The sequence below is a fragment of the Pseudorca crassidens genome, chromosome 4 (genome assembly GCF_039906515.1).
Source record: "Pseudorca crassidens isolate mPseCra1 chromosome 4, mPseCra1.hap1, whole genome shotgun sequence".
NCBI lineage: Eukaryota > Metazoa > Chordata > Mammalia > Artiodactyla > Delphinidae > Pseudorca > Pseudorca crassidens.
The window spans coordinates 489,790-628,468 of NC_090299.1; the positions used below are offsets into that span (position 1 = coordinate 489,790).

General features: G+C 58.1%; 3 protein-coding genes and 1 long non-coding RNA gene across 14 annotated transcripts in view; all 4 read right to left on the minus strand.

The window, feature by feature from the left end:
* Positions 1–16,944: 16,944 nt before the first annotated feature.
* Positions 16,945–43,040, minus strand: RNF212 (ring finger protein 212). Of its 2 annotated transcripts, XM_067734809.1 has the most exons (13): positions 41,115–41,218; positions 40,165–40,226; positions 36,328–36,402; positions 35,516–35,676; positions 33,372–33,428; positions 33,079–33,137; positions 31,309–31,361; positions 31,161–31,221; positions 30,359–30,404; positions 27,544–27,607; positions 18,234–18,303; positions 17,255–17,388; positions 16,945–17,102 (listed from the first exon to the last, which is right to left on the minus strand). In XM_067734809.1, exons 2-13 carry the CDS (start codon positions 40,190–40,192, stop codon positions 17,065–17,067), a joined length of 846 nt encoding a protein of 281 aa, XP_067590910.1. In that variant the 5' UTR covers positions 40,193–40,226; positions 41,115–41,218; the 3' UTR covers positions 16,945–17,064. The 2 variants fall into 2 exon arrangements, with proteins under 2 accessions (XP_067590910.1, XP_067590911.1); XM_067734810.1 differs by lacking the exons at positions 35,516–35,676; positions 41,115–41,218 and adding an exon at positions 42,932–43,040.
* A 1,755-nt stretch (positions 43,041–44,795) lies between these two features.
* LOC137223063 (uncharacterized) lies at positions 44,796–68,757 on the minus strand. 2 transcript variants are annotated; one of them, XR_010942700.1, is made up of 5 exons: positions 68,578–68,757; positions 57,509–57,609; positions 46,569–46,694; positions 45,754–45,900; positions 44,796–44,968 (listed from the first exon to the last, which is right to left on the minus strand). It is a non-coding gene; the product is annotated as an uncharacterized lncRNA (long non-coding RNA). The 2 variants fall into 2 exon arrangements; XR_010942701.1 differs by lacking the exon at positions 68,578–68,757 and adding an exon at positions 62,676–62,883.
* Positions 68,758–81,689: 12,932 nt separating this feature from the next.
* SPON2 (spondin 2) lies at positions 81,690–85,267 on the minus strand. Of its 2 annotated transcripts, XM_067734811.1 has the most exons (6): positions 85,035–85,259; positions 84,385–84,610; positions 83,799–84,022; positions 83,529–83,720; positions 83,256–83,427; positions 81,690–82,095 (listed from the first exon to the last, which is right to left on the minus strand). In XM_067734811.1, exons 2-6 carry the CDS (start codon positions 84,605–84,607, stop codon positions 81,911–81,913), a joined length of 996 nt encoding a protein of 331 aa, XP_067590912.1. In that variant the 5' UTR covers positions 84,608–84,610; positions 85,035–85,259; the 3' UTR covers positions 81,690–81,910. The 2 variants fall into 2 exon arrangements, with proteins under 2 accessions (XP_067590912.1, XP_067590913.1); XM_067734812.1 differs by lacking the exon at positions 83,256–83,427 and having other exon boundaries at positions 85,035–85,267.
* A 29,565-nt stretch (positions 85,268–114,832) lies between these two features.
* The window catches only part of CTBP1 (C-terminal binding protein 1), a 24,984-nt gene continuing 1,137 nt past the window's right edge, over positions 114,833–138,679 (minus strand). For 2 of the 8 annotated variants that reach the window (XM_067734824.1, XM_067734822.1), the window contains exons 2-10: positions 131,497–131,689; positions 129,942–130,096; positions 121,661–121,805; positions 120,176–120,382; positions 118,062–118,276; positions 117,230–117,360; positions 116,513–116,640; positions 115,901–116,018; positions 114,833–115,745 (exon numbers count right to left, since the gene is read on the minus strand). In XM_067734824.1, coding sequence (XP_067590925.1) covers positions 115,559–115,745; positions 115,901–116,018; positions 116,513–116,640; positions 117,230–117,360; positions 118,062–118,276; positions 120,176–120,382; positions 121,661–121,805; positions 129,942–130,096; positions 131,497–131,503 — 1,293 coding nt within the window. In that variant the 5' untranslated portion in view covers positions 131,504–131,689 and the 3' untranslated portion in view covers positions 114,833–115,558. Of the gene's footprint in view, positions 115,746–115,900; positions 116,019–116,512; positions 116,641–117,229; positions 117,361–118,061; positions 118,277–120,175; positions 120,383–121,660; positions 121,806–129,941; positions 130,097–131,496; positions 131,690–138,134; positions 138,395–138,679 lie in introns of those variants that run through there. The other 6 variants (XM_067734823.1, XM_067734820.1, XM_067734826.1 and 3 more) reach the window with 6 other exon arrangements.

The window sequence follows — 138,679 nt, forward strand, 5'->3', positions numbered from 1 at the left end:
CTGTGGAGGTCCGTGCATTCCTTCCCCAGATTCAACCCCCATCCTGCCAGCCCCACCCAGGGGCTGCCCCGCTGAGCCCTCTCCGGTCCTGCCTTGGCTCAGAGACCTCCACAAGCCGGTGCTCCCCCGGCCCAGTCACCCTGAGCCCTCGACTGCCGCCGTCTGTGGAAGGGAGGGTCGACCTCCCATTCAGGCCAGCACGCGTCAGTGACCCCAGGTGGGAGATTGCACGGGTCCCCAGACCTGGCAATGTAGGGCCCTGGAGGTGGGATCTGCCTCCCAAGGGGCTTCTCCTGTGGAGACCCCCCAGGGGTGGCACCCAATGGAGCCCTGGGTCAGCAGCTTCCGACGCCTTTTTCCGGCAGTGTTGCCTGGGGTCACCTGGGGTCATGCCCGGTGGGCTCAAGAGCCTACCCCCCAGTGTCTGCCGAGCAGCCCAGCCCAGACCCTGCGGCAAGTGGCACCCCAGTCAGCGGCCCGCACCCCTGGCACCGCTGACTTGAGGCGTGGAAGCCGCTGACACAGGACTTGCACTGGCCCCAGCTGGGTGTGCCCATCCACCACAAGGCAACTGACGACCAGGCCCGGCATCTCATGCCCCCGCCTTGGCACCCTGGGCAGCCTGGGGAGCCGGGGGGAGGGTGCTTTGCCAGCACCCAGCCTGCACCAGCTCGGGGCAGAATGAGGCCCCGGGTCGGGGCTCCTCAGCGCACTCCTCCTCAGGGCGCAGGCTGGCTCCTTTCCGGGGCTCTTGTCTCTGGCACTCGTCTGGGGTGACAAGGCAGAGTGCTTGGGTCAGGCCGGTGGCCAACGCAAGGGGCAGGGGGTCTCGGGCTGAGATACGCACGGCCCCTCCTTCCTTGATCTGGGTGCAGAGCTCGGGGGCTGGCTCCCTCGTGTCTCCTGGGCCGCGGGCGTCCAGCCCCAGAGGCTGCGCTGACCCACGTTCCCCCCCTCCCCGCCCCCCTGCACCTTCCAGACCCCAGGGAAGCTGAGCCGGAAGCATGAGCAGTGCGGTTCTGAGGGCCCCGCCAGCCACCCAGACGAGCCCTGGGGAGGGAGCGCGGGCCGGCCTGGCTGCATGGGGCAGCCTCAGGTTAGGACCAGAGGTCCCCCCCCCCCGCCCCATGGTGGCTGGGCGCAGACACACACTTGATCCCAGGATGGGGTGGGGGGATCCATGAAAGGTCCAGCAGCTCCGGTAAGGGCGCGGGTGGGGCAAGACACCCAGCACCCAGACAGCTGTATGCCCCACCCCCGCTCGCTCCACAGCCGTGGGGCATCTGGCCCCGGGCCGGCAGGTGGTGACAGCTGCCAACAGCTGGCCAGAGAGGCGGGGCCGCTTATCCTGAGTCACGGGTGGGGGATGGAGAGGGTCTGGTTGGGATGACTCGCTGCCTTTGAAGGGAAGGCCGAGCTGTCCGCCTCATGTCCCCAAATGCCATCCCTGGGCCCTAGAGAGACCCTGGCGGAGAGCACAGCCCGCGAGAACAGGACAGGCAGTGGGTATCTGGGCCCTGGTGCCAGGACTGCAGACCCCCAGAGGCTCCATCTGCCTCTGCGGGGTCCCCAGGGTCTGGGGCTCCGTGCTGGGGTTGGGCAAGGCCAGTGGGTGGGGTCTTTGCTGGAAAGCAGCAGCCGTCCCCCAGCAGCGTCCACCCTGACGGCAGGCAGTGCAGGTGGGTTTTGGTGGGGAGGCCCCGCACTGACGCTGTCTCTTCCCCCAGCTCACAGACTCCTGAGCTTCCTGGAAAACTGGCAGCCCCCGTCAGTGGGTCCCTGGACTCTCACTTGGGGCCGCTGCCTCATCCCCCCAGGCCCTCCCTAGTTCTGCCCCAATGCTGTCCCAGTGGCCTTTTCACGAAGCCCGCCAGCCCAGGGCAGCGCTGACGCTGCCCACTCCCTGCTGGAGCCCCCCCTCCGGCACGCCGTGGGGACCTGGTTTGGGATGGCTTTACGCTCCCAGCAACGCCAGGGCCACCCAGCTTTACGCAGGACCTGATGAGCGAGGGGCAGTGAGCTCTTGGTGGCCACGCCCCCTGCCCCCCTGCCCCCCGCCCCCCTGCCCCCCGGATCACAGGGGAGTCACGGCCAGCCTCCAGGACTGCTCGTGTGGCCCAGCCACTGGCAGAAAGTGTGGCTTGCGGTCAACTGCCAGGGCCTGGGGACAGGAAGGTGAGAGTCCGGGGGTGACCACCCTATCCTCTTAGGGCCCTGGGAGGCAGGGAACCAGGACCCCAGCCTCAACCCTCACCGCGCTCTGTGCAGCCTGAAAGCGCCCGGCAGCACCTCCCACCCAGCGTGCACAGGCCGTCTTCTCGGGCCAGCAGCCTCTCTGTGTCATGAGACCCTAGGCAGATACCCAGCTACTCTGACCCTCAGTCTCCTCGTCTGTGGCCTGGACGAGAGGACCTGGCTCAGGGGCTGGTGGGAGCCTTTGGGGCCTGCCTGGGTAGGAGGTGAGCTCAGGCCTGAGCACGGAATGGCCCTGGCGGGGGGTGGGGGTGGGTGGGCAGGACCTCAGCCTGGACCCAGGCCCAGGGAGGGCTGGGGCGGCACCGGGCTCAGCAGAAGCAAATTCCTTCTTCCTTCACAACTTTTTCCTCTTATTTTTTTTTCAGTTTCTTCCAAAAGCCGTCCTCCGCTGTTCGTTCCTGGAGCCCCTCCAAGACCATGGGCACCGGCTCCACTCGCGGCCACAAAGCTCCTTTGACAGCAGCGGCGGGAGCTAAACCAACAGTGGGGGTGGGGGAGGAGGGAGGGAGGAAGGGGACACGGGATGCCCCAAGCGGAGGCCTCTGGGCGTCTTCTGGGGGCAGGGCTCCACGGGGGTGGGCGTCGCGCCGGGACCCCAGGCCCTGGCTCGGCCCCGTTTCTGGTGGGGAGGACATTGGCCCCCCTCTGCCTGCCTAAGCCCAGCACCTCCGGTCTCCCCTGGTTGAAGCGCTGCTCTGAGTGGCCCGCCGGCCCCGGCTGCTCTGGGGGAGGCCTTGCGGACATCCCTGTGTCCACCAGGGTCTCCCGGGTGTGGGTGCCGGCCGGGCAGGGACTGGACCACCTGCTAGGAGGTCTGCCGCCACAGGACCCTGGGCCCGACGGGCAAAAGAGATGGCGTTGGCCTCAGACTGTCTGCGCCCTGCCACCGTCCCCATCTGTAGGCTGCGGAGGGCTGGGGTTCTGGGGCCCGCACGTGCACACGGCAGCGCTCATTAAATGTTTGCCGGAGGGGTGCTGGACACAGGACGTCGGGCACAGTTCCTCTGCTTCCTTTCTGCCCACTTGGAAACTGAGGGGCCTGGCCCCCGTGGCCCCCCAGAAGCCAACCCTGAGCGTTGGGCATCCGCAGATGCCCAGTGACGGGGAGGCCTGGCTGGACGGACAGCAGGGGGTGTCTGCCTCTGCTCCAGCGGGGCAGATGGGTGGTGGTGAGAGTCACAGGACATGGGGGGCCTGGGCTGGGCAGGGGCCGGGGCTGGAGAGCCGTGCGCTGATGATGGGAAGTGTCTGCACAGGAGAAGTGAGGGGCGGGCACAGCCGAGACCGCCTGGCTGCTGCCGCTGGACTCAGGGAGGCCGGCAGGGCGGGTGGCGGGCCAGCTGGGCTCGGGACAGGCTCCCAGGCTCCCGGGCCGCGGCCGGTGCCCGCGGCCGCCCGCTCTCTGAGCCCTCGCAGCGTGGTCGGAGGAGCCTTGCTTGGCTACAGACACAAGCGTCGCCCATGGGGCCCTGCAGGGGCAGCAGCCGGGCGGGGAGCGGGCCCAGAACGAGGCACAATCCACCCTTTGTTCCCGCGGCCGCCTGGAGCCTTCGGGCCAAGAGGAAATGAGGGGAGCGCCAGCCAGCAGCCCTCGCCGCCAGGGCCCCGCGGACGCCAGGGACGGGCCCAGCAGAGGAGCTGGAGGTCCCAGTGGCCTGGACCTGGAGGCCCACACCGCTCTGCACCCTGCACGCCCACCTCAGGAAGGCCTGGCCGCGGCCCCACCCCTGCACCCCGAATGCTTGGCCACTGCAGAGGGCCGTGGCCGGAGCACAGGCCCCAGGCAGCCACTGCTCCAGGCTGCGGCCGGCCCCCGTCCGTGGCCTCCCTCCACCCTCCCTCCTCTCTCCTCTCCTGGCCGCTGACAAGCGCCCGTGTCTTCCCTGGCCGAGGGTGGATGGGAGGAGGCGGGGTCTGTCCAGCTGGGGGGCTGGCCCACACCCCACCCTGCACTTCGCCGCTCCCTGGAGCCTCCTGGACGTGACCGAAGGGTCTGTGGCCCATTCTTGAAGCAGCCAAGCTTCTCGCTTCCCCCTGGGGGTCGTGCTCTGGGCCTGGAGCATCGTCCAGGCAGCCTGGGCCCCGGTGGGAGCGCGTGCACACTTGTGTGTATGTGCACACGTGCAAGTGTGCGTATGGGTGTGAGGGGCTTGGGACCCCTTCCGTCCCCTCCCTCAAACGTGTCTTCACTCCATGCACCCTTCCTAGAGGGGCCTGGGGCAGGAGGTGTGAGGCCAGAGGACCCTGGGAGCCTTGTTTGTGAGACTGCCTGGTGGGGTCTCCCTTGGCGTCTCCAGGGCAGGCCAGCCCCAGTGGGGCTCAGCGGGCTGGGGGCCCAGGCTGCCTGATGTCTCCATCTCGGATGCATTTCAGCCTCTCCTTAGCCTGTGTGGAGGCTGAAAGGTGACCCCTGAGGCCCCTTTGTTGCTCCGAGATCAGTATCTCCCCTGGGAAGGGCTGACTCTGCCCGGTGGGGCACCCGGCGGAGCCCAGCTTTGATGCTCACAGGCAGAGATCCCACCAGTCCAGACACCAGAGCAGGTGCCGGCCTCGGGTCCCACCAGAGGCACAGCAGCTTCCAGGTCGCCTGGCAGGAACACCTGTGGTGATCCCGCAACGCGGCTCAGGTCCGGGTGCTGGACCCTCTGAGACGGCCTGGGGCCTGAAGCCCACCCGGAGTGGGAAGGCTGTGGGCGCACGGGGTGTCACCACATCCCTGAGGCCGCGGCTCAGCCAGGGGGCCAGGATGGGGGCCCAGGGAGGGCAGGGGGCGGCGGGCAGCCGACAGCTTCCTCCACCCGACGCCAGACCCGAGGCCACTCCTGGGGGCCCAGGTTCAGCCCCCAGCAGGTGGGACTTAGGGTGAGGGGCCTGCCACGGGCTGGGGTCCTCAGGGCAAGGAGAGGGGCTCTGAGGCCTGGGAACCCGGCCGCCCTGCCCTGCGAGGGGCCGGGGCTCCGTGCCGGGGGAGGCGCGTGTGCACACACGTGCGTGTGTGTGACAACCACGCCAGCCGTCGCTCACCGGGGGCTGCACAGTCCCACACAGACAACGAGAGCTGGGCCCTTGCTGGGCGTGGGATGTGTGTGTGTGTGTGTGTGACCCCACACAGACAACGAGAGCTGGGCCCTTGCTGGGCGTGGGGTGGGGAGCGGGCGCTGTGGTGTTTGAGCCCCGCCGGCCCTGGCGGGGGCGCCACCCTTCCCGGCACCTCAGCCTGCGGCCCTGTGACTTTGTGGGAGACTCTGATGCTCGAGGCACTCCCGCCCCCGCCCCCACCCCCAGCCTGGGCCGCAGCGAACACCTGGACCGTCCCTCGGCTGCGCAGGCCCCCTCTGCTTCCCTCCTGAGGCGGAGGGGAGGCTGGGCTCTGCGAAGGGTGGCCGGAACTGTGGCTCCTGTCCCTGGCAGGGCTGGCTTCCCGTGGCCTTCCAGCCCCAGCGTGGCCCCCGGCCTGCCCTGTGCCCCTGGCCACCAGCGCTTGCCCGGGAGGGGGCTGCAGCGGTGCGGTCCTGGGCTGCCCCTCCCGTCCACCAGGGCCTCCCCAAGCGATGTCCCCTCCCGCTGTCTGGCCAGGGCTACCGCACACTCAGGACAAAGGAGCGTGTCCCCCGTTCTAGGGGAGTGGCCGCCCACGCCGGCTGGTCCCACGACCTCCTGGTCTCCCTGGAGCCCTCAAGGCAGGGGGGCAGCAGGTTTTCCTCTGGCCCCCCAGGTGTGCCGGCCTGTGGCTCCAGGCCCCTGACACCACCCAACCCACCCTCGGCCCTCTGGGCCTGGAGGGGGCCCTCAGCTCCGGCAGGGAGCCTGGGTCATGCGTATCCCCCAGTGCCCACCTCCTGTGGCCCTTCCCCCGCTAGGGGCTGAGAGCGGTGTGTTGTCCCTCTGGGGAAGAGGCGGCCGTGGCGGGGACCCATCTGCCTGCCGGCTCCTGTCGGCTCCAGGGACCCGCAGGCAGCCCCCAGGTGTGTCCAGCCCGTGGGGGGGGTCTATCCTCTAGGGCACGTCTGTGTCAAGGACCTGGGGCTCAGTGTCCGAAGCAGTGGGGAGCAGAGGCCCCTGTGGGGTGGGGGAGAGTGGTCTGGGGCTCCCACCCGTTTCTTTAGGGCCCAGGTCCTGGAGTGAGTGGTGGGTGAGGGCAGCCCCGCTGGGCTCAGGGGCTCAAGGCTGGGGCTGGGGACCTCCTCTGTCTGCCCGACGCCGGCGCCTGGAACGGTTGGAGGCTTCACTCCGTGAACAGCCTCGAAGCACCCCTGGGTGCCGCCCTCTGGGCCACGAAGCCATAAGCACCGTCCCGCGTTTCCCTGGCTTAAGCCAATGCGAGTGGGGACAGCCGCTCCCCCAAGGAGGACAGGTGCGCGCAGGGGGGCCCAGCCCGGGGGTCCCTGGGGAGGGTGAGCGAGAGCCACAGCCCGGCGGTCCAGGGAGTCGCGCTTGAGGGCGCTGGGCTCCGGGGCTTGGCTGTCGGGAGCCAAGTGCTGTGCTGTCTCTCGCGCCCCGGCCGGCCGGCTGAGGGCGGTCCGGTGCCACCTGGGGTCTGAGCAGAGCGGAGGCTGCAGGGCGCGGCGATCGCCGCAGGGTCTTCCTCCCGGCCCTCGTGTCGGCCAGGCCGGGTGGGCAGCCCTGCCCTCACTCCAGGGTCGGGCCGGTGTGTGCAGGGGGCTCCCGGCGGGTCGGGGCAGGGCAGGCACTGCCGTGGGACCACCCCGGCCGGGGGGCGGCTGGCCTGGCGTGGCCCCGAGTGGGGTGTCGGCCTCACGCGCCGAGGGGGTTAGTGGGAAGCTTCTGGGCTCACGCTACAGTTTCCACTGGAAAAACAGCCCCATCTTGAACGCTGGCTCTGAGCTTTTAAATAATTGCAAATATATCCAGTTTCCTGACCGGCGCTCGCTCGGTGATGGCTGAGACCCAGGACAGCTGACAGAGGGCCAGGCGGCAGGCTGACCCGCAGTTCTGGGGGGACACCTCCGTCGGCCTGGCCGAGGGGCACCTGGGGTGCGGGCCCAGGTCCGGGGAGGTGGGGGGGCTGGGGCCGCTGTGGCCAGAGTAGGAGGGAGACGTCAGGAAGGGCTTCTCTGTCCCGTGGGGTCATCCACCGCCCAGGGCTTCGTGGGCTGCACCCAGCCCCAAGGTCAGGGAGGCCGAGCCCTGGGAGCTGCCGTCTCGGTCCCGTGTGTGCTCGGACGTCCCAGGCTGGACATGAGGACCGGGTGCAAAGCCGGGCTCCCAGGGTCTCGGGGTGCAGGGCGGTGGGTTTGCTCTGGGGCTCAGCGAGCTGTCACCTGTCACCTGGTGTTGCCGACACGGTGTGAGCAGAGGGGGCCGGGCTGGGTGTGCACGCACGTGTCCGTGCCTCCGTAAGTGTGCACACGGTGTGCATCTGGGCGTGTCCCCAGCCTCCTCTGCACTCAGGGGTCAGGGCAGGGCTCCAGCCACCAGTGCCCCGGCACAACAGGGCGAACAGGTCTCCAGGGAGGGTGCAGAGGTCCCGGGCTTCCTCTGTCTGCTGCCCTGGTCCCTATGTGTCATCCATGCCAGACACCCCCGCCAGGGGTGAGGGGTGCCCAGCGGCCCAGTGCAGGCCTCTTTGTTCTGGAAAGCAGCAGACATCCTTGGTGCAGTGCGGCTGCCCATCCAGAAGTGCCCATGGGGACCCCTGCGTCCACCGGCCACATTTCCAGGTTCACAGAAGGCTCTTTCTGATGCCAAAAACCTCTGGAAATGCTTCCAAGGGCTGGACTCAAGCTTTTCACACTTGGAAGTGGGGCTGACTCGTGTAGGATGGGAGGCTGGCAGCTCCAACCTGTGCGCCCGATGACGGCACTGCCCGAAGGGTGCTCCCAGCTTGGCGGTGCGGACAGCAAGCCGGGGGCCTGGGCAGAAGGTCTAGACGCCCAGTGGAAGCTCCTCTGGGCAGGAGCTGGAGGTGGTTCCAGGAAGGACAGCCAGCCGAGGCCGCCCTTCAGCCCTGGGGGAGCCAAGTGTTCCTGTGGGGGACTCTAGAAGCCTCGGTGACCCCAGCTCCTCCCCGGGGTGGGGGACCAGCAGAGGGGCCGGAGGGGGCCCCCAGCACCAGGCCACAAGGCAGGAAACCACGACGCCCTCCGGGTTTACGCGGAAGCTGCCGATTCCAGCTCCACGGAAAAGAAAACAAACTCCGCTCCCAGGATGCCCCCCGGCTCAGCCGCCACGCTCCCGAATCAGCCCACCGGGGCCTCGGTGGGAAAAGCCCTGAGGCAGACTGTCTTTCTGCCAAATTCTGGGGGAAGATGCAGAAAACGCAGAAAACCAGCAGCAATAAAAGTAAGAAGATGCCTGGAGGAGTCAGCTCGGGGGGAAGGGCTGGAAGGGCCCGGTGCCGACCACCTGCCTGGGGGCCTCGCTGGGGTCCTGCTCACACCCGCCAGGCTCACTCCCTGCTGGCCTGAGACCGGAGTCAGGACCAAGCCACCTGGGGCCAGAAACAGCCGCTGCCGACCCAGACCGAGGCCTCAGGACGCTGTGCGGACGCCCCCCGCAGGGGCTGAGCAGGGGTCCCCGCCCACATCCCCACAGATGCGTGCGCACCTGTGCGTCCATCCCGCCCCTCAGTGTGCCCAGCTCTGGTGCCACCTCAGGCCAGGCTGGAGGCCCCTGCTCGGGTCCTGCGCCTCGTGGGCCTGGGGGACAGTGTCGTGGGTGCCCGGAGACGGGAGGGGTTAGCCACAGGCGGCAGAGTTGGCTGGGGAAGGTGCCAGCTGGACTCCTGGACACAGCGACCCAGGCTGGCCCACTCACATGTGGCACCTGTGGCTGGAGTGTGTCCCGAGGGCCACGCCCGGAGGCCCACGCCGCTCTGGACATGGGGGTGAAGGGCGCCTCACCCAGAGCAGGGTCCTGCCCTGCTCAGCACAGGCAGCGCTGTGCCCCCTGCCGAGCCCGCACCCTCAGTCCTGTTCCGACTCCTGCGCTCTCCACCCTCCCAGTCAGCCCCACCCTCTGCGGGGGCTCGGGGCACGCCAGCGACGCTGCCCTGGTTGGCGACACAGATTCAGCTCACCGTGTCACCAGCCGTCCCTCCACGGGAGCAGGGCGGGGGCGGGGAGGCCAGTGGGGCAGCTCCAGCCTCTGGGCCTGGGCCCCTCTGCTTGGCGTCCCCTTGAGCTCCTGGCCGCCTGGACCGAGTCCCGCCCTGCCACGGGGGTCCGCACGCAGCCCGGAGCTGCCCAGTCTGGCCTGCAGACGGTGCTGTGTGCCGTGGATTCAGGAAGAAAACACGTTTCCTGCAAACGGGCTATGACCTGAGTCATGGAATTCCTCCCGCTCCTCCTGTGCTTCTGCAGCGCCAAACTTCCCTTCCTCCGAGGCTCTGAGGGTCCAAGCACCCACTCCCACGCTGGAGCCTCTCCTGGGGGCCAGGCCGCTGCCTGGAGCTTCCAGGTGCCGGGCGCCATCCTCACGTCAGCGGGAGCGGGCGAGGTCTCAGTGGGCTGCCCGAGCCCCACCTGGCGCCGCCGCGCCCAAGTCTGCAGCGCCCTCCCCCGGCCCCCCCCCCGGGCACTGCCGGGTGCTGACTGCCGGGGCAGGCGGTCAAGGGGAACAGGCAGGGCACCCATGTCTCCAGGGCGCAGAGCTGTCCGCCTGCTGCCAGAGGGCAGTGGTCCGGTCCCCACGTGGGCAAGGCCCTGCCCGCTGTGGGCCCACACATCTGTGGAGCCCAAGGGGGGGCCCCGAGACCACCGCCATGATGGGCCTCCCCCTTCCCTGCCCTGGACGGCGCCCGAGCCGCCGACTTGAGTCCTGCACTGCGAGCCCCGAGCGCACCCGCCAAACAGACGACAGCGTCACTGTGTTCCCTGCTCCTCGGGTCAGGCAGGCCCTTCCGAGAGCAACTTTCCAAAAGGAGAGGATGGTGATTGAAATACACGGCACTCAGAAAGACGGGGAACGATTTCTCTGCAGCCCGAGCCCCGCCTCGTGCGCAGCCTCACGGGGACTCGTGCTGCCTCTGGACTCCGCCAGCCTGTCCAGTGCCTTCCACTCCCCCGTGCCCGCCTGGAGCGGGCCGGACCTGCAGCCGCCCTCCGTGCCGGGCTCCTGCGAGGCGGCTGTGCATGCCTGTCCTGAGGCTCAGCCCCCACCCGGTGCCGATATCCTGGGCCGTGGACACAGCCAGTCCTGTGTCCGTGAGTCCAGCAGGCAGTGCAGTGACCACTAGCGACACATGGGCCCTGCAGCTCCCCACAGGGGTGGCGTCACCTGATTCCCATTGCTGTGGACAGTGCTCACGCGCTGGGGCAGCTCCTGTGGGACACTGGTGCTGTGGGCAAAGGGCCTCGCTTCTAGAAGACGCGCGAGCTGCACGTCCTCTGGCCTCTGGGCCCACGTAGCCCCCAGCCTGGCCCTTGACCGCAGGTGGGGAAGGCACTGGGCTGGGGGTGCGTTTCCCCTGGCAGCAGTGTGTGCTGTGTAAGAACAGATTTTCTTTTTTAAAAAAAATTTATTTATTTTTGGCTGCTTTGTGTCTTCCTTGCTGCGCGCGGGCTTTCTCTAGTTGCGGCAATGGGGGCTACTCTTAAGGCGCGCGGGCTTCTCACTGCGGTGGCTTCTCCTGTTGCGGAGCACAGGCTCAAGGCACGTGGACTTCAGTAGTTGTGGCATGTGGGCTCAGTATTGGTGGCATGCAGGCTCAGTAGTAGTGGTAGTAGTGCCACGGAGGTGCGGACCTGGGGCCTTGGTGGCCGAGCAGCTGAGGTCTCCCAGGGCCTCTCCAAACCAGGCAGGGACCCACCCCAGCCCTTGTCCGGGATTCGATCACTCACCTGGCCAGCAGCCTTTTGTCCCACTTACGATGGTGGCACTGGAAGGAGGCATGTGACCTGACTTCAAAAGCACAGGCTCGGAGCTAGCGTTCCACATTGGTGCAAGTTACATGGAATGTTTTAAACTGTGAAGATGGTGTTTCTGCGTGTGAGCATCTTGAATTTCAGTGTGCCTTAAGGTTTTTTTTTTATCGTGGTAAACTCCACATATCACACAATTTACCAATTTAAAGTGTAGAGTTCCGAGGCATCCAGCACATACACACCGTGCAGCTGTCTCCTCACCAGCTCTAGGACGTTTTCGTCACCCCAAGTACAAACCTATCCAACTAGCAGTTCTGCCCCAGGCCCTGAGACCTTCAAACTTAACTGGCGTGTCCGCACAGCATGCAGCGTGCCAGCTTCAAGGTTGTCGCGGATGAAAATGTGCGTGCGCTCGGTGTTTTATTCAGCATCCTCTGGCTTCTGATTCTGAAATGCCGCTTTCTGTGCCCCTGCGCATCTTCTGTGTCCAGGTTTGGTGACACATACTGTTTGAGGCAGGTGCAGTGCCCCTGGCGCCCACCCCCATGGCCTGTGTGCCGTTAACACAGTGTTATTCTCATTTTAAAATCCCCCTGACATCAGCTTTGGAGGGTGAGTCCTGTGGATACGTTTGGCCCTCATTCGAGGATTTCAGTGGCTGCACGACGGCTGCAAAGCCTCCCACCTCGGAGCTACCCTGCAGCGACGCCTGGGCCGGCTCTGCCCGGCCTCCTCCTTCCGAGGCCCCGAGAGCTGGCTGAGCCCGGGGCCCCGCCCCATCTCCTGGCCGGCCCCCAGTCTCCCTCAGGACACTCAGACTTTCCACTTCTTACCGGGGGTTGTGGGGGGCAGGGCCTCCTGAAGTCGGAGGGCGGGGGAAGGAGGCTGCTGCGGTCCTCATCCCTGAGCTACTGGTGACCGTCCCTGGAGAATGCTCGGGGTGCAGGGGTCAGCGTGAGCCTGCGTTTGGAAACTTCTGTCGCAGTCGGTCAGGAGATTGTACATCTGTTGGATCTCATAAGAAGGAAATAGGCTTGTGCTTTTGAAATTTCATCTTCCGGTCATTTAAAATTTTTTAAAATTTCATCTTCTAGCGATTCTTTTCTTTGCCTTATTTACCCAAGTATGGCCCTGTGACAGGCTGGCAGTTTCAGAGCAAAAGCCCTTCCGCGTGGGGAGCACGGGGCACCCGTGTCCCGTCTCACGGCACCGGGCGCCTCCCCCCGCAGCTCCTGAGGCTCTTCCCGCCCAGCTGCCAGACCTGGGCAGGGGCTTGGCGACGCTCGCCTTCCTGAAGCCCGTGCGTGTCTGCACAGGGGCGTCGGGACCCCCACCGCAGAGGACTCCACTGCGCCGTGCTCGCGTCCCTGAAGTCCAAGGAGGCCGAGGGAGCCGTGCTGAATGTGGAGGTGCGTCCGCACGGTGCTGGTCGCCAGCAGGGGCGCCGACCCTCGGTGCCTGGAAGCACAGGCGAGTGGGTCTCTGTCCGGACGCCTGCAACCGGCCACGAGAAAACGTCAGACGAAGCCAGAAGGAGAACCACTCTGCTTGAAGAACAGCCCTGGGCGTGCGTGTGCAGAGTACGTGTGCAGCCGAGTGCTGAGGGAGATGGACAGCTGCCCACGACGGTGAGTCTGGGGAGAGGGTGGCCTGCCCTTGGCATCCATGTTACCTGGTAACTTTTCTGTGTGAGATTCCTTCCAAGTGGGAAGTTCGGATGAAGGCTCGACCGTGGGGCCTGAGCAGACTCGGGGGTGAACGGCCAGTGTCCAGGCGGGCGGAGTCCAGAGCGCTCGCCTGCGTGCCGGCTGCATCCCTGTTACAGGGTGATGTGTGGTTTCCATGACTCGGGGCTGGTGGACGTCCCTCCCGGGGCCTCTCCCGGTTGCTGGGCACTGAATCACACAGATGGCGGGTGGGGCCCCGAGTCTGAAGCCTGGTGGGTCACCCGGCCGAGGGTGGCGTCAGGCTGCTCCCGCCGAGGACTGTGGACGTTCCGGCCACAGGACCTGACCCGCTGGGTGCCTTCCTTTACGGCCAGACCCCCAGGGGTCTGGAGTCCCCAGGAGGCGCAAACAGGGAGTACGGGATGCCCGGCCTCGTCTCGTCACGCGCATCCTGGCTACGCCGGCTCCCTGAGCTCCACGCAGGGGGCCTGGATTTACCACCGAAGAATTCTAGGAATTTCCTCTTAGTCTGAAAAGAAAACTCCTTCAAAACCTCCTTCGTGTCCCACCGAGGGGCGCGTAGGGGCCTCGGTGCTCTCCATGCGTGCGGCCGTGTGCCTGTGTCTGGGGGTGGGGGCTCTGCTCCCAGGCGCCCCACCCCAGCTCCCGCTCCCCTGGGGCCAGGCCCGACCGGGGAGGGCCCTGGTGGTGGATGGACGCTCCCTGGGAGGGCCGACCCCGGGGCAGCAGGGGGCTTCTCTCCAGAGCTCAAGCGCCTCCTGGGGCTTCCTGTCTGTCTGGAGGCCTTTCTGGATTAGTCTATAAAACTCGTTGTGGGCTGGCAGGTGGAAGCCACGGAGGGCTGGCCCGTGTGCCGGGAAACAGTGTGCTGCTCGGAACCCTTTCTTTCACCTTTGAAAAACACATCCAGCGCCTGCAAATTAATACGTAACTCGACACTATTTGTCCACGGACATTTTGTGGCTGAAAATGAACTTTCTGCCAGCTGGCCTCAGCTTTGTCTCTTAGAGACGGCGATGTCCAGACTGAGAGGGTCTGGCTCCTGCACAGCCCGAGGCACTGGCCTCTCCTCCCACGAAGGGCCCAAAACGCCCGAGGACAGCGGCGAGGGAAGGGCGGCAGCTGGGAATACCCGTCTGGGCGCTGACGGCCCGCGACGCCCGCAGGAAGTGAAAACATCTTTATCCAAGGAGAAGAGGGGCAGGAGTGCCTCCTCCAGGTGGTAAAGATGGAAGCCCGAACCTAAGACTAGCTCTGTCCAGGGGAGTGGGGAGCAGGCGGGGGTCAGACAGACGCTGGCCTCTTGGAAGATTTCTCTTAGGGTAGGTCTGACTTCAGAAGCACAGAAATACACGATGCAGTTATAAACAGATCAGATTGAAGCACCCCCTAAAAACAGGGGGTCCGAGGAGACAAGCGTGCCTCTCCGCGTGTCCCCGGGGGTCCCCGTGGGGCGCCGTGTGTCTGCCCCACGTGGCCTCTCCAGCTTCGTGCGGGGGCCGTTCTGCCAAGCCGGCCAGCGTCTCCGCTGCAGGAGCGACCACCAGGTGCCCGCGGCCTGCGGCACATCCTCACCTGCCCCTCGCCTCGCCCTCTGACTCACCCCGCGCAGCCCTCACCGCGTCCCACCTCACCCGCCGGCCTCGTGGGCCTCCTCTGGGCCCACGTCTCCTGTTCGGGAGGGGGCCCTAGTGGGGGGGCCCAGTCCAGCTCCCCCAGCCCAGTCCCCCGTCAGAACTCCGGGACCCTCCGCATCCCCCAAATGCTCCCGCCCCGCAGCTTTCCTGGGTCACGGGCTCGAGGATGCTCACGAATTGCTGGGGCCTCAGCCCCGCGCCCCTGCCCGTGGGGCCTCCACGTCCCTCTCCGGCCTCGTCCCCGTCGCAGGTGCTGAGGGCAGTGTGGCTGTGGTGCTGACCGTCACGCTGTGGAAGCCACACGGCTGTAGAGAGCGGGACAGCAGGCGCAAAGGCCGCCACGGAAGCCACGGGAGGAGCTCACGGCCCAGCCGGCCCCAGGGGCCCGTAGTGGGATCCCATTTTTCATTTAAACCACAACCAACGACCCCACCCACTGAGCCAGGTTCTGAGAGATGGGACGCTCTGGAAGAGGCTGTGCTGCCTGGGCAGGGCAGCCTGTGGGGTCCGCCTGATGGGACCCGCTTCCGCTCCCTCCGTCCTGGGGCTGAATGAATAGGTATCACCTTGTAATTAAAAGAAGATGAGAAACAAGATAAAACCACATGGTAGATACACCGTCAAGTCTTTAGTCAGCGCCCGCTGAGTGCGCCGTACCTAAATGGATCACGCATAGGATGCAAGTAACAGCAACGGCACCTCTGAATAGAACACGCTATAGAAAGGAAAACAGGTGCTACCCTCCGCCCCCGAGCTTGCGGTCAGGCCCGTGATTTCGCACCCGCACTCTGCACAGGGCTCTTGGTACCGAGACCGAACCGGGCTGTGCGGGCGCCTTGCTGCCGCCGACGCTGCGGCGCTCTCTCGGCTGTGGCGCGCTCTGCCCACCCCTCGCCTCGGGGGCGCGTCCCCGCCAGCCTGCTCCGTGGTCCTCACTCTGCAGACCGAGCCTCGGGGCGTAGCCACGTCGCTGTCTGTGTGGTTTTGGTTTTCCTTCTTTCTGGCCTAAAGCTCTCATAGACTCGCCCGGCAGCCCCGGCAGCAGCCCCCTTTCCCGAGAACGGGGCCCACGCGTCTGCGCGGTGCTGCAGGAACAGAAAGGCCCCGGGTGGTGAGTCTGGCGGTCACACGGCCCCCCCAGGCTACAGGTGTCGAGACGCCTGCCACTGTCCTTGTGTGACACGTGGGGCGGGACGGTCTCACTTAATTTCCACATCGCAGACAAGACACTGAGGTCCTGACACGGCCTGAGCAGGCCCGGCGCCCCCGTCTCCCCATCCCCAGGCCCTGGCTGTGGCCCGCCCCTCATGCCACCCCACGACGACCCTTCACCCTGCCGCTGGCCCTGGGCTTCCCCGCCACCTGTTTTCCTGCACTCACGCTCCCCGTTGTCGGTCAACGTCCAGGCTGAATCTGGGCGTCCGTGTGTCCACAGACAGAGGGTCTGAGCTGGCGTGGCACCAGGTGCTGGGCTGCGACGCTGCCTTTGTCTACAGCAGGGGGTGCGCCACTATCTGGACGTGTTATTTAATTCTGCCTCTTCGGTGAGAAGAATTGGAAAAGGAAAGCGGTGTGCTGATGTGAGTGGCCAGCTGAGCTGGAAGGGCAGGTGGCACAAGTGCTGACCAGATGCCCACGGGACTGAAGCCCGACTGGGAAGAGCAGCAAAGATAAAGAACAGAATGTGCGAAAAACGTGGCATCGAAGCTTCTGTCTGGAAAGCGAGGTGAGGTGATGGAGGAGAGTGGGGTTTCAGAACCGTGGGCCGGCGAGCAGGCCCCAAACCCGCAGAGCCAGGGCCCCATCTGCAGGAAGCCGGGGGGCGGCAGCGCGTGGGACTCCTCTTAGGTGCCAGCGCGCCCCTCTCGGCTCCCGCCAGCCCCCCCCCCGCCCCCGCTGCTCACCGCGCTAGGAGGCGCGCAGGGGCCACAACGGGCCAGGGATTTCACAAGACGCCCCACGGCGTTTGCTACCTCGCGGCAGGGAGGGCTGCGCACCGAGAGCCCTGGGGAAGGAGGGCTCCTCCCTGCCCCGCCCCGCCCGGCTGCAAAGCCACAAAGGGCAACCTGCCCGTCCTCGGCTTCCCAAGTGTGCAGCGCCTGGCGTCTGCTTCCCGCCCTTAGGCTGTGGGCCTGGCCCAGGTGAGAGGAGCCGGGAGTCTGGGGGCAAGTCTCAGGTAACCGCACCACGAAGGATCATAATCACAACCGTCTTTGCAGCCGGCCTTGTCCACAGCGACACTGGGGTGAGGAGGGCACATCGGCCTGCAGGGAGAAGCCACACACGAAGCCCACGTCTGGAGACAGATGAGCCTCACGTGACAGGCACCCCCGGCCCTGGGGCGGGTCTGACCCACGTGGCCACCCGCAGGCCTCGGTGGTCAGCGCCCAGACCCCCCGCTCGCCTACCCAGGAATCGAGCCTGGAAGCCCCCAGCAGGGAGGAGGCAGGGGACGGTCGCCCCTAAGGAAGTTCTAAGGTACCAATTGCAAATATGATGCAAATACATCATACACTGCTGCCCCGAGAGAGTCCGAAAAACACTTTATTCACTCGTATCACTGAGTCACTCCATCAGGAAACGCAGAATCACAGTACTGGATACGTGCACGTGCTGCAGGCGGGCGCAGAGCCGACGTCCAGGCAGGCGGGCGCTTGCTCAGTGCTCGTGCACGAGCCCCCCGCGGCCGGCAGACCCTGCGGGAAGCGGCAGTCACAAGCCCCAGGGAACGCACAGGTGAGCGCGGCTGGGGTCTGGACCGCTGCCAAGGGCGCAGAAGCACAGCTCTCGGGGGCCCCAAGCTGTGTCTGCTCCTCACACAGCGTCTGCCTTTCCCCGCGGCACTTACCTAAATGCCGCCTCTGCAGCAGCCCCGAGATGCTGAGGGGCTGCCTGGGTGCCACCCCTGTCCCGGCTCTGCCTGCTGCCTGGGGCGCAGGGCTCTGGCTGGGCCACTCCCAGGGCGTCTGCAGGGCTGGGATCCTAGCGGTAAATTCAACAGACAAAATCACCAGCGCCTCTGGCCACGAGGTCATTTTCAAGGTGGCGCGGCCAGCCTGGGGCCACGGCAGGCAGCCCCGCAGGAGGGCTTCTCTGGGCCGTGGGGACCGTGGCAGGGCCCCCGAGAACTGCTGCCCGTTACCAGGGCCCAGGACCTCTGTCGCTGGACCCTCCCACAGGGCCCCTCTGTGCTGATGCTGAAAGAGGCAAGTTACAGTCAGAGGGCGCGGAGCTGGGGCCGGCTGCTGCCGTGGAGTGGGGTGCGGCAGCCCCACAGAGGCCACGGGCGCAGCCTGCGGTCAGGGAGGTAGGTGGGTGGCCCTGTGAGTCGAGGGGCGGCGGGCACGCAGTCTGGAGGCCAGTGGCTGGACTGTGCCGAGCCACAAAGCGTGGACAGGCTTTGGGAGAGGGGTCAGGGGTCAGGGGAGGGTCCACCTTTGGAGACAGCACCTGAGTGCCCAGCGCTGAGGAGAGCGCCCCGCGTGGAGGCGGCCCTGCGTCCAGGAAGGGCACGGCTGCTCCTGTGCAAATGGCGGCGCTGGGACCTGGCCAGGCAGAGGGGCAGCACTGGCCACAGCGGCCACCTGCCCTTCAGGAAACCCTGCCGACCCCGGGCTGTCCTGGAGTAAAGCGTCCTGCAGCCGTAATGGCTCTTCCGCGGTTTCTCGCGACAGGGCACCTGCTTAAGTTACGTTTTAGCTTCAAGAACGTGACGTGGTCTTCTGGGCACCGCCTCACTCGGGGCCCGCAGACGGCGCCGGGACGAGCAGGTCCCTCCCACCCCCACCTAACCCTGTCGCCCCCCAGGAGCCACGAGCGGGACCTACCTGAGTGCCTGGGGCTCGCTGGGGTGACGCGGTGTCAGGCCGAGGTGCTGAGGGCGGTGGGCAACGCTGCCTGAGGGCGGGTGAGAAGTGAACGAGCTGCTTCCCCATCCCTGCCACAGGTGGAGCCCTGCCCCCGCCCCGGGAGGGTGCGGACCCCACCCTCTTCCCCATCTTCTCACCCACGTGCGCCGTCCTTGACCGCGCAGTCTCATGCCCGGACCGGCCGGGGCTGACCTTCAGCTGCCACCCACACCCACACTGCCCACGGACTCCGTTGGGGGCCACCCTTGGTATGCGGCAGGCGCTCAATAAATGTCTGGACACCTGCTTTAAGCCTTGGCTCCTGTTACTCTGACAACCGCTCCGGGGACAAGAGGAGGGCGTGGGGCTGCGGGCGACCCCTGGCGCCAGGACAGCCGTGTCACCTCCACCCAGACCACAGGAGTGTTACACACAGCTCGACCTCTGCCCGTTGACAGCTTCTGGGCTAATAAGAAGCTTCTTCTGAAGATGTAAATGGTTCCTGGTGCGCTTTAGTCACACCAGGGAGCAGACATGAAAAGACCGTTCTTCCTCAATACCTGAACCCCTCTGCATCTAAATTTTGGAGAGTTTCAACAGAAGGAAGCCAGGGAAAGAAGGGTAGGCAGCACTTAGGTTAGGCTCCCTCTGTGTCCTTTCATGGGACCCCTTTCATAACCAAAGAACCTGGACCAGAGAGGGCGAGTGCCTTTCCCAAGGCTGCACAGCACGAAGTGGGCAATGGGGGTCTCATCTCTTTGTCTTGGGCCGTGCGGACTGTGAGGACACTGCCCACTGCACGTGACCCTCAGGAAGCCCCAGAGAACAGCTGAGAACCAGGCGGACAAACCATCTGGGCAGCTACGTTCACCGTGTTTGTTGTTTTCTGTACTTTACGAGGGTCTGGCGTCTGGGGGCCTTGCTGACTCCCAGAGGTGGCGCCGGTCTGCCTGTGAGCGAGCGCAGCTGCCAATCCGGAGCCGGCGCTGAGCCCCCCCCCATCCGCTGCCCCACTCAGCCCTCATCAGCCCGGCTGGACCTCAGACAAGCGGGGCGGCCCCCACACCTGCGACCACAGACACGGCTCAAGCCAGCCAACCTCAAGCCTGCCAGCCTCTCCCGCGGCCCTGCCATTCCTCCCTTGAAAACCGTGGCCCAGGCTCTGGTCCAGGCCTCCGCCTCACCCCTCCTGGCGGCCGTGCCGCCTGCTTCCAGGGACCGTGAGTCCACCTTCCTCCTGCACGGCGGTGGCTCCTGATCTGTTGGCCTCACACACCCGACGGGTCCCGGGTACAGTCCTCTGTTCAGTGGCTACACGCTCGGCCCCACGACGGCAGGCAGCAGCACTTTCTCACGTGCGCTTTACAGGACTTCATGCGGACAACGGCTGTCAACACAGCCGAGGCTACCGAGGCCTCAGGAAGTCAACAACTCATGGGTCGTGTGGGCAGCGCTCTGGTGCCAGGCCCTCAGTAGACCCGAGAACCATGGCCCACGGCAGGTCTCGGTCCTGAGGGCAGTGACCCCGGGCGCTGCAGGAGGCCCGGGCAGCACCGAGGAGCCGCCCCCTGGGCCGGTGCTACTGAAAGCCAATGACCGGACAAGGCCCCACAGCCAACAGGACACATCCAAGTCAGGGCCGAGCTTCTGTTCAGGAAAGCGGCGTGATTCAGTGCATTTGGAAAGATTTCCATTGAAAAATTTAAATGGAAAACATGGTGACATTTAGAGAGGATAAGTTTCCAGGTCGAGAATGTGGGGACGCTCATGTCCCTGTGCTGCCAGGTGGACAGGCTGCATCCTGTGGACGAGACCTGGGCACTGACGGGTGGGCGGCCTGAGACGTGGGAGCGGGTCGGCCTCGTGCACAAGCTCGTGGGACAGAGCGGCAGGGGGCAAGGCTGAGGTGCCCGCGGCTCGTCAACTCACCCAGGCAGCGCTTGCTGAGAAGGGCCTCCAGCTGGATGGAGCTGACATCCGCGAAGCTCCTTCCCAAGACCGAGCATGAGACGGGACCATTTTAGGACATCGTCTAAGACAGACAACAGCGCCTGAGCCCGGACGCCCGCTGCCGCCTGCCTGGGAAGGGGGCTTCCTTGCCTGGGCCGTGAGCGGGCCCCTGTGCACCTGCGCCTTTGCGTTGGGGGTGAGAGCAGGAGGAAAGAGCACGGCCGGGGGTGACCCTGCAGGACCTGGGAGCGTACAGCTTTGCTGCGTGCAGAGCAGAGACTGAGCACAGAGAGGCTGCCCTGCCTGAGAGACGCCTGGGCGCCAGCTCGCGCAGACCCGCAGAGCAGCCACGGTCACCCTGGAAGAGAAGCGCGAGGTCAGAGGACTCACACTAGACGAATTCGAAAAGTCCTCCAAAGCCACAGTGAGCAAAGGGCAGAGACAGTCCTCAGAGCAAAGGGGAAAAGCGACTCGTCACACACGAGGACACGGCTGAGGGCGGCAACCCCTCACCAGAAACAAAGGAGGGGCCAGAGGCAGCAGGACGACTCGACAGAGTGCTAAGAACAGTCATCTGAGAATTCTCTTCCCAGTGGGATTACCCTCAAAACGAACACATCATCATTCAAAGGTGACAAAAACTGGGAGAATTCACAGCTGGCCAAACTGCCCCACAGTAACACGGTGCTTGGGTCTGAAAGGAACACCCACCGACAAGCACTTGGTCCCACAGGAAGGACGTGGGCCCAGAAACCTGACGAGCGCGAGGGGCGCGTGTGCGTCTGCCTCCTCTCCTGATCTTTGGGGCACGTGAGCTTCTGTAAGGGTCGTCATCACAGGCCTATCGCTGGGGTTCTATGTAACCTAAGTGGCTACACGTAATCAAAGCATCACAGAGCAGCGGGTAAGCAGACCGCACGGGCAAAGCTGCTGCATGTGACCAGAATCCAGCTGGGTGGCCGGTAAGGCACAAGGCTGCCCCCGAGGCAAGACAACGAGACAGCGCAAACATCAACGGAAGGTCGAGTCTCCCAGTCCGCTCTGGCTGCCACGCCACCAGCGCAGGCTGGGGCTTCAGCAGACGCCTATTTCTCACAGTCCCCGAGGCTGGAGTCCAAGATCAAGGCGCCGGCAGACCTGACTCCTGGTGATCCAGTGGATCCCGCTTCCCGCCTGCAGACGGTGCCCTCCTGCTGTGTCCACACGTGACCTCTTCCCGCGCGTGCCGGCTCTCATGAGGACACGAATCCTATCGGATTAGGGCCCACCCTCAGGATGGCGCTGACCTCCTAGAGACCCCCGACTCCGAATGCACTCACAGCTCTGAGGGAACACGGGGCACTAAAAATAGTTAATGCCAAAAAAGGCAGTTAAGGAAATATAGACAAACAAAAAATCCCAAAAACACATGGCAAAGAGGCAGACATCAATCCAAACCTATTAGTAACCATGCTGACTCAATGGACTGGACACTCCAGTCAGATGCAGAGATTACAAGCAGCATCCCACCACACACTGTCCACAAGATGCACACTGTCCACAAGACAAGACACACACTGTCCACAAGACAAGACACACACTGTCCACAAGAGGCACACTGTCCACAAGAGGCACACTGTCCGCAAGAGGCACACTGTCCACAAGAGGCACACTGTCCACAAGACACACACTGTCCACAAGACAAGACACACACTGTCCACAAGAGGCACACTGTCCGCAAGAGGCACACTGTCCACAAGAGGCACACTGTCCACAAGACGCACACTGTCCACAAGACACACACTGTCCACAAGACAAGACACACACTGTCCACAAGAGGCACACTGTCCACAAGAGGCACACTGTCCACAAGACACACACTGTCCACAAGAGGCACACTGTCCACAAGAGGCACACTGTCCACAAGACAAGACACACACTGTCCACAAGAGGCACACTGTCCACAAGAGGCACACTGTCCACAAGACACACACTGTCCACAAGAGGCACACTGTCCACAAGACGCACACTGTCCACAAGACAAGACACACACTGTCCACAAGACAAGACACACACCTGTCCACAAGAGGCACACTGTCCGCAAGACGCACACTGTCCACAAGAGGCACACTGTCCGCAAGATGCACACTGTCCACAAGAGGCACACTGTCCACAAGACGCACACTGTCCACAAGACAAGACACACACTGTCCACAAGAGGCACACTGTCCACAAGAGGCACACTGTCCACAAGACACACACTGTCCACAAGACAAGACACACACTGTCCACAAGAGGCACACTGTCCACAAGACGCACACTGTCCACAAGACAAGACACACACTGTCCACAAGACAAGACACACACTGTCCACAAGAGGCACACTGTCACAAGACACACACTGTCCACAAGAGGCACACTGTCCACAAGACACACACTGTCCACAAGAGGCACACTGTCCGCAAGAGGCACACTGTCCACAAGAGGCACACTGTCCACAAGACGCACACTGTCCACAAGACACACACTGTCCACAAGACAAGACACACATTGTCCACAAGAGGCACACTGTCCACAAGACGCACACTGTCCACAAGACAAGACACACACTGTCCACAAGAGGCACACTGTCCACAAGAGGCACACTGTCCACAAGACACACACTGTCCACAAGAGGCACACTGTCCACAAGACGCACACTGTCCACAAGACAAGACACACACTGTCCACAAGAGGCACACTGTCCGCAAGATGCACACTGTCCACAAGAGGCACACTGTCCGCAAGATGCACACTGTCCACAAGAGGCACACTGTCCACAAGACACACACTGTCCACAAGACAAGACACACACTGTCCACAAGAGGCACACTGTCCACAAGACGCACACTGTCCACAAGACACACACTGTCCACAAGACAAGACACACGCTGTCCACAAGAGGCACACTGTCCACAAGAGGCACACTGTCCGCAAGACAAGACACACACTGTCCACAAGAGGCACACTGTCCACAAGACAAGACACACTGTCCACAAGACAAGACACACACTGTCCACAAGAGGCACACTGTCCGCAAGACGCACACTGTCCACAAGAGGCACACTCTGGCTTCAAAGACACAATCAGGCGAAAGCGAGGAACGAAAAGACGCCCCACGTAAACTGTACCCAATGTGAAGTTAAAGAAAATTCCACTATCAAGATAACTCACTACTCGGGTACCAGCTTATGGATAACGCCTAAGACCCATACACTGAAAACGACGATTCCTCAGGTCAATCGGGGTCCGGTAAGCAGAGAGGCAGACACGTCAGGTCTATGGACTGGAAGACGCAGGAGTGTTGAGAGAGCAACTCCCCCCAAACCGATGAGCTCCTACAAACCCCAGCAGGCTTTTTTGTTAGAATGTGACAAGTGGACCTTAAGATTCACATGGAAATGCAAAGCCCTTAGAAGAGCCAAGATTACTTTGGTAAATTAAGAACAAAGTGTCTGATCTCAAAACTTAACCGTAAAGCACAAGTAATCGTAACAATGTGGCATCTATGAAAGGAAGGATGGAGTATACTCGTTGACAGAACAGGAAGTCCAGAAGGAAACCTTGACAGTTATGATCTATCAGCTACGTGCAATTTTGGACTGTTGGTTGTTAGTATACAGAATTACAACGGAGTTCTGCGTATGGATCTCGCACCCTGAAGCCTCCCCAAGCTCATTTATAATGCTTGACAGTATTCTTACAGACCCCTTGGGATCTTCTACAGTAAGACCAGCTGTCTACACAGTAGTTACACCTCCTCCTTTCCAACCTATGCGCCTTAATTTCTGCTCCGCTAGCGCCTCCAGGACAAGGCAAGTAGACGTGACGGCTGTGGGCATCCTTGCCCTGTTCCTGGTCTCCAGGGAAAAGGTTCCACCTCTAGGGTCTTGGCCACTCTGTGGAAGTGCCCTTCTAGTGCGTGTCTCCTAAGAGTTTCTACCACGAATGGTTGCAGAGTTTTGTCAAATTCTTTTTCTGTTGTAAAGATCTTGTTTATTAGGTATTTCATCCTACTAATATAGTTAACTGATCTTCAGATGTCAATAACCTTGAATTCCTGAGATAAACCGCGCTTGGTGATGGTATATAAGTCCTTTTATATGTTGCTAGATTTGATGGCCTCGTATTTTAAAGAATTCTGCACCCATATTCACGAAGATTATGGCTCAGTTTTCTCCTCATGTTATCTTTGGCTGTGTTATGAAGACACCACTGACATAAAATGAATGGGGAAGTTTGGTCCTCTCCTACTTTCTGAAAGAGTTTATGTAGGGCTGGTATTAGTTCTTCTTTAAATGTTTCAAAGAATTCACCCATGAAGCCAGTGAGAATTAGGCTTTTCTTTGTGCAAAGATTTTAAAATTACTAATTCAACTTCTTTACTTGACAGAGGTCTACCCAGACTTACTATTTCCTCTTGAGGTAGTTTTGATATTTTCTAGGAATGTGTCCATTGCATGTAAGTCATCTACTTCGTTGGCGGAGTTGTTCATAATATTCCTTATAATCCTTTTATTATCTGTAGGATAATACTTATACTAGTAATTTGTGTTCTCTTTTTCTCTTGGTCAGTCTAGGCAAGAGTTTGCTAATTTTTTCGAAGGATAAACTTTAGGTTCCATTGGTTTTCTCTATTGTTTTTGTTTCCTGTTTTGTAGATTTCTACTCTGTTCTCTTGTAGCTTCTTAAGGTGGAAGCTTAGATTACTGCCTTTAGATCTCCTTCCTAATATAAGCATTTAAAATTATACATTTCCCTCTAAGCCCCGCTTTACCTGCATCCTATAAATTTGGTACACTGTATTTTCTTCCACTCAGTTCAAGCTACTTTCTGATATTACTGTTGACGTTTTTTCTTTGGTCCATAAGCTAGTTATAATTGCATTGTTTAATTTCCAAATATTTGTTCTATTCTCAGAATTTTTCTCCTGTTGATCTCCAATTTAATTCCATTGTGGCCCCAAAATACACTCCGTGTGAGCATCCCTAAGTATCAGGACCTGTTTCATGTGCCACTGTGTGACCTTTTCTGGAGAATGTCCCATTTGCACTTGGGAAGACTGTGCACTCTGCCGTTGCTGGTGGCATCGCGTTTGCCAGAGAGGCAGTCTCTTGTCTTCTTTCTGATCACTTGTCTAGTTGTCCACCAACTACTGATAGTGGGCTACTGCAGCGCTCAAATCACGTGTAACTCTGGCCTCGTGCATTTGGGGACTTTCTTCTGTGGCGTGTTTGCACTAACGGTTACGTCTTCCTGATAAATGACCTTTACTCATCATGCAATGCCCGTCTCTAGAGACGTTTCCCATCTTATGACCGTGTGTGTGACGTGAGGACAGCTGCTCCGGCTCTGCACTGGCTGCTGGCTTGATCCACCCTGTACGTTATCTCGTCTCAGCCTATTGGCGACTCTGGCTCCGAGATGTGTCCCTCGCAGACAGCGCGCAGCAGTCTGACGTCTCTGCGTCTGCTGCACACTCATACCCGATGCTGTCCGTGGCTGACATCAGCGTGTCCACTTTGCTCTTTGTTCCCTACACGTCTCGTGTCTTTTTCGTTCCTGCTTCCCTCACAGCTTTCCGTCTCTGAAGGGAGAGCACTGAGCTCCCCAGACCGGATGGTTGGCTCTTCTCTCCATGGGCAGCTTTTGCTCCACGTACCTGCTCTGCTGTCAGGTGTATACACATTGGTAACTGTTGTTTTCCTGACACCCCGTTACCACAGGGTGTTCCTTCTGCTCCTGGTCTCCAGAACAGTCCTCGTCCCGGTCTGTTTCTCTGGTGCTCACGCCGCGCCCCAACCCTCATCTGGCTGCCCCACGCACGGTGTCCTTCCACTTGGAACGTGTCTGTGCTGCTGTGGCTCAAGCACGTCTCTCGTGGGGAGCGTGCGGGGCATCTCTTCCCTGGTGTGGCCAGTTGCTCACGGGTACTGGGTGGCTGACGTGCACCTGCACCTGCCATTCTATTTACTGGCTGCACCTCACTCTCTTTTCTGTTAGTCTGCCCGTGTCGCCTTCTAAATGCTTTTCAATGTAATTATTTCAGTTCCTCTTTTAAACTGCATTTTTGTTTTTTAAAAAACTGAAGTATAGTTCATTTACAATGCTGTGCTAGAAAAGCACAGTACAGCTATGTGATTCGGTTATACACACATATATATTCTTCTTCAGATGCTTTTCCATTTTAGGTTGTTACAGGATGTTGATAGAATGGATAAACAAGGTCCTACTGTACAGCACAGGGAACTACATTCAGTATCTGCCAGACGCCCGTCTCCTGAGGGAAGGATGCTCCCAGCGCCGGGCTCTGCCCCACAGGCCGGCCTGCAGACGCTGACCTGAAACCCACACCCGCACGGCAGCATGATGGTGGGGGCACAAGGCGGGGACGCTGGGCCGGGCACGAGGGCGGAGAGGACGTTGACGCCCACAGGACACCCCAGGGCCCAGGGGAAACGCCACCTCCAAAACCAAGGGAACCCTGATGGGCGGACACTCCAGCTGCACAGGAGGATGGAGGCGGGAAGCATGAGGAAAGGGCCCTGGAGTCACAGATGGCCTGTGATCCCAGGGGAGGGCAGGGAAGGGGGACAGGAAGACACAGGCCTGACCTGTGAGCTGAGGCTGGGAGCACAGCGTCCACGAAGGGGAGAGGAGGGGAGGGGAAGGGAGGAAGGGGCAGGTACAGCAGCGATTCCAAAGTGCAGAAGCAAATCAAGCCCCAACCGGGTGCTCAGGTGCAAGGGCGGCAGCAAGAGGCCCTAGACAGCCGCGGCTCAAAAAACGTACACCTCAGAGACAACTATCAGAATCTCAACTTCAGCACGAAAAAAAGTGAATCTAAGGACGGAGATGCAAGAAGCAATGGCAAGAAGGAAAACAGAGGGGCTGACGATTAAGAATGGATAAGCATCTATCTCAAATGTAAATATTTCCATGACGACACACACCGAGGAAACTTCCAGGGCCTTGGCCCGAGTTTGGTGAGGGAGGGACTTGGGGTGGAGATGGGCGTGCGCCAGAGCCTAGTGCTTTGGGCAGGCGGGCAGGCTCACGCTGACCCCCGGGGAAGGCCCGGGTGCTCCCCCAGCAGCCACCCCAGCAAGCACCAGTAAGCACGGCAGGCCCTAGGATTCCTGTTCAAAGCCCAGGAGACGGGCCACGAGGGCCCGCCTCCCTTGTGCCGGGTCAGGTGGGGCCCTGGATGGACCCAGGAGGGGCCCGCTCTGGGGGAAACGTGCCTCCACATGGACCCACACCCACTGGGTAAGTCCTTCAGCACGTGTGGACTGGGGTAAGGTGGCGGGTCTCCACTTACCCATGCGTCCATCCCGAGGTGGACTGAGCAGGGAGATCCTTGTCAGGCCGGTGGCAACCTCACGCTAGGTTGTAAGAAGAAAACAATTGGTAACGTTCCAGACCTGCCACTCTGGAGGAGAGAATCTCCTCATCTGCTAAGAACACAGCCCCTCAGTCTCATCTGCCTGAGAAACAAACGCCTGTCTGACCGCGTTCTGTGCGGGAACGTGGCCGAGTAGGCAGGGCCCACGGTGGTGAGTGGACGAAGGACCCACCGAGTGCTTTTAAGAGTCTCAGAAGAGGAAAAGTAACCCAACTTCTTGGCTGACATTAGGAATTGCAAAGTCCTGAGTAAATCACTTGGGGAGCGTCCTGTCACCTTGAAATCCAGATGCTGACGGGCGTGGCTAGGGCTGGCGGGCAGTGCCCGGCGCCAGGCCTGCTCCACGCCACGCGCGCGGCAGCGTCCGCCAGGTGGCGCCCCACCCCACCCCACCCCACCCGCTCTGCCCCTCGCTGTAACTGCGCGGTGGGACCTGGGGCGGGGCACACAGCCACTGCCAGGATCTGCCCCCCTCACTGTAACTGCGCGGTGGGGCCTGGGGCGGGGCACACAGCCGCTGCCAGGAGCCCAGGCTTGGCGCTGCTTCTGTGCCCGTCTCTTCATCTCCACAGCCCGTCCTGGCCCTTCCTGGGGCCCTAGACTCGGCCACCGCCCCACCTGCGCCCCTGCTGCGACCTCGGGCCCACCTTCCCAGCTCCCGCGCCCACGACGGTCCTTTGTTCCTGTCAAGCAGCCTCCCCGCCAGCTCAGCGGCGGCCTCGTTTCAGGGCACTCTCTGCAAACGTCCCCACCCCGGCCCTGCCTCCGGCTCACGCCTGCTGGCAAGACTCTGACCTTGGAGGGACTGGCCCCCACCCTCGAACGTCGCACTGCCTGGCAGGTTGCTGCCCACCCACCGGAGCAGCCTCCCCTCCCTCTGGCCTCCCTCCCCGGCCCACCCACTCCAGGCCCGTGCCCAAGGCGAAGGCCTCTCCAGGGTCTGCGAGAACGGCAGGGCTGGCTTGGGGACGCTCACTGCTCAGGGTGCCCTCATCCCATTGCTGCAGTGGCTTTAACGTGGCTCGCAGTGAGCAGGGCCTGACCTCACAGCCCTTCCTGCCGCTGCTGTCTCTCGGCTGCGTTCAGAGCCTCCCTCCAGCTCGGCCACCCTCCCCGGCCCCTCTGCGGCTGCCTGTGCACCGGCCTCTGCCCCTCCTCCCACCTCCGGCACGTCCTACATGTCAGGCCACGAGTGTCCAGCACAGGCCAACTCTGAAAAGTTATCGAAGAGAGGAGACGAAATCGCTCCTGTCGGGTTAGCACCTATCTGGGGGAGGCTCCAGTAACAGGCGAAACAGAAAGAGTTTAAAGATGCAGAGTGTCCAGGATGGTGGCTGTGACGCAGGTGAGCGCCGGCCGCGGCCCAGGCCGGGGAAGGGCACGGGCGCGGCACCTCCAGGAAGCGGAGGTGCCGAGACAGGCCCCCACAGACCCCGCTTCTTCGAGCGCACCGGGGAGCTGCTGTCGAGGATCTGGGTTGTTGGCAGCCGTACTCGGCTGCCCTCAGGATTTCAACGGTCACCCGGGCTCGGTGCGAGCACATCTCTGCGTGGACGGCCAGGTGGTGAGGCCGGTGTGGCAGAGTGGGACCACACCCGACCAGGGCCGCCAAGGCCAGGGATGGCCCCGACCTTGGGCTGCATTCTCCACCGGCCCATCAGCCACCAAGTCCCCATAATGCAACCGGGCTGGCTTGTGGGACGTGACTGACACGCTGCGTCACGGCCTCCTCCACACACCTCACTCCGCGGGGAGCTCCTGCCACCAGAGGACGGGTGTTCTGGAGAGGCCCAGGCCCCGTGCCAGGAAAGTGTGGTGGGGCCGTGCGCGTGTGCGGCCCCTCAGGGTTCCACGGGGCCACGTCCTCACTGGAGGCCACATCCTGGAGGGGACGACCGGGAGGCCCCTGCCTGCTGCCCGCAGCGCCGCCTCCCCACGGTTCACGGGCTCAGGCACGCCCTCACTGTACACGCAAGGAGTGAGTGCTGAGATGGGGACATGGGCCCACAAGGGTCGACCCAAGCCCGCGTAGATGTTGGTCTAGAACCTCACTTTGGAATCTCAAATCAGTTTGTGGCGTTCTGGTCCCAAGGCACAATTTCCAACGTGCCGCCCAGGAACACATCATCGCTGAGCCGTCAGCCTTAATCTCTGGAACGTTTAACCTCCAGAATGGGGCCACGTGTGGGCCGAGGCTCGAGGCCCAGCTCCTGGGGCAAAGGCGAGCTGGCAGGGACCTGTGAGCTCCAGGTTGGGGGACTGCCTCATGAGCGGCTGAGGCCTGGGGCAGGGCGGAGGTGTACCCACGCCCCCTTCTGGTGCTGGGAGATGGCTGACGAGGGGTAGTGGGTGGGAAGCGTCTCCCCACCGGAGCCCGGAGCGGCTCTGCTGCCCACCCACCCAGAGCACCGCTTCTCGCCAACCAGCCCACATGCTGGCATCCACCTCACAGGTCGCGTGTACTCGGTGACCACAGCAGCACGAGGCCTCCAGGCAGGACTGAGTTCAGACGCCAGCGGGGGGAGGAGGGCAACCCACCCCGCCCCAGCCCCGAAAGCCCAGGGGCCCCACAGCCGCCCCCCAGCCTCCCTCCCAGGTCCCTCCTGGGAGCCGCCTGGAGACTGGCCGCCCAGAGTCTGCGGAGCTGGCGTGCTCGAAGGTCATCAGCGACGAGAAAACCATCCACGCGGAGCATGTGGGAACCAGGCACGCGGAGAGCAGGTGCACTCACCTTTCTCCTCGGGGAGGGTGTGAGGTCAACCTCCATGGACTCCACCCTGTTACAGACAGTGAAACACGGTCACGGGCCTGGTTACGACCAAGTAACAAAAACACACGAGGCCCCGCGGGCGGCTCTCCCTCCGGCAGCTGCTGAGCACCAGGGGAGCCCGGGGATCACAGCCCCGCCGTGGCCAGCGAGACCTGCAGACCACCGCGCACCCACCCGAGGACACGGAAGCCCCCGCTGTCTGCCCTCCCGCCGCCTCCCCCCGAAGGCCCCCGTGTGGCCACCTCCTGGCTGGCTGCCCCCCTCCGGCCACTGTCACTGGGCCCCTCCGCTTCCTGCTGGGCTTCCCGAAGCAGGAGTACTACTTCCGTCCACCCTGCTGCCGGGCCCACACGTTTCATGCAGGTAGGGCTCGACCCACGGCAGTTCCCTAATTAATCAGCCCAGAGGCTGGTGTGGGACGTGGCCGGGCGTCCCCGCAGGGCACAAGGCGGCGGGAAGAGGACGTGCTCCCTACTTTCTGAACGAGCTTGGGGTGGGGGCGGCCTGGCTGATGGGGCCTCGGGCGCCCTCATCCCACTGCTGCCCGTGGGCTCGACTCCAACCTCCCAAGAGAAACACCCCCTCTCTCGTCCTGTTTCCTCCACATCCCTCTGTCCCAGTGTCAGAGGAGGGTCCTGGGGACGACACCCAGCTGCCCAACCCCGGGTCACGTGACCACCCCCACCGATCCCTGCGGCCACATACCCCTGCGTCTGAAACACTGCCCGCTGACGTTCGGGGGTTGGGGGCTGGGGGTGCACACCTTGCAGAGGCTGATGAGTCAGGCGGCAGGAAGAGCGGCCCGTTGGGCTTTGTCGAAGGAGCTGTGGCGAGAAACCTGGTGCTGGAGCCTATCGGGTCCACTCCGTACCGCGTCACAACCCTCCCCTTCCGGGCGTCACTTTACTTACTTGAAACTGGAGTTTTTATTGTGCTGAAAGCCGTTTGTTGTGACAATCTCACACTAAATAGATGGAGAAAAGGCATTAATTGAGCCATAAACGTTTACTTCCAGGTAATTCCTTCCAACCTGAAGGTAAAGAAAACAGAAGCAGCCTCTGTTCTCCATGGCGCTGCCCCCTGGCCCCTCCACAGCCTCAGTGACTGCACACGCCTAGCTGCATCCCACAGGAATGGAGGGAGCTCCTTCTGACTCACCAGAGCCCAAGACCGTGCTGAGAACACAGCAGGCGCTGAATAAAGGCCTGCTGAGCGGCCCATCGACCAGCAGGGGGACTGGCCGTGCTGGGGCCCAGCTCCCTGAAGGGCACTCACTCCCGCTTCCAAGTGACTCAGTGGAACAAACTGGGTGCCACGCTGGGTGTGTGGGGAGGGCGAGTGTCCAAGGCCCCGCCGAGACAGGCCCTGTGACAGGGTCAGCAGTGGTGACACCATGCCGTGCTTGGCGGGGCAGACCCAGGCAGGCGCGTCGGGGGCACAGGCTCCCCCCAGAGGGAGACGCAGGCCAGTGGTGCATGCAGAGCCGTCAGCGGGTGGGCCTGGCACAGAACCACCGCGCCAGGAACGCTCCACCTGGAGCCCGAGGGAAACGGGCAGATTGGGACCCTGAAGACACCAGGTGGGAAGCAAAGCGCTGTGAGGCAGAGCGAGAATACAGCACCAGAAATGGCCAGGGATGGGCTGGAAGGGTGAGAGCAGCCGGACAGACGCGGGGAGAAGGCGTGCGCGGTGGGGCGGAGAGGGCGCCGCAGGTACTGGGGTCTGAAGGAGCAGGCCACCAGGTGCAGACACCAGGTGGGGACAGAGCCACAGAGGGAGAATGGGAAAGGTAAGGGCTGGAAATTTTCCAGAATTAAGGAAAGACATGATTCCACAGAAAGAAAGCGAACTGCACACCAAGGAGGACAGATCCCAGGGACTGGCCCGGGGGCCTCTTGTCCCCGTGTCAGGGTCAGGCCTCGCCCGCCACAGGAGGTGTCGGCCGCGCTGTTTCCCGCAGTCCTTCAGGGAAGGGAGGGCCTCCTCTGCCACGGCGCTGGCCCGCAGCTCGCCGACCCCAAACACGCCTTCACGGGCGGCACCAGCAGCTCATGCCCCATCACGAAGGCGGGTGGGTGGAGGCCTCTTCACCCCAGACGAGGCTGAGTCCACACTGGCAGGCGCCCAGCTCCGACTCTGGCTGGTGGCCCCGGGCGCCCACGCTGCCCGGTGCAGCGAGGAAGCAGGAGTCCACGCACTGGGGCGGGGGGGTCACTGCTGGCAGACAGCAATCCCGCAGCTTAACCTGTGGCCCCCAAGCTGGGACTTCTGAACGTCCATTGCGTTCATACCAGGTCTCATGAAACCGAGAACGTGGCTGAACACGGGTGGTGCCGTACTGACCCCCAGGGGCCAGTGGGCCCAGGGCTGCCACAGGGCCCGGACCAGGGCACGGGTGTGCTGCACACGCTCTCCGGGGAACTGCAGACGGGGTTAACTCTCCTCCAGGCCCCCTCCCGTCACCCCAGGAACCACTGGGGGGCCCCCCAAGGGGAACCACTCATGTTTTTTAAAATTCTTCTTGTCTCCCTTTCCTCCCCTCCAGTTTCCTGCACTTTTGCTTTGACAGCAGTTTCTAGCCAACGGAAGTGCTCTTTCCTCTGCACCCCTGGTTACGACAGGGCTGAGACAGACGAGCAGTCACGACAGGCCCACCGCCACCCTCGCGCCCCGGGCCTCACCTCTGCGGCTGCCCCATCCTCAGCGCTGACTTCCTGAGGGACTCTTCCAGCTGAGAAATCTAAACACAATTGAACGACTTCCAGTTACCACACGCACTACACCAAGCGACAGTTTAGACGGAACACGTGGATCCTCAACTTCTTAAACCACAAAGCAGAACGTGACTTATGTGGCAGTGGCCCTCACACTATTTATGAGTGAACGTGCACCAAGTCCAGGTCACCAGGTGTGTAGGGAAAAGCGCTGGGTGACGCGACCGCTGTTCTCCTCGCCGCCAGCCAACTGGAGTTACCTTTTCTCCGTAGAAGGCTAACAGTCTCCTCCTGTGCTTTTCTTGAAATTCTAAAACCTGCAAAGACAACACGTTGTCAGCGGCTGATGCGCGCGTGGCGGCTGCCGCAGAGGCCACTGGGGGCTTCCTGCAGCCGCCAGCTCTTCCCAGGACGTGGCCCCACTGCAGCCTGGCAGCCAGAGCTGAGGACGGTCACGGCCAGGCGCACTCCACCCAGAGGCAGCGAGGGCCGCGGGTCCCACGTGAGGACCGCGTGGGCAAGGGGGCTGCTGTGCCTCCCTTCCGCGTGGCTTCAGTGGCCCTTGGGGGCCCAGGCCATGGGATGCGACACATTTCACAAGGGCCGATCACCATGTGCTGTCCCTCAGGCAACAGCAACTGGATCACAGATGGCCTCCTGACCAGACAGACCAACCAGGAACCCCCTGACCTGCCACCCCGACTGGGCCTGCGCCGGGCAAGAACGCCACCAGGCAGACAGGCAGGGCCGTGCCATTCCAGGAGCCCAGCGACCTTGACTGGACATCTGGGGCCAGCAGCACCTGCAACCAGCAGCGTCCCTGGTCCTCCATTTATACGAGCCCCAACCTCCTTGTCTGTGGTGCCCAGAGCCTGGACCGGCCCCTGAGAGTGCCCGTGTACATTAGAAGACGGCGACTGTGATTTCCTCAAGGGAAGAGAGCTATTTTCACCACTAGAGTTTCAGACAACGACACCCACTCTCTCAAAACACCACACTGAATTGCTTAAAGCTAATTCTTGTCGCTGTCCGCGCACAGCTGACACACAGCAGAACCGGGTGCGGGGCAAGCTGGGATTTGAAGTCCACATTGTATAAACGCGTCACCCACTTCACTCCCCCCAGGAATCTGCCAACATGAGTGCAAACATCCAGGGACGGTGGCCTTTTCCCTGGGGCTCACTGGTCTGGTCCAAACTGAGGGAAAGGAGGCTGGCCCAGCCCACCTCCAGAGGGTAGGGCTGTGGTTAGGAGGGACAAACCCTCTTCAGAGTCTCCTGACCTCCTGGCTCCTACATCCTGAGGGATTCAGAGCCCTTGGGGCAGGGGACATGCTCCACAGTGCTCCAGTGAGCCCCCCCACTCCATGAGACCAGGGGCGCGTGTCTCCACCCAGGGGAGGGGCGACGGGCACAGGCTCTGCCCAGAGCGTCAGCCTGTGGAAGGGTGCCCCAAGGGGACCCCAAGGCCGCCGCTGCACAAAGTCCTCATGATTTGCGAGGTCCTGTCCCAGAAAGGCTCGGGACCGCACCAACGGCTCTCAAGTCCTGCTGCCCCCGGGCCTCAGCAGGCAGACTTCTGAGTCCTCACTCCGGGCGAGGTGAAGCCCCCGTCAGCCCGTGACCGGGTGCCTTTTCCTCACAGCGTGCAGGGCACTGAGGCAGGGCCGTGCACAGCTGGGAGGGGTTTTGTACAGACAGCTCTCAAGCCACCTTCCCCAATCACCTTCAGCAAGACACAGTGACAGTCACCTCTCTCCACAGCTCACTCCTCCGTGTGTCCTACGCCTGCAGCGAGAGACTAATGTCCCGCGCTGACCCCTGACCTCCTGTCTTGGTGCAGGGCCCAAACTGAGAAACAGGCAGCACCGCCTCTGGGAGCAGCCCCGGGCCGTTCTGGAGCAGCTGGCACACGGGACCCCGCCTCGCAGGCACTGGGGCTCAGCAAGGCCTGTGGACAGGCCAGTGGCTACCTCGACTCTGGCAGGCCATTTCTGAATGAAGACCCTGGTGAGGACAAGAGTGCAGGCCCTCTGTGGCTGACAGAGACGCAACAGGACAGGTGAGGCCGCAGCAGGGGCGGGGCCACGGGCAAAGCTGGCCCTGGGAGAGGGGCCGGCCGGTGGGGTGCCTGAGCGGCAGGCGAGAGCAGCCCCACTGAGGGCGCAAGGCTCACGCGGGCTCGGGGGCAGCCCGGACCCTGTGGCCACACGCCATCTGCACTGGCTGGGGCGCCCGAGGCTGAGGGCTGCGGCCTCGGCAGGGGTCAGGTGGTCCCAACAAAACAAAATGAAAAAGGGCTCGAGTCCTCATGCAGCTCTGGCCCCGGGGACCTGGCCGGAAAGAGGGGCCCACTGCAAAAGGGGCGATGCGGGCAGTCCCTGACCCCCGACCCCAGCACTCACCGCGTGCTGATGCTGAGCCTTGGGGCACCCCTGCATCTCCCTGGAGCAGTCCCGGGATGATGGGGGACAGCCATGGCCCCACCGGTGCTTCTGGCCACGTCGGAGCCAGAGAGCAGCCTCCCAGGGAAGGGGATGGTCTCTGCAAGCTGGCTGACCACGGCCTCCAGACATGCAGGCCAAAGGGCGAGAACGGTCAGGCCAGCGGCCCTGCCCCAGGGAAGGGCCTCGGCCTCAGGCAGCTCCCGGCCACTCCTCCACACGGCCTCCGAGGGCAGGTGGCAGGCAGCCAGCAGTGGGGGTTGCGCCTTTGACAGAAGGACAGCCGGGGGGACCACAGGCTGTCCAGTGACGCCCAGGGAGGAACGTGCAGAGGGCACGGATAGCGGCATTAGAGGCTGGGCACGGGGGCGGGGCGAGTGTGTGAAGCAGCAAAGGGGGCACGTGCACAGTGACGAGGAGGGTCGGGCAGGCACAGATGACACGGGGGCCACAGGGTGGGCGAGGGCTGCACAAGTGACCCCCGGGAGAGGACAGCGTCACAAAGCGGCCCACCGCCCGGGGTCCAGACAGCCCCAGCCCCACCTCCCAAACCCCAGATCTAAGGTCCGTCCCTCGCATCGTGAGGCTCAGTGGGGCGTCCTGACCAAGCGACCACTGTGTCCTGACACCCAGCAAAGGCACAGAGACCACGGGACAGAGAGCGCGGCTTCGCCACAGCGGGGCTGGGAGACACTCGCCGACCGTGTGCCCAGAGTGGACTGGTCTCCACAACACCAAGTCTCCAAGGGCTGAGGGCAAAGCCTAGGACTCACCTGGGAGGTCTCCCTTGCGTACTTCCTGCACAGGCCGTCTATGCCCATGAAGAGCGCCTGGATGTCGGAGTCCGTCTGAAAGAGAAAAGGCTGTTTCCTCTGCCACGGGCCAGGGCTCTACGTGCTTCAGGGCCCAGACTCAGCCACAAGGACGTCACGGCTGCGTCCAAGGGGCACCGAGTGTTCCACGGCGCGGGTGAGGGACGGTGCCCCCTCCTCGAGGACCAAGGGCAGTGCTGAGGGGCTCCAGGCGGCTGGGGGGAGCCGCGTACAAAGGAAACAGTGAAATCAGAAGTGGGAAGAGCGATGGGCACGACTTCAAACTGCTCACAAGTACGTGTTATTTATTTTTTAAAATAAATTTATTATTTATGTTTGGCTGCGTTGGGTCTCCGTTGTTGTGCATGGGCTTTCTCTAATTGCGGAGCACAGGCTCGGTAGTTTTGGCACGTGGGCTCAGCAGCTGTGGCACGCAGGCTCTAGGCGTGGGGGCTTCGGTACCTGTGGCTCGCAGGCTCAGTAGTTGTGGCTCACGGGCTCTAGCACACAGGCTCGGTAGTTGTGGCGCACGGGCTCAGTAGTTGTGGTTCACAGGCTCAGTAGCTGTGGCACGTGGGCTCAGTAGTTGTGGCGCATGGGCTCAGGAGTTGTGGCTCGCGGGCTCTAGAGTGCAGGTTCGGTAGTTGTGGCACATGGGCTTAGTTGCTCCGCGGCATGTGGGATCTTCCCGGACCAGGGCTCGAACCCATGTTCCCTGCGTTGGCAGGAGGATTCTTAACCACTGCGCCACCAGGGAAGCCCCGTGTTGAGTTATTTAAAAAGCAAACATGAAAAAGTAGGGTTTACGAACTGGCACCTGCCCACGTACACTCCTCGTGCAGATACACCTGCCTCCCACCGCCACCCACCACCCGGCCACAGCAGCACGAGAGACACAGAAGGGCCGGGACAAGGACACACACAGGCCGATGAGACCAGGAGCCTGGGCCCCTCCCAGTCTGTACCAAGCGTACAGGCCCAGCCGCTCCCCATCTCCGCTGAAATGACAGGAACACTGCACTTAGGGAAAGCGAGATCCGAGCTAGAAACTAGGAAATGCACTCGAAGGGCCAGGGCCCCCAAGGAGCTTCTGGAGGACCCTGTGGAGGGGCGGCTGCAGGGGAAGCTGCTCCAGAATCCACTGCCGGCTCGGAGGAGGGCTGAGCAGGGCGCCAAGAGGGCAGGGCGCCCGCGGCAAGGGCTCCGTGTGCACGCGAGCCCCGCGCTTGACCTTTGCCCGAGACCCTGGACAGCACCCAATGTCTCGAGCCCCGTCTTCCAAGGGAAACAGGACAGAAGCCACACCTCCCCTGAGGGCCTGGGTGAGGCCTACACCCTAGGGGCAGGGGCCCCAGTGAGTGGAGACCAGACTGATGCCCACACAGAACCCGGTTCTACACAAAGACCTCCATGGGCCAGGAGGGAGGTGAGGGTGTCAGCACTGACCTGTCAGGGCCCAGGGCCTTCCTTTTTTTTTTTTTTTTAAATTTATTTTTATTGGAGTATAGTTGCTTTACAATGTTGTGTTAGCTTCTACTGCGCAGCAAAATAAATCAGCCATATGTATACATATGTCTCCACCTTCTAGGACACTGCAGTGCATTAGGTAGAGGTCCCTGTGCTGAACAGGGTGTTCCCATCAGTTGACTATTTTATATACAGTAACAATAGCATATGTGTGTCAACCCCAATCTCCCAATTCCTTCCACCCCACCCCTTTCCCCCTTGGTATCCACACGTTTGTTCCCTATGTCTGTGTCTCTATTTCTGCTTTACAAATAAGATCATTTATATCATTTTTCTAGATTCCACATATATGCATTAACATATGAAATTTGTTTTTCTCTTTCTGACTTACGTCACTCTGTACGACTGTCTCTAGGTCCATCCACATCTCTACAAATGACCCAATTTCATTCCTTTTTATGGCTGAGTAATATTCCATTGTATACATGTACCACATCTTCTTTATCCATTCCTCTGTCGATGGACATTTAGGTTGCTTCCATGTCCTGGCTATTGTAAATAGTGCTGCTATGAACACTGGGGTGCATGTGTCTTTTTTTAAAAAATTAATTTATTTATTTTTGGCTGCACTGGGTCTTTGTTGCTGCGTGAGGTCTTTTCTCCAGTTGCGGTGAGCAGGGGCTACTCTTTGCTGCAGTGCGCGGGCTTCTCATCGCGGTGGCTTCTCTTGTTGCGGAGCACGGGCTCTAGGAGTGCGGGCTTCAGTAGTTGTAGCACGCGGGCTCAGCAGTTGTGGCCTCGCGGGTTCTAGAGCGCAGGCTCAGTAGTTGTGGCGCACAGGCTTAGTTACTCTGCAGCATGTGGGATTTTCCTGGACCAGGGCTCGAACCTGTTTCCCCTGCATTGGCAGGTGGATTCTTAACCACTGCACCACCAGGGAAGCCACATATGTCTTTTTTTTTTTTTTTTTTTTTTTTTTTTTTTGCGGTACGCGGGCCTCTCACTGCTGTGGCCTCCCCCATTGCGGAGCACAGGCTCCGGACGCGCAGGTCCAGCGGCCATGGCTCACGAGCCCAGCCGCTCCGCGGCATGTGGGATCCTCCCGGACCGGGGCACGAACCCGTGTCCCCTGCATCGGCAGGCGGACTCTCAACCACTGCGCCACCAGGGTACATATGTCTTTTTGAATGATGGTTGCCTCTGGGTATATGCCCAATAGTGGGATTACTGGGTCGCACGGTAGTTCTATTTGTAGTGTTTTAAGGAACCTCCATACTGTTCTCCATAGTGGCTGTATCAATTTACATTCCCACCAACAGTGTAGGAGGGTTCCCTTTTCTCCACACCCTCTCCAGCGTTTACTGTTTGTAGATTTTTTGATGACGGCCATTCTGACCAGTGTGAGGTGATACCTCACTGTAGTTAAGGCCCAGGGCCTTCCTAAGGGGAAATACGGATGGAGTCCCCGAATGGGACAGAAGGGAGAGGGAGTGATTGCACTCCACATGCACGGAGACCCCAACAGAAAGCCCTCGCTTTCCCACTTCTAGGAATTTATGCTCTAGAAATAGTCTTACAAGTATGCGGAACTATGGTAAAAAAAAAAAATGTTCACTGTAAGATTGTTTGAAATAGAAAAAAACCCAAAAAAACCCAAAGGTTTACCAATAGGAAAATACTGTCATACCGTGCAATCACTTGTAGAGAATGTGGGTGTGTACATTTTAGAAAATGTAGTGTCAACTGGGAAACACCCCATAAAAGGTAAATCACACTAACACGCAGAGAAGGATCCAGAGAAGGACCCACGCTCCTGGCTGTCATCAGCTTTGGGAAGTAGGGCCTGGGGGACTTGCACATTCTCTGTTATGATTCTCTGCTACGTTTGAGTTTTGTGTAATTTTATATTTGTAATCAGAAAAGCAATTTTTATAGATTAAACATCAGATCAAATACACATCTTAGACCTTAAATGTGAAGGAATCAATTCACCGACTTTCCCTCAGCCCTCTTAATTGGAAATGACCCCAGGAAAACCAAACTGCACCACCTTCCTGAGGAGCTGGTGTTGTACTGAAGAAACACAGGCACCCGACTTCTGTTCCCAGGAGCACCACACCTCCTAATGGGGCCAGGCTCTGGCTAAAGAGAAAGTTGTGCAAGGTATTCAGAACCACGCTATTGGACTTTATGCAGAAAGCTTGTAAGATCTCCTACTGCACGTAGCAAAACAAACAAAAGTTTTAGACACCGCAAATGACTAAAGATTGAACGTCACATTTAAAAAGAAACACTGTGGTTAACTTTCAGACACCACAGATTTCAACTTACACGTTTCGAAAGCAGAACTGCACGACATGGAACTTTACAGACCAAGCATTCATCCCCTTTACCTGTAACAGAAGCATATGTTATTCTATTAGAGTGAGCAGTGCTTTTAAATACGTATAAATGCACACCTTCTGGCAAAAGTACACAGAATTACAGCACTTGCAGTGGACATGCCTGTGGGCATGCGCATAGCCGGAACACTCACATAAGTAACAATCTTTCTTTTCTTGTTTTGCAGATATGCTCCAAAATGGTGGCCATAAAGATCAACAGCACAAACTTAGGTCGGTCCCAGATATTTCTTACTATCAGGTTCTACAGGAAAAACTTAACTTAAAATTTTAAACTCTACAAAATGGAAAGCTCCTCCCACCCGCCTGGGGGCTACAGTGTTCTGCTCTGCCCCGCGGCCTCAGCCCTGCGGCAGCTGGGACAGCTCGCCTGGCGTCGGAGCATTTACTGAGCTCCTGAGACAGGCCGGGCAGTGCCGGGGCTGAGCACGGAGGTGTCACGTCCCCCGGGCCGCCCCCACCCCTCGCTCGGCCTCCTCCCTGTGGGGTGCCCGCCTCCACAGGCTCCTCCCCCACCGGCTGGCCCCGCACCCCCAGGGCTCCCCCCACTCCGTCCCCCTCGCTTCCAGCTCCTGGTTCGGCCCTGCCTGGTCCTCACAGCCTCTGATCTTGGCTTCTCCACTAGGCAGCTTGGAGGCCAGCCGTCGGTCCACATCCACCGCCACGGGTCCTTCCAGGCAGCATAGCAGCCCAAACCCGGGGCTGCCTCCCCGCCCCCTCAGTTCAACACGGCTGAGAAGCAGGATTCCAACACTGCGGAATCTGCAGCATTGCTGGGCACCCCTCTGCTTTTCTTGGTCATTTTCCCCCAGTTCCCTGCAGGAGGTACTCAAACAAGCCCCCATGTCGTCTACTGAGGAAAAGGCCCGTCATGCGCACCTCTCTCCGCCTGCACCACTCGGCCTCCTTCCTCTGTCTTAGGCCGACAGCCCCCCAGGCCAGGCCTAACCCTCCACCCTGTGCTCACCTCCTCTCCTTCCCACAGCCCTGAGGGCTCCCGTCCTGGCTCAGACGCCCTCCCACTAAGCTCCGCCCCTAGCCCTCCCTGGTACTTCCCAGCCCCGAGCCAGCCTGTCCCCACCATCCCCATAGCATCACGCAGGTCACCCAGCCACTAAGGCCAGGGCCACATGCGGATGTGCTGGCTGACTGTGCTGGGATGCCTGGTTTGACGTTTCTGCTTTCTCTTCTCCTCACAGCCTCCTCCTGTCTCCACCCACCTTCTTTAGGAAATGCTTTTCCCCAGGTGAGAACAGGCTCCTCCATCCCCTGCCTTCAGCCCTCCCGTCACCGCAGCATCTCCACTCTCTTCTCTGCACTAACCTCTCCCTGCTGCGCTCCAGCTGCCCGGACTCCCAGACCCTCGCGTGTCCTCACAGCCCCTCGGTCTCTCCCTGCATGGCTCTCCTTGGAACCTCCGTGTCCAAAGGTAAGGTCCTGGGCCTCACCCCAAACCCGCTGTCTCCCCGCAGCGTCCTGGATGGCCACGGGAACCCCACCGCCAACCCCGGCGAGCTCCACACGCTGGAAACCGAGATGCCTTTCTGCACCCAGGTCTGCCCAACCTGCCCGCTGCTTCTGTCCAGCCCCGTGGGCGGCTGTCCTGCTCTGACACCTCTCCCCTGTGCAGGGTGCCGCTTCTTCCCCAAGTCCTGCCGCCCGCCAGGTTCCACTTCCCCCGGCCACGCAGACCGAGACTCAGCCAGCCCACCCCTGGGCACGCGACGGTGCTCACCCCCAGACCCCGCATGAACATGCCTGCAGCACCACCGGTGACAGCCAAAGCCTGGAAGAGCCCGAGGGTCAGCCGCGAGCTGGGAAATACACCAGGACACGGCGTCGGTCCCGAGCAGCAGGCAAGGGGCACCAGGGGCAAGTGTGCACCGAGGATCCCGCAGCGAGGGGCCCAGGCAGGGGCCACCTGGGGCGGGCGTGTGTGTGGGGAGCCTGCTGCCCGCTGGACCACCCGCTCACCGGCGTTAAACAGTCCAAGGCGATGGACACCAACGTGGGTCAGGACAGTGGTTTCCCTTGAGGAGGCCTGGGGTGTGTGTGTGTGAGACGTTCTGATTCTTAATCTGTGACCTGGTTTCACAGGTAGGTCACTTTATGAGAATTCACTGTGTTTCCATTTAGGCTTTTCTCCTGTATAAACTCTATACGTCAATAAAAACATTTCACAAGAAAAAAAGTACACGTCACTGCCCGCTGCCCACGGGGGGGGGGGGGGGCGGGGCCTCCCTCGCAGTCCTCTCCCGCCTCAGGCCTCCTCCTTCCTCCCACCCCCTCTGCCGGGGACACTTCTGCATCCCCCCCCCCCCCCCCCCCGCTTCTGGCTGCGCTTGTCCTTATAGGGACCAGCCTGAGGTTGGACCCCACGTGGCAGGCGGGCCAGTGCCGGAACTGAGACACTCGGCCGGGGTGCTGCCCGCCCTCCCTGTGGCCCCTACAGGCCCTGCCCCCCCCAGCCCGCAGGCAAGCGCCCAAGAGTCGCCAACGGGAGCCTCTCGGCCTGTGCCCCGCCACCCCCGCACGCCCCGCCCTCCCCCAAGGCCCCCTGCTCCGAAGGTCCTCTCCCCACCCTCCAGGCCCGCTCAGGGCCCCTCCCCCGGAAGCCCCTCCGCCCCCCCCACCAGCCCAGGGGTCCAGGTGTGGGCCTGGCCCGAGGGCCCTCAAAGCCCTGACCCCACCCTGACCTTTGCGCAAGCAGACATCGCAGTACACGTGGCCGCAGTTAGTCAGGCTGAAGCACGCCGTCCCCTGGGGTGGCTGGAAACAGCGATTACAGAACACCCAGCCGGCCATGCTTCGCAGCGATTTCCGCTGCCGCCAATGCTGCTGCCCAACCGAAGCCCTCCTGAGACCCACGCGAGACCTGGACGCGGGATCTGGGCGTGGCCCGAGGGCTGCAATTCCACGCCTGCGCACCGCCAAAACTCATGTGTTGGAAGGTACCAACCGGGGAAGAGAGGGAGGTTAGAATTAGACTTTCCTCTCTGAGGGTTGTTTTGGCTGGACGTCGGGGAGGAGGAACATACAGGCGAGGACCTGGCCTCGCTCTTTCCAACGCTGCAACCTCCAGCGATTCTCCTGAGGGCAGCGCGTTATAGTCCAGGACCTATGTGGGCCCCCAGGCGGCGCCGAGGTGGGTGCGCCGGGACGCCGGCGCAGGCGCAGAGCTGTGGGAGGCCGCTGCACCTCACAGACCGACAGCGGGCCGCCAGAGTCAGGTGAGACCCACGCCTGAGGGTTGGGTGGGAGTAATCACATGGAGGCGGGATGTGCATCGACCTTGAGACACGGAGAGCTGAGCGGACCGGCTAGGTGGACCAGGTGGCCCCTCGTGCCCTCCATTATGCAGGGGGTGGGGAGGTCAGGGGGAGGGCCCCTCGGTGCTCGCCGTACTGGGAGTGGGAGGCGTAGGGTCCTTGGGGCCCCGGAGGATGAGGGCCGGGAGACAGGAGGGACCAGAGGAACAGCAAGGGGGTCTGGGCCGTCGGAGGTAGGGGATGGGAAACTCTGGGGCCGGGGCATTAGGAGACCTGGTAGCCCAGGACCAATGTCAGGATCACGATGGGGTGTGAGTGGGGCCCGGGGCCCACTGTCTGGACCCCATGGTCGAGGTGGGCCGGGTCGGGCCAGGCGCCGTTGCTTGCCTCTAACACGCACATGTGAAAAGGCTTGACCTGGGGGAGGTTATTTCGCTTTTAAAAACGGTGGATAGGGGAGTTGGTGGAAGGGACTCTCTGTACTGTTTTTTGTAACTTCTAGTGAGCTTACGCTTATTTTAAAATTTAGAGGAAATAAATGGAAGTTGCTTCTCCTAGAATTACACTCCTCGCGGGATGCCCCATCCTCTCCGAAGAGCAGTTTCCATCCGCCTATGGAGGTGGATCAGAGTGGGACCCACTGAGAAAACTTGGTTCAGAGGAAGTCTCTGGGCCATTCACTTGTGTGGAGAAAAGTGGCCATCTTTCAGGGAAATAGAGAAATGCAGAGATTCAGGACCACTCTAAGTGGAACGCCGTGGGGAAACGAGGTACTCCCTCTGTCCCGTGCTGTAGCCATGAACCTTGTGTGGCCATTGGCCTCTGAAATGTGACTGGTCCAAATTGAGATGTGCTTTGATTGCAAAATACACCGGGGTTTCTAAGACTTCCTATCAAGAAAGGAATGTAAACTACCTCATCAATAATTACGTATTGATTGCATGTTAATATGGTAATATATTTGATCCATTGGGTTAAATATAGGTCACTAGGGTTAATTTTACTCTTTAAAAAAAAACTTTTTTAATGTGGCAACCAGAAAACTTAAAATTTACATATATAGCTCACATTTATTTCCGTTGGACAGTGCTGACCTATACCAATTTTAAAATAAGGCCTGGATCATGTATTTATTTTATCAAACTCAGAAGCCACATTGTTAAAGTGACATTTTATCAGTGTTACAATGATATAACATCAATTCCAACCTCTGATGTCTTTGAAATCAGAAAAGTTATGCACACTTATGAATATATTTTGATATTAACTCAAACATGCAAGGTAGAAGGTAGTTATTTGCCTTTATTAATATTTTTAAACAAGTTTCTTAGCTATGAAGAAGTCTTTAAGGTACTTTATTTGGAAAATTCCAACTGAGATAAAGATTAGTGTTTGTGCAAAGGCCCACCATAAAACGTTGCTGTTTGTATCTTCACTGGTCATTCGAAATTCTTCTTCACGGTCCTACGCAGAAGAGAAATAGGCAGGTTAAGTTTCTTAAGGTACTTCCTGCATGAATTTGAGGGGAAGGTGCTGTATGCATTCAAGGTACTTAATGTCACCCAGGTAATCTCTTACGCCAAAGTGCAGTATCATTTTCTAAGCCAAGGGGTGTTGTTAGTCAAAGACAAGGAAGAAGAGTCAAGCTTATAAAACACACTTTTGTGTTTTGGCGTAAAGTATCAGGTATTTGATCTATTACTTTATATGTTTTATTTGTTACCATCAAACAAAGTGAACATTACCTAATTGACAGATGTTCATCATTCAGGTTCTTACTTTACTTTAAGCTGGGCACTGTGCTCATTTTATTTTCCAGATAAAGAAACAGAAGCTCAGAGACGACAGAAGGTTAGTGAGTGGGGGGGCAGATTTGAGCCCACGTCTGACCAGGGTCCACTGAGCACAGTGACCCAGGAAACGCATAATGTCACAAGAACAAAATGGTGATTTAGAAAGTGGGCACACTGAGACGCTGCGGCCATGTGGGGTGTGTTTGGAAACGCTTATTTATTCATTCTGTGAGCTCACACCCCAAGGCGAGTGAGCCACGGTCCCCTTCCTAGAGGAGCTCATGGTCCAGCGAACGGTGAACGAGCGCTGTCCCTGCATCCCCTGCATGTCCACGCAGTCCTAGCTCAGAGGAGGCCCGGGGAGCCGGCAGTTTACTCTTTCCTTGGTTCGCGGGCTTCGTGGAGAATTACGTACTGGGCAGGAAGAGGGAGCATAAGCTGAATAGGCAGACTGACCCTTTGATAGTTTTGTTCTTTGACTATTTGCTCCATTTGCTCAATTAGATGTTCAAGCTTGAAGCTAACTTCATTAACTTTGTCCTTTGCTTGAGCAATGGCTGCATCAAGGTCATGTTCTCCAACTCGAATATCTAAGTGGATCCGCTGTGCAAACAGTAAAAAGGAAGAAACATGTTTTTAACGTGGCTCACTCTTTTTCTTTGCTTTTTCCCTCCTTGTGTCCTCCCATTCCTTCCTTTTTCTCCACTCTTCCTTTTTGAGAGCAAACACTACTTCATTCTCGAGCTCTCTATTTTTCTTCACCGCCACTCTATTCCCTGTTATACCCAGTAGTCTTTCTTTGTAATAATAATGCTGACCTGAAAGAGTACTTATATTAACAATAGACTGTTAGGCAAGAGCCTTTGCCCCGAGAGAATTTGATTTACTCAGGAGAATGTTCTTTACATATAACTAAATTTCTGATGCTAAAGTACAGATTCTCTTCATCTGTTCTCAGCACATTTAGAAAATAGCCAATCACCATCTACCATGTAAGAGTTTTATTTATTGGAATTCCATTATTAATTCACCCTTCAGCCTTCAATTGTTTTCAAGCCTGAATGATCACAGTTCTCTTAAGCTTCCCTCCCAGTTCTCATTTTTCAAGCCCTTTAATCAACTCCGTGGCTCTCCTTTGAACCCCTTCCAAGCTCTCCAGCTCCCTCTTTGGTTGCTGTGCTGAGGTCTGGGTATAATGGTCTGCATATCATTGTCGCGCCTGAATAGTGCTGACGCTGCTCATCACCAAGTACTCGGAGGCACATACTTACCAGCTTACTCCCTCCAAATGACACGAGCCTCGTAGAATTAGACTCTAAGCAAATGATGTGTTCGCCAGGTGAATGTGAAGTGAAGTAGAATGTTCCCTGTGGGCCATATAACTTTGACAGTAATACCTAGGATTGAGGATTTCCATAGTTTAAGTTTATTATTCTCTACTTTCCATTTAAAAAAAATCATCCCCATGTAATCTAGTGAAAACTGTGCAATTCTTAAAGAAGAAATCAAGTGGCCAATAACATGCAAAATACTCAGTCTTGCTGGTAATCAAAAAAATACAGACCACAGTAAGATATTCCTTGTTGGTTTTCAGATTGGCAAAGACTTACAAGCACCTGGGGCGGGGACAGTATGGAGAAATACTATCTCTAGACACTGTTCTGGGAATGTAAGTTGAACACCCGTTTCAGAGAGTGCTTTGGCCAAGCGTATAACACCGTTCACCCAGCAGCGCTACATATAGAAATTTATCCTATGGGAATGCCCAAATGGACAGTTATATGTAAAAAGATATTCAGTGTGATGTTATTTATTTAAAAAATTGTGTTTTGAAATAACTAATACCTTTGAGTGTGGATTGATTAAATTTAGGCAAAGCCAAATGAAGAGGTGCTAGGTAGCAGTAAAAGAGACTATAACACCCATATCTATACGAAAGGTGTCCACAATATTCAGGGATAGTCTGTATAGAATCCTATTTTTGTAAAAAGTATCGTTTGTAAAACTACACGTGCTTAGAAGAAGATTCTAAAGAATATATACCAAGTTATTAGGCAGTTATATTTGTTGGGGAACTTTGACTTTTCTGCTTAGTACATTTCTGTATTGTCTGGCATTTTAAAAACAGGTATAGGACTTCAAGTCTGGCATATAAGGAGCTTGGAAGTTGTCCCTCTGTCTTAAAAAGTAAAAGCTGCATAGAAAGAAAATCAGTTCTTAGATCTGTCAAGAGAATTGAGGTCACAGGGTAAACTGCCCCCAAAATGGGAGAGGCGAATGCAGAGTCCCAGCTTAGCCGAGCACAAACCCCTGTGGGAACCAGTACGGGTTCCTTTTACCCAGCACATCACGTCCAACTTTCAACAACAACAGAAAAATAATAAGACATACTCAAAGGCAAAAACCGCAGTTTGAAGAGACAAAACAAGCCTCAAAACCAGATTCAGATATGGCAGGGATATTGGAACGATCATATAAGGAATTTAGAAAACCTATGATTAATAGTCTGTGGTCTCTAATGGAAAAAGTAGACAACATGCAAGAACAAATGGGTAGTGTGAGTAGAAAGATCAGAATTCTGTGAAAGAATAAAAAGAAATGCCAGAGATCAGAAACACTGTAGCGGAAATAAAGAGTGCCTCTGATAGACTCCTTAGCACACTGGACAGGACTGAGGAGAGACTCTCTGAGCTTGAGGATATGGCAACAGAAACTTTCAAAACTACAAAGCAAAAACAGACTGGGGGAAAAAAGGAACAATATCCAAGGACTACAGGACAACTATTAAAGGTGTAACATACACATAACGGGAATACCAGAAGGAGAAGAAAGAGAAAGCAACAGAAGAAATATTTAAATAAAGACCGAGAATTTCAGATTAGTGTCAGACACCAAGCCACAGAGCTGGGAAGCCCAGAGAACACCAAGCAGGATAAATGCCAATAAAACTACACCTAGGCATATCATATTAAAACTGCAAATATCAAAGATAGAGAGGAAATCTAGAAAGAAGCCTTATTTATAGAGGAGCAAAGCTAAGAATTACACCCGACTTCTCCTCAGAAACCATGCAAGCAGGGAGAGAGTAAACATTTAATGTGTTGAGAGAAAAAAACTCACCAACCTAGAATTCTGTATCCTGCAGAATTCTCCTTCAAAAGTAAAAGAGAAAGATTTTCTCAAACAAAAGTTGAGGGAATTTGTCCCTCATAGACCTGTCTTACAAGGAATGTTAAAAGTTATTCAGAGAGAAGGATAATGATATTGGTCAGAAACTCGGAGCTACGTGAAGATTGGAAAGCATTAGAGAAGGAATCAGTGAAGGTAAAATTAAAACTTTTATTTTTCTTATTAACTGAGTTAATAGATACGTCTTTCAAAATAATAGCAATGTATTTGATGATTATAGTTTATATATAAATGAAATTAGCAACAGCAAAGATGCAAGGGATGGGAGATAAGAATTAGCATTACTTTGTTATTATAAAGTACTTGTACTACCTGTGAAGTGATATGGTGATATTCAAAAGTGGACTTGGAGTAGTTGTAAATGTATATTGCAAACTCTAGGGCAACCACCGACAAAAAGTTAAAAGAAGTATAATTGATAACTATGAAAGGAGATAAAATGGAATCGTAAAATAATTAAAACCACAAGAGACAGAAAAAGAGTGGAAAACAAAAATAGGAACAAATAACAAGGATGACAACTAGAAAACTAATAAATATGATGAATATTAACTCAGCTGTATCAACAGTCACTTTGAATGTCAGTGGTCTGAATGCATCAATTAAAACAGATTGTCAGAGTGGATCCAAAAAAAAAACCAAAACCCCGACTATGTATTGTCTACAAGAACCCCTCTTTAAATATAAAGACACATATATATTAAAAGTTAAGGGATGGAGGGACTTTCCTTGTGGTCCAGTGGTTAAGACTTTGCCTTCCAATGTGGGAGGTGTGGGTTGGATCCCTTGGTTGGGGAACTAAGATCTCACATCATGGCCAAAAATCCAAAACGTAAGCAATATTGTAACAGATTTAATAAAGACTAAAAATGGTCTACATCAAAAAAATCTTTAATTAAAAAAAAAAGGGACGGAGAAAGATGTATATGTCAACTTTCAGCTAACCTTAATCAAAAGAAAGCTGGAATAGTTATATTAACTTCAGACAGAGTAGACTTCAAAACAAGGAAAATTATCACGGATAATTACATAATGGACCATAGTAATAAATAGGTCATTTCTCCAAGAAGACGAACCTTAATGTGTATGCATCTAACACCAGAGTGTCAAAATACATGAAGCAAAAACTGATAGAACTGCAAGGATAAATACAAGAATTTAGTATTACAGTCTGAGACTTGGGTACTCCTCTATCAGAAGTGGGCAGATCCAGCAGCAGATCAGTAAGGACACAGTTGGACTCAATGGCACCATCAACCAACTGGATGTAATCAATATCTGTAGACCACTTCATCCAACAAAGCAGAATACACATTCTTCTCAAGCTCACATGGAACACTCACCAAGATAGACCACATTCTGGGCCGTAAAACACACCTTAACACATTTGAAATAATAGAAACCATACAATGTATGCTCTTAGACCATAATGCAATTAAAGTAGAAATCAATAACAAAAAGATAGCTGGAAAGTCCCCAAATGTTTAGAGATTAAACAGCATACCTCGAAATAACACAGGAGTCGAGAAAGAAATCTCAAGAGAAACTAACAGTATTTTGAATTGGAAGAGAATTCTGGGAAGATGGTGGAATAGGAGGCACCAGGAATCTGTCTCTAGGCAACAATTACACTGGAAGAATCTGTCTGATGGAACTGTTTTGGAACTCTGGAGTCTATTGAAGGCTTGCAACTTCCAGGGAAAGACTTGGATGGTAAATTGTGGTTAATTTTGGTCAATATCAGCTCTTAGAACAGTGGCAGCTGCCTACCTCCCACCCCCCACCCCCCGCCAGCCACATGGCAGGCAGCTGCGCAGGTGTTCCTGGAGCAGCTCCCATGCATCTTTTAGAAGCCAGGGTAGGCAAAAAGGACCCTGTCCTCCAAATGTCAGGGTTTTTTTTTTTTTTTTTTTTTTTTTTGCGGTGCGTGGGCCTCTCACCGCTGCGGCCTCTCCCATTGCAGAGCACAGGCTCCGGATGCGCAGGCTCAGCGGCCATGGCTCATGGGCCCAGCCACTCCACGGCATGTGGGATCTTCCCGGACCAGGGCACGAACCCGCGTCCCCCGCATCGGCAGGCGGACTCTCAACCACTGCGCCACCAGGGAAGCCCTGTCAGGGGTTTTTGATGTCATCATATAGAAGGGATTCTCAATAAGATTAACAAGATTTCTCATCAGAAACTTCGGAGACCAGAGGCAGTGGGCGGATACATTCAAAGTGCTTAAAAAACCCCAAACAACCAGAAAAGGCCAACAAGCACATGAAAAGATGCTCAACTTCACTGATCATTAGGGAAATGCAAATCAAAGCTACAGTGAGGCACTACCTCACACACATTAGAATGGCTGCTATACAACAAACAAAAAACGTACTGGCAAGGATGTGGAAAAATTTCAACCCTTGTGCATTGTTGGTGGGAATGTAAAGTGGTGCAGCTGCTGTGGAAAACATTTTGGTGGCTCCTCAAAAATATGAAAATAGAATTATCATATGATCCAGTAATTCCACTTCTGGGTATATACCCCAAAGAATCCAAGGCAGGGTATCAGGATGTCTGTACCCCCATGTTCATGGCAGCAGTGTTCACAATAGCCAAGATGTGGAAGCAACACAAGTGTCCACTGACAGGTGGATGAAGAAGCAACATGTGGTACATACATAACAGTGGCATATGATTCAGCCTTAAAAAGGAAGCAGATTCTGACACATGCTGCAGCATGGATGAACGTTGTGGAAATTATACTTACTGAAGTAAACCAATCACAAAGAGACAAACACTGTATGACTCAACTTACACGAGGTATTTAGTCATAGGGGAGTTATTGTTTAACGAGTATAGAGTTTCAGTTTTACAAGATTTAAAGAGTTATGAGGATGATGATTGTACAACATTAAGAATATATTTAATACCACTGAATTGTGCACTTAGTAATGGTTAAGATGATGAATTTCATGTGTACTTTACCACAATTTAAAAATCTCAAAAAATATTTTGAACTGAATTAAAATGAAAATACAACTTAATCAAAACTTGGGGGATACAGTGAGAGAAGCATTTACAGAGAAATTTATAACATTGAACGCATATATCAAAAAGAAAGAAAGGTCTAAAATTAATCATCTAAGCCTAGGAAACTAGAACAAGAAGAGCAACTAAATCCAAAATCAGCATAAGAAGAGAAATAAGATCCGTGCTGATAAAGCTAATGCAGAAACCAGTGAGAACAGGAGATACGCAGAGAAAACCAGCAAACAGAAAGCTGGTCCTCTGCAAAGATCAGTAAACCTCTAGGGAGGCTAACTAAGAAAAGAAGACCCAAGTTAATAACATCAGAAATGAAAGAGGAGGCTTACTACAGGTCTCACGGACATCAATGGGGTAGTAGAGGAATACGATGAACAGCTCTGTGCTCACAAACGTGGTAACCTGGATGAAATAGACCAATTCCTTGAAAGGCGCAATTTGTGAAAACTCACACAAAAATAAATAGACCGTCTGGATAGGCTGAGAGCTAGTAAAGAAACTGAATTGATAATAACTTTCCAAGCAGAAAGCACCAGGCCAAGATGGGTTCACTGGTGAATTCTACCAAAGATTTAAGTAGGAAATCAGACCAATTCTCTACAATCTCTTCCAGAAGTAGAGAGAATACTTTCTAAATCATTTTCTGAGGCCATCATTAGCCTAATACCAAAACCAGAGAAAGACACAAGAAAACTATGGACCATTATCTCTCATGGACATCGATACAAATATCCTCAACAAAATATTAGCAAATTGAATCCAACAATGTATGAAAAGAATCAGGCACCATGACCAACTCAGGTTTATTCCAGATACGCAAGGCTAGTTCAACATTTTAAAATCAGTTAATGTAATTCATCGCATCAACAAGTTAAAGATCACTTGATCATAACAATAGGTGTAGAAAAGGCATTTGACAAGATCCACCATCCATTCATGGCAAAAACTCTCAGCAAACTGAGAATACGGGAACTTTGTCAATTTGATTTAAAAAATCTATAAAAACCTTACAGCTAGCATACTTCATAGTGAAAAACTAGAGGCTTTCCCACTATGATCAGAAACAAGGCTAGGATTTCCTCTCTCACTATTCCTTTTCTTTTTTATTATTTATTTATTTTATTTTTGGCTGTTTTTGGGTCTTAGTTGTGGCATGTGGGATCTTCATTGCAGCACATGGCCTCCTCGCTAGTTGTGGCATGCGGGCTTCAGAGTGCGTGGGCTCAGTAGTTGTGGCACTCGGGCTCCAGGGTGCATGGCTTCTAGTTGTGGCATGCGGGCTCACTAGTTGTGGCACGCAGGCTTAGTTGCCCCACGGCATGTGGGATCTTAGTTCCCCAACTGAACCCGCGTCCCCTGCATTGGAAGGTGGATTCTTAACCACTGGACCACCAGGGAAGTCCCTCAGTATTCCTTTTCAATATCATACTTCAATTCCTAGCTAATGCAGTAAGAGAAGAAAAGAAAACAAATGGTATACAGGTTGGGAAGGAAGAAATAAAGCTGTGTTTGTTCACAGATAACAGGATTGTCTATGTAGAAAATTCAAAATAATAAAACTTACTGGAACTAATAAGTGATTATAGCAGGGTTGCAGGATACAAGGTTAATATGTTAATCAGTTTCTCTGTATCAGCAGTGAACCAAGTGGAATGTGAAATCAAAACCAATACCATTTACATTAGCATCTCCCCCAAATGAAATACTTAGGTATAAATAAAACAAAGTATGTTTAAGAGATATATGAGAAAAACTAAAAAACTGTAATGAAAGAAATCAAAGAAGATAAAATACATGGAGAGACGTTCTGTGTTCATGCCAGGAAGACTCGATATTGTGAAAAAGTCAGTTCCTCCCAACTTAATCTATAGATTTGACACAATCCCAGTCAGAGTGTCAGCAGGTTATTTTGTGAATATCTTCAGGCTGATTCTAAAGTTTCTATGGAGAGGCAGAAGATCCAGAAGAGCCAACACAATATTGAAGGATAAGAATAAAGTCAGGGGACTGACGTTCCTGATTTCAAGACTTACTATAACTGTGTAGCACGGGGAACTCTGCTTAATGCGCTGTGGTGACCTAAACGGGAAGGAAATCCAGAAAAGAGGAGCTATATGTGTATATAGAGCTGATCCATTTTGCTGCACAGCAGAAACTAACACAACATTGTAAAGCAACTACACTCCAATAAAAGTTAATTTAAAAAAGCCTTACTATCATGCTACAGTAACCAAGGTAGTGTGGTATTGGTGAAAGAGCAGACAAAGAGATCAGTGAATCAGAGAGCCCAGAAACAGACCCACGCAAATGTAGACCCACTGATCTTTGACAAAGGAGCAAAGGCAATACCATGGAAAAAGGTAGTCTTTCCAACAAATCGTGCTGGAACAACTGGACATCCATATGCAAAGAAATGAATGTAGACACAGACCTTACACTTTTTACAAATTTAACTTAAAATGGAGCATAGGTCTAAATGCAAAACTATAAAACTATTAGACGGTAACATAGAAAGCCTAGAAGACCGTGGATTTAGTTACGACTTTTTAGGCACAACACCAAGAGCACGATCCGTGAAAGAAAGAATTGAGAAGCTGGGCTTCGCTAAAATTAAACTTCACTAAACATTTGACGTTAACGTTGAACGTTGAACGTCGAATTTCATTAGAATTAAAAACTGCTCTGCAGAAGAGAGAGCTGTCTGTCTCTCTGTCAAGAGAATGAAAAGACAGGCCACAGACTGGGAGAAACTATTTGTAAAAGACGTATCTGATAAAGTACTGTTATCCAAAATATACAAAGAATTCTGAAAACAACAAGAAACTGAACAAATTAATTGAAAAATGGACAAAAGATCTGAACAGACAACTCACCAAAGAAGACATATAGATGGCAGGTAAGCACATGAAAAGATGCTCCCCATCGTATGTCATTAGGGAATTGCAGTTAAAAACAACGAGATACTTCACACCTATGGGAATGGCAAAAATCCAGAACACTGACAACACTAAATGCTGGCGAGGATGTGGAGCAACAGGAACGCTTGTCACTGCCGGCGGGAACGCAGAATGGTGTTCCCATTTGGGAGACGGTTTGGTGGTTTCTTACAAAACTAAACATACTTCTACGTACAGTTCTGCAGTTGCACTATTTATTTACCCAAATAAGATGGAAACTTATGTCCACATGAAAACCTGCACACAAATGTTTACAGCAGCTTTATTTATAATAGCCCAAATTTGGAAGCTACTAAGATGTCCCACTGCATGTGAATGGATCAGTAAACCATGGTATACATCCTGACAACGGAATATTGTTCAGTGCTAAAAAGAAATGAGTTATCAAGCCATGAAAAGACACGGAGGAAACTTAAGTGCATATTCCTAAGCGAAAGAGGCCACTCTGAAAAGGCTGCCTGCTGTACGACTCCAGCTGTATGCCATTTTGGATAAGTCAAAACTGTAGAGACAGTAAAAGGATGGGTGGTTGCCAAAGGTTAGGGAGGGGGGAGGGATGAATAGACGGGTTCCAGAAGATGTTTACGGGAGTGAAACTACTCTGTTGATACTACAATGATGGATACATGTCATCACACATTTGTCAAATCCACAGAATGTCCAACGCCAAGAAGGAGCCCTAATGTGAGCCGTGGGCTTTGAATGATGTGTCAGTGCAGCCGTCAGCTGCAACAGCTGTGCCATTCCAGGCCTGCTAGTGGGAGAGGCTCTGTTCACATGGGGGCAGAGGACATACGAGAACTCTGTACTTCGTGCAGAATTTTGCTGTGAACCTAAAACTGCTCAAAAAGATAGCCTATTAAATCACTTTAGAAACAGGTATGTATTACACATAGAAAAATGCAACCAAGATTCTTTTTTTAAATCTTTCAATTTTGATTTGGAGAAAATTAAAGGATCTTGCCATGTACTTAATTTCACTTAACAGAGTGTTGATAGGGAAACTTTGGTAAATACAGCTGCATTCAAGGTCAGGTTTGCATTTGATTTCTAATTTTTTATGAATAACAGAGTTACTTTTCCCTGGAAAAATATGCAGTGATGACTCATCACCTGTTAAATTCCATTTCTGACCCTTAGTGTTGGGTCAGGGTTCTACAGAGTCTGCTTCCAGTGACTATTCACGTCAGCAAACATGTCAGTCAGCAATGCCTGTTAGTTTGGTGTGCTGGAAAAAGACATGCTTGAATTTAGACCTCAGTGTTTCCACTTGCTGATGATGTGATCTTGTATAAGTCATTTTACCTCTCAGGACCACAGTTTTCTCTTCTACAAAATGGAATAGGAATATTGGACACGGAATAAGGGACAATGGAATACAAAATGCATAGTTTGAATGGTGCCTGTATATTGTCGTTGTCTGCCCTGCCTACCCTACCAGCCATGTTACCCCTTGGCCTGCCAGTCACCTGCCGTAGGAAGGGACATGTGTTCAGGTTAGCATCCGAGAGTACCCTGCGTCCAGGCACATGGACCCGGGTAGGAGCAGTCCGAGTCCTTGGCGGGGTGCTGTTCAGGATCTTCAGAGAGGATCTTAGCTCGTTAGGAATGTTAAACCAGAGCTGTGTCTGGTCCTCTTACTTCCAGAGGGAGAGAGCCTTCCTGAAAATCAGGCCTTTGGGGTGAGAATTTTCTCTCTCCTAGGCCCGTGGCAAATATCTGTTGGATGTTTGCAGAATGAAAACACTTCTCCTCCCATCTAGAAGGGGGTATTGTTTCGAGTAAATGTATTTTTTGGAGAATGAAACAGCTCTGTCTTAAAAACAGTGAACAGGTTTTTCTGTGAAGCTGTTTTGTCCAACTAAAATTTGGGTTCTGGGTTTAACAAGCTATGCAGACATTTCCAGATCAGTCATGAAAGGTTACAGGGAAGGACAGCAGAGAATTCTGTTTTGGTTTAACTGGGCAGGAAGTGAAGGAGACGGGGGTGTCAGGAGGAGAGGGTAGCTGTACGAGAATTAGGAAAGTGGCCCCAGTGGAACTGTTGCCAGGGAGGTGCCTGGTGTACCAGGAGAAGGCTGCTACAGCGGGCCGGAATCAGGTGTCCGGTCCAGTTGGAATGGAGTCTCCTGGGCTCCACGTGAGTGGGGGCGTCACAGTGTCAGGCTTGAGTGCAGCCCTCATGAGGACAGGAAATTGGGCCTGTCTACATCAAGTACCCTCTCCTTGCCAGCTAGAGAGATGCCTGTCTGTTCTGTGAGGCTCTGCTCCACCACCATCCTGCTACGTCATGAGCACATCCCCAGGACAGCAAGTCCAAAGGGAAGTAGTTCCTGCAGTCACGTTGGAATTATTGGACGGAGCAGGTCACAGTCCCTTGAGCTGGCATGGTGGGGACAACATCTGCTGCGACCGTTGGACAGAGGAGAAAATGGAGGGTTAAAGCAGCCAAGTAACCCCTCGAGGTCCAGCTTGTAGATGACCGTCTGCACTCACACCTGCCTCCGACCCCAAGATCCACATTCTTTCCCTTTGACCGTGGTGCCTTTTCTACTCTGCAGCTCCCAGTGAGGAGGCGCCCTGTGAGGCCAGACAGACCCAGAGGCCGCATTCCTACAGAAACCCCACCAGACGGGAGGAGGGAGAGGCGGCCTATCCGACCCTCGTGTCTGGGTGAGGCTGTGGCACCTGCAGAGCAGGTGAAGCCTGGCCCTGCACGACCAGCGGGATGCATTGGCCCTGTGGGTTCCCCCTGCCCAGCAAGACCAGCAAAACCTCAGGATGATGAGTGCGAGGCCTGCCCTTTGTACTGTCTCTCCCTTGTGTGTTAAGGAGTCTCTGTTCCTCAGCTGGACTGTAGGCCCGTTGAAGGCAGGCGTCTGTGTCTTGGTGCAGTGCCTCTGTCAGGGCTACACGTGTCAGAAATGAGATGCTGGACAGTGAGCGCTGTGTGGAGATGTGAAGTGTGTGGGTGTACATGACACGTGGCTTTTTAGAAAATAAAAGATTTCAGTAGCAAGACAAAAAGTGTGTTTTACCTCATCATTGTAAGTTGTAACAGTCACAACCATTCCCAGACCAGGAGCAGATTCAAGGAAATCGTGTCTGCCCAAGTCCCACTGTTGTATCTTGAAAGTCCCTGTTTCAAAAATATAAGACATTTATTTTTATTTATCTTTTTTAAGTCTTTATTAAATCTCATTGAGAAACATACAACTAGTAAATATATAACGTTGAAGATGTTATATATGCTACAAGAAGAAGCAACAGACAGGGTGGGAGTGGTAGGGGACTTGGAAGCATTATGTGGGGAAGTCAGGGAAGGCTTCTCTGACATTTGAGCAAAGACCTGAAAGGATAGGGGAGTAAAAATATATCCGCTTCTATAATATTTGTTTATCACATACATGCAGATTACATCCATATCTATCTATACATCACATTCAGTGCTAATTGTGTGCCAAGCACCGTTCTAAGAAACTTACACGTGTAATCTGAATTGTCATGACAACAGCGCTATGTAGGTAGCTAATATTTTATGACGATTTTACGTGTGATGACACTGAAGCATAAAGTAATTTGCCCAAGGTCACGTACCTAGCAAGTAGCAGAGTCAAGATTCAATCTAGGCAGTGTAGTGCCTTTTTCCTTACTACCTCGTGATGCTCCCTCCACTGGTGAAAGATCGTCCCATGCAGGAGGACATGCAAAGGTCCTGGGGCAGGAGAATGCTTGGAGTGTTCAAGGAACAGCAGAGTGCTGGAGTGAAGTTAACAGGAAGAAAATCACAGGAGATGAGGCTGAAGGGGTAATGGGCCAGATCGTGGATGGTCTACAAATCCTTTTTAAAATTTTGGGGAAAGGCTTCCCTGGTGGCACAGTGGTTAAGAATCTGCCTGCCAATGCAGGGGACATGGGTTCGAGCCCTGGTCCAGGAAGATCCCACATGCTGTGGAGCAACTAAGCCCGAGCACCACAACTACTGAGCCTGTGCGCTAGAGCCTGCAAGCCACAACTACTGAGCCCGCGTGCTACAACTACGGAAGCTCGTGTGCCTAGAGCCCGTGCTTCGCAACAAAAGAAGCCACCGCAATGAGAAGCCCGCGCTCCGCAACAAAGAGTACACCCCGCTCGCCGCAACTAGAGAAAGCCTGTGCGCAGCAACAAAGACCCAACAGACAAAAATTAATAAATTTTAAAAAAAGACCCTATTCCCCCCCCAAAAAAATTGGGGGGAAGCAATTGGGCAGGTGAGTGAAATGATGTGGCTTTCATTTGAACATTTTTTTTGCATGGAGTAAGGAATGAAGAAGGATAGGAGTGGAAGAAGGGAGGCTGTCATCATAGTCTAGGTGGCTTGGACCAGGTGCTAGTGGCAGAGGTTGTAAAAAGTGTTGGATTCTGTATTGTCCCTATTTCACAAGGCGGAAACTGAGTGTCAGAGTCACAGCCCAAAGTCACACAGTGAATAAGCTGTAGGGGCAGAATTAGATCCGAGGTGGTTTGATCCCGAAGCCCAGAACCACCCTGACTCCCTGGGAGGCAGAGGGAGACGCATCCCTGACGGGAACCTCACCCTGGACATGACTGCACGGGCAGCCCTGGGGAGAGAACGGGTTTCCTGGGACGGGCGGGCGGCAACGCCCCTGAGCCCTGCCTGCACTTCGGAGCGGCTTCAGTTCAGGCCTCACTGAGCAGTCCTGGTTGTCTTGTCTCCACAAGTTTGTTAACTCTGTGCCGTGTACGTTATAGACTGTTTAGAATGTTCCAGCTGAAGAGGATCTTTAAAAAAGGTGTCATTGGTGATACCAGAAAAGATGGGGTAAGCCCATTCCACCCTATTTCTCCTGCTAATTACAACTAAAAACCCTGGCCAAAATGTCTAAAGCAAGTATCAGAAGACTCTGAAAGGTGGAGAAAAGAAGGTGACTGCCAAGGACTCAAAGTGTGACTCAGCTGTGAGTTCCCTGTCTGTCCCCCACCCCCATATCCTGGCCTGGGTGCTGGAGCAAACAGCAGTCCCCACGAAACTGAAAGAGAGGCAGGGAGGAGGAAAGAGAACCCGCTCAGGAGAAGTCTGCGCTCCCGTGCAAAAGGATCTGGAATAGGGTGACCCAACAGGGTGGAACCCTTTGACTACACCCGCCCTACTCCAGACGAACCCTGTGAAAGAAACGGCACCCTCTCCACGGGCTGCTTCATGTGGGGACTGGGGTGAAGACCTGTGGAGATGCCTGACCTGCACTTAGTGAAGGACAGTGAAGAGGCAGAGATGGGGAGGGTGACAGAGAGGCGGGAGCTGGAGAGGCGATCTTTAAATCTGTGTATGGGTGTCCTGGGCACACCCCTGAGCAGCCTATGCATGAGGCCAACCAGAATAAGTACAGCAGAAACTCTGAGAATCCAATCGTGGTGTGGAAGACACCCAGGTTTCAGATTGGCCCCTGGGTAGTACGCAAGCAGGGTAGGCCAGAATAATAGTGCAGAGTCTCAGAGAAATAAGGTTAGGATGTGTGATCTGAAACTAAATGGGTTGACTACTTGTTAGAATAGAATATTTAAATAGGAACCAGAGTTATAATACTCAAAATGTCCAGGATACATTACAAAATTACGTACCATGTCAAGAACCAAGAAAGCCTCAACTTGAATGAGAAAAGACAGCTAGTAGACACACCAAAATGACATAGACATTGAAATTATCTGACAAGAATTTTAAAGTCGTCATAAAAATGCATCAACAAGGAGTTTGAAACCCTTAAATGGAAAAGTAGAAAGTCTCAGAAAAAGAATAGAGATATAAAAAGAAATAAATGGACACATTAGAACAGGAAAAATATAATATTTGAAATTGAAAAATAACCAAATGGACTCAATAAAAGAATAGAGACGACAGGGAAAGAGTCAGTGAACTTGAAACTAGATCAATGGAGACTTCCCTGGTGGTCCAGTGATTAAGACTCCGCGCTTCCACTGCAGGGGGCGTGGGTTCCATTCCTGGTCGGGGAACTAAGATCCCACATGCTGCATGGCATGGCCAAAACAACAACAAAGAAAACCACAAACAAACAAAAAACTATAGATCAATAGAAGTAATCAAATCTGGTCAATGGAGAGAAAATAGATTGAAAAAAAAAACAAAACTCAAACAGTCTTACGAACTTGTGGGACAATAATCAAAGGTCTATAATTTGCGAGTCCCAGAAGAAAGGAGGAAGCGTGTAAGGCTGAGTAAACACTGGAGGAAATGATGGCTAAAGACTTCCCAAACTGGGGGAAAGAGATGAAAGAGATAAGCCTACATACTCAAGAAGCTAAGTGAACCCTACAAGGTCAGACTCCCCCAAATCTACCACCGGATACATCATGATTAAATTTCTCAAAACCAAAGAGGGGGGAACCTATGAAAAATAGCCAGAGGGAAACACTGCATTACTGATGGGGAAAAACAATTTGAGTAACAGCAGACTTCTCATCAGAAACATGGAGGCCAGAAGGAAGGGGCACATTCCCAAGTGTTGAAAGAAAAAGCATTGTCAAATCTATATCCACCAAAAATACCCTTCAGAATGAAGTCACAATATTCTTAAGCTCAAGGAAAACTAAGGATTTTTTCACTTGAACACCTACTGTAAAACAATTGCTAAAGGAACTTCTGCAGACAGAAAGAGAACGGTAAGACGGAAACTTGGAATAGCAGGAATGAAGGGAGAACAATGGGGAAGTCAACACCGGGGAAACCACAATAGAGGATTCTCTTCCCCTTTAAAAAAAAAGCTGTTTGGGGCTTCCCTGGTGGCGCAGTGGTTGAGAGTCCGCCTGCCGATGCAGGGGACGTGGGTTCGTGCCCCGGTCCAGGAAGATCCCACATGCCACAGAGCGGCTGGGCCCGTGAGCCATGGCCGCTGAGCCTGCGCGTCCGGAGCCTGTGCTCCGCAATGGGAGAGGCCACAGCAGTGAGAGGCCCGCGTACCGCAATAAAAAAAAAAAAAAAAAAAAGCTGTTTGACAGTTGAAGGTAAAAAAAAAATCAACATTGCCTGGTGGTGTTCTCAAAGTATGTAGACATAATATTTACAACAACTATGTTACAGGGTGGGGGGCAGAGGGATTTACATGGTCATAAGGTTCTATATTCCTCTTGCTATGGTAAAATATTGATCCTTGTAGACTGTGGTAAGTATGTGTATTGTAACCCCTAGAGCAACCACTAACAAAAACTATACAAAGAGATAACAGTGAAAAATACTACAGATAACACAAAATGCATTACAAAACATTCAAGTGACCCACAGGAAGGTACAAAACAGAAAATGGGAACAAAACCCAAAGGGAGCAAAAAGAAAACAAATAATAAAACAGCAGACCTAAATCCTGACGTATCAGTAATTACATTACAAGCAAATGGTATAAACGGAGATAAGACAAAGATTGTCAGAATGGATGTTTAAAAAAATGAACCAACTATTCAGTCTTTGAGAAAATCACTTTGGGTATAATGCTATAGGTAAGTTAAAAGGATAGAAAAGACATCATTACGACAGTCAAAAGAAAGCTCACGTGGCTCTATAAATATCAGATAACGTAGACTCCACAGCAAAGGAAATTACCACGGACGGAGCGGGGCCTTAACGTAATAATAAAGGGGTCAATTCAATATGAAGACATAACCATCCTACATGCATCAACAGTTTCAAAACACACGAAGTAAAACTGCTGAAAGGAGACGTGGACGAGTCCACCCCATGGGTCGGCAGCGCTCCTCGGCCGTGGACAGGGCTAGTGGGCGTGGGAGAGCTGACTTGCACCGTCCACCTGCAGGGCCTGGCTTGGCACTTCGGGGATGGCCCCCAAACAGCAGGTACACATTTCAAGTGTACGTGGAACCTTCACCAAGTTAGGCCACAAAGCCCTAAACCTGATGCGGCACCTTTGCTGAAGCAGCCGAACGTCCTGGAGAAAAGCACACAGCCAGGCAGGCGGACAGCGCCTGGAAATGCCCGCGTGGGTTCCCGTCCTCCGAGACGACGGTCTCCTCGGGAGCCTCTTCCAGCCCCTCGCCCGTCCGGGGCTTGCCTTGCCCACGTGGACGCACTCAGCGTCTCCGTCCTCCACCTCGAGCACCCCTCACCCCGGCAGCTCACCGCCCTCTGCCTCCCCTCCCTGTCCTCTAGGGCTCTGCGCTTGTCACTCTCCCCACACTCACCATCCGCCCTCTTCTTGTCCGCGTGCCAACTGTCCCAGTGCCGCCCCCCCACCCCCGCATTTATTCTGGGAGGGGCTGGAGTCTGGGGACGTACGGCGTCTTCCTCTGTGGGCCTCCTGGGCCCGGACTGAGCGAGGGCAGAGCCCGCTGAGGAGTTGTACGTGTTCGATAACGGGTTTTGAACGGATGCGCACCCTTGGTCCCTGCTTACAGCGCCGGTGTTCCTGGCCCAGAGGGAGGTGTTATGCCCTATGGCTACCACCAGGTGGCAGAAGAGTAGCACTGCTCGCGGGTGCATGGGCCCGGCGGTCCTCCCAGCGTGGACAGGACAGTCCATGTGACGGGCGCCCAGAGCGGGCCAGGCTGCCTCACGTGTTTCTCATCAGGATAACAACGGTGTATACCCCTTGGGGTGTGAAGACCCAGTTAGTATTTGTAAACGGCTTAATGCAGCACTTATCACGTTGTAAGCGCTATGCAAGCACTTGATGAATTATTCCTTACGTTATTATTGGGCTTTTGATGTCAACGCCCGTTAGGGCCTACAACCCTGGAAAGTCGGTATAATAATACCCACCTTTGCAGACGAGGCTACGGGACTTGTCTAACACCAGCCAGAAAATAAAAGGCTGAGCCCGGATGCAAACTCCGCAGGCTCGGTTCCCAACTCAGCGCTCGGCCCCTCATCACAAACTCCACCCCGGCTCTGCACGCAGCCCCGGGCTGTGTGGCGCGTGTTAAACCCCAGGTGTAGTTCCGGCAGAACTTCTGTGCTGACCTAGCTCCCCAGGGGCCCTTCCTCCTGGGGGCTCCACTCAGTGACCCTGGGTGGGAGCTATTGGGTGCCAGGCGTGAGCCGCGTGCCACAGGAGGCCACCTGCCTCCCTGGGACCCTGTGTGCGCCCCGTTCAGGCACTCAGCTCGTCCTGCGACCCCTGAGGTGGCTCGCTCTTCTGCTCCGGCCTGTGAGTCCTTGAGCCTGGAACTGAGGGCCATCTGAGTTGATACTAGAAAAGTGAAATGCATCTCTTGTAGGAATTTTAGAAAGTAAAAATCCCCTCCAGAGGCCTTTGGTACTCAGTATTATCCTTCTAACCTTTTTTCCCTGTAAGTACACATCGTATATTTTATAAAAAAATGAAATCATACTGTACATCTCTGATTTGGTTTTTCCACCCAATTTTTTCGTGACCATGTTTCTATGTCCTTAAATGTTCTTCTGTAACCTAATTGAGGTCTATTCAGAGAGCTGAAGAAAGATCCAGTGTCGTTTGTCCAGTGCTGAGCACAGAGCTCTACAGACAAACTGGCCACGCAGTGTCTGAGGAACGAGAGAAGGAACTGGGATGGGCCGCCTGACAGGAGGGGGTTCAAAGCCAGCTCATCCTGTTGACCCGGGTGCAACGTGGGCATAGAAAGCAGCTGCTCCCAAGAGTCGCCGTGAATACAGAGTGGCCTCTTCCAGGCGCTCCAGGCTCCCCGAGCACCTTGGCTTCCCTCTGACCTGTGAGCCTTTCTGAGAGCCTTCCTGTGTGGAGGGAGCGCAGGAGGGGACGTGTCACTGACACGAGAGCACACACTTCCTACGCCACACACGCCATCAGGGTACAGTCAATGAGTAATTGCCACTAACTCGCCAGCCGAAACATTGCTGGCGCCCCAGACACCCCGCGGCCTCACCACCCGTCCCCAGAGGCCGCCAGCCCCCTGGCTTGTGAAACATTGCTGGCGCCCCAGACACCCCGCGGCCTCACCATCCGTCCCCGGAGGCCGCCAGCCCCCTGGCTTGTGAAACATTGCTGACGCCCCAGACACCCCGCGGCCTCACCACCCGTCCCGGAGGCCGCCAGCCCCTGGCTTGTGAAGACAGCGTTTTTGTGTCTTTGTACTTTATATAGTGCGTGTCCTCCTGTGAACACCGTCAGCGTGTGTGGGGGTCCGTCCGTGTCACATGCGGTGGAGACCGTCCCTGTTGTGGCTGCTGAGTGCCTCGTTAGTGCCTCGTCATGTGAACGGCTGGCTTTATTGTCCGTCTGTCCGTGGATGGACACTGGACGGGCCTGGTTTGGGCCATCTTGGGTCGTGCCTCTCTGAAGATTCTTGTGCAGCTGAGCACGTGTGTGCATTTCTGTTGGGCATGTCCTGCATTTACCCAGCTTGTGGACTGGGCCTGTGTTCATCTTCGGAGGGGCACCATTTTGGGGGTGAAGTCTGCAGCCTGGAGCAGGGGTGGCGGTGCACACCTACCGGCACACTCGGTTTTCTCACCGGTGGGTGCGTGGCAGCATCTCATGGGCTTTGTGTTGCCTGGCGGGCACGGAGTCAAGCGCCTTTCCCCCCGCTCCTGGCTGTTTGCGTTCCGCCTCCTGTGAAGTGTCTGCTGCTCTTCAGCTCGCGTCTCCCTCCCGTGGATGGTCCCCTCCACGCTGGTCCCTTCCGTGCAGAGGTGTGCATCTTAGTTGCACACTCGTTCTGGGTGTCAAAGTTGTGTCACCAAGGAGAGGCCGGACATGCAGACACATCTCCCGAACCCGTGTCCGTAGAATCCGGGGGTGTCTGCAGACAGAGGGCCTGGGGCAGGCGGGGCGTCCAGAGACGTTGGTGCCGCTGAGACGGCAGAAAGAGCGGCCGTGACTCTCATAGCTTGTGTGCCCCGAGGCTGGAGCGGGGCCTGGGAGGGGTCCAGAGCGTCAGAGGCGGCGTGTGGGGTGGGGCCCGGCCACCAGCTCCTTTGCTGGGAGGTGGGAAAACTCTGGGGGGCTTCTTAGCCAACTACTTTTTAAGTTTTTTAAATTGTGGTAGAACATATATAACAAAATTTAACACTGTAAGCATTTTAAAGTGTGCAAATCGATGGCATTAAGGATGTTCACTTTGCTGTGCAGCCGTCACCATCCGTTTCCAGAACTTCTCCACCAAACAGAAGCTGCACCTGGTTAAGCAGTAGCTGCCCTTCCCCTCCCTGTCTAGCTCCTGGTCACGTCACTCCTACTTCTTGATTTTTGATCTGACTCTTCTAGGGACCTCGTACAAGTGGAACCACACAGCATCTGTCCTGTTGCCTGCTACAGTGGGTTCTGAATTTCATTTTTATTCATTTCACTCCTTTTCACGACTGAATAATATTCCACTGTGCCATGGACCGCATTTTGTTCATGCATCCGTTTGTTGACGGACACGGGTCACTGCCTCCTTTGGCTGTTGTGAATGATGCTGCCCAAACGAGGGGTCTGAGCGTCTGTCTGGGTCCCCAGCCTCACTCCCAGGTGTCCTCTCGGCGGTGGGGGCACTGGGTGGGCATCTGCAGTGCTGGCTCACGTTCCCGAGCTCCCCGGGCTCAGTCTGAGCCTGGCCTCTCTCCCTCCTTCCCCTGGGGGACGCCCCCTTAATGAATCACTTGCGCTTGACTCCTTGGCTCGGAGTGGGGGGGCTTCAGCAGGCACCCAGCCCTTGACCCCCTGAGGTGTGGTGATGAGCGATGATCCTCGTTTAGCTTTGCTTCTTCCTCCTCCATCTCCTGGTCTTGCTGAAGGTTTGCACTCTGAAGAAAAAGAACTACAGAACCCTGGAGACTTCGGCCGAGTGCAAGGGTCATGTCCAAGGACCCTGTGAAAGGGAGCGACCAGGAGCGAGACTTCATTGCTTCTGAATTCGACTTCTTTTCCTTTTAATGAACAGCCTCCCACACAGGATCGCTGTGCTCCGCGGTACTTCTCGCCTTCTCTCAGCACCTGCTTTCTATAAGAACTGACAGCCTTGTTTAAAAAGTGTTTCCACACTTACCTGGTGGTGCAGTGGTTGAGAATCCGCCTGCCAACGCAGGGGACACGGGTCAAGCCCTGGTCCGGGAAGACCCCACATGCCGCGGAGCAACTAAGCCTGTGCGCCACAACTACTGAGCCCACGTGCTGCGTCTACTGAAGCCCATGTGCCTAGAGCCAGTGTTCCACAGCAAGAGAAGCCACCGTAATGAGAAGCCTGCACACTGCAATGAAGAGTAGCCCCCGCTCGCCGCAACTAGAGGAAGCCTGTGCACAGCAATGAAGACCCAATGCAGCAAAAAATAAATAAATGAAAAATAAATGAATTTATATTTTAAAAAAGTGTTTCCAAGGATCAGCAAGTAGGTGGTTGTAAAGCTCGTCGGGCCAGCGGCGGTCACTTACCCCACAGCCCCCCAGAGCTCCCTCGTCCCTCTCGTCCCCCTCCTCCTAAAAACCTCGCCCCCTGTGTTCATTCAAAACAACCTGGAATTTATCATTAAAGAGCATTACTAAGAGGAGCTAAGAGAAACAGTATAAAAGTATACAACATATTTGACTTTGAAGTTTCCAAGCAAATTTACAGAGCAAGGATTTCTAGTCCTGCGCTTGGCTGCAGTGCCCTGCACTGGCACGGTTCACAGGTGCGCAGGTGGGTTTGTCTCCCTTTCAGCCTCCAGCAGAGGGATTCCAGGCTCTCCTCTGCTTCTCAGGAATTTCCTTCCTTTCAGGGAGGGGTTGGAGCCAGAATCAGGGCCACACCTGCTTCTCTGGTACCTTCGGACAGACCCTGGGAGGCTGAGTTGACAGGTTGGAAACAGAGTCCAAGAGGCTGGGAGAAAGTGGGACGCACGCCTGCAGCTGGTCGGGGGCCAGGTGCTCCAGGCAGGTGCTGCCTCCAGCTCATGGATAAGGGGACGAGGCTCAAAGTCGCCACCAAGCTGCTGGCAATGGCGGCGATGGCCGGCACACCTCTGTCCTCCTGCGGTGCCCTGCGCGGCCTCCGCCTGGGGAAGGCGGCAGCCTACTTTTAGTCCCGAGGAACAAAATCACGCTTTCAGGTAGATTTGACTAAATGACTGGCCCCGAGGTCATCTCTCTTGGACGTTCGAGACGGTGTGTTTCATCGGACTTCATAGGAACTCAGAGATGTGACGAGAAAAGGCATAGCTGCCATGTGCTCTTCCTAGACTTGGGCCACCAGGCATGGCCTCAGGTCCCCACAGATCCACAGACATTTGAACACTTGTTTTGCCATTTCAGTGGTGATCTAAACATTAAATCTAGCATATTCTGGATCGACGCTTCCTAACCGGGCAGGGCTTGACACGTGCATTTATGATCAAGTATCACTAAGTGAGAGTCAGGGATTTGACAGGCAGCGAAGGTTCAGGGATAGTTCAGTGAGACAGGAGTGGAAACAGTTATCTGGGGTGCGGGCAGCCTAAGCGCGGAGAGCCCACAGCGGTCGGGAATGTGTTCACGCTCAGAGCAGATGGGCTGAGCTAAGGTCCTGGCTGTGGACTTAGGGACTTGCAGCACACAGTGAACAAAAAGCAGAGAGTAAATGTGCAATGGAATTTTTTACAAAAAGGACTTTTAAAGGAGATGTTTAAGAACTGTGTCGAGGGGGCGCTATTATAGCATTTGGCACATGTGAGTAGCAGGCTGCCGATTAACTCAGCCTCTGGAAGCTGAAGTTCAGAAGGCACACTGACCTCTGCTGCTTTGTCTCGTGTTCCTGGACCCGTCTACAGACCTCACTTATCCTTTGAGAATTCAACCACAATTAGCATGATTAATGGCATCAGAGATTGTTTGACTTAAGGTAACCTGACAACTGGAAAAACAAATCAAGCTTGGATCCTGTGGTCTTGTGTTTGGGTTTCCTGTTTTACGAATTATGCAATTCCCTCTTAAGGCTGTTTTCAAGCCAGTTCTGCATAATTTGCTAATGTGTCTCGAGAGAAAAGCACACAGCTTGAAGCTCTCTGCCAAAGAGCATGCACGTCAAGAGGATAGCACGTCCAATAAAGATGTTAGAAACAGAAGAGGTTAGCGCGACACCACCGGAGGTTAGCGTGACACCACCGCAAGATGACATCTCGAGTTCAACATTCAGCAGAGCTCATCTAACCCACCTGTTATCCAGGTGTCACTTGGAATGTCTTCTATTATGCATTTCTCCTCTCTTTCCCCTACGTGGAAATAAAAAGCCGTTGAAAGTGAAAAACAAAAACTCAAAAGAAATGTTAACATTTGCATTTCTGTTGCTTTTGCCGCCTCTGGTTCTGCTTCTTCTGAAATGGATCCGTTGCAGGTGATACTGCTTACCGAGTGCTTACATTTCATTGGACAGCTTTGTAAATTGATTTTTGTGAGAAGGGACATATGGTGGCTACACTTGGGCAGGTGATTGCAGCAGGTCCCAGAGAACAAGATAAAAGACGCCTGAACCCTGGGACCTTGCCAAGCGTGATGACATCAGAATTCCTTTGGATCGGTTCCTTTTAAGGATTTTGAAATGTTCCAATGGAATGAAAGACAAAGTGAGGCCAAGGGACAAGCCATGGACACCCCGAAGCGCCGCACCCGGCAGAGGCCCAGAGATGGCCTGAGCTGTGCGGGAGTGACCAAACGCAAATGGCCATTCTCTGGTCGCTTCCACTGCTTGGCGGGAGGTGGGGGGAGGAGGGAGTGAAGGCTGCTTCGGGGGGAGAGAAACGCAAGTCCGCCGGGCCTGGGAAGGGGTGAGAGCTGGAGTCTAACAGAGTCCTCACCCCAAACTCTCTGAGTCTCCGTTTTCTCATTAAAAAACAAAACAGTTAAAGTCGCCCAGTGTGATTTATGATGTTCTTTCAGCTCTGGCACGCAATGTTTTCTTTTTAAACCTTTTATTTTGAAATATTTATAGACTCAGAAAAAGTTGCAGAAATCGTACCCATCGCCCAGATCCCCACAGCGGTAACATCTTGCGTGACCAGCTGACTGCACAGCCGTCAAGGAAACCAGGACTTTGACATTGGCAGAGTGCAGCTAACTAGACTACAGACCTTACACGATTTCATCAGCATTTGCACACTCATTTTTTAATGAGACTCAGAGAGTTTGGGGTGAGGACTCTGTTAGACTCCAGCTCTCACCCCTTCCCAGGCCCGGCAGACTTGCGTTTCTCTCCCCCGCGAAGCAGCCTTCACTCCCTCCTCCCCCCACCTCCCGCCATTTTTTAAAAATGTGAGTGTGCTGTCAAAAGAATGCTTCAGCAAGTAATTATGAATACTCTTGAAACAAGTAGAAAAACAGGGGGAAAATGCAGCATTGCTTTTGGATTAAGAGATTAGGCTCCTATGGCTGGGTTGTTTCACTGACCTGCTTTTTAGCTGTGACAACACAGACAGGCCAGCAGACCCCAGGGTTGTCATCTGTAAAGCAGGGAGCTAGTGGTAGCACTGACCTCACAGCAATGTGGTTGGGCCTAGGTGAGGCCGGTAGTAGGAGGTCCTAGCTCTGTGCCAGGCACACAGTAGGCCTTCAGTACAAGATGTGCACGGTGGCCTTTCTGGCACTGGGTGGGGCGGCTGCTGGGTGCATTCCTAGTGGGAGGCAGTGGCCACCAGGCACAGGTCCTCTGTCTCTGTCTCCACCTGTGACCGCGCCCCCAGCCCTCCTGGCACTGGAGCCCTCCTCCTTGTCGTCAGGGACCTTGCTCTATCGGGGGCTTCAGCCTTTCCCTTCCTGTTGACCCGTGTCCTCCACGCCATGTCCCTCCCTGACCACCCGCGTAGTCTGTTTGGGCTGCTACAACCAAACACCACAGACCGCGCAGTGCACAGACAATAGACGTTTGTTTCTCACGGTTCTGGAGGTTGGTTGGGTTCTGGTGAGGGCCTGCTTCCGGGCTGCAGAGGGCCACACTCACACTGTGTCCTCAAGTGACAGAATGGGCGAGGGGGCTCTGTGGGGCCTCCTGTGAGGCACTGGTCCCATCCGTGACCTAATCACATCCCAGAGCCGACCTCCTAACACCATCATGTTGGGCGTTAGGGTTCCAGCATACGAATTTTGATGGGACATTTAGACCATAGCAACCACCATGCTTTCCCTTTGAGAAGGGCTACGGGGTGGTGTTCACAGCCCAGACGTGGGCCCGTCTGGAATGCCTCCTCACGTACCCCTGTGTGACCTCGGACAAGCTCCTTAGCGGTCCCTCATCAGCTGGTGGGTTACCCTGAAGTACAGTCCGCACAGCAGAGGCAGGCTGCATGCTTGATTCTTTCCCTGTAATTATCAACTTCCAAAGTGAGACACCGGTGCCTCAGTAACCTCCTGTGGTGACCAGTGGGGCTTCCGTCTTGTATCATCATGAACTCATGAGTTGTTACGTATTTAATGCTTTCCCCATATATTGTAGTCGTTATTCTTCTAGATGCGCACATGACCCCACATTTGGCCAGTGGCAGTCCCTTCAGTTTGGCTCCTATGTCCTTTTATTGTGTGTGTGGTAAATTACACATAACAAAATTTACTTTCTTAACCAATATTAAGTGTACAGTTCAGTGGTATTAAAGACATTTACACTGTTGTGAAACCATCACCACTTTGCATCTCCATAATCCTCTTCATCTCATGGAGCTGAAGCCATTGAACAGTAGCTCTCCTTTCCCCGCTCTGCCCAGCCCCTAGCAACCACTCTTCTGCTTTCTGTCTCTATGATTCTGACTGCTGTGAGTAGCTCAGCTAAGTGGAGTCATGCTGTGTCTGTCTTTTTGTGACTGGTTTATTCATCCACGCTGTAGCATATCGTGGAATTTCTTTCCTTCTTACGCCGTTTTATGGACGTAGCACATTTTGTTAATCCATTCGTGCATCAGTGGACACTTGGGTTGCTTCCACATCTTAGCTATTGTGAATAATGTTGCTACGAACATGGGTGTACAGATATCTCTTTGAGGCTGCTTTGAATTCTTTTGGGTATATACCCAGAAGTGGAATTGCTGGATCCTAGGGTAGTTCTACTTTTAACATTTCGAGGAACTGCCATACTGTTTTCCACAGTGGCTGCACCATTTTACATTCCCGCCAACAATGCACAAGGGTCCCAACTTCTCTACATCCTGGCCAACACTCATTTTTTTCTGTTTTTTGATAGTAGCTCTCCTATTGGGTGTGAAGTGGTATCTCGTTGTAGTTTTGATTTGCGTTTCCCTAATAATTAGTTACATTGAGCATCTTTTCATGTGCTTATTGTCCGTTTGATATCTTCTTCGTACAAATGTCTATTCAAGTCATTTACCCATTTTTGAATCGTGTTGTTTGTTTTTGTTGTTGTTGAGTTTTAGGAGTTCTCTATATATTCAGGATATTAATCCCTTATCAGATATATGGTTTTTTATTCTGTTGCTAGTGTCTTTGATGCATAAAAGTTTTAAATTTTCATGAAGTTCAATTTGTCTGTTTTTTCTTGTTGTTGCCTCTGCCTTTGGTATCATATTCAAGAGATCATTGCCAAATCCAATGTCATGAAGCTTTTCTACTGTTTTCATCTAAGAGTTTTATTGTTTTAGGTCTTATATTTAGATTCTTGATACATTTTGAGTTAATTTTTGTACATGGTATAGATAAGGGTCCAACACCATTCTTTTACATATGGAGATCCAATTTTCTCAGAATCATTTGTTGAAAAGACTGTCCTTTCCCCATTGAATGGTCTTGGCACCCTTGTCAAAATCATTTCACCATATATTCAAGAGTTTATATTGGGGCCCTCTATTCTATTCCATTCGTCTATATCCCTGCCTTTATGCCAATACCAAATTGTTTTGATTACTGTAGCTTTGTAGTAAGTTTTGAAATCCCGAAGTTTAAGTCCTCCAGTTTTGGTCTTCTTTTTCAAGATTGTTTGGACTATTTGAGTTTCCTTGAGATTCCATATGAATTTTAGCATGGTTTTTTCTATTTCTGAAAAAACATCATTGAGATTTTGATAGGGATTGCATTGAATCTTTAGCTTGCTTTGGGTCGTTTTGGCATTCTCACAACTTTAAGTCTTTCAATCCATGAACATAGAATGTGTTTCCATTTATTTATGTCTTCTTTAATTTCTTTGGCAATATTTTATAGTTTTCACTGTACAAGTCTTTCATCTCCTTGGTTAAATTGATTCCTAAGTATTTTCTTCTTTTTGAGGCTGCTATAAATGTAATTGTTTTTGTAAGTTTCTTTTCAGACTTTTCATTGTTCATGAATAGAAATGCAACTGATTTTTGTGTGTTGACTTTGTGCCCTGGTACTTTGCTGAATTCATTTATTAGGTCTGACAGATTTTTGGTGGGATGTTTAGGATTTCTTACGTTTAAGAACATATGCAAACAGAGACAATTTTACTTCTTCCTTTCCAATTTAGTTGCCTTTTATTTCTTTTTCTTGTCTAATTGCTCTGGCTGGAACCTCCGGTACTATGTTGAATAGAAGTGATGAAAGTGGGCATCCTTGCTTTGTTCCTGATCTTAGAGGAAATGCTTTTTTCTTTCACCATTGAGTATGATGCTTGTGGTGAGTTTTTCATAAATGACTTTTATTATGTTGAGGTAATTTCCTTCTATTTCCAGTTTTTTGAATGTTTTTATCATGAAATTTTGTCAGATGCTTTTCTGCATCAATTTGAAATTTGTCAGATGGTTTTTCTGTATCACTTGAGATGATCATGTGTTGTTTTCTTTTGCCTTCATTCTATTGATGTGTCATAATATTCAATACATTGATTGATTTCCATATGTTGAACCGTCCTTGCATTCCAGGAATAAATCCCGCTTTGTTGTGGTGTGTAATCCTTTTAATATGCTGCTGAATTCAGTTTGCAAATATTTTATTGACGGTTTTTGCATCGGTGTTCATAAAGGATATTGGTCTGTAGTTTTCTTGTAGTGTCTTTGTTTGGCGTTGGCTCAGGGTGATAATGGCCTCAAAGAATGAGTTAGGAAGTGTCCCCTCCTCTTAAATTTTTTTGGAAAGTTTGAGAAGATTGGTATTAGTTCCTCATTAAATGTTTGGTAGAATTCACCAGTGAAGCCATCAGGTCCAGCTTCCTTGTCAAGAGATTTATTATTATTATTACAACTGATTCAATCTCCTTACTAGTTATAGTTTTATTCAGATTTTCTATTTCTCTATGATCCAGTCCTGGTAGGTTTTGTATTTCCAGGAATTTGTCCATTTCAGCTAAATTATCTAATTTATTGGTGTACAGTTATTCATAGTATTCTTGTAATCCTTTTTATTCTGTAGTATTGATTTTAACGTTCCTACTTTCATTTCTGATTTAGTAAGTTGAGTCTTCTCTCTTCTTTTCTTAGTCCATATAGATAAAGGTTTGTCAATTTTTTTGGTATTTTCAAAGAGCAAGCTTTTGGTTTCATTGACTTTTCTCTGTTGTTTTTCTATTCTGTATTTTGTTTATCTCTAATCTTTATTATTTCCTTCCTTCTGCTAGCTCTGTAGTTTTTTCTTCTTCTTCTAGTTCCTTAGATTGTAAAGGTAGATTGATTACTTGAGCTCTTTCCTGTTTTTTAATGTGTTTATAGCTATAACCCCCACCCCCACCCCCCAGCACTATTTTCACTGCATCCCATGCGTTTTGGTATGCTGTGTTTTTGTTTTCATTCCTTTCTAAGTATTTTCTAATTTCCTTGTGATTTCCTCTTTAATCCATTGGTTTAAGAGTGTGTTGTTTAATTTCCACAAAGTTGTGAATGTTCCAGTTTTACTTCTGCTGTTGATTTCTAACTTCATCCTGTTGTGGTTGGAGAAGACATTTGATATGATATCACCTTTTAAAATCCATTGAGACTTAATATGTGGCCTAACATATGATCTATTCTGTAAAGTGTCCCATGTGCGCTTGAGAAGACTGTGTATACTGTTGTCATTGGGTAGAGTGTTCTGTGCATGTCTGTTAGATCTAGTTGGTTTATGGTGTTGGTTAAGTCCTCTGTTTCCTTACTTATCTTCTGTCTGGTGGTTCTATCCATTATTGTGAGTGGGGTATTGAGGTCTCCAACTATTATTGTAAAACTGTCTATTTCTCCCTTCAATTTTGTCAGTTTTTTCTTCATATATTTTGATATTCTGTCATTAAGTGTGTAAATGTTTATAATTGTTATATTTTCCTTTTTTTATTCTTTTTTTTTAAAAAAGATTTTTTGGCTGCACCGCATGGCATGCGGGATCTAAGTTCCCTGAGCAGGGATCGAACCCACTCCCCCTTCAGTGGAAGCACAGAGTCTTAACCACTGGACCGCCAGGGAAGCCCCACAAAGTTACACTTTTATGCCTTGTATGCCCCGAAACACAACCTCATAATTACCTTAAATGCATTAGTGTCTTGTTTCTATTATGTAGAGAACAAGATTTGTTGTTACAAACCAAAGTTATAGTATTACTAGATGTTACACTAACAATTTTTTCTTTAAACGTGTTCGTCTCTTAAATCATGGAGAAAATGAAGTTGCAGTTGCAAACCAGTGTTATAATGATACTGGCTTTTATAATTGCTCGTGTATTTACCTTTACTGGGGTATTTATTTCTCCATACAGCTTAGATGTCCTTTCATTTCACCTGAAGGATATTTCTTGCAGGGCAGGTCTAGTAGTCATGAACCCCCTCAGCTTTTGTTTTTCTGGGAAGGTCTTCATTTCTCCCTCACTTTTGAAGGACAGTTTTGCCAGATACTGGATTCTTGGTTGATAGCTTCTTTTTCCTTTTGGCACTTTTAATACATTAGTCTTCTGGCCCCCACAGTCTTGTTAAGGGTCCCTTGTATGTGACAGTTTGCTTCTCTTGCTGCTCTCAAGATTCTTCGTCTTTTGAAAGTTCGATTATAATATGTATTAGTGGGGGTCTCTTTGAGTTCATTTTACTTGGAGTTCATTGGGCTTTTTGTCTTGATGTCTTTTATCAGATTCCAGCGGTTTCCAGCCGTTATTTGTGCAGATGTTCTCTCTGCCCTTTCCTTCCTCTTCTCCTTCTGCGACTCCCAAGCATGCACATTGCCCTGCTTGATGGTGCCCTGCACATCCCTTAGGCTCTGTTCACTCTTCTTTCATCGTTTTCATTCTATTTTTCAAACTTGATAATTTCCATTGTCTTAGCTTTAAGTTTACTGATTCTTCTACCTGCTAAAGTCTGCCTTTGAATCCCTCTGGTGGATTTTAAATTTCAGTTATTATGCTTTTCAGCTCCAGAATTTCTTTTTGGTTTCTTTATGGGTCTTCCATCTCTTTACTGGTATTTCCGTTTTGTTTTCACATTGTTTTCTTGATTTTCCCCATATCTTCCTTTACTTCTTTGAGCACCTTTAAGGCAGTTGTTTTAAAGCCTTTGTCCAGCGTGTTTGCCGTTAGATCTCTTCTCAGGAGCAGTTTCTGTTGATTTATGTTTTCCTCTGTGTAGGTGTGTAGGCCGTACCTTTCCTGTTTATTTGTGGGCCTTGTGATCGTTCTTTTTTGTTGAACACTGGACAGTCGGATCTCATAATGTGGTAATTCTGGAAATCAGATTCTCCCCCTTCCCCAGAGTTTGCTGTTTGGTGTTATTACTGTTGTTCGTAGTTGTAGGCTGTCTCTGTGCTGAGGACCAGCCTAAGGTGTAAACCTAAGGTCTTCTCAGGTCATTTCTGGGCGTGCATGGTCAGTTTCCATCAATAATTTTCCCTGCATTTGCAGTTGTTTTTGAATGTCCCTGTCTTTAATGTTTGGTTCCCAAAAGGGAGAAAAAGTAAAAAATGAAGGGGTGGGGAAAGTTGCCAACCCTTTTAAGTCCCCTGGAAGTCACTTCAGCTGGAGGGGGAGGGTCTTGCAATAATGGGGGAGGTGCAACAACAATGGCTGCGGGCCTGTTCATCTGCACCTCTGTGATCAGAAGCAGCAATGAGTGATCAGAGCAGAGGCCCCCAATATCTGTACAGGGTCTTTTTTGCCCCACCAGTTCCTGCAGGCTGTGGGCAGGCTGCTCCAGAAACAGGTGCATGGCCTCCTGGCCTCAGGCCTCCTGTCTGGGGGAGGTGGAGTGGGTAGCTTCTATGGTACCAAGAGCTGAAACTGACCAAAATGAACTGCGGTTTACCATCCAAGGCTTCCCCTGGAAGCCATCAGCAGACTCCAGAGTTCCCAGACGGTTACATCAGAGGGTTCTTCCCCTGCAGTTGCTGTCCAGGTGGGAGATGGAGTCTCACCTCACAGGTGCCTCCTACTCTGCCATCTTCCCTGTCTCTTGGTTCCTGTGTCCGTTGGACAGAATAACACTGGTTCTTAAATACGAAAGCATGTGGTCTAAAAGGTGTTTTTTATTTTAGCCAGTTCTGTAACTTTTGTACTGTTTTTTCTTTAAATATTATCTCTTCTCCATTATCCCTATTATATCCTTCAGAGTGTTTAACTTAAAACATTTTATAACTTTATATCCCATATCTTTTTGAATATTTCCATCTCTTTGTCTCTGTGTGCTGCATTCTGGGTCATATATCTTCCAGTTCACTAATTCTTTCTCCAGCTACGCCTAGCTCAGCTCTTCAACTGACTGAGGACTTGTCATTCTGCACAGTTTTTCCTTTCCATATTTATCTGTTTGTTTCTAATTATCCCGTGTTAATTGGTCATTTTTTGTTGCCATTGTTCTATATTTTATTTCTGACAATTTCATTACCTGTGATCTTGGGTCTTTTTCTGCTGACCTTCAATTTTAGTGACTTGTCTTCTTGTTTAATTGGTGATTTCTGTGTGGCACTCACTGCTTGGTTTTGATGGGTGGGAGCTGGGAAAGCTTTCTACAGAGAGATTAATTTCTGCTCTTCCCTTACTCAGGAGCTGCTGCTGACCTTGAGGGCTGAACTTGGCGCAGGAGGCTGGTCGTCTTCCCCGTCCTGCCGCTGACCTAAGCTCAGCCCCAGCTCAGCCCTCACCCCGCAGCTCATGCGCTTACTTATGTGGCTTAACCCCAGCTCCTCTTTGCTCCAGGCCCCGTTCAGTTTTTGTTTGCTTATTTGTAGAAGTGGACGAGGGGGTGACAGTTCTCCCCTATCTCTTAGGAAAAGGGCAGCGTCTCAAGTGGCGTTTCCATCCAGAGTGTGGGGTCTAGTCGTGCAGTGGTGGTGGAAGAAGCCTCCTCAGGGTGTACGAGCAGACCTAGCACCCCAGGCAGGCATCTGGATCATGCCATCTAAACAGTGGGGTTTGGGTGGGAATAGGGTTTGCAGCCCACCATCTCTGCCAGGAAGCCCCCTCTTGTCACTCCTCAATGTCCTACCCTCTGCCTCCGTCCCCCCAGTGCCACCCACTGCTCACCCCATCCCCGTGACCTGCTTGCTTTCATGATCTCCCCTGCCTTCTCCAGCAGTGGACATTCTCACCACTTCTGCCTCCTTTGCAATGGGCTGGCTCTGTGTCCGGCCACCCACACAGAGGGCTGCTGTCTGTCTGGCCCAGCCAGCAGCCCCCTGAAATCCCAGCAGTCGCCTTTCTAGCCCATGTGCGGGGCCTTCAGGCATTAGCATAGATGCTGGGATCACTTTGCTTGGCCCGGTGTCCCTCATCTATTTGACATGTGGTGCACTCCCTCAGGAGGGAGCCTGTCCGCGCTGGTCCCCCCTACCCGGGCCGACCCATTCAAGCCAGGACCCTGCTGAACTTAACGCTCTGAGGTGGGCTGGGCCGACGCAGCCGGCTGGGGGACGTACCGTTAGCCTCCAGTCTGTGAGTACCGTTCCTGCCTTTACATCAAAGTAAGCCTGGAATTCATTAACTTCCAACCCCTTCCACCATATCCTTGTGGCCCAAACCTCCCTCTTCTCTGGGTTAGTGCAGTGGCCCCTAACTCTCTCTTTTTCTGCCTTTGCCCCCCTACACTCTGCTCTCAAAATGACCAGACAGCCATTTAGAATGCGCACTGATGAGTGATTTCTCTACTCAAAGCCCTCCTGTGACGCCCCATCCACTCTTCACCTCTTCAGGAGCAGAAGCTCACAGCCTGTCTGCCCCGGCCTCCTGCCGGGCTACCCCTGCCCTCTGTGCTGGCCACACAGGCCCCCTGGCTGTGTCCTCTGCCTCTCGCTGTTCCTCTGCCCGGACACTCATTGCCATATCTCTGCAAGGCTTTCCCTCCCTCCTTCAGAGCTCTGCTTGGAGGGGCCTGTCAGGAGGGCGTCCCCAACCACCTTCCTGAAAGAGCGTCTTGTACCAACAGCACCGCCACCTGCATCACCACCACCACTACCACCATCAACATCACCTCCGCCACCACCACCAGTACCAACACCATCACCAGCACCAGCGGCACCGCCAGCCCCACACCCACATCACCACCAGCACCGGCACCAGCAGCGCCAACCCCACACCCACATCACCAGCACCAGCGGCACCGCCAGCCCCACACCCACATCACCACCAGCACCGGCACCAGCAGCGCCAGCCCCACACCCACATCACCACCAGCACCAGCGGCACCGCCAGCCCCACACCCACATCACCAGCACCAGCGGCACCGCCAGCCCCACACCCACATCACCACCAGCACCGGCACCAGCAGCGCCAACCCCACACCCACATCACCAGCACCAGCGGCACCGCCAGCCCCACACCCACATCACCAGCACCGGCACCAGCAGCGCCAGCCCCACACCCACATCACCAGCGCCAGTGGCAGCAGCGCCCCAGCCCCTCTTCGTCAGAGCCTGAGCGTCACCTAGTGCAGGATTCCTTTACAGTTTGCTTTCAGCATGTGCTTCCTTCAAGTCTCGTTCCTGAACACGCCAAACTCGTTTCCGATCCGCTCTAAGCCCTGGGCACTGTCCAGGGTGCTGTCCTCCGGGTGCCGGCCGAGCCTTCTGCACAGGCGCCTCCATGTTGACTCGCGCTCCCACGCGGGCAGTAGATGTTCTGGCCCCACCCAAGCCTGTGCTCCAGAAGGAGGGGGGTGGACATGGGTGTCCCAGGGGTGCCCCCCACTATCTTTCCCCGGCCTTTCAGTGTTCTCACAGGGTGGCCCCTGTCCTGTAAATGGCGCGTGCTTTGTGAGTCCAGCCTACAGTCTCTCATTTGACCAGAGCGTTTAGCCCATTGATTCAGGGTTCAATCTGTAATTGCGTTACATGCTCGGTTCAGTGGTACCCTTGAGTTTTGAGCCCAGGTGTGGATGACACAGTCAGCCCGCTTCACCGCGTCTCACACGGGATCATCCCAAGGTCGATGGCCGCGTCTCACACGGGATCATCCCGAGGTCAATGGCTGCGTCTCACACGGGATCATCCCGAGGTCAATGGCTTTGTGGTCTGATTTTGGAGCTTGGTGTCTCCTCCAGGTGAGGGGCGCCGCTTTCCCGTGTTCGGGGGGTTTGAGTTGAGTGCGCGTCAAGGTGGGGATTCTGAGTCCGAGTCCGCAGTGCGGCCTGCAGGGGGCGCCTATGCTTATTTCTCCTCAGTGCCTCGGGATGTTAGGTGGGGTTTTCAGACCTTTGCTGTGGTCTCAGACCGCAAGCCCGGCGAGCGTCGGGGTGCGTTCGGGAATCGTGTTCTCCGTGCAGAGCCCCGTGCCGGAGGCTGTGCTCTCGCAGGGCCGGCTGTGCGCTGGCTCCCATGCTGGGGCTGCCGCTGCGAGCGCCTCAGACACCGGGCAGAGGGTTCAGAGGTCAGAGGGGCTGTTCAGGGTGGAGTCTGGCTGCTGCGCCACTGCTCACCAGTGGCCGCCCTCTGCCAAACCAGCCAGCTCCTCTGTCTGGTACTCAGTGTCAGGGCTCCTGCCAAATACATGAAGCAAATCAGGCTTCTCAATCACTTGAAGTCCCGCTGCCCCTGCCCTGCACCCCAGGGCCGCTTGCTGGGTGCCTGCGGGGCAGGAAGGTCTGTGCCCCTGGACTCCCAGGGATCTGGACAGGGTGGCGCTCCAGTGACGTGCAGGGAGCCAGGGATGCGGGATGCGGGTGCGGCGCCTGGTGGGGTGCGGGCTGGCACCCCCACTGGGGAGCACTGTGCCCGTAAGTGCATGGAGCGCGTCTGCTGGGAACCTCGGGCACACGAGCCCCCTCCTAGCACCCGTGCCGTCTGTCGAGCAGGGCTCCGCTGGGCTTCCAACCCCTGACTGGGAGCGACTGCTTCCACTCCTTCCTCCCTGAGGTCAAGGGTCAAGATGACCGTGGGGGATAGAAATCTGTTGTGGAGAGGATGAGGTGGGGGGGTCCGAGGGCGAGCTCGTGGGGAGGGGTGTCAGGGAGGAGAGGGGCGCCATCAGAGGAGACAGGCCAGTGGGGGGTTGGGGCGGGAGCCTGGGGGTCAAGGGCACATGCGGGGCAAGGAACAGGAGCAAAGTCACGGGCCCCCAGGTGCAGGGATGGGCAGACAGGGCCCTGGACGGCAGGGAGAGGGGGGCGGCTGCGAGGACGGGTAGGCGCTGGTGGGAAACGCGAGAGCCCTTTCCAGGCGTGTCTGCAAGCCGGCGGGGGCGGGCCCAAGAGAACCGTGTCCTTGGGTGGAAGGGGGAGCACGTCTGCTGGGGCAGAGGGACAAGGGGCACAGAGGGGAGACTGGTGACGGAGACCCCGCGGCAGGTGCGCGGAGCTCGGGGGAGGGCCTGAGGAAGCCGCTTGGACGGGACACGGAGGGTCACCTGTGCTGACTCGAGCGAGGACCGAGGCCGTGGGGAGCCCGGGGGGCCGCCCAGAGCAACCTTCAGGTGGACAGGTGACCCTAAGGGAATGGAGAGGGTGGGCGAGTGGATCTCCACGAGGGAGAGAAAGGGCCCGAGAGCCGAGAACCGGCCGGAGCAGGCTGAGGAGGGCAGAGGGCGTGGCGCTGGGCGGTGGGCGGCCGAGGGCTCTGCGTCTAAGGAGGCCAAGCAGGAGAAAGAGTGGTCTGGGGGCGTCAAGGGAGCAGGCAGTCCCCTGAGGGACCAGTCGGGATCCACACCGGCAGGACGAGGTCGTGAACCCCGACCTCAGACAAGGGCTAGGGCAGGTCGGGAGTGAGGCCTCAGGGCCCCCCCTGCGAGGCCAGGGGCCTCGATGGTCAGAGGCCCGGGGGGGGGCGGTAATGCTGGTCCTCTGAGTTCCCCATGTGCCGTGTGTGTGCGCGCCGCGTGTGTGTGCGCGTGGTGGTCCACTGGCTCCTCCCCGCAGGGTGACACCTGCTCATCAGGGAAGTCTGGTGGCCCATCTGCCGGCCCCGCCTTCACCCGGCGCCTGCCCAGGACACACAGACCACAGCACCGGGTGTCAGGTCTCCTGCTGGTCTTTATTCAAGAGCTGGGATGGGAACGCGAGGAGGCAGGTGTTGGTCTCGCGCCGGCGACCCGGCGGCCCCGGGCGGCTGCCTGGCGACCAGGTCTGAGGTATTTCACGGCCGGGGTGTGCCTCTCGTGCAGCGCGGCCGCCGGGCCAGGTGCCAGTCTCTGCGCGGAGGTCGCCGGCGGCGGGGCTCAGGGGGCTCGGAGGCGTCAGACGCAGTTGTCGGGGACGCACGGGGCCTCCTCCTCCAGCCCCGGGCAGGGCGCCCCGTGGTTGGCGGGCCGCGCACGGACGTAGCGCGTCCTGCTCTTGGCCCCGGGCCGCCCGCACGGGCCTGCGCACAGCCCCCAGGACGACCACAGCGACACCTCGCAGTCCAGCGGCGTCTCCGGAGCTGGGGGCGCAAGGAGGACGGTGAGCGAGGCGGGGCTGCGGGAGAGGAAGGGGGTCCTCGCCCGACACCGCCTCCGAACTTGGCCGGGAAACTCCTGATTTTATCATTGCGCTTTCCGGCCACCTCCAGGGCGACGCCACCAAGCACACCCCCGAAAAGCCACCCCCGAGCGACTGGGTGAAGGTTTCCGCCCTGAGAGCCCGATGCCGGCTGGATCCCCGCTCTCCGGGGTGCGGGGCGTGGGGCGGGGGGAGAGCGGAGATCCTGTCGTGAAACGTTCTCTGACGTGGGCACAGACCGGCAGGGTCTCCACCGCTGCGCTGCTGTTCCAGGTGCGGACCCTTCGGGAGGCTGGCCACACTGGGGCCGCGGCCCCCCTCGCTCGCCCGGCACCTGCGCACCGCTCGCCCCTCCCCCGCGGGCGGCACCGCCCCCACCGACCCGCTGCCAGGAGGGCACACAGGGGTCAGCGGGGACACCGGGCAGGGCCTGGGGCCTCTCCGACTCACTCTGGGCTGTGGAAGTGTGAAAGGCTTTCAGTTGAAAATGCTGGGCACGAGTTAACTCTTCAGTTTGGAGTCGAATGAACCAAATCCCAAATCTCTCAGAACCAGCGTCCCAACCAAATGCTCCCATCCTGCTTTTGAAGCCGCTCGGAGACGCGGGTTCACGCAGCCCCGGCGGCGCTGCCCCGCCCTCTGAGCACCGGCAGCCTCTCCCGGTTTGACCCGTCCTCACACTCCACGCGGCCACGCAACCCAGCTCTGTGGCCTGGCGACGGGTGCTCTGCGTGGGGCGGGCCGGCGGCGCAGGGCTGAGCCCTGGACCAAGGGCCCTGGGGGCGGGGCGCACGCGGGGGCGGGGCTGCCCCTGTGAAAGCAGCGGGTGTCACTTCACAGGCGTTCCCCCTGGGGCGGGCACTGGCCTTCGAGGGTTATTTAGGGTGAGAGGTAAGAGCTGGAGCGGGAGCTCAGGACCAGGTGATGTCCGAGCAAGTCCCGACTGACCCCCAAACCCAAGTGCTGCTCCTGCTCCGGCGCAGCCAGTGGTGAACGTCGCGGCTGCCCGCCAGCCCGAGCGCCTGCAACCCAGGAGCACGCATGTGAAGCGGGGCTGGGGGGTGGCCGTGGGCGCTACGGAGGGGTGGGAGCTGGGCTCACCTGGCAGGCTGTCGGCGACCTCGTTGCCCCCGCCCCCGAAGGCCGGGGCGGGCGGGAAGGCCCTGGGGCTGTGCGGGAGCCGCGCCAGGGTCACCGTAGCGATGGGAGGCAAAGACTTAAGCCGCGGGTAGTAGAAGGAGTTCGCGGGGTGGCTGGGAGAGGAGGCCGTGATCTGCAGGAGGGGCCCGGCCCGGAGATGGGTCAGGAAGGGCCAGCCCCGCCCCCTCACTGTCCTCCCGGGGAGCGCCGCCCAGAGAGCTGCCATCCCCTCACCTCGGTCACCGTGTCCTGCGGGACGGTCGCGAACTTGGGGGATGAGAAGGTGAAGCCGCTGTCGGTCCCGGCATCGTAAGGGTGGAGGTCCACCACCACCTGCTCCCTCCAGCGGCCCCCGTCACACAGGTCCAGGCTGTCGATGCCCACGAACCAGTCGGGGCTGGGGACGATGCGGACCACGAAGGACACCTGGGGGCCGAGGGCTCAGCGGCAGCCCCCGCGCCCCCCTCCTGCCCGCCCGCCCACCGTCCACGCCGCCCCACTCACGAGCGAGTGCCTGGAGTGGGCCTCAAACTCCGCGGACGTCTGCCCGGTGCCGCTGGGCACGGCTGGGGCTGAGAACACGCCATGCACGCTCTGCAGCTTCTCCCCGGCAGCTTCCATCTCCCGCATCAGTGCCCAGGCCTCGCTGCGCTCCGCGAAGTCCCTCAGCCCATTGCTCACATACTGGCCCTTCCTCCACAGGCTGTAGTCGGGGCTGTGCGCTGCCCCTGCGCACCACCAGCACCCACCCGTGTAAGCATCACCCCTGGGCACCGTCCCGCCCCTCGTGGGGCCGGGCGGGATGTCCCGCAGGTGGCCTCACACTGCCCGGCGCCTCGCGGGTAGGACGGGCAGCCGGCCGGCCCTTCCCATGACCCAGGCCACCCTGCCCCGCCACGTCCCCGAAGCCCAGGACACTGCTGCTGGCACACAGTAGGCACTCAGCCAGGACCTCCTGCACTGAAGTGAATTGGGTGAGGTCCCCTCCACGCTGTGAAGTGCGGGGCCACGGTCAGATGACCGTACCCTCCCGAGCAGTGGGGGTCACCGCCAGGCCCGCCGGGCACGGGACGGCAGGGACTGCACTCACCCAGCAGGGATGACCACTGCGCGGGTGGGCGGAACAGTGGGTACTGCTTGGGGAAGGATGCCTGGCTCCACTTGCCCGTGAAGGTGATGCTGTACTTGGCCAGGGGCTGGGCCGTGCACATGGACTCTCCCCCCAGCGGCTGGCCGGCCGAGCAGCCAAGTGTGGCCAGGAGGAGGGCCCAGAGGGCTCCGCCCCAGGGGGCAGCCGGACTCGGGGTTCCCATCACCTACAAGAAGGGGGGCCACATGCTGCACCGCTGGTCCCCGATGCCCTGCGCACGGCCCCTGGTTACAGGTCCCCGAGGACGCCGGGCACCTCCCTCCACGTTCCCTCTCCAGGCTCCAGCTGGGCCTCACCCCGTGGCTGGAAAGCCAAGCCGTGTTGGGTTACAGGAACCCAAGGTGCCTGGCCGGTTACACCTGGCACGGAGCTCACAGCCAGCTCAGCGCCCTGCGGCTTTCCTGGGGGAAACACCTCTGGCGCTGCCGTCTGAGGGAACCCCGGGAACCAGGAGGGTCGCCGTGCCCCGGACTAGATGGGCCTCCCTCTTGGGGTGCTGCCCCTCTTGGGGTGCTGCGGGTTTCTGGGCGGGGGCAGCGCCAGGAGGCCAGTGCGGCTGCGGGGCTGGGGCCAGCGCACGCAGTACTCACCCAGCAAGAGCGACTGGAGGCTGTGGGCAGCCGAACGTCCCAGCAAGAGCCCAGAGCTCCAATTTATGCTGCAGACGCGGCACCCAGCCGGCCAATGAGGCCCCAGGTCCGCCACCGTGGCCGCCGGAGAGGAGCGGCAGATAGGACGCGGGGAGAGGGAGAGAAAGGGACCTCAGTGCTGGAGCTGGCCTGGCCGCCCGCCTGCTCTGACGCGAGCAGATGCTGCTTCAGCGCTGAGGTCACTCCTCCCTTGGGCGCCGGCCACTCGCCGCACCCCTTCCTTTGTCTTTTCCTCCCGCCCTCCCTCTCCCCCCAGTTCTCTCCTTTCCCATCAGGCCCTCCCTGGTGTCTCCCCGGAGGGGGTGCCAAAGCCAGCAGCTGGGAAGAGAACTGGGCCAGGGCCGCCAGCGTGCACTGCCCGCAGGGCAGGTTGGGACGTGGGGGCCACAGTCAGGCCTGACATCTGTCCGTCTGTCCGAGTGCTGGGGGCGGGCGGGGAAGCAGGGGTCCTGGGTTCAGCGGACACAGCTGCCTTCTTCCCGCGTGCAGAGCTGCATGGGGGAGCCACGCTGTCCACGCCGTGGCCAGGGCATCTGGACCGTCCCCCCGAGGGGAGTCGAAGCCATGAGGCCGCCTTCCCCAAGGGCCAGGAGGTGACCCCGGGCCCCCCAACTTCCCTGCATGGGGAAGAGCTCCAAGGATGCCTGGCATACAGAAGAAGATGCCAGCGGATTCTTATCTCTGCTCCCTGTCAGGAGAACATTTCCAGAACCCTCATCACGGGGCCTGGGAGCCGGGAAGGACAAGGACAGTGGGGTGGTCTGGCTTGTAAGAACCGCCCAGGGAGCTTTAAAGCTTAAAAGGAAGCATTCGGAGTTTTGAAACCGCGTTAATGTTTTACACATTCCAAAAAAGAGAGAGAAAAATAAACAGAACCCACAAGAATAGAACGCAAACAAAAACAAATGACCTAACCGTATTTCAAGTAAACAACACAACCGCCGGGAAGCGGCTGTGAGCACCGCGTTCAGACTGCGGGTCCTCAGGCTCCCGGCAGAGCCCAACGCAGTGGTTCTCAAACACTTTGATCTCGGGACCCCTTACACTCTGAACAGTCACTGAGACCCACAAGGAGCTTCTGTTTGTGTGGGTGACATCCATCGATCTCACCGTGTTTGAGATCCTAATGGAAATGCTTGGAATACTTATCAATTCACTTAGAAATAACAAAACTAAACCTACTGCACATTAACATAAATAGCAATGCTTTATGAAAAACAACTCTTTTTCAAAAAGAAAACCTTTGTGAAAAAAGCAGGGAGTGCAGATCTTTTTCTGTCTGGCTTCCTGGGAGACGTGGGACGGTCACCGCCACCCCGCAGTCGCTCCGAGGTGCGTGTCATGCTAGTTGGCATCCGCGCAGAAAGGCCAGCCGTGCAGGGACGCAGCTGGAGCTCGGAAGGCTCGTCACACGTGGATGTGCCACGTGGCCTCTGGGGACGTCCCCACACCCTCGCGAGCGCCAGCAGAACAGGCAGGGGTGTCTTTGCTCACACCGTGTCCTTGGAGAAGTGGCTGATCCGGGTTTGAGGAGAGAAAGTGGGAGGTGGGCCTGGGCCGTTTCGTGCCAGGAAGCGAGGACGTGCTTGCGCAGCCCTGGCCCACCGTCCAGTGGCCGCGGGGGCCTCAGGGCTCGCCCCATTTTACAGGAGGCTCCCGTCCTACGCCTCACACCCACAGCTCTGCCCTCCCGGGGCCCCACCTCGACGTGCGGCCAGTGCGGACTGAAGGCTGGCCCTTCTGTTTGCTCAGGGCTCCCCTGGGAGGGGCCTGGGGGAGGGTGAACAGGGAGGTACTTGCTTTGGTGTTGGAGTGACCCTGAGAGCATGCCTGAGGAGTCCTTGGGACGCAGCGGGGCACGGGGTGCCCTGCTCAGAGAGGGATGCAGACGGAGCCTTGGGAACCGGCGGCCTGTGGCCCCTTGGCCTGGGCTGGGTCTCCGGCGGGGCAGCCTGGCCAGTCGGGGTCAGCTTACACTCTGAGCCCCGGGCTCCTCCACCAGCCAGGAGGCGGTGCCCCGTCCGTCACAGGCACCAGGTGAGGCGGCATCTGAGCAGCACTTGACGGCAGGCTCCTCTGCACACAGGTGCCCCCCGCCGGGTAAAGTCATCCCTTTGCAAACGCATGTCCGGCACCTCCCGGGTCTCAGCGCCGGGCACACGGGAGTGACCCCAACGGACAGAAGCCCTGCTCCCCAAGGCTGTGGGGCTGGGGACCTGGGTGCATCTGTGGGTGGAATTCTGTTCTTCGGCGACTGCATGGTTCTTTGGCCGACACTGAGGCCAGGGTCCCCTCCCGTAAGTCAGTCTATGGTCAGTCACCCCGAAGTGGCTTCGGGGGACCGAGGCTCAGGGCTGTGCTGTGGCCAGGCCTCTGCAGACTCCACACTCGCTGACTGCTGCCCCTCCCCACTTGCCCCAGTGGCAGAGCCCTGTCCAAGCCCCGCTTCCCAGGCCTGCCTACATCCCCCGCTCACCCACGACTCCGATGGCTGCACCGGGCACCCTGACCCCAGACCCCCCCCCCCCAGGGCCACTGTAGCTCAAATGAGTGCACAGCGCAGGGCGAGCCGCTGACACTGTCCTCCCAGGGGCTGGCGGTTCTCAAAGGTGTCGTCTAGCTGATTGTTGCCTGTGGTGGACTTGGGGCGGGGTCTGGGCCGCCCCAACTGGCCCCGGTGGGGCGTGGAGTTAGCAGGAGTCCCTGTGTGAGCCGCTGAGGCTGGGCCAGGCACACGGGATGCTGGGGACGCAGTGGTCATGTCCGTGCCCCGGGCTGGGGCCCTGCCACGGCCCAGGACCCTAGGGGCCTGAAGGGCATTGGGCTCCGGCGGGACCTTCCATTTGTATCCTGGCCAAGGGGCTCTTGAGGCCGGGGTAACAAGGGCTCTTTCAGGTGGGGCCCTGGGTGTGGGGACGCCCATCTCCTTGGGAGCACCCAGACCTGGCGTGGAATCTGGCTCCTCAGGGGCCGGCTGACAGGCACGCGCTTGTTGCTGGTCTGTCCCCTCACCAGACGTTGACCGAGGGCCAAGTTCCTGCCAGACGCCACAGCCCGCACACGGGCTTCCCATCCCCGAGGCTGAGCCCTCCCAGCACCCTGCTGGCCCCTTGCCCGCCCACCCTCCTGTCCCAGCACCTCCTCCCCGTGTGCCCCAGGGCCTTTGCACTGCGGCTCCCTCTATCTGGACAGCTCTTTCCCGGCCGGCCTCTTCCCGTCTCAGGTCCCAGGGAGAGCCCCTCCTGACAGGGCCCCAGAAGGCCTGGTCGGCCCTGCCTTGTTTGCAGTCTTGGCTCCTCCAGAGAAGTAAGTCTGCCCGAGCAGACAGGGATTTGCCCCGGGAGTCCTGCAGCCCAGAGTCTGAGGAAGGCAGCTGTGAGCAGCTGCCCACCTGCCCGGAGACCTCACTCCCTCCCTCCTTCTCACCTCACTCCATCCTGGGTTCAGGTCTCTTAGCACTTCCGATTGGTGGGGCCTGAGTCAGGTCAGGGAACCCTGGGTCCGGGAGGCACCAGGATGGGTGCTGGGCGAGCTGAGCCCCCCCACAGCACCCGGCTCCCCGTGCTCGTGCAGGGAGGCCCAGTGGGGGCCTCGCCGCTGGCTCGGCCTCTGTGGGTGTCACCCCTGCGAGCAAGCCTGGCTTGCAGAAGGGCCAGGGGAGCCGGGGCTCTCACCAAGCCTCACCTGCACGGAGGAGGCCCCCATGGCCGCCGACCGCAGGCCTGGGAGGAGATATGCTTCCGTCTGGCTGTAAACATGAGCGTTCCCTCCTCTGCTCAGCAGCCGGCTTCCAGAAACACAGGACTGTCTGTGCAGCAGAATTTGCTGTGTCTCCATCCCAGTTAAGATGCCAGGACCTCAGCAAAAATGGCAGAGTGAGGACCTCCGGAAACACTGTCCGTTGTAATAGCAAGGAGAAAATAGGCAAAAGCGGTCAGAACCGACTTTTTCTGTACTCTGGAAATTAACCAGAAGCTTGCAGCAGTCCTTGGAGAGCTGTTTTTTGTTTTCTGTTTTTCAATCAAGAAAACTAGCTGAATCTTGGTAAGAGCAGCTGTGAGGCTTTTGTTTTTTCCCATCTCAACCATTTTTCAGTGACAGCTCAGTGGCATTAAGCACATTCGCATTGTTGTGCCGCCGTCACCACCCTCCGTCCACAGAACTTTGCATCTTCTGAATCTGAAACTCTGTCCCTTTGCAGCAATGGCTCCCCGGCCCCTCCTCTCAGCCCCGGAAACCCTCACGCTACTTTTCGTCTCTGTCGTTTTGACGACTCTAGGGACATGATCTGAGTGCAGTCATACAGTGTGTGTCCTTTTCTATCTGGCTTATTTACTCAGCATAATATTCTTGGGTTCGTCCATGTTGTAGCAGGTGTCTTTTGATGTCCCCGTAATTTTTTTTTCTTGTAAGTCAATGTTTACAAAGTGTAACGGACATAAAGAAAATTATATTTTTCCTTGACTGTAGCCCAGTGGATTCTCAGAAATGGAAGGCATTCATGTAATCAGTAATTGGATCAAGGAGTAGAAATTTAAGAACACGTGAAACCCCCTCTTCTGTTACCGTCCAGTCACTACCACCCCCAAAGTGAGCACTGTCCTAATTTCCAACTTTATCAGTTATTTTTGCCTCTTGTTATGCTTGATGCAAATAGTCACATAGTGGCCGGTTGGTGTTTGACTTCCTTCATTGGATTCCCTTCCTTTTCAAGGCTGAATAATAGTCCACTGTACGTATGTACCACACTTTGCTTATTCATTCATCTGACGATGGGCACCTCCACATCTTAGCTGCCGAACAAGCTGGCACAAATATCTCTTCAGGACCCTGCTTTCAAGTCTTTTGGGTAGAAGTAGAATTGCTGAATCATATGGAAATTCTTTTTTTAAATTTTTTTTTGTTGAAGTATAGTTGGTAGCTCCGTTTTTAATGTTTTGAGGGACAGCCACATTGTTTTCCACAGCTGCTGCACCATTTCACATTCCTGTTAACAGTGCACAAGGGTTCCAGGTTCCCCGCATCCTCTCCAAGCTATTAGGTGTTTTAATTTGCCCTAGGCCCATGCCCCACCCTCCAGCTCTGTAGTAGCGTTGAAAATTGACAGCCCAGATTCACGGTGAAAACCAACAACCCAGCGCCACTGGAGGGATCAGAATGGAGCCGAGTGTCCCCAGAAACTTGTCATTATTTGACCTGTCCGGTGGTTTCCTGGAAGACCCCCGCTTGCAAGGCTGTCTGTATTTGACTTGGTTCGGAGCCCCCCCATAAAAGGATGAACCAGATGAACCAAACGGTAAACAAAAGTGAGAGTGACTCTACCATAGGAGGCAAAAGAGGCTTCAGGACAAATACGGTTACAAGAGACAGAGAAGGGCGTTTGATAATGATGGCAGGCGAATCCGTCAGGAAGATGTAACCGTTATAAAGCATGTGCGTCTCACAATAGAGTCCCACAGCGCGTGAAGCAAACCGGACAAATGAAGGGTGAAACGGGCAGTTCAACAATAATCACTGGGGCCTGTCGACTTTCAACAGCCTGTTTTCAATGACGGATGAAGCAACAAGACAGCAGATCCAAAGGAAACAGAGGACGTGAGCTACTCTGCAGACCCAGGGCAGACTCGGCCCAGCAGCCGTGCTCTTCAGCGCACGGAGCATCTCCAGAGCAGACCACGTGACAAGACGTCTCAGCAAACGTAAAATGATGGAAATCAGGCAAGATATGTTCTCTCACCACAACGGAATGAAATTAAAAATCAGTAACAGGAGGACATTTGGGAAATTAAAAAATACATTGAAATTAAACCTTGTACTCCTTAGTAACCAATGGGTCAAAGAAAAAAATCACATTATAATTTAGAAAATACTTTTGAGATAAATGAAAATGAAAACACAATATATGGAAACTTATGGGATGAAGCAAAGCAGTACTTAGAAGGAAATAAATAAGGTCTCAAAGCAGTAACTTAACCATCCACCTAAAGAAACTAGAAAAAGGAGAGCAAACTAATTCCGAATCAAGGAGAAGGAAGTAATAAATATTAGAGCAGAAATGCATGAAACGGAGAATTTCAAAAATTGAGAGAAATCGATGAAAACAAAAGATGGTTCTTTGAAACGATCAAGAAAATTGACCAGCTAGACCAAGAAAAAAAAAGAGGAGATTCAAATTACTAAAATCAGCAGTGAAATAGGAGACATTATTAATGACCTTACAGACATAAAAAAGAATTATAAGAGAATCCTATGAACAAAAGTACACCAATATAACCTACATGAAATGCATAAATTCCTAGAAAGTCACAAACTACCAATGCTGACGGAAGAAGAAATAGAAAATCTGAATAGATCTATAATAAAGAGATTGTGGTAAGTTATAAAAGATAACTTACCATAAAGAAAAGTCCAGGACCATATGGCTTCACCGGTGAGTTTCACAAAATATTTAAAGGAGAATTAACACCAATCCTTCTCTAAATCTTCCAAAAAAATAGAAGAGGGAACACTTCCCAACTCATTCTACAAGGCTAGTATTACCCTGATACCAAAACTAGGTAAAGCCATTGCAAGAAAAGAAAAAGGAAAGCTTTCCCCCTAAACTTAGGGACAAGACAAGGCTGCCCCCTCCTGTTCCTTCTATTCAACACTGTGTTGGGGGTTCTAGCCAGGAAAATTAGGCAAGAAAATGAAACAAAAGGCAACCGGTTGACAGAGTAGAAGTAGAACTATCTCTGTTTGCGGATGGCACGGTTTTGTATACAAAGCCAAAAGGAATCCGCACAAAAGTGTTGGAGCTAGTAAATGAGCTTAGCAAGGTTGCAGACAGAGGATCAATACGCAGAATCAGTTGCATTTCTACACGCTAGCAAGAAATGATCTGAAAGTGAAATGAAGAAAACAATTCCATTCACAACAGCATCAAAAAGGGTAAAACCTTAGGAGTCAATTTAAGCAAAGAAGCATAAGAGTCGCACACTGAAAACTACAGAACACTGTTGGAAGAAATGAAAGAAGACGCACAGACATCTCACATTCGTTGATTGGGAGAGTTAGTATTGTTGAGATGGAAACATTCCCCAAATTCATCACACATTCATTACGATCCCTATCAAAATTCCAACCTCTCTTTTTTCCCCTCCAGAAATGGAAAGGCTGATCTTAAAACGCATATGGATTTGCATAGGGCCCCAGATAACCAAAATAACCTTATAAAAGAGGCACTAAGTGGGAGAACTCACACTTGCCAATTTCAAAAATTATTACAAAGCTACAGGAATCAAGACAGTGTGTCACTGGCATGAGAATAGACATAGAAGCCAATGGAACATTATTGATAGTTCAGAAATGAACCCTCACATTTATGGTCAATTGATCTTTGTTTGACAAGGTTGCCAAAACCATGTGCTAGAGGAAAGAACAGTGTCTTCACAGATGGTGCCGAGACAAATGGACGTCCACATGCAGAAGAGAGAACTTGGTTCCCACCTCACACCGTATACAAAAATTAGGTCAAAACAGATCAAAGACCCAAACGTAAAACTAAAACTATAAAAGGAATCTTAGGTATAAATTTTGTGACCGTGGACTTAAGCAATGATGTCTTAGCTTTGACACCTGAAGCACAAACAAACAAAGGAAAAATAAATTATGCTTCATCAAAATGAAAAACCTTTGTTCTTCAAAAGACACCATCATCAAGAAAAGACAGTCAAGGACTTCCCTGGTGGCACAGTGGTTAAGAATCCACCTGCCAATGCAGGGGACACGGGTTTGAGCCCTGGTCCAGGAAGATCCCACATGCCGAGGAGCAACTAAGCCCGTGCGCCACAACTACTGAGCCCACATGCCACAACTACTGAAGCCCGTGCGCCTACAGCCCGTGCTGCACAACAAGAGAAGCCACTGCAATGAGAAGCCTGCACACGGCAACGAAGAGTAGCCCCCACTCACTGCAACTAGAGAAAGCCCACGCACAGCAACGAAGACCCAACGTAGCCAAAAACAAATAAATAAAATAAATAAATTTATTTTTTAAAAAAAAGAAGAAAAGACAGTCAAAACAATCGGTGACTCCTGTGTGCCAGGCACAGTCCTCAGCACCAGATACGTCAAGGGGTAGAGCAAAGATGCCAGCCCGAGTGGAGCCTGGTATTCAAGATGAGATGCAAAGGAGAAAAAACAGAGAGGAAACCAGACACGCACACGGGTTCACAATAAACTGCTGGTATTTCCAGAGAGAAGAAGACACAGGGAAATTTGTCTCAAAGATACAGCATAGTAAGTTCCCTACGTACGAACAAGTTCTGTTCCAAGAGCGTGTTCATAAATCCAATTTATTCGTACGTCCAGCAAAGTGAGCCCAGGTACCCAACTAACACAATCGGCTATATAGTACTGCACTGTAATAGGTTTATACTTTTCACACATATAATACATAAAAACAAACGAAAAATAAAACATTTTTAACCTTACGGTACAGTACCTTGAAAAGTACAGCAGTACCAGCTACATCACTGCTGCTTTTACGCTTGCTTCCAGACGTCCTGGCCCTGAAATAAAGATGCTTTACTACCGTACTCTGTACAGTAACGTGCACAAAACACAGCCACTGGCAGAGACCGCACACACGACAATGTATGCAGACGCATGGCTAGCTTGCGTGATTGGACGTGGGGACACACGTTCGCATCTTTGAAAGTTCACCACTTGAAGGTCGGTATGTAGGGACTTAGTGTAGAAGAAAACGCCCCTTCAGCGAAGGAAGTTCTGGACGGGCAGATTCACGAAGTGGTACCACCGGGAGTAACCGAGAGTCTGGACATCTCAGGGGTGGGGGGGTTGGTGGATACGTGGACCCCGAGGAGAAGGAACCCAATAGACCCATGAGCAACAGTCCTGGGGGAAGGCCCGACTGCCTGCACCGCCCCTGCAGAGTGTTCTGGAAGACGCAGCCGTGGGGCTTTGGATTCAGGGCAGGAAGCCTTTTGGGGCTCCCGTGAGCACTCAGACCACCAGCGCTGCAGGGACCACGCGCCTCAGAAGGGTCTGGAAGGAGCCCCGCGCCAGCAGGGCTGGCAGCACCCAGGGCCCCGCGTGGGGTCTGCTCTGGTTATCGGCCGGCGCTTAACCGGCCAGCTGGGGACCGAGTGCCTGGAAACCACCGCCCTGTTTTGCCCACAAACCTGCACGTGGGCAGGGCTCAGTGGGCAGCTGGTCCCTGCTCCTCTTGGTGTCACTGGGTGGCTGGAAGTCCTCCAGAGGCCCTTGCGTTCACTGCCAGGGGTTTCGTGCTGGGCTGGGACCTTGGCGGGGCCTGGAGCCCCGGCACGTGGCTTCTGCGTGCGCCGCGCTTCCTCTCGGCGTGGTGGCTGCTTCCCGGGCAGGTGCCCTGGGCACACGAGCCAGGAGGAAGCTGCATGGCCGTTCCCGACCTGCCCTCGTGCGTCGTGGAGCCACAGCCCCGGGTCACGGGCCAGGCAGCGGACGCCCCCTCTCACGGGGAGTGGCGCCGTTCTAGAAGGCGTGTGGCCCGAGGGCTTGTGGGCATTCGGGGCTACGAGCTGCCCTTGGGTCTTGCTGTGGCCGCAGCTCTCGGGAGCTTCCAGGTCCCTGCGGGGACGCACCAGTTACAGGGTCACGCACCCAGGGGCCAAAGCGTGGCGTGCTGAAGAGGATCAAGTGCCCCAGGTTTCTTGCAGACCCCGGTCCCAATGCAACCCACCCATCAGAGGTGGGCTCCAGAGGTGACACTGAGTCACCAGCTGAGCAGCATCGAGCAGGGAAGCGGCTGCAGGGCAGCCAGAGGTCGGGCGCTCAGAGAGCAGGTGAGAGCCTTGTAGGACGTTTACCCGGGGGGGGGGCGGGGCTGAGATACAGACGAGGGCTGGGACCCCACGCCATGCTCCCTTCATGCCCAAGCCCACGACAAGGGTGCCCAGTGTGAGCTCCCACCCAGCAGGATATGGGGCGGGTTGAGGCTGTGCTTCCCCGTCTGCTCTGGGTCTCGGCCACGAGTGCAGACAGACAGTGCTGAATGGTCGCACACGGGAAGGACCGGGGGGCGGGGGCAGAGGGGTCCTCACTGCTCTCACCCAACACCCGGCCCGATGGCCTCTTCCCGGGCTGTGTGCTCCGCTGCCTCTTACACCCTCTCTGGGACCCTGTCTAGCAGAGCTCAGCCTTGGGAAGGGCTCTGAGATCTGCAGGGACAGCCTGGGGGTCGGGGGAGGGGTGCACTGGCTGGAGTGGGCAGCAGGGGACGGTGCTTGAATGTCTGTACAGTGCAGAGGGGATGCTGAACCCACGGGCAGGACCCCAACACACACTCCCGAGGGGGTTTGGGCCAGGGCAGGTGGAGGGGGCAGGCCCCCAGGACAGCAGCCCCTGCCTCTGGGCCTGGGCGCCCAGCACCAGGGTGGTGGCCCTGGGCTTCTGGGCTCTGACGGGGCGGCAGACGCTCCGCGCCCGGGGGTGAGCTGGGCTGAGGGATCCCCGAGCCAGAGTTGCCTCGGTGTCTCTGCAGAGTGTGGGGTGTGACCAGCTCCCTGATGGCCCTCCAGCCCCTCTGGCTCCCGGTGCTTTCCCACAGAGGCAACCCCTGTCCTCATGACCCCACAGGCCAGTGCAGCGGCCGTGCAGGAATGGAGCTCCGTGCAAGCCCTGAGTCAGAGGCCCTCCCTGGTGGCCAGGCTGGCCGTGGATCCTGGGGAGTTTTGGAATTTGGGGATTTACGCTTTAATTTTCACATTTTCTTCCTTCCCCTGGATTTTCCTCTGTTGCTGTCCACGGGGCTGTGAAGTCATCTGCTATATCTGAACCTGGAAGCTGAGTTCTGATGGGCTCAGGGAGCTGAGTCTCCACAGGAAAAGCATCTTTCCTTGGAAGGACATGTGGTGGGGAGAGGGGCAGCTTTGGAGAGAGCCAGCAGAGGGGTGCTCCTAGCAGAGGGGTGCTCTCAGCAGAGGGGTGCTCCCAGCAGAGGGGTGCTCCCGGCAGAGGGGTGTTCCCGGCAGAGGGGTGCTCCCAGCAGAGGGGTGCTCTCAGCAGAGGGGTGCTCCTAGCAGAGGGGTGCTCTCAGCAGAGGGGTGCTCCCAGCAGAGGGGTGCTCCCAGCAGAGGGCTGCTCTCAGCAGAGGGGTGCTCCCAGCAGAGGGCTGCTCCCAGCAGAGGGGTGCTCCTAGCAGAGGGGTGCTCTCACCAGAGGGGTGCTCCCAGCAGAGGGGTGCTCCCAGCAGAGGGGTGCTCCTAGCAGAGGGGTGCTCCCAGCAGAGGGGTGCTCCTAGCAGAGGGGTGCTCTCTGGCCAAGCAGGGGGCCCCAGGAGACGCCTCGCTCCTGGGGCAGAGAGCACCTGCATTGACGCCTCCCCCCTCGTCTGCCGGTTCACAGGACTCACAGTCGGTTACAGGCTGGGGAGGGGTGGGGCGTAGAGGGGGAGGCACAGCCTGTTGCTGCTGAAAGCCTGGGCGTGTCCCGCTGTCCGGGGTGCCCCAGCCCCAGGGCATCTGCCTCAGCGCTCCCTGTGCCGCAGCCTCACCTGGTCCACACCACCCCCGGATCCTGTCAGCAAGGAGACAGAGCCATGGGGAAGGGGCTGGCTGAGGCTGCAGACGGCAGGCAAACCCTCGGGCTGGGCTCTTCTGCGGAGCAGAGCCGGCCCAGCACCGGGGGAGGGAGGCGGGGGGCCGAGGTGTGCGGGTGAAGAATCCGCGGGCCGCAGGCCTCAGTGTCTGGCGGGACAGGGGCTGCCGGGCTCTGCTTCTCTCCACCCGCGCCGGGGCACGGGGCGGCACACGCGTACACACCCCACGCACAGCCCTGAGCCCCCGTGATCGCAGCCCGCGTCCCAGGCTGACCCTGCAGCTGTTTTCGAGGACGCACCTGCCCCACGCCCCCTCGCCCCTGTCACTTTGCTGGGGTAGCTGTCCTGAGATGGGTCCACCCGTCTGTCCAGTGGGGAGAGACCACACTGCAGCTCAGGGACCTGGCCCTTCTCCCCAGAGCCCCTGCAGTGCCAGCGGCCCTGGCCTCAGGGCCGGCACGTGAGGCCGTGACACCCTTGGTGGCCTCACTCGCTGTGGCCCTCAGCATTGCTGGGGGGTCCTGGGGGGAAGCGACAGCTAGGGCTCCCCATCGTGGGGGAGACACACCGCCTGGGCTTTGAGCACAGCAGGCGGGGCTACTGGAGGGCAAGGAACCCTCCCCAAGCCGTGCCCCCGGCCTCCATCCACCCCTCCCTCAAGGTGGGGAACGGCCCCTCCGGGGGTCTGTGTTGCAGCGTCCAGACCTGTCCTGCCTAGTCAGGGTGTCAGGTTCAACCAGAGGGAGCCCGGTCAAGGGCCCGCCTTCAGACGGGGGGCATCACCGGAGGAGCCAGCCCCAGGGTGGGGGCCCCCGGACCAGCCCTGCTGGGGAGGGGTCGCCAGGGCGGAGTGCGAGAGCACCGGGCTCTGCCCCTTTCCCCCTGCCCAGGCGGCCTCCCCGCTTCGCCCCACAAGCCTGGCGAGGCCGGCACCCCGAGGACCGGGGGAGGCCTCCCTCCCCCTCGGGACCCACTTCCCAGCCTAGAAATTCTGAGCCCACAGCCTTGCGGCCAGACGCCCTGGCTCCAGCCTCATGGTGGCCTGCTTTCTGCCGGGCGCGGTGGAAATGTGGGTCAGCGTCAGCTCACGTGGCCGGGGGCCAGAGCCACTGGTAGGAAACACATGCGGCGCAGCCCTGGCTGCCGGCGGGGCCCCTGCCCCGTGCATTCCTGCTGCCGCTGCTCAGACTGGGTCAGGCTGGCCCGCTGCCAGAAGAAGGTGCTGCACCCCGCCCTGGGGCCCACTCCTCCCCCAGGGGCACCTGACAGGGCCTGCCTGCCCCGTGGGTGCCCCTACCGCCTCTGCAGGGGGTCCGCAGCACCTCCCAGAGTCCTCGGCCCCCCTGAGCAGCCCACAGGGCCCCGATCCTCCAAAGAGCTCTGCTCGCGGGGAGAGGAGCACCCCAACTGGGGAGGGCGCCCCTGGCGCGGCACCTGCTGCGGCCCCTACAGACTGCGGAGAGCAGAGCAGTGGGGGGCTCGGAGGACCCCGCGCACCTTGTGCGATGCCCCCCTCCTTCTGGGACTTCCCAGAGGACATCTTGCAAATGTGGAAAGTGGGCCTTGTTCTTAGTGATTTAAAGCATCAGCTGTCCCCCCAGCCACAGAGAAGGAGAGGAATGGGCGGGAGACCAGCAGCCGCTCATCGGCTGGGGGTGCACAGAGCCCGCCTCGGTCGGGTGACGGGACAGGGGTGGGGACGAACGTCCAGCCTCTGCTGAGCCAGCGTGCTCCCCGGGCTTCCACAGGCAGACCACGAGCCCTTGCCCCGCGCCACCCCGACTGCAGAGACACTTGTGAAGAAAACGTTTGTTTCTGAACTGACTTTCGGCTTACAGAAAAGTTGCTGGAACAGTCGAGTTGCTTGTCCCGTCCACCGTTAAAGCTTCAAGTGCCCCAGAGAGCGGTCAGGACAGGAACACTAACGCTAACACCTGTCGCTAGCTTGTCCCGTCCACCGTTAAGGCTTCAAGTGCCCCAGAGAGCGGTCAGAACAGGAACGCTAACGCTAACACCTGTCGCTAGCCAAGCCGCAGACCCGCCCAAACGGCAGCAGCCTTCTGCTGGCGTCCCTCCGTGCAGGACCCTCTCCCGGACCCTGCGCTGCCCTGTGGACCCGTGAGTCCTGGGCGGTTTGAAGGGTGTGATCAGGCATCGGAGGCTGGCTTGGGCAGCAGTCCCGTGGGGGCGGCAGGGCGGTCGTCCCCCTCAGGGGTCAGGTCGGGATGCTAATGTGTAGGTCCCTGTGTTCAGGCCGGGGCGAGAGTCGCCAGGGGTCGGCACCTGGGCCCCAAGCTGCTAGGGTGAGGCCCCCAGCCAGGCACAGGCCCTGCGGGTGCAGATGGGATTTGTGGGGAGACGGTGGCTCTGGCCAACCTTCCCCAGGTCCTCTGCAGAGCGACCCTGTCCTGTCTCCGCTCTCCTGGCTCCCCCTGTCCTGGGGGTCCTGCCTTCTGTGGGCGAGGGGCTGGCAACCAGACCCCTGATGTCCTGGACGTCCTGACCGCAGTGGGCCTGGGAGGGTGCCAAGCGGTGTGGGCTTTGGCTCGGCCCCTCGTCAGCTGTCTGGGGGGCAGCCCACCCTGGGGGACGCAGTGCAGGGAAGTGGGTACACCTGGGTCCCGCAGGGCCTGGCGGGGGCTGTCCACCACTCCCCTCTTAAGGCAGTAAGTTTCCCCTTTGCCGTGGTGATCTGAGCTGGGGTCCTGTGACTGATGTGAGAGGGGGCCGATTCGGGGAGTTCTTGGCACCCTGGCCTCTTAGGAGGCTTGTGGAGGCTGGAGGCTGCCCGCCCTCCCACCGACCTTTCCCCTTCACCCCCAGTGGGCCAGGAAGCTGTACCCAGAGGGAGCCCAGGGGACGTGCCCAGGGAAGGAGCGGCCTCTCCCACTTCCCTATTGGGCCACGCCCGCAGGAGGCCGTGGGGAGCCTTTACTCACCAGCCACGCACCTCCAGGGAGGTTCTGTGCCTCTCAGGGCCTTGCCTCTCCCCGTCTGAGCACAGGGTCTGCAAGGCACTGAAGGGCTGCGGGGCTCTGTCTTGATCTCTCACGTCTGCCGCTGTACTGGGCAAACCCGCAGGTGTCCAACAGGGTCGCCGACTGAAAGCATGGAGGCGGGTGTGGCAGCAGCACAGCGGGCGCCAGGCAGGGGCTCGCAGAAGCTGCTGCTGTGATCGTGGCCGCAGCAGCCCCGGCGCCCTCCTCACCCTCCCAGACCCTCGCAGGCGGGGAAGGTTTCGTGCCTGCTTTCAGAACGAACATGTTACTTCAAGAGAGAAAATACTAAGGAGGGCTGCAGTTCTCATCGGCAGCCCTGGAAGTGGAGGACAGTGAAACGTCATCCATGGGTCTCAGAGGGAGGAGGACACCCTGCAGCGTGGCACACTAGCCCAGAAGTAGTGGCTGTGAGCGTGGCATCCACACGTCCCATCCAAGGAGAATTCCAGAAACAGATCAGCACTGACCATGGATCAGAATAGAGGGTACAAGCTGCTGTCCAGACGCAGCTGAGCACAGGAAGCAGGTTGGGCACGGAGACTGACGTAAGCACTGGACGCGCTGACACACGCGTTCGATGAGCAAGCAGGTGTTAGGAAGCCGTAAACATACGCGCCAGATAACACAGGGGCTAAACACATAAAGCCAACTGAAAGGTAAAACAAGGACTGTGGATGCAGACATGGGACTTCTCCCTGGACCTCTTCACAGTTAGGTCTCGTGGCAACTGGAAAACAAGCAGATGTGGGTGTAGATACGGATCTCCATGTTCCTCAGAGAGAAAACACTGTACTTTCTATGAGGCCATGATGTGGACTCACCCACAAAGGAAACCTCAATGAGCAAAAACTAGGTTAACAAACATGATCTTATTATAATCCAACAAAATTTAAAATAAATTTTAAAAGGTGTCACGCACATAGCCCCAATCTTGACCACTCAGAAACTAAGAAAGACATTCCTAGGTAACACTTATAAAAGTGGGAAGTCAAATCTGAGCACGCAGGCTCTCTGGGAAGCTCAGGCGCTCCAAGGAAAGAATAATGGGGATTTCGCGCCCATCCTAGGAAATGAGAATGAGCGCAGTAAGGCACAGTTTAGGAGATAGAGCGAGGAGACTACGAAGGTAAAACCAGAAATTAGTTGAGTGACAACAAATAAGAAAAAAAGAAATGAGAAAAGTGTTTTTCTCTAAAAGAAAATAAAATGGAGCTGCCTGGCCCTGCCCAAAAGCCCGACGAAGGAATGGCAGTCTTGATTTAGAATTTATGTATGAAATTTAGAAACCCGCCTATAATTAGGAACGAGGAAGGAGACTCAGGGACAGAAAAGGTGGGAAGGATGACACACACCACAACTTTCAAATCTGGGACAGCTGTTCCGAAACCTGAAGCAAACTGGTAATTTTCTAGTGGATGCAAATCACCAAAATGACCTAAAATAGGGAAAACATGAACAGACGAGTACAAGAGCCTGGGAAGGTGATGTAAAAGGAGCAAATAGGGAGAAGCACCCGGGACAGATGTTCCCAGCTGAGTAAGCTCTACCTCAGGTTACAAGCAAAGTTATTCCAGTGTTAGTTTCACTTTTCCGAGACACATAAAAAGATGGAAAACTCCGTAATTCACCTCATGAAACCAGGATAATTTAATACAAAAACCTTATGTAGTACAGAAAAAGAAAACTATAGACAAATATTACTTACAAATGAAGACGAGGGAAATATCTAAATAAGAGAGTAGCAGAGAGAACCCAGTAAGAAGTCTGCAGAGCTATGTACTACGACTGGTCTAGGGCAGGCTTCCAAGGGTGGCTCAGTGATTCACCTAAATAATTTAATGGACAAATTAGCACAGAAAACTCATAAAACCAAATCAATAAGTGCTGAAAAGAAATGTGACAAAATTCAGCAATTATTAATAGCAACAACGTTAATTAAAATAGAAGGAGAAAGTGAAGACTTTGCCCACAACAGAAGCAAGATCACGCTACGTGGAAAACCCAAAACTGTCTCAAATGCAGGAGAGGCAGTGGTGCCCCCTTGTCTGTTGCAATTCAACATTTTCTCGGAGGTTCTAGCAAATGCAACAAGAGAAGAAAAATAAATGACATCAGCCTTAGAAACAATAGATGAAATGTTTAGTGCCGATGACGCGTTTATAAACCTAACGCCTCCCCCGCATCCCCGAGCCTAAAAAATTAAAAATGAGCAAGAGGACGATACTAGAGAAATGCACAAAAGCCAGCAACTTCTCGAGCGACGAGCACCTGGAAGCCAAGGCAGCAGAGGTTCCATTCAAAGCGGCAGCCGTGGTCAAGCGGCCCCAAGAGTACAGGCGACGGGAATGGCCAAAGGCACTCACAGCGCTCACCCCGGTGGCCGCTCCGCTCGCGCAGGCCCAGGAACCGGCCCCTCCGCCGTGCCTCCGCACTGGCCTCCGGGGCTGCCTTCCGGGGCTGCCTTCCGGGCTGCGGGAGGAAGCAGCCGCCGCCTTTTCCGAGGCCACATCTGGGAGGTCCACATCAGCCCATCTGCTTCGCGTGGTCACTGCTCGGCCAGGCCTCGCCGGGCTGCCAGGGGCCCGGGTGCAGCCTCGCCGTGTGCGTGGTGAGGGCACGATGCCGCGGAGGGGCACCCAGCGTGGCAAGCAGCAGTCTCCCCACGAGAGCAAAACGGCAGGAGCAGAGGCACACCCGCTGAGTGCAGAGCAAGCAAGACCTAAACAGATGGACGAGCTCCAGGCTCTCGGAGGCCCTGAAACCCACACGCAGCAGGTGCACACGCTCCCGGTGGGATCCCAGCGTCTCCCGCGATGGACACTTACAGTCGCCATGGAGGGCACACGTGGAACACATGGAGGGATGGAGGCCGAGGGGCAGCGGCCCTGGGCCAGATCCAGCCGAGGGACCTTGGGCGGCCACTGCGCCTCCAGAGCCCGGGCTCCAGGCTGTCGAGGGGCTGTGGCGGTGGGCTGTTCCGCGTGAAGTGTGGGGACCCGCGAGAGCACATGGCGCCTGCCAAGCGCTGGGCGAAGGTCAGCTCGTCTTGGTGGCGGTATTTGCACGACTCAGAACATACCTACCACCACGGAAGCCCCGTCCGTGCGCTAGTGAGACGCAGAGTAAGTCGTCTGCTGCCCAGAATAGAGGCCGGAATCGGCTTCTGGAATATGTGAGTAAAACCAGAGAGACAGTCGGTGCAGAAGACAGTGGTTTGATCAAGTCATAAAGAACCTCTTGGTGAAGTAGCCCGGAGCGGTCCTGCAGTGACAGGGCTGGGGCTCGGCTGGGGTGCTGAAGGGGCCCCAATGAGGGGCCGCCGGAGGAGGTGTGGCCTCAGAAAAACCAGCCCCGGCGCGGAGGGCGAGGCTCTGGGGGGGCGAGGCTCTGGGGGGGCGAGGCTCTGGGAGGGCGAGGCTCTGGGGGGGCGAGGCTCTGGGAGGACGAGGCTCTGGGAGGATGAGGCTCTGGGGGGGCGAGGCTCTGGGAGGACGAGGCTCTGGGGGGACGAGGCTCTGGGAGGGCGAGGCTCTGGGAGGGCGAGGCTCTGGGGGGCGCGGCTCTGGGGGGCGAGGCTCTGGGAGGACGAGGCTCTGGGGGGCGAGGCTCTGGGGGGCGCGCTGCCTCAGCACCCCGGGGCCCGCCCCCTCCCAAGACATCTCATTGGTCTGCGGAGAACGTGTAGCCACGAGCTAACTGCGGGGGAGTGGGCTTCCTGCTGGGCCCGGGGCTGACAGCTGCTCCCCACAGCCCCCCCAGCAGGAAGCACGGGGCCCCACGGCTGCGGGCCGGGTGTGGACGCCTCTCCCGCCACTGCCCTGCTCCAGGCAGCCCTGTGGGGAGGACAGGGCCCAGGTGTGGGGGGAGCAGGCCTGGGCCCCACAGTCCAGGCAGAGTATGGGATGACCTCGCAAAACCACAAGGGAGGACGGAGGCCCTAAAAGAAAAGAGGAGGCGCCCTGACGGGCAGAAGGGCAGAGGGCTCACACAGCCTCGGGGGAAGCCACCCTCCACGCCGTCCTCACGGAAGGGGGGCCACACTCGGGACGCAGCGCGGCTTCCTGCCGGCCCATCACAGGCCCTGCCGTTGCCCCCGAAGACAGATGGAGGAAGCACGCTGGATTTTCTAAAAACGAGACCTTTCCTGAGACATAATTCACATGACATAAATTCACCCTTTTAAAGGGTGCAATTCAGTGGTTTTTAGTTTCTTCACAAGGTTGTGCAACCGTCACCTCTAATTCCAGAACATTCCGCCACTCCCCAGAGAAACCCTGTGCCCATTAGCAGTCACCCGTTCCCTCCAGCTGCCCCCGGAGTCCACCTCTGCCTCTTGGAATCTGTCTGTGCTGGGCGTCTGCACGCAAGGAACCTGCAGGTGTGGCCTTCAGGAGCCGCCCCTTGACGTCACATCACGTCTTCAAGGTTCATCCCTGTTCCTACGCGTGTGAGGACTGGCTTCCTTCTGGGGGCTGAACAGTCCTCCCTGTGTGGATGGAACACGTCTTGTTTATCGCTTCATCCATCGACGCCGCTGGGCTGTTTCCCCGTTCCAGCTGCTGTGAACACCCGTGTGAACATCTGTGTACTAGGGTGCACATCTGCTTGTGTGGACAGGTGTTCAGACTCTCTCGGGTTTGTGCCGGGGAGTGGAACTGGTGGGCTGGGTGGCGACCGTCTAACCTTCTCAAGGGCCCACCTGGGCCCCCAGAGGCCGCTTCCAGGTGGGCGTGAAGCCCTGACTCGCAGATCTGCTTTCCTCGATGACCACAGACGCTGAGCATCTCTTCACGTGCCTGTCGGCATTCGTGTCAATTAGCAGGAACCCGTGCGCACGTGTGTTTCGCCCGCTCTCCCTCTCAGCTGTTCATCGTTTGACTGTTGACTTGTAGGAGGTTGTTAGCACGTCGGTTTATAACTGCCTCACCCTGGGGTGACAAACATTGCCTCTGTCCAGAAATAGTCACAGGACCTCTTGAGCCCAGCTCGAAGGGGACGCAGGGCACGTTTTAGGGGTGTCGACTGGGTTAGAGCCCAGGAAGGGGGTCGCCTGCCCCCCCCCCGGGTGGAGAAGCTGCCGCGCCGCCCGAGTCCCTTGTGTATCAGGTCCACCTGCTCTCCGGGCCGGGAATGGGCGTTAACATCTGGCAGAGTCCCCACTGCCCGGTCCCTCCAGATTCTTCTCATCTCACTCTGCTTTCCAGCAACTGAGAAGTTCTTTGGTGACCTCAATGGCCCGAGTCCCGTTTCAGATGAGCTCAGGGTGAAATGTCATCTCGGGGATGCTGGGACTCCCCACCTCGGGCAGTGTGGGTGCGGGTGGAGGGTGGCCGGCCGCCTTCTGGGGCTTTTCCACGGAGACCGGGCGCGATGTTTTTTTTTTTTGCGGTACACGGGCCTCTCACTGCTGTGGCCTCTCCCGTTGCAGAGCACAGGCTCTGGACGCGCAGGCCCAGCGGCCATGGCTCACGGGCCCAGCCACTCTGCGGCATGTGGGATCCTCCTGGACCGGGGCACGAACCCATGTCCCCTGCAACGGCAGGTGGACTCTCAACCACTGGGCGCGAAGTTTGAGCTTAGACCATCGACAGCGTAAGCGCCGTGCGCTCCTTATCGTCTCTCCTAACTGGAAGCTGCCCTGCTTTCTGAGCGCTGGTTCTGTGCACAGCCGCCCTCCTGAACTCACCTGTGGCTTCTGTGGTTCCTGCTTGTTCCAGGGCCGGCACGAAGTTGCAGGGGGGCCTGTGTGCGTGCGCACGCGCGTGGTCTGGGGGACACGCGGACGGGGCATGGTGGGCTCTGGAGGCCAGGCCCGGTGAGGCCTGGGCCCGAGCTGTCATCACTGGCGAGGGGCCGCCAGGCTGGGGCCTCGTTCTGAGGAGAACTGCGTCTGTCTGTGCGTCTGTGCGTCTGTGCCGTCGTCCGTGCTGTCTGTGGCTGTTGCCGAGAGTGCCTGGCACTTGCGGGCACTGGGTGGGTGTCAGGATTTGGGTCACTAAGAGGAACCTGAGTCTCCCTTGGGGAAGCCAGGACACAGCCCAGCACCCACCACCCCAGGGCCCCCGCCGGCACCTGCCGGGTTCACCCTGCCCGGCCAGGCAGCCTGAGGTGTTCCCCTGCAGGGATGGTGGCCTCAGAGAGGGTGGGGTGGCCGCAGTGGGGATCCTCACTCACCCAGATGCCTCCTCCGTAAGAGCCCCAGGCTGCCCACCACCCAGGCCCCCTCGAGGTGCCCCCTCCCCCTGTCACCACAGGTCCAGCGGGGCAGCTCCCACCTCTGAAGCCAGGAAGCCTTTCCCAGGCTGGGGAGGCTCGGGGCTCAGCGGCCAGCAGGAGTGGGGTCCCCAGGCCCCAGGAGGCAGGGTGGCAGGAAGCAGCCTGGTCCCTGGCCCCACCTTGAGCTTTCCCGGGGCACCAGGTGGACTTGAAGGTCCGCCCCGGCCAGGGAGGGTCTGGGAGCAGCGCAGCGTGGGGACGGCCTGGGGGACGGCCTGGGGGGCGGCCAGGCCCCAGCGTGTGGTCTTGACGTCGGGTGATGGCGTCTCCCGCCAGAGTCCTCCTGCCCCAGTCCCTAGACCGGGGGCCACCAGGGCGACCCTGCTCTGCCCAGGGCCGGCACAAGGCCCTGAGTGGGAGGTGTCCCTCTCTGGCGTCCCCGTGTCCCACCACGCCAGCCGGCGGGCAGCTCCCGACCTCAGCCATCCCTCAGGGTGCCTGCCTGAGGGCCGGTCCAGCCCAGCCTCTGGAACTAAAAGGGCCCAGCACAGGGTGGACTGGCACTGCCCACCCGCTTCTCCCGTGGAGGGCCCAGCCGCAGACCGCGGCATGCCCACCAACGCCAGGCCCCAGCTCCCCTGGGCCGACCATGGGCCCACGTGGAGCTGCCACAGCTCTGCCAGGGCAGAGGGGCCAGTAGCCAAGGTCACCTGGCTAGAGTGTGACCCTGGCCAGTGTGTCACACAGCCACCACCCACCCCTCCGACTGCTGGGCGTCCCCATCCGTCCATTCACACTTGCCACCCAGGGTGACCTCGGTGGGGACCGCATCCCAGGGGCAGAGACCAACGATGAGGGTCCGCAGGTGACGAGAGGCCTGAGGCCTGGGACCCCCAGCAGGCACCTTGGCCCTGCACCCGGGTGGGGACCAGTCTGCCCAGTGGAGGGCCACTGGCTCAGCCAGGATGCCAGGGCCGCTGGCCTCCTGGGGGAGGGGGCACCTGTTGCCGACAGGGGTCCTGGAGTAAGAGGGGTCTCCTTCGGAGACAGACCCCAGCAGCGTTCACGGCAGCTCAGGATAGAAAGAGCCCCCCAGCAGCCCCGCCTCTGGGCCCAGTGCTTGGCCTAACTCTGCGGAGAGCAGGGGAGGGTCCCTCGACGGGGAGCAGGCCTGGCCTGGGGGGCTCTCGGCCATGGGGCAGAAGGGCTGGGGCAGCCCATGAGGTGGGTGGGTGGAGCTCTGCCAGGAGCACAGGGGGTACGCAAACTGACGCCCAGCCCTGCGTGTGGGGGTGAGAGCAGGTGGCTGGGCCACTGGTGGAGAGCGGTGGGGGGAGGGAGGGAGGGGCACTGTTGGCCAAGGTCAGCTGGGGGAGGGCCCGAGGGAGGCCCTGAAGGCCTGTAGGGTCATCACTGCTGGCCCGGGGCAGGTGGGCCCTGAGCGTCGGGCACAGCTGAGGGAGCAGCACAGACCTGCTAACCCCAGGCTCCCTGAACGGGGCCCCGGGGGGACGGCTGCAGCAGCCCCACTCCCGGCTCCAGCTGGGGGCGCCCGGGGTCTGAGCTTGCCGGGCCCAGGGATTCCATTCCAAAGAAAACCAGTGTCCACAGCGCGGCCTGGGGTAGGGGCAAGGGCCAGCCCCGTCCTCCCCACGGCCACCCGTGCACCCCTCTTCTCCTGTGAGTCCAGGGGGCCCAGGGCGGCTACTCCTCCGTGGTCGTCCCAGCCAAGCCAGATGGGCCCAAGGACTGGTTTTTTCCTCAGCAACTTCCAGGACCTTCCATCTGTCAAAACACTCACTGCTTTTATTGGAAAGCTGGTCCCCAGCCCTGAGCTCGGGCTGCCACCCCTGCCCTGCCCCCACCCGGGTACCAGGCCCCCAGGGGACGGTGCACTGGGCAGCCTGCCACAGCCCTGAGGCAGCAGTGACCACCCACTGCTCAGATGGGGACACCGAGACTCGCGGGAGGCGGGGGTGGACGTGGGCGGGTCTGGCTCCTGGAAATCCACGTGTCCCGAGAGCAGGACGGAGGTGGCCTCTCTCCCCAGCCTCGCGTCCCCAAGGGCCCAGCCTGGCCCTCACCAGAGGGACCTCCGCTGCCTGCCCTCTGCCCGCCCAGCCCCAGGCCTCCTGCCTGTGCCTGGGTGGGAGGGGACAGGACTAACTCCGGGCCCGCCCCCCCACCCAGCTGCAGCTCCACACCCAGGGGACAGGCCCAGCTCACACCGGATGGGACGCACCGGGGTCAGCTGTGGGCCGGGGCAGGCGAGGGAGAGTGGCTGGGAAGAGCTACTTCCTGGAGTAGGGCCACGGGGCAGGGGCAGGCTGCTCTCGAACGATCAGGGGCTGTGGGTGTGGGTTTGGAGGAAATGCCCTGGGACAGCCAGGAGACACAAGGCAGGTGGGGACCTCCAGTGTCCTGTGAGACTGGCCATTTGCCGAAAAACATGCATTTCCTCCTCAAGGACAGGAAGGGGGGGGTCTGCCCCGTCCCCACCTCCAGGTCCGAGGGCTCTGTGCTCTGGGCACCACACACCAGCTCTGACCCTGCTGTCGATTTGGGGCTGTTCTCCTCCGTGGGACATCTTAGTTTCTGGACCCAGTTAGGACCATCAGACACCAGCTGCCCTGGACCGAAGGCCTTTATCAGAGTGAGGAGGGAGTCTGTCCTCCCGAGTGGGGGCCTCCTGGGGGCGCACTTCTCTCCTGACCCCCGAGGGGCCCACCAGCCTCTTGATCTGGGCCCTGCCCTGGCCTCCACCCCTGGCAAAGTCCAGGGCACTGGGCAAGGAGAGTCTCACCTGAGCCAGGTCTGGGTAGGGCAGGCTTCCAGGTGAAGAGGACATGGTGCCGGGGCAGCCAAGACACTCCCCCCCGGGGCTGACCTTCCCAAGGAAAGTCAGTAAACGTGTATGCAAACAAACAACAAGTGAGGAAAGTATTTACAACTCATGTTGTAGATAAGTCTAATTCCTTAATATATAAAGAGCTCTTACAATATAAGAAAAAGACCAGCCATAATTTCCCAAATAGAAAACGAACAAAGACACGTCCCAGGACAGTGTGCAACTTCACTAGTACCAGCAGACAGGCACACACAGAAGCGCCGTTTCTCACTGTGACATTGACGTGAATTGGGAAGTCTGATAACCAGTGTCTGGGTGGCTGTGGGGAAATAGCTCTCGTAGACGCAGTTGGGAGTGTAAATTGGCCAGTTGGGGAATATCTCCCCAGATTACACAGAGGCTGTTCCACTCCTAGGAAGCACCCAGGACAATGACCGAGGACAACCCCAGGCTGAGCTGCTGTTTGTAAGAGCAAAAGAGGGGAAGGCACGTGGATGGGGAATAAACAGTGACTCATCCCCACGCTGGAGTCCCATACAGACATCACCAGACCCCTGGCCGTGTGAGAGGGACGCAGGAAGCACGGGTGCCCTGGTGGGGGGGCGGCTGCCGGGCTGGGGGTCTCGTGCCCCTCCCTTCTGTCTCTCTGCGCCTCTCGGAGATGGTTCCAGGCCGTCTGGGATGCCCGCCAGAGACATCCCTTGATTCTATGACGAAGCCCCTCTGGCTTCTGTTGGAGTAGCCTGCGGGGGCCGGGAGCCTGGAGCAGAGGTGGACTCGTGCTTGGGCCCCGGTGCTTCAGGTCTGAGGCCAGAGGGTCAGGAACACAGATGGGGGCAGGGTGTCCCTGCCAGGGCCACTGGGCGAGGCGGACTGGGCTCCGTGCCATGACCAGGGCAGGCCTGGATGCCGTGCGCCAGAGGAGAGGCCGGCAGGGCAGCCCGGGGAGCAGGGATGGTTACGGGGGCCCGAGGTCCTCCTCCGGGTGCCGGGCGCCGGCCCAGAGGACCAGATGGTTCTCTTTACGAGGGGAGCGCTGACGGCCAGGGGCAGAGAGCCCGGAAAAGCCTGCAGCTGGCCCTCGTCTCCATGCTTCTCCCTGATGTTGTTTTTTGCTGGAAAATCAATTCTGCAAATCCAGCTGGGCCCTGGCCCGGAGCAGCTGGGGGTGGAGCAGCTGGTTCTCTGGCAGATGCGGACCCAGTGCCTCTTCCTGCCTCCTCTGGGCCCTTTCTGGGCCCAAAGCGGGGAGGCGGGGCAGAAGGGGGCCAGCCGGGCAGAGACTCAGAGGGCGCAGGGACAGAGCCTGCCCCCCGCCCCGTGTCCTACTCAGGCCACCCCCAGGACAACTGTCCCAAGCTCCGGCCCAGGGCCCGGCGCATTCACAGACCCTGGCAATGGGCACCCACTCACTGCCCCCATGGCCCTGAGCCCCAGATCCAGGGCAGAGGCCGGAGGGCAGCCACCACTGGGTTCCTCGAAGGAGCACGGCGGGGGCAGCCCTGATGGAGGGGAGGCCAGATGGCCGGGCCTGCAGATGGGCGGGCAGTCTGACCTCGGCCCCCACTCTGTGCCAGGTCCTGCTTTGCTCTGCAGATCACAGGACCGCCAGCGGGGTGTGCCCTGACCCCCCTGTTGTCCCGGCCCCTCCTTGGATGGAGCCCATGATGGGGACACGCAGATCCAGCCGTTTTCTCCCTCGTGGGCTGCGCTTTTGCAGTCCAGATGTTTAAGGAGCCGTTCCACCCCGATTCTGGCCACAGGGAGATGCCGTCCACAGAAGGGTGTCCTTTCCCATTGACTCGTGTCCCCGTGGCATCTCAAGGTTCCACGCACAGATACACAAGTGCACACAAGCACACACACCCCGAGCCAGCTCTCTCCGGGTTCTCTTCCGTTTGGCCCCATCTCTGTCTCTGTTGCTATGTCTACTTTTTAACGTGCCTTCGAGTTTTATAAGCTCAAATTCACAGACCCGTTAGTCCATATACACTTGGAGATAAGAATCTGCTGACGATAAACAGCTGGCGTTTTGACCAGGCTGCAGTGAACCCCAGTGCTCCTGTGCAGAGAAGGTGTATTTCAGTGCTACCCCCGACGCCACCCACCGACAGAGACCGGTGGTCGCGTCCTGATGGGTCAGCGCCTCCCCAGAGGCCGGTGGCCTTTGCTAATTGCTCGTCAAGCTTCTTTCTTCTGGAGTCGGCGCAGTGTGCCGCACGCTGGATCTTAAGATCGGGGAGGGTGTTGAAGGACGTTTGCTCACATGTCTTTCCGTGGGTTCATCAAAGCCATTTGTGAGCCGCCGGCAGAGCTCTTGGTGTGAAACGGCCCTGCCGCCTTCTGACGGGTCCTGGTGGAGCCAGGATTTCTGTGCCGATGCCTATTGGCACACGTCGGCAGGCTTGTCTCTTCCTTTCCCATAGCCCGACCCCTTCCGTCATGCTCCCGCCTCGTAGCTGTGGCTGTGACTCCCAGCCTCAGCCCTGCGACCTCCATTCCCAGAGGGAAACCCTGGCTGCCAGGGTGGGACCCGCTGAGGTCACAGGGTGTGTGGAGGGGCTGCCCTGGGCGCTGAGGGGCACCTGGAGCCCATGGGGGCCCAAGGTCAGAGGGAAGCTCCTTGCCTCCCCGCCGCCCTCCCTGCAGCCCCCAGCCCCTTCCAGCCTGTGCCCGAGACCCTGGAGTCACCCGGACCGCCCCCTTCGCTAGCCCACACCCCGAACCGGCAAGGCCGGCGGCTGTTTTCTCCAAGCACGTCTGGAAGCCACCCCCTTTCCCACGAGGTCAGCCACCTTCGGGCTCTCGGGTCCCTCAGCAACCTGGGCGTCCAGGCAGGGCCGGACGGGCTCCTGGGGCTGCTGGTGATGAGGTGAGGGACCCCCGCTCCAGGTGCAGGCCTGTGGGAGGGGATCCCAGGACGCGGTGCAGGGCCTGAGGACATGGGGCCTGGCGGCTCTTGGGCTCCTGACTTAGGCCCTGGAGCCGATGGGGGCTGCTCCACGAGGCAGTGACGTGTCACAGGGGCCACCTGCGGGGTCGGCCTCGAGACCACAGGCACTGGCCACACCTGCCAGTGACCTCCAAGGAGTTGGGGACAGGAGCTCCGGGTGGGGTGCTGTCCCCTGAGGCCAGGCACCAGGTCAGGAGGGGGCAGGAGAGGTTTCTCCTTAAAGATGGGGGTGATCAGAGGCCCCAGGGTGAGCGCTGAGAAGCCTCCAGGCCCGGAATCAGCCACTGGACAGAGCAGGTGCAGGCCAGGCCCAGAGGGGCAGCGCCATCCTATCGGTCACCCTCGCAAGATGGTCTGCGGTGGGCACTGGCCCAGGGTCTCGCCCAGTGGGGTTGGGCTGGGGCCCAGAACTTTGCCCTCCCTGCCGCAGAGCGGCCATGTCTGCAAGGCCTCCTCCCCGCCAGGTGCTGCCCCACCCGGCTGGGAAGGGTGCCCGGCGAGGGGTCCCGGAGCCCCTGGAGCAGCACGCTGGGCCTGACCCCCGCCTCCCCACCAGTCAGCGTGCGGGTGACAGGAGGGTGTCTCAGACACGTGAGGTTTTACGAAATCAGCTCCCCTGAGCCCACTGTCAGGAAGCTACTGAAGGATGTGCTTCAGCAAAATGAGTGTGAAAACCCAAGAAGAGGGAGTCGTGGGCTCGGGAAATAGGGCCGCCAACACGGGGAGTTCTGAGGGTGACCCGTGTCTCCAATTTGAGGAAAGGCCCAGATTCACTGATTCATTCCCACCCTCACACGCTGGGCATGGGGCAGAGAACAAAACGGACGAAGGGCCGGCCTCCAGAAGCTCACACTTCTGCAAAGGCAGTTAGACCAAAAAAGGGCTCAAATTAAAATATCAAGTTTCAGCTCTGACATGGAAAGAGCTCAGAAGTGTCAGCCCTGTCCTTACAACAAGGAAAAATCAACAGGGTTTCCTGGACCCATTCCAGAACCGAGGTCACAGGGCAAAGCGCCACCCTGAAATCTGGGGGGACAGCTGACAACAGCATCCCAGCTGAGAGCAGATCCCCAGAGCTGAGGCCATGGGAGCAGAAGCTGGTAGGAAGCGTCCCAGGGGGCAGGGCGGCCCCGAGAGAGGACGCCTCCAGGACAGAAGCCTCGCCGCCCCCAGTCACCGGACCCCCGACCAACACGTGCGCTGTGAGCAGCTGTCCCGCCGAGCTCCGTGCGCACACCCGACATCTGGCTCCGACCCGCTGGGCGAGGCCCGCACTGACCTGCCCAGGCCGGGGCTGACGGATGATGTGATGAAGTGATGAAGCCACTGTCAGATTCCTGGACGCGTCTCCCAGCCTCTGCACGTCGCAATTCTGTGGCCATACCAAGAGTAGAGATGCAGGGACTGGGTGATAACTGGGCCCAGGGAAGGGACGAAGGGCGTGTGTCCACACACAGCAGACGTACACCTAGTGCTCTCAGCAGCCCCTACAAGGCCCGGAGGGGACATGCCCGGGCAGAGGGCTGGTGTCTCTACGGGAGCTCGGGGCTGGGCCAACCATCGACACTGTCCTCTATGGGGGACACCTGGGGGCCCTGTCCCTATACGGCCACCCTTCAGCCTGGGGGACACCTGGGGGCCCTGGTCCCTGTAGGCGGCCCCGTGCACCTCCTGGGCTGACGGTGTAGGAGTCGCCCCACCTGCACTCACTCCTGGAGATGAGGCTGGAGTGTCTTTTTCTCCTAGGAGATTTGAATCAGAGTTAATCTCATAAAATGACTGGAAGGTGCACCTCCTTTCTTTCTGTCCTGTGGAATCAGTTGGTAATTCGTGTATTTTCTACTTTAAATATTTTTTAGAACTAACCATTGATGCCACTTGCAATTTTCTTTCAGGAAGTTGTTTTTTTAGTTCCATTTCTTAAGTCATAGAGCAATTCAGATCTTTTACTCTTTGCCTGTTTTAGCAAAAGTGTGTTTTCCTTTTTTTCTAAATTCTCATCAGAAAGTTGTCATCACATTCTCTGTCATTTATTGACATCGCCAACTGTTGTAACAGGCTCCTTTTCAGTCCTGTTCTGGTGGTAAATTCCTTTATCTGAATTTAGTCATTTTACTAATTTAGAGAACCAACCAGCGAACGCGACACTCTTCTATATATTTGCGTTGTATTCGATTAATTCCAATCTTATATTTATCACGTACATCCATCTATAATTTAAAAGTTGATTTTTTCGGTGTTTTTCCTAGTTGCCAAGATACATATAAATACGTCCTTATTCCAGCCTTTATATTCTTTTCTCAAAGTCGTACCGCCTCTCACTTTTCTTCTAAGTCACTGCTCCGCCCGCTCCCAGGTACGTTAGCTGCTGCCCAGCTTGTGCAAGTTGTTCTTTCACTGCTGTTCAGGACTCCCGAGGGGGCCGCTGAAGACGGAACAGCTGAGAACCTTCCACAGTCAAGTTAACAACTCGAGGGTAAGCGGCTCCAGAAGCAGAGATGAACCCTAACCCGGCGTGGACGCGAGTGGTGGGGACGGTGGCCGCGGGGAGCGTGGCAGGTGGCGAGTGTGGAGTGCGACACGGCTCCCGCCCCGGGCTCCGTGCCCACACCCAGGCGGGGACGTGGGCAAAACCGAGGCACTTTCCCAGAAGTTTCCCGTAAGCGAGTGTTTGCCCTCGCAGGACCCAGGGAGGAGTCCAGGGGCGAGAGGCCGAGGGGCCGGAGCTGGCGGGCCCGGGACCTGCTGCGGCAGGTCGCAGGAGGGACGCGCCCCGTCCCCGCCCTCAGGCTGAGCAAGGGCAGCCACGCATCCCAGCCACGTGGTGCGGCCGGACCCACGGGCGCGGCGGGGCTTCCGGAGGCGGCGGCGTGACGAGGACAAAGTGGTGTCACTGGGCACGTCCCTGCGAGCCCGGAGCCAGCGGCCTCTGCCGCCCCCAGGGGCCCGGGTCCAAGGCTGCCCGAGGGCGGAGGGCGGGGGTGGCAGAGGCCAGCACTCAGGCCGCAGCGCCCCTCCTGTGGTGACAGCGGGGCTCACTGGGCCGTCCATCCAGCCCCAAGGCCACCAGCGCTAGGAGAGAAGAGGACTGACCCCGCCTGTGTCCCGGTGAGACGCAGCCGATGAAACAGATGCTAGGCGTGCCGGCTCTTTCTGGGACTTTTATTTCTTTAAAATAATTCATACAAATGGTTACGGTCACAAACATGATTTTAACCAAAATATTGCTAGCCTACCACATCAGCAGGACGGCACCGCGCGGCCAGGCGCCGCAGCCCCGCCGCCCGGGACGGAGGCCCGCGCGCTCCTCTGCACCGCTAGCGACGCCGTCTTCGTTTGGAACAGGGGGGGGGTTCATGCCAAAGTTAGGAAAGACAGCCTTTGTTTTGTTTTTCTAAATTATTCTAAAAATAAGACAAGCAGGTAGAAAAAACAATGCACTGAGTGGCGTAAAAAGAAAACGGGGAGGATTCATTGTCCTGAGAAGTTTGCCAACTGCTTGGTTCGGGATGCGATCCACACACAAAAGGGAGAACGTCTGAAGCAGACCCGCGGAGCCCTGCCTCGGGCTTCTCCTGCCGACAGCTAAGCAAACAAATCCTTTGCGACGTTCTAAAGACTGTACACAGACGGGGACACTCATGATAGAATTAACTACTGACTCTTCCGCTGCTGAGCGGGGACGCAAAGGACACGGCAGCGGCCGGCCCCCGGGACGGGACAACTACAGCTGATGCGGGGAGAGGGCGTCACCTCTCACCCCTGGCGCCCGGACCGTCCCGGAGGCCGTGGCCGCCTGCGGCGCCGCCCCTGCACACACCTGTCCGAGGGCTTGGCCGGTGCCCAGGCTGCGGAGCTCTGCCCGGGCTACAACTGGTCACTCGCATGGTCTCTATCTGCCTCGGGCTTGACGGTTTGGCCGGGAGAAGGCGCGTGGGGTGGGTGGGACACGGGGGGCAGGCCGTGGGACAGGGACATGGCGCTGGGGACGATGCCTTCGACTGCGGCGGGGATGCCGCTGGGGGCCACGCCCACGACGCCTGGGGGGTACCTGCTGGGAGAGGAAGGAGGCAGGTGAGGCCAGCGGGGCAGGACCCCAGGCTGCGCCTGAAGGCCGCCTGCTGGGGGACGCCGTCCCACTCCCTGTGTGGCCACCACCCAGACAGACGGTCTCACGTCCACCGGGCCCTGAAGGTCGTCCCCGCTCACCTGTAGGCGGCCCCGTTGAGCTCGGGGTGCACCACGGCCGGGTCCACACTGGCCCAGTGGGTGGCGGCTGCCAGGTGGTCTTTGTTCACGCAGTTCTTCAGACTGTCAGGGATCCGGCCTGGGGGACGTCGGGGAGAACGGGAGGGACGGCGCCTGCGTCAGGCGGCTGCCAAGGGGACCCCAGAGGCAGGGGCTCCACCGGGGACACGGGCAGTCTCCACAGACTCGCTCCCCTTAGGCACAGCCGGGTCCTGTCTGGGCAGTGTTGCCCTCAAAGCTCGGGGACCCCCAACCCCAAGCAACCGATCTCAGCTCAGCAGTGCCCCCCACCCCATCTGCTTGGCCCGGGGGTTTCAGTCAGAAGCTGACAGGGCCCGGCCCGGAAGGCTTACACGTGTAAGTGACTTTTTACAAGGTGGGGGAAACACCCCACGAGCTGGCACCCTGAGCAGGACAGCCAGCGAGCGCCACACACGCGACGCGAGGGCTTGGGCTGTGCTCGGCCCCTCCGTGCTTGGGGTCTGCCACGCCCGGCCCCGGGCGGCCGTCTCCCTAGCCACCCCCCCCCCACCCCGCAGAAGGCGCCGCGGCCTCGGGCCCCCGCCGGCGCACCTGTGACGGCTCTGCGGATCTCCCGGGCCGCCTCCTCACGCATCTCGATGGAGGCCTGCTCGCTGTACCAGGCCGCGTGTGGGGTGCAGATCAGGTTGGGCGCGTCCTTCAGGGGACCCTGGCTAAAACTGCACGGCACACAGGAGGTCAGAGGCCCTGCGCCTGCCCGGAGCCACACCCCACCCTCCGCCAGACTCGGTGGCTCCCCCCAAAGACAAACCTGCCCACGGGCTCCTGACCGCAGTGGGGAGGGGCCTTCACGGGGGGTGGGGATGCTGCCCGCCCCTCCCGCAAGTGGCTGTGAGCTGCAGACCCCAGGCCCTCCGGACCTGGAAGGGTGAAGGCCCACCTGGAGCTGCCCGGCCGCCCCCGACGGGCGTTTCAGCCGGGAGGCGTCTGACGAGGCCACGTGGGGGCAGCCGCCTCGTGCCCCCGGGCACTCAACAGGCTGCCTGGTCTGAGCCCTTCCCACCACGTGCAGGGGACTGGGCCGTCCTGGCCTACAGTGGTGGCCTCCCCCCGCTCTGAGACTCGGCCAGGGAGGAAGGTCTGCCCCACGTGGGATCTCAGTGCCCGAGGCCGGGGCCTGCAGGCCGTGGTGGGCGTCGGGGCCCCACTCCCTCGCGGCGCTGTGGCCGCCGGGTCGGACGCAGGCAAGCGCGGGCCGTAAGCGGGTGAGCGCCGGCTCGGGGACCCCAGGGCACCCCCGGCAGGCACCTGAATGGCTCTGACTCGTGCACGTCCAGGGCCGCACCGCGGATCCGCCCCTCCTTCAGGGCCTGGGCCAGCGCCTTCTCGTCCACGAGGCCGCCCCGGGCCGTGTTCACCAGGAAGGCCCCTTGTCTCATCTGGAAGACACGACAGTGCGGCCTGAAGACACTCCCCCGCCGGGTCAGGAAGTGGCTTCCCTGCTCCCCGGTGAGGGATTCCTTGTGACCCCTATCTCACCCCAACTAAGCCCACGCCGTCGTGGGGCTCCGGTGGCCGTCCACCAGCTCGGGGCAGCTCGTGCCTGTCCGGGCCCCACTGAGTCCTCGGGGACCGCACAGCCCCCGGCCACGCCCTGTCCCCCAGAGACCCAGACCCACTGGGTGAGAACCAACGAAGGTGCCTGGCCTCACCCTCTCCAGGGCTTCAGGAGCCTGGGGCGGACAGCAGGTGAGGCCCCAGGCGGGCACACTGAATGTACACGCACGCCCACCCACACGTACACGTGCACACGCGGACGCGCGTGGAACCACACGTGCACGTGTGCGCGCACACCTACGTGCACACATCAATGTGAGTGGCCACCCCACACTTAAATACACGTACACACACGTGTGTACAAGCCCACGTGCACACACACGCGTGGGGTGGGCACCATCGTGGAAGCTGACCCGCCCCCACGTGCATACACTGTGCACGCCTGCAACACAGGTCTCTGCGCACGCGGGCACTTGAAAGGCCCTGTGCCGCGGCTCGGGGAAGAGAAGGCCCCGTGGCAGGCCCGCGCGGCGGCCGGTGGCCGGCAGGCGTGGCGGGCAGGCGGGGGCCCCGGGCCGCACACCTGTTTGACGGTGAAGTCGTTGATGAGGTGGTGGTTGTGCTCGTTGAGGCCGCAGTGCAGGGTCACGCAGTCGCTGTGGAAGAGCAGGTCCTGCAGCGTGCTGACCCGCTGCAGCCCCAGCGCCCGCTCCGTGCCGTCCGCCAGGTAGGGGTCGTAGAACAGCACGTTGAAGCCAAAGGCCTTGGCCCGCAGCGCCACCGCCTGCCCCACGCGACCTGGGGAGCGACAGGGTGTCACCGCGGCACCTCTCTGGCCGCCCCGCCTCGGTTCCCCGTCTGCCCGGGGTGAGCCTGAGGCGTCTGCCCCCAGAGGCCCAGCGGCAGGACGTGCGCGGGACGAGGCTTTGCAGAGAAGGGGCGGGGCTCTGGGGGGCTGGGGAGCGCCGACGGGGGCCCCGCGGATGCACGGGGCGGAGAGGCAGGGGCTGCAGTGTCAGGATAGGCCCCAGTGCCCCGGGGGCTGAAGCCCTCTGTCCTCGGCTCCCGAGAAGACAAAGCAGGGGAGCAGCGCAGGCCAGGAGCTGGTGGGGGGGGGGGCAGGCAAGCCAGGGCCCTGCGCTTGGGGCCACGGGACACCATGGAGGCTGGTAAGGCGCCAGCACAGAGGGCCCGGGGAGGACGGGCACCCAGCGGTCCTGCCGACCCGCCACGGTGCCAGCGCCTCGGAGCAGTCACTCACACTGCCCGGTGGGCGACGCTGGCACGGAAGCCCCTGCTCGGCTGGCCTCGCCTGAAGCCACTTCCCCTACGACGTCAGTCCCCAGTTCCAGGAACCAAGAGAAACCCGAGGAGGATTTTCACTTTTATGAGAAAAGGCAAAAGCGAAATTGCGCTCAGTGTGTCTGGCAGGTGCCGTTACAGAGCCCCTCCTGTCCCCGGGAACCGCGCTCCGTGTCTCAGTGTGGAGCTGCTGTGGCCTTGGCCTCCACGAGCGACACGGGTCCAAAGGCTGCTGCTTCTTCCCTTTACGCCACTCGGGCCACAGGTTTCAGGGGACCACTCTGCTTGGGGCGGTGGGGAACCAGAACAGAGACTCTCGGAGTCCCGAGGGGCGCGGGGAGGGCCGGAGCAGGTGCCCAGGGGCCGTGGTCCCCAGGGCCGCCGGGCGCTGGTTGAGATGCAGCCTCTGGGGCGTCCCCACCGCACTGAGTGTCTTGACAGATACTGCCTGGAGGTGGCCGCCCCAAGCCCACTGGCCAGGCACAGCAGCTCCCCATCCTGGCTCCTTCCTCCCGGCCTGCATCACATCGCGTGGGCCGGGCCATCCCTGCCCTCAGACAGGCCGAGGGCGCTGGGGGCCTAGGTGCCGGGTGCAGGGCACTCACAGGGCTACGGGGCTCTGGCCAGCCCTGGCATCTGTGTGTGCACATCCAGCAGGACAGCAAATCGTGTCGGGGAGGGACACCCCTGTGCCCCACGGACGCCCGTGACCCTGACCCCCTGCACTAATGCAGGCGCGTCTCTGCCCTGCAGTTCCCCCACAGCTGCACGAGGCGGCGCCTTTGCCATGGAGAACCTGTGAAACAGCTGATGGGGTCGCAAGGAGCTACGGTCCCGCCCATGCTGGGTGGCCCAGGTGGACGGGCAGGCCCCTCCCGCCACACTGCCCTCCCCTGCTTCCCCAACCCCTAAGGCCCGCACCACCCCGGCACCTCTGCCCCCGCCCCCCGCCCACGTCTCCGTTCCCTGGTTTGCTGTCTGAGCGCAAGGGGCCCAGGGCTGGCCCAGGACACCGGCCTGCAGGGCACGCGACTGAGCGGGTGAGTGGAGGGAGCAGCCTCCGTCCACCCAGAGCAGGGCTCAGGGCAGCCTGCCCGGCCACCACCCGAAGGCCTTGTGTGTTCAGTCGCGGGGCAAGGGAACGGCAGAGCAAGCGTGCGTGAGTGTGCGTGACCACACGAGCACGTGTGACCCCAAGAGCACCTGTTTAACATCTGTTGTGTGCGTGGGCCCCACTAGGTGTTCCCGGGGTGGAGAAGGACCAGCACAGTCTCTGGGGCAGAGACCCCTCAACCCCACGCTGTCCCCTGGCTGGGCGACCACGTGCTAGCAGCACAGCGCAGCCCCAGCCTCCGGGTCCACAGAGCCTGTGCATGGGGGCGAAAGCCATCGCACCTAGCCCGATGATGCCCAAGGTCTCCCCGCGGATCCTGGCGGCTCCGGAAGCCACCTCTCGGATCTGCTCGACACTCTGGACCCGCGTGCCTTCCCGGAGCGCCTGGTGCAGCCACGTGGTCCTGCGGTACAGGTTCAGGATGTGGCACAGGGTGGAGTCGGCGGTCTCCTCCACGGACGCGGCCGGCACGTTGCAGACGGCGATGCCTGCGGACACGAGATACGCGGGGCAGTCACTAGCACGGTCCTGGGCCTCACGTCCCTGCCCCAGGATGCCAGGAGACAGATGCAGGTTACCTGCCCCGTGCCGCGTGGGAAAGCCACCCATGGGTCCAGTGGGCAGACAGGGTGGGGGACAGGAAGAGAGAGAGGCCACCTGGGCGGATGCCCACACCTGCTTCTGCTCCTCCTGGACCACTTGCCACTGAACCTTCTGGAAAGGGGTCTTGGCCAGGCCACCCCTCCCCGGGCCCTGCCCTCCCCCCCAGCCCCCCCCCCAGCTCGGCTTGCAACAAAACGTTAAGACAGGGTCAAGAGATCATGCAGGGGAGACCGAGCGACAACAGAGCTGGAGGCCCCGTCACACTCGGGAACAAGGCTGCCGCCTGACAGAGGACCAGGCCCTGCGGAGGTCTGGCAGGGATGACCGCACAGCACGCCCCAGACTGTCCCTGGACGAAGGACGGAGCCCCAGCCCGTGAAATCGCGAGGCAACGAGGACCCGCTCCGCGAACGGGGACGAGGCCCGGAGGGCGGCCCAGCTCGAAAAGTGCCCAGACCGCAGCCTGACACCGCGGTGCCTTCCTGGGGACAGGTGATAGCGGGGTGAGGGAGCTGGGCTGGCAGAGCAGAATGAACCCTGGGACGCGTGGCAGCCGACAGCGGGAGCCGTTTTCACGCTGCGGTCTGAGGCCGCCGTCGGTGACCGCGGACCGTGGCAGGGCGCGTCCTGACCTGCCCTTATGCCGTGACCAACACAGAGGATAAGGAGAGACTAGACCAGAACATCACAAGAGGCTGAACACCGCACCCGGAGAAGCATGCTGCAATCTGTTTCCGTGAGTGTGTCACACACCTGTGTGTACACGCTCCCACGTGTCCTAAATCACAACACAAACCTCCTTTCCCAGCAAATCTCGTGCACAGTGCCGCACAAACCCTGACACAGATGTACTGGCCGCCCCCCCCCCCGCCCCGGCTGACGTCCCTTCCCCGCGGTCCCCAGGAGGCAGTGCAGGAGGGCGGCGGACACGCTGCCCACAACGCCCGGGGGCTTCCTGAGGGATGCTGCTGCCACCCTGCACCTGCCTGAGGGGAGCTGGCGTGGGGCCCACACGCTGCCGGCCTCCAGGCCACCTCTAACCAGGCAGTCGGCTGCAACGGGACTCTCCCCTTCCCAGTAAAACCAGCAGACAAAACGTGATGAGGTCACACCGAGGGAGCAGTGCGCAAAGCTGCAAAGAGAAGAACCCAAGCTCGTCCTACCTAAGTCCCCAGCTGACTTGATGTCGATGTTGTCAAAGCCGCTGCCGATTCGGACGATTATCCGCAGCGCCTTGAACTTCTCCAAGTCCTCCCTGGTCAGCGTGATGGTGTGATACATCAGCGCCCCAACGGCCTCGTTCAGCACCTGCAGTGAAGGGGGCACGTGAGCCGGTGCCGCTGCGGGAGAAGCCACGCGGGCACTCCCCCCAAGCGCGGCCCCCGCTAGGCAAGTCCCAGGGCTCCAGCAGGTTCCCACCCGAGCGGCCTTCCCTCCGGTGCGCGTGGCAGGCCCTCTCAGGGGTAAGGTGCCCGATCCCCACGTGAGCGGCCTGCAGTGACCCGAATGTGACGGATCCGCAAACGCGCGAAGCACACCGAAGGTCCCCGCCCCGGTCGACACAGAGGACGGCGCTCTGCCTGCCTGACGCAGTGGGGTGGGCGGGGGCTGCCCTCTCCTTGGGCACCAGGCGCTACGATAGACGACAAACACCGGTTGCTGGGAGGACCCGGCGCACCCGAGACCTCCAGACCCCGCCGAGAGGATGAGAAGCCAGCGGCCACTTTGACACACCGTTCCTAGAACAGGAGCGGCCGCAAGGCCGCAATGGGCTCGGAGCGTCGGATAAGTCCCTGGGGACAGTGAACGCGCCGCAGTGAGCAGGGCACCCCTTTCAAATGGGGAGAGGGCTGATGTGCCGACCCCGCCGTCACCGTGCACAGGGCCCGGCCTCCAGGTCCGCCCTGCACGGCCCAGGGTTGGAGGATTACCCCCCAGAAAGGAGCAGGGAGCAGCCGCAGCCCTTGCGCACTATCCACCGCGCCGCGGACCTGGGGGGCCGCCTCCCCCCAGCCCCCGCCCACCACTGGGAGGGGCGTCAAGGTCGGGTACGCGCTCCGGGCGCGCCTGCGCCTAAGGTGGGCCTAGCCAGCTGCAGCCCGCAGGAGGGGCCCGCCAGCTCTGTCTGTGCACCCTTCGGAGCGTGGCCGGGGCCGTCGCCCCCAAGTGCGGGGCTCCAGGACACCTGGGGGCGGCCCGCGTGTCTCGGTGAGTCTGTTCCAGGCGAGGCCCACGCGGGGAGGTTGGTGCCAAGCGCACAGACCTCCCCGTGGGCGACGTCCGCCCACGACCCCCCTCGAGGAGACCCCCACCCACCCACCTGCCAGCTTAAGTCCATGAGCTCTGCCAGGGCCGGGCCCACCAACGTGGGACGCACCTCGCTCCTGGGGGGGGGGGGGGGGGCGGGGAGCGCGGGTCGAGGAGGGCGGGGCCACAGCCCAGGACCGTGAGCCCGGTCCGCAGCGGGACGCAGTCTGGCCAAGGCCAGGGACGCATGGTCTGCCATCTCTGGGCCCAAAGGCAGGGTCTGCGGAGCGGGCCCACCCCGTTCCAACGCATCACGTAATCCAAATCCTGCCGTACTTGGGAACGAGGTTTACTCCTCCCTAACGGGACGTTATAATCGATGACGTCTCAAATTCAGTGAAACAGAGTCCGCTGGGAACCCGTGGTGATGTGTCTGCAGGCCCCCCTCTGGACCGAGCTTCCAGTGCTCACCCTGGGTCCCCCGGGGCGACAGAGGCTGCTGGACCACAAGGGGCCACATGTGAGCTGAGGCAGCAGCTGGCCCGTGGCTGACGCAGTAAGCGGGGTGGAGCGGGCTCTGAGCGTGGGACGCAGGGCAGGGGACTGCAGCCCCGGGGAGACTGCTAACGGCCCCGGCTCGCCCCTTCTACGATGACTGAGCCCTGGTCCCAGCCGGACACGTGACCACCCGGAACTCAGTTTCCTCTGAGGCTGGCCTGGCCTCCGTTCCCCTCCTGCTGCCTGCGGTGGCCTGGAGGACACGGCCACAGGGGACCTCACAGAAAGGACCAAGGTAAGGGCAGCTGGGAAGCAGGGCAGGGGGTCCTGGGCCCCTGACCCTGCAAGGAGGCGACGGGGCGCTGCCAGTCCCGCTCTGGCCCCAGCTCGGAAGATCTAGGAAGTTCAGCTCCGGGAGCAGGGGGCTGCCAGCGGGCGTGTGAATGGACCGGCTGGATCATGCCCGAGTCCTGACAGCTCCCCTGGCCTCCTGGGAGGGCCACAGACGCACGCGCAGACTTCCGGTGCCGTGACTCGACGGGACCCGGTGTGGACGGGGTGAGGCCCGACGTGTGACAGCAGAGCAGCAGCAGAGGACATTAAGCAGGGGCACGTGGGGAGGGTGGGCAGGAAGATACAGGGCAGTGGACATGGCTAAGGCCACGGGCAGGTGCAGGGGAGAGGGGAGGGCTCGGCTGGCGGTTCCCCCCGAAGGCCCCTCTGGCCGCCCTGTGCTGTGTGGACAAGAGCTGGTGAGGAGGGCCCCCTTGGGGCAGGTGGGCAGGAGCTGGGGGGCAGGCTGCATGCAGACAGAGATCTGTCGGTGCCCGCGTTGTCCGGCACGGCTGGATGCTAGAACCAGAGAGACGGACATGTCCCTGCCGGCACTGGGAGGGGCTGCCCCGGACACAGGGGCAGATGCATCAGCTGGACGCCCGCGGGGCCCTCGGCTACAACGGGCGTGCGGATGGGCTGTGGGCAGGCGGGGCGGGGCAGGTGGTCCTCGCGGCTCAGACGCATGCGCAGGGCCAGCTTTTCCTGAGCATTGCACCCAGCTGTGGTCCTTAAGTGTCCTGGGCTAAACTTTTTTTGTTTTTTTTTGCGGTACGCGGGCCTCTCACCGCTGCGGCCTCTCCCGCTGCGGAGCACAGGCTCTGGACGCGCAGGCTCAGCGGCCATGGCTCACGGGCCCAGCCGCTCCGCGGCACGTGGGATCCTCCTGGGCCGGGGCACGAGCCCGTGTCCCCCGCATCGGCAGGCGGACTCCCAGCCACTGTGCCACCAGGGAAGCCCCCGGGCTGCACTTTTAAGCAGGGACGGTCCACGACGGTCTGAACGTTTCTAAAGCTGGAGAGACTGTGTGGCTTCCAGCGCTGGCTGTGCTGCAGCAAAACCCCACGTTTGCTTGTTTCCTTGAGGTGAGAAGTGAGTGGATCCCTGCAGACCCTCTTAGGCTCCAGTCTTGCTGCCGCTGCCCCCGGGGCACAGTCTGCCCATCAGCACCGACCGCCCAGTACCAGGCATCCCCAACGTCCAAATACTCCGTGTGACGCACGCCAACTGGAACTGTTATTTCAGCTTTCACTTGCATTTCTGGGTGTGACTCAGTCACCCAGGTGCGTTTCTGGGTAAATTATTTTTTTGACGCCTGGTCCTTCCACTGAGCGTCTCTCGAATCCCAGGGTACCCGGAGAAGTGTTCTCAGGGGAGCCCGGGCTCCCCTCAGAGCAGCGCCCACCCTGTACCAGCTACAGGAAGAGAGCACTGCAGGGGCACCACGCTGCCCCGTCCAGACTCCAGGTCCACGCTCCTGCTGGCTCCTGACCCCTTTCCTGGCTGCAAAGTGGCCATGACACCCCTGGTATGGCACTGACCTCCCAGCGTCCACTGCTGCCAGCCTCTACGTGCTGTGTCACCAGCTAGTCAATGACCTGGCGTCCTCAGGTCCACAGGAGGAAACGCAGCCCACCTGGCCAGGCGCTCAGAGCAGAGGGCCTGAGGGGTACTCACTGGGCACCACACCAGAGGCAGGCCACCGGTCAGGGCGCCTCCTCGGCCCGAGTCTCCCCTCCCAGCATCACTCACTCTCTCTCTCACACACACAGACACACACACACACTCAGGGCACGTCCTCAGCCCGAGTCTCCCCTCCCAGCATCTCACACACACACACACACACACACACACACACACACACACTCAGGGCACCTCCTTGGCCTGAGTCTCCCCTCCCAGCATCACTCACTCTCTCACACACACACACACACACACTCACACACACGCACACACACACTCAGGGCACCTCCTTGGCCCGAGTCTCCCCTCCCAGCATCACTCTCTCTCTCACACACACACACTCACACACACACACACACACACACCCTCAGCGACTTCTTATCTTTCCAGATGGGCACGTTCTGTGAGAGGCCACGCAGACGGCTCGAGGGCTTTCCCGATGACAGGAGGCCCAGGTGGAGGGACAGCGGGCTGAGGACCGCAGACAGGTTCCCACACGCCTGCTGGAGCGCCACCCAGACCTGCAAGCTGACAGCCCGGCTGCCCCTGGGGGGGCGGGGGGGCAGTGTCACCTGCTCTGTCCACACCCCCTCCCGTGCCCACTTCCCACTGGGATCTTTCTCCTGTGGGTTGAGGAGTCTGAGTATTTCAGCTCTTCCCCCCCGACTGTTACACGCACTGCAGACGCGTCTCCTTCGCCCCCTCACTTCCTGTTGTGTGTGATTTCTCTTGCAGGGAGACTGTTGTGACCGCCTTGTGCGCGGATGCCCCTCCTTCCCACGCCGTGCTTTCTGCAGAACTGCCCACGTTTGGTCCTGTCTGACCAGGGCAAACACGCTCCCCTCAGACGCCCCTCTCACTCTTGGTGACGGCGGCGCGCACGAAGGCGCCGGCCAGCATCCCCAGGGCTCGTGGGCTGACCAGTCCTCTCTGCCTCCAGGGTCCTCAGGTCCCACCGACCGGGAGCCACCCCCCCGCTGGCCGCAATGCCTGTTTCTGCGTCTCCCCTGGATTTTACTTCATGTCTTACCCGGCCTCGGCGCCTCCCTCCTGGGACAGGGCGCTTCACTCCAACGAGGCCCCCGCTGGTGCCCCTGGAACCCCAGGCGCGTCCCCGTGGCACTCCCACCCTGGCCCAGCCCCTCAACGGGACCCCAGGTCTTCCTTTTCCACGGCCCCCCCCACCTCACGGGCACCTGACCTCTGAGGAGCTTCGGAGAGAGCGGCGGAGGGGAGAAACGCCTCCGCCGGCCCCGCGTGTGGGCGGGCGAGCGAGCCTGGCTAAAACCCTCTTCTCAGGGGCTTTGACGCGCCCAGCTGGGGCCGCTCCGGTTCTTGTCCCCCACCCCTGGCGCTGGTGAAATCTGGATCCTGAATGGCAGGGCCTCTCGCGGCCCCCGACACTCATGCTGGGTTCGTGGCAGGAGCCCGGGAGCCTCTGTTCAGCTTTGGTAGTTTTCCTCATGTTGTGGCGAAAACGTCAGTCTCTCCTTAACGCTCAAATAACGTCGGACGGACGTCCAACCAGCTGTGAGGAGGTAGAAACCCCTGATCAGACGTGACGCGTAAGACAGGCTGATACTTCCCTTCTAGGCCAAAGCCTGCAGCCAGGTGGTCCACGGACCCCGTGTCAGCTCCAGAGCCACCAGGGTCCTGGGCTCCTGTCTTGCTGCCCCGCCATTCCCAGGCTCCCCTGGCTCCACACGGCTTCCTTTTGTGGTCTGGGTGGCTGCCCAGGCTCCAGCCATCACATCTGGTTTCCAGCCAGCAGAAAGAGGGAAGGTGGCTCTGCACACAAAGGCTGCTGTCCTCTCCCTGGCTGCACTTAGTCATCTGGCCACCCCTGGCAGCAAAGAGGGGGAAGGAAGTGCTTGCCCAGGATGGGGAACGGGAAGCTCCCGAGAGCGGCTGCACTGGCCAGCTGGGCCCGGCACCCCCGCGGAGTCTGCGAATCTCTCCTCGCTCCTCATCGCTTCCGTCTTTCCTCTGGGCTTCCCGACTGTGTCTTCTGAGCTTCCTATTGAGGTTTAAACCTTCCGCTCCCATTTTAGTTTCCAGGAGCTCCCTCTAGTTCTCCCGTGGTTCCTTTCTCGCTGTGTCCTGCTTGGTGTACAATCGGGCGTTACCTCAGGCCTAAGGACGCCAATTACACAGTCCTAACGTCTCTTCTGTCAGGAGCATAAAATTCCGTCCCCAGGACACTTTTTCTGCCTGTTCTTCTCTGGCAGGCAAGGCCAAGGCTTCCCGTGGGTGTCAGGAGGCGTAGGGCTCGGGGGGGACGCCGCCTGCCCGTTGTGGGGGGCTCTGAGGGCCCTATGCCCCTCCCCAGGGGTCTGTCAACATACATTCATTCCTTTATTTCTGGCTGTGTTGAGTCTTTGTTTCTGTGCGAGGGCTTTCTCCAGTTGCGGCGAGCGGGGGCCACTCTTCATGGCGGTGCGCGGGCCTCTCACTGTTGTGGCCTCTCCCGTTGCGGAGCACGGGCTCAAGACGCGCAGGCTCAGTAGTTGTGGCTCACGGGCCCAGCTGCTCCGCAGCATGTGGGATCCTCCCGGACCAGGGCACGAACCCGCGTCCCCTGCATCGGCAGGCAGACTCTCAACCACTGCGCCACCAGGGAAGCCCTGGGTTTTATATTAACTTGTTGAAATAGTTTGGTAAGTTACAGTTCTGGAAAAAACCACGTTTTGTCTTAGTTTTCAAATTTACTGGCAAAACTTTTAGTACTGCTTACAGTTTTTAAAACTTTCTCCCGGTATATCTCTCTTTCATTCCACTACTGTTTTTTTAAAAAGTATCTTTTTAGTTTGAAGCGGTGTAAGGTTCACAAGATGCTGCCAACGAGGGGGATCCCGCGTCCCCTGGCCTGGCCCGTGGTGGGCAGCGAGCCTACGCCCGGGAGGTAATCTGTGCGCCAGGTGCCCTTGGCCGTCTTGTCCTTGCTTGTGTGCTGTTCTGTGGAACTTCACTGTGGGTCTGTTCAAGCAGCCGCCTCACAACAGGACACAGAAAGCAGGACTGCCGTCGCCACAGAGACACCCCCGTGTTAGCGGCACCTGAACCCGGCACCTCGGTCCCCTTTGCCGTCCCCGTCACGGTGGCTGGCCAGAGTGACGACGCCTGTGACCCTGAAGAGCTGGCTGCTCTGGCCCGGCCGACGCCGGTGCCCGTGGCTCACCCTTCCTTCTCTGCCCAGTGGGGCTCCTCGGTACCCGTGCCCTGGCGGAAGGCCACCTGGTTCCCTCTGGTTCCGGCCACGAGGAGCGAAGCTGCTGGGGAGCTCGCGGGAGGTGTCTGAGTGGACGTGTGCTCCGCTTCTCGGGGGGAAATGCCGGCACTGGGGCGGCCAGGCAGGTGGCCCGCACCTGCTCAGCTTTGGGCAGCCGCCGGCCCGAGTTCCCGGAGGGGCGGCCTGGGCGTGCATGCCGCCGCACTTCTCACCCGCTTACTGCTGCCTCCCCTCGGCTCTGGGCCGTCGTCAGCCTTTTCCTCATCCAATTCTGCCCGCGGCCCATCCCCTCCCCTCGGTCCCTGAGACTCCTGTCGGAGGCTGGCTCCCCACCGGGGCCCCTCACCCCAAGCCTCCGTCCTGCCGCTGACCCAGGTGGCTGTCGAGTCCGCCCAGTGAGCTCTCACTTTCAGCTTTGCTGTTTCTGCTCCTAGATCTTCTAAAAACTCCCCCGAAGCCTCTGCCGTCGTCACGTCTTCTGCTCTCGGCTCCTTTGAAGTGCTCAGGCTTGGTTTTCACGCTGTGGTGGTAGCAGCAGACACCCCACCGGCCCCGTGGGTCCCTCTAGTCCTTTGTCTCTGCTGGTTTTCGCTCAGTTCTTTCTTCTCCTACTATCTTGTTATCTTCGACTGTGCGATGAACATTGTGCTAGGAGGTGATCTGCAGAGACAACTGGGGGCCCAGGCCTACGGGCTCTTCCCGTAAAGAGTGCCGTTCTCCCTTGTCTCTGCCAGCCACCTGAGCGGAGGACACAGGGGCGCCTATGATCCAAGTTCAAGGCTTGACGTGGACGTTGCGGGGCTGGTGGGGGTACATGTGAGGGTGCATCTGGCCCCAGCTCGTCCTTTCTCAAGGGTCCAGCCCAGAGCCAGGGTCCAGCAGGGCTCCAACCTCACCAGCCCATGAGGCTGCCAGAGCCGCCCTGGCCTCTCAGCCGCCTCTTCCGGCACAGCTGACGCCCCGGCCCGGCGGGCACGACCTGTCCACCCCTGCGGCATCGGGGCCTCTCCTGACCCTGTTGGTCTCCGAAGCACCTTGGTTTTATAAACCTTGGTCCAGCTTCCTCACTGACTCAGGGGAAAGGTGCTTCTGAAGTACCCGGTTGGCTGTGACTACAAACAGAAACCAGGTTAACATACTTCCTGTCCCAGGGAAGCTGAGAGCTGCAAACCGCGTGGCACAGGCTCCGGGCGTCCCGGCGACTGCCGCGGCCTGAGTCGTCAGGTGATGGAGGTGCAGCATGCCCGCCCCCAGCACCGTCCACTGCAGCCACGTCCCCAGATGCCACTTTCTGGGAAAGAACTGGTTACAATGCAGACATCCCCCCCCACCTCCCGACGGGCCAGGTGGTGAGGGCAGCGCCACACCTGCCCACTCCGGCAGGAACCCTGGGACACCTGCCTCAGCGCTGGCGAGGCCACGGCTCCCCACCTCCCCGCCCCCGCCCGTGGTACCTTCTCGTGGATCTCCTGTGTGGACTGTGCGTCACAGAAGGCCACTGTGGCCACGTCCTTCAGGATGGGCATCTCCACCGTGCAGTCCCGGCCGTCCAGCAGTGCCACCAGGGGCCGGGGGTGCAGGGGCCCGTTCATGATCGGAGGTCGGACGCCTGCAACGACAGGGCCGGACGCTCAGCTTCCCGCGGCAGCACAGCCCCTGCTGAAACCTCAGCCCACCCCAAGGACTTCCAATTCTACGTGTCCAGCCACCAGGATCTTTGTCAAAAATAAGTTAAAAACCAGGAAGGAAAACACACTGATGTTTGCCACAGCTCAGTGCCACCTGAGTGGACACCGACGGTGGTGACTGCCCCCCTCCACGGATCAGGGCCTCAAGGATGCAGAGGCCCTGGCAGCCCCGCGCTCCAGCTGGCGTCCAGACACGCAGGTTGGAACGACGGGCTCGGGGACGCACCCGACGTTTCTCTTCCACTCGACGCTGTGGTGTTGCCACCCAAAAACCCGGCAGGGACCCACCCAGCACCAGCATCGCCTCTGTTTGTAGGTTTGAGGAGCAAGAAACAGTGTAAGGGTAGAACAGGGTTAGGACACCAGAAGAAGGCCAGAACCCCTCACCTCCCTAAATGAGACAGCGAAGAATGATTAAAAACTCCCTCCCTCCACACGAGGCCCAGGTGGAGACGGGAGCGCTTCACAGGTGACATGCGAGACAGTGGGGGCCGCACCAGCCCGCCCCCTCATCACGGCCCCGCAAGGCTCGCCCTGGGACGTGGCAGCCGGCGCGTGCGGTGCAGGACGGGAACCGGGTGCGGGTTCCGCGGCGGCCCGCCAGCGCCCACCACCCCTGAGAGCGCACGGCCGTCAGGACCGGCGGCAAAGGCGCCAAGACCGCCGGGAGGGCTCCTGGCGTGGGGTCCAAAGGCCAGGACCTCCCTGGTCACCTCCCCCCACGTCACGAGCAGAGCGTCCAGGCCCCCTCTGTCTGTGGTGCGACGGCGGGAGTCCTGTGCAGACGGTGCCCTGGTCTCTCCAGCTCCACTGGGAGAACAGCAACATCTCACTTAAAGATGTTACTCATCTTAGCGCGTGACAAACACCCGCTCCCAGCCTCACTCAGCTGGAACTTTGCCCAACACCGATCCACGCGACCGCAAGAAACCGAGCCCTCCGGGTCTGCGAAGGTGTCTTAGCTGAAAGGTGCCTGCAGAGCCTCGTCTGAAGCGCCCAGCGGTCAGAGAGGACGGGAAGCCCCAACGGAGGGCACTGCGACCGGGAGGGCTGCCAACCGCAGCGTGTCCACGGGAACGCCCCGAGAAACCTCGCGCCGACCTGCAGCCTGGCCGGGCGCCCCTCCCTCGACACCCTCGACAGGAGCAAACCCCACGGCGAACGTGAGGCCCGACCAAGGCCTCGCTGGCCCAGGCGACTCGCCCCCTCGGGACGCCCCTGTCCTAACCCCAGCACACGCAGGGGGCCCCGGAGCAGCGCCTCCTCCACGGCCGCGGGGACACCGGCCTCGGCGGCCTCACTCTCCCGAGCCCCGACCAACCTGACATCTCTTAATATGGGCTCGGCTTCCACGACCATGAATTCGACTGTTCAAAGCGTCTATCTTCAGAAGCCCCCTGCAGAACCGCGTCCTGTCACTGGATCCTCATCCCACGTCTTTAATTGTCTCGAACCAAAGCTCCTAGGCTCCTGTCCACGGCGACCACTGAAGCCCACGCCGGGTCAAAGTCTGACTAAAAATTAAACACAAGAGACACGTTAAACACCACTGAGGGTCAACTAGACTCACGAACCTCAGGTCCATGGAGGAGGGGCTTCCCTGCACCTCGACCCCAAGCCCGTGGCTGCCGGGCTGGGACCTACCTGGAACCAGGCCCGGCCCTGCGTGGGAGTGACCGGCGGGGCCACGGCTCGGACGCAGAGGCAAGAGGCTCACCCCGAAGGTCGCCGCCACGTACCCGGGAGCCCACCCGGATGCCACCATGTGCACTAGCTGGGAGGCCTGGGGACAGGACGGCCCAGAAAGCGGGTCTGTGGCCAGTTCCGCAAGCTCCTATCTCACGGGGCCCATCGCTTCCTGGGTCCGTGACGGGGCACAGGCCGCTGGGGGAAAGGGCTCCAGGACACAGACCCTGACCTGGACGCTTCCTGTACCGCACCCCCGAGCCCCCCAGGCGGTGTCCCGGGACCAGATTCAGATGCAGTCCTCCCCAGAGAGCTGCCCAGCCCTTCCCGGCGGGCAGGACGACCTGGTCGTGACCCACACCTCGGGCGCACCCGAGCCCTCCCTGACCCGGCTCAGCTGCGGGGACTGGCCAGCCGCTCCTGAAAAGCTCCAGCCGGCCAGCCAGACACAGCCCACGACCCAGGACACGGGCGGCAGGGCCAGGGGGCAGCCTGCAGCCACGGGCCAGCGGCGGCCCTCAGTGCCTGCCACCCAGTGGGTGTCTAGCACCCGAACTGACCTCACCACCGGCTCCCAGGCGGCCTCGGCCCCTCTCAGCCCCGTGCGGCCACATGCGCCAAGGCCCCCCGCGCTCCCACAGGCGGGGGTCATGACGCCCCGGCCCAGGTCCCCGTCCCGCCGCACCCGCTCTGCCTCCCGGGCCACGCAGCGTGGACAGCAGCCCCGCCGCGAGGGGACTCGTGCCCAAGGGGTCGCGCTACCAGAGCTCCCGCAACTCACGCCGTGCCCCCCCCCCCCATGCAGCCACGCTCCTCTCCGGAATCACCAAACTCGAGGAATCGGAACGCTTCCACCTGCAAACAGCAGAGGCTCCTTTAATCTAACTTCCTCCGGTAGAAACCGTACTCAGCGAGCCGTAAGGCAGCAGGTGTCACCCCACACCCCAGACACGGCCCCAGGACAGGACGACACCCCCAGCACCTCAGGGACCCTCAGTGCCAGTCCTCAGGCCCTCCTCACCTTCCTACCCTGATCCTCACAGGAGGGGATCGGGAACAGCGACGGGGGCAGGGTGCCGGGCCGGGCGGCAAGGACGGGCCTCGCTTGCGGTCTCGCTGGCTCTGGGGCCCCAGCCTCGCTCCCGCTGACCGACCACACCGCCGCCGGGGTGGGCACCCCCGCTGCAGAGGCAGGAGAGCGAGCTCCAGGACCTCAAACACCTGCCACCCAGGTCCCACTGATCCCATCGTCTCTTCCAAAGTCGGCCCCAAACTCATTCTAAACTGCAGGGGCAGCACTGGGCAAGGCACCAGGGCAGTCAGCTCCGCACAGCCGAGTCAGGCCGACCTAGGCGCCTTGCCATCCTACCCGAGGGTCCCCGGGAACCACACGGGAGACAGTGTGTGCAGGTGATGGAAACCCCAGAGAAGTCACAGCCGGCCGTCTGGTCACGAGGACTTCTTCAGTCCCCTCCCTAAACCCTGGAGGAACCAGGGCCAGCTGCACTGGGAAGCAGGACAGTGCCCAGCCGGGCCTTCCCTGGCTCACTCGCGGCCCCACCAGCCAGCAGCGTCCCTACACGCCCGCTACATGCCAACGGCCAAGACGGTTCCCTGTCCCCCGAGGGCCCGGGGCTCACAGGCCTCAAGTGCGGCCCAGCACTGCGTCTTCCCAGCCCTGGTGAAACAACCTGGACCCCTGGGCTCTCCCATGTCCACCGCCCACCAATCCTTCTGTGAAAATGGTCTCAAAAGGAAGCTTTGCTTTGGCACTGCTGAGCAGCTAGAAGGAGTCAGATGCATCCCTGCTACCCCATGGGGGTGGTGGGTGCCTGCCCGGAGCAGCTGGCGGGCCTCAGAGGCCAGCCTGCACAGACGGAGGGCCCTGGGCAGGTCTCAGGCCCAACGTGCAGACAGGAGGCGACCTCTGGTGGGCACTGCAGACAGACAGGGTGAGTCTGGCTCTCCCCTCCCCGGCCCCAGTGCCCTGTGGGCAGGACGGCAGCGTCCAGCAGTGGCTGAGACACAGGGATTCAACCGTCCAATTGTGCTTGAAATAACAGCAAGACCATAGTCACAAGAAGCTTCTGGGCTCGTGCTGGGGACGCTCATGGGTGAAAACGCTAAGCTGCACCTCGTTTCTACAAATAAGCCAAACAGAAGCCCCGTAAGTGACTTCACTGCTCAAGACACCGACGGGAGAGCCCCTGGACGCACAGGGCAGCAGGGGGTGCGCCGGAGGGTGGACAAGGTCAGGCCAGGGGAGGGGAGGGTCACGGTTAAGCCCAGAGCAGGCCAGCAGGTAGCCCCAGGGCCCTCAGGGCCACCAAGCCACCTCCTACAGCCACCGCTGCACAGGAACCTACAGGAGGCCTTCTGCCCTCCGGGGGAACAGCCCCACGTTTAAAGAGGGAGTGAAGGATGGCTAGAGAGGGCAAGGCCCGTGGCCAACAGGCGTGGACCCTGGGGGTGGCACGCAGGCCACGTCCCACGCATCCGGTGGGAGCAGTGCCGCCAGCCTGGCCCCCCCGCCCTGTGCTGACTGGACGAGTCTCAGGGGCTCCTGCCCTCTACTCACCTGCCTGTCTCTCGGGAGCCACAAGGGTCTGCACCCCTCCCCCACCAGGTGAGCCAGGGGCTCGGTTTGTGGCCGGGGGCGTGGCAGGGACGGGGTTCTGGCCGGAAGCCCCCCGGCCAGATTCCAGACACACCTGCCCCTCCCCCTTACTAGAAACTGGACCCCATCTGGTAGGGTGGGACGCAGGGCCGGCTCCTTGCAAAGAAACTCTGGGGACCAGATACGACAGGGACGGCCCCAGCCCCTTGGTGACCTCAGTGACCGTGAGGGGCCACCCTGGGGAGCGGGTGGCTGGCAGCCAGGACACCTGTCAGGACGGAGACTCTGTCCCCTCAGCGATGGGACAGTCGAGGAGCAGATGGGTCATCTCCCGAGGGCGTGAGGCTGGCCCCAGGTTCCCGGGTGTCCAGACGCCCTCCCTGGTCAGCCCCAGACCCGGGGCTCTGGGCGCAGGAGGGCCCGTCCCTTCCTCACTTGGACCTTCTCCAGCACCCCCCCGCTCTCCCCGCACCTGCTCACCAACCACGCGGAGGTGCTGTCAGGGTGGCACCTGCTGCCGGGAGCACCTGCCGGGGGCCACGGCCCCGCACTTCCAACACATGACACTCCCGGGCCTCACCTCCTCCCACCACCCCCAGCTTCCCTGGTCCCCTCCCGCCCGCCCAGTTTCTGCTCAGGGATGGACGTGGGTGCCGGCTGACCACTGGGGCCATACGGCCAGAACACGAGCTCTGCCAGGACAGGCTTCCGGGGCACCCAGCGGGCACGTGGGAAGGGAGGGATTTCTGACGACCAGCCTGACGCACAGACGGCTCTATCCCACGTCAGAGGCGCCAGGTGCCCGCCACGGGGAGAGGCAGTGCATGCCCGTAACCCAGCGGCTCAGTAAAGGGGGGAGGGGAACGCAGGGGCCAGCGCGGCTGCGGAGAGAGGAAGCCCGTGCCCAGAGCTGGCAGCGCCGCGGCCCTGGGCTGTCCCAGCTCCCGGGCAAACGCCGGGAGCGGGCGGTGGCCAGACCTGCGGGGCCGAAGAGGACATCCGTGCCCGCCGCCACCCAGCTCAGGCCGACAGGAGGGCGTTTGCTGAAGGCCTGGCACGCGGCTGCCCTAACACCCCCCCAGACCCCAGGACCGGTCGACGGTTCCCTTGAACCTCACCACGCAGCAGCAAGAGGGGACAGGAAAGGACGAAAGGGGACTTGGGCTGCGACTTGCATTCCACGCCAAGGGAAGACGCCAACGACGGGGAGCCGCATGGGGGGACGTGGACACTCGGGCACCGTCTTCGCGCTCCCTCCTGCCCAGCTCTACACACTGGCCGCGCGGCCCTCCTCCCCTCCCCCACCACGCACCTAAGATGCGTCCTCGGCCACGGCTCCCCAGTGTGGGGCTACCCTCGGAGGGTCCAGGGGCTGCAGCTGGCACGCTCTGGGGTCACCCGAGTCGCTGAGCCCCCCAGACCCATCACGGCGCATCCCTGGCACCAGGGCCTGCAGGAAGCCCAGGCTTCCCGAGAACCCGGCCCTCGGCCACACCACGCCCTGAGCACCGGGTCAGGGTCCCGGGCCAGCTCCCGCCTCCTTCCGCAGCACCGATGAGCATCTTAAGCTCAGCGCACCAGAACTCACCCCCAGAACGGCCTCTGCTCCTCTCCAGCCCCAGTAACTGCCCCGCCCAACCCAGGCCCCAAACGCGGCAGCCACGGACAGGGTCTCTGGCCCCACGGCCCGTCCAACGGCCAGGCCGGTCTCCCTGGGGCCCACGGCGAGGGTGTGCTCTCCTTACTCCACCAGGCCTCTGGCCCGCACGCCGCAGAGCCCCAGTCACCGCAGCCGGGGCCTGTCACGCGCACCGCTCAGCAGCAGGAAAGGCAAACTCCTCGGCACCGCTGGCGGCCGCTGCCCCTGCTACCTCCCCACCCTCCTGTGTGAAGCCAGCCCCTCTGCCAGCACCGGTCCTCCAGCTTGACCAGCAGGCACGCCCTCTGGAAAGCCACCTCCCGAGACAGGAACCTGAGGACCCAAGGGCGGCCCCGCGCCTGCCCCCGCGTCACTCTGCCTGAAGAGCCAGCAGCAGCCCGCCGTCTCCAGCTCGCCCCGCTGCCCACAGCCCAGCCGTCTGGCCGAGGTCCGCCGTGTGCCCTGGGCAGAGTCTGGCTGGGGTGGGCGCTGAGCCCCTGCAGCCAAGGCCAAGGCGCTCCCGCAGGCAACACGTGGCCACGTAAAACCTCCAGCAGGACCCCCGGCCAGAGTCGGCCTCAACTTCTCAACTCCTCGGAAACCAAAAGATGCCCCACACACATGCTAGATAAAAACTGTGACAAGAGGCGACGATGCGTCACCAAGACTTCCCCACGCGCGTTCACCTCTTTCACCATCTTCATTTACGCCCACGTGTGTGCGTGTTCTGCTACCTTCGTGATGCTCAGAATCCCGGAAGCGAGAACGTCATCCACGTCGAAAGAACGCAGGTTGGGGCGGATTCATCATGATGCCACCGTAACTTAGGGAATATCACCTTCCTAGCTTCCAGAGTGAGGTTTCACAGCTGCTGTGGGGGGACCCTGTCCCTCAGCCCTGCCCCCGGCCCTGTCCCTCCATCCCCAACACCTGGCACACGCTCACTCATGTGATCCCACCTCCTCACACGCTCCATCCCCACTTTACAGACATGACACAGAGAAGTCACGTAAGGGGCCCATGACCATGCGTTGGTCAGGGGCTCATCTGGGATTCCCCCAGGGACAATTCTGTGCTCTTGGCTGTGGTCACTCCCCCAGAGGCTGAAAGATTCTGCCCCATTCAGGAGTAGACAGGCTACACTGACCCACAGGGCATCCCAGACGTCCACACTGCTGGGAACTGGCTTTCTCCTGAGTATTTGCTTGTGTATACTTTTATAGAAATAAAGTTGTTTCTCTTGAAAAGTGGGGGGTCCTGGACAGGTGGAGGACGCCCCCATGGGATACGACCGGCAGTCCCAGCTCTGGACCCCCTTTGTGCAAGCCAACTGTCCAGCCACCCAGAGAAGTGGGAGCTGGGTGAGGGCCTTACCCTCGCGACTACTCAACTCAGAGCACCCGGAAGAAAGCCATCCCACTTCCCGAGAGCAACCTGTCCTAACCAACCACGAAGAAGAACATCACGAGAAAGGGGCTGCCCCGGCCAGGTTCCCGGCTTAAGAGGCTGCCAGCTAAAGGCCGTCCTCCCGGCAAGCCCAGGGCCGCTGCACCCTTCCGGGACAAGCAGGCACCAGCCAGAGGAAGCTCCGTCCATAACCGCGGCTCAGGTGCCGCGGCAGCTCCTCCCTCCACAGGCCTCGCAGCCTGGGGCCCCGACCTGCAGGCCCCAGCGGCAGGGTGGTGGCGCTGGAAGCTGAGGGTGGGGGCCCTCCCCTGCCGACAGGATGCACCCCTACCATGAGGAGGCCCCAGCCCGGTGGCTGGAAGCCCGGAGAAGCTGGGGCTGTGCAAGGGTGGAAAGACAGGTGGGCATGACACGGAAGTGGCCTGACGGGAGCGTAGGGCAGCGGCCGGCAAACCAACACCACCCGTGGCGCCCCCCGCCCGGCCTGCGCCCCCCAGCCCCAGGCTCAGGGCCCCCAGAGCTACCCAGGGCACGGAGAACGCCTGTTCCTGACATCTTTCAAAACAGGAAGGGCACAAGGTGCCTGGGGACAAACGGAAGCGGGTCACACCTGTCCCGTTACTCAGATGGAAACGGACTCATAAAGAAAAGGGCGCCCTGCCGCCACCTCTGCCGGGTGAGCGGGAACGGCGCGCCTCCCAGCTGACGCATCACTTCTGTCATTTCAAAACGAATAAAGATCTCAAAACGGTCATTTCACTTCAAAAACGTCACTTCAAAAACGAGTAAAGATCGCCTGCGGGAAGACCCGGCGCCGCGGCCCCGCAGAGAGGCCGGTTCGGGTCCGAGGCTGCGGCCCCGCACGTCCCCCGGCTGCGGTCCGAGGTCCGGCCGCGAAGGACGCGGGGTCACCGGCGCGCCCGTCCTCCCTGCGGGGCCCCGTCAGCGGGGACCCGGCCAGCCCGGCCCTTAGGACGGACGGGCCGCCGGGACTTGCGCACCGAGTGCGAGGTCCCGGCTGCGGGGGTCCCGAGGCCCCCGCGCCCCTTTGTGCCACCTGCGCGGGCGGGGCGGCGGCGCACGCGCACGCAGCAGCACGCGCACGCGCACGGCGCTCCCTCGGTCCCGCCCCCCGGCCCCGCCCCCGGGCGCCGG

Coding starts and splice junctions, on each gene's coding strand:
- RNF212 (XM_067734809.1), bottom strand. CDS start 40,192: ATGTCGTGCAGTTCTGCTTTCGAAACGT. Junction 33,429..35,515: donor AGGCTCAGCATCAGCACGCG/GTGAGTGCTGGG, acceptor TTGTCTTTGCAG/GTTTTAGAATTTCAAGAAAA. Junction 33,138..33,371: donor TAGCCTTCTACGGAGAAAAG/GTAACTCCAGTT, acceptor AATTGTGTTTAG/ATTTCTCAGCTGGAAGAGTC.
- SPON2 (XM_067734811.1), bottom strand. CDS start 84,607: ATGGGAACCCCGAGTCCGGCTGCCCCCTGGGGCGGAGCCCTCTGGGCC. Junction 84,023..84,384: donor GCAGTGGTCATCCCTGCTGG/GTGAGTGCAGTC, acceptor GGTGGTGCGCAG/GGGCAGCGCACAGCCCCGAC. Junction 82,096..83,255: donor GGTCGCCGACAGCCTGCCAG/GTGAGCCCAGCT, acceptor TTGCGCCCCCAG/CTCCGGAGACGCCGCTGGAC.